Here is a 144,179-nt window from a genome sequence, read left to right on the forward strand (position 1 = left end):
ATTCGAGAGTATTTCAAGGTCAGCTATGCAAGCTTCCAACGTAATCTGAATCGGTCCCCAAGCGTTCAACCTTAATCTAAGCCAGCTACAGGGCTTCATAACTTACCCAGATTATAGAACCTTTTGGCTCAATCCAAGCCAATGTCTTCACTGTCCGACTCAATTTGACTTGATATCCTCACTATCTGGCTCAATCCAAGTTAATATCTTCACTTATCGACTTAATTAGAGCCGACATTTTCACTATTTGGCTCAATTCAAGTTGATGCCTTCACCGTCCGACTCAATCTGAGCCAATGTCTTCACTATTCAGCTCAATCTGAGTCAATGCCTCCACTGTTCAACTTAATCTGAGTCAATGTCTCTGGTGCCTCATGAGCGGTGCTCATCATATGGGCTATTACTGGTGAGCTGTGTTCACTCCTTTGTTGCCTCCATTTCAGAAAATGATTCAATGGAGCTAGGCATTAGGGTTTGATACCACGCCCTGACATTCTCCTTTAGGGTGGTTGCAAATGCTTAGCACATGATTTCATCGGGCGCGCCTTAAAATTGCATCAACACCCTAAAGTTGTTCTAGTGGTCCAAAGGATCGGTCATGCCATCATACCTATTGAAATTGGCGCTCAGATACCAATTGTTGTTTGTAAGTGTGCGCAACAGAGGCCCTCATACAAAATCACGAAACAATCAAGGAACAAGCAATATAATCACTCAATGATGAACAATAAGAAAGAAGCAATCATCCACAAAGAGAATCAATGAAAGAAATATTCAAGACACAAGATTTATGTGGTTCGGCAATGTGCCTATGTCCACGGGAGCAGCAACTGAATTTTCACTAACAATAATGTCAAGCTTACTACTAGGGTTACAAAATATGATTACCTAAGCGTACAAGAACCTTAGAACCTATCTAAATCATCTTTGTAGCAATCTCCAAAGGAAAACCCCCCCCAATCCCCCTAATTTACTGATCTCCAAATTGAAAAATCATAACTTGCGCCGAACAAAACCGTCGATGGTTATCTCTCAAATTGTCGAGTAAACCGGTGACGACTTCTTCCTTTACAAACTTCTCTCTTGTTCTTCGCTACACGATACTTTCCTCGTGCATGCATTCGTCTCAAATATGAATCATATCCCCAACAATCTCTACCTTGGCAAATATTCACCACTTAGGAGAAAAAATGAAAGCATAACCGCTGCTCCACCTCGAACAGTAGATTGGGGCTGTCTCTCGTATAACACTTGGATACGTTGATCAAGTCTGAGCAATGCTTGAACTTGTCCATTATGACCGACTTCATTAGCATATCAGCCGCATTGTCAGACGTGTGAACCTTCTCAAGTAGAAGTTATCTTGAAGCAATCAATTCCCTGACCCTTTGAAACCGCACATAAATGTGCTTTGTCCTCGCATGGTACACCTAATTCTTCACCAAGAAGATGGAACTCTAACTATCACATTGCAACCGAACTCCACCTTGTTGGACACCCAGCTCCCTAACCAATCTTGTAAGCCACAACGCTTCCTTGGTAGCTTCAGCCACTGCCATGTACTCCAACTCAGTAGTAGATAAAGCTATGAGCGACTGCACCATAGACCTCCAACAAATAGGTCCTCCTACAAGGGTAAATACATACCCTATGGTAGACCTGTTGTTGACTCTATGAGTCCAATCTTATTTTGATAATGATAAATCATATAGTATCTTACCTGTGCATTGAGAATTTGCCAATACTCTATTGCATTCACTCATCCTTGGGCAAATCATCTCATCTTTTCAATGTGTTCTCACTCATATTTTGAAGACATCATTGATTCTAAAGTTTGTTTTGCAGAAAATTGTAATCATTTTTATTGTATTGACGGTTCGAGTTGTGAACCGAAGTGAGGAGGAAGCTATGCCTCTTGTAAGCAGCTTATTGTAATGAGAAGCTCTGTCCCAGTTAAAGGAGCGAGATTAATGGAATCATTGAGTGGGTTGCTCAAGGCGAGGATCTAGGCTGAGTTGTCTAAACCTCATAAAAACTGTGTTTGCATCTCTCTTTCCCTTAACACTTTTAATTTTCACTTGCATTTAATTTTGTGGTTGTTGTGTATGTGTTAACTGGCTAGTACATCAGTATAGTAATTGGGTAAGATTGATTGATTAATAAAATCACACTTAAAAATTGATAAGTTGATAAATACTGAACTTCTTGACATCTAAATTAGAACTTGAGTGACACAAATTTTAAATACCCAACTCACCTCCCCCCCCCCCTCTTGGGATTACACCTAAATTAAAATTTGGTATTAGAGAGAGGATACACTAAACTTAAATGTTTTTGTGTAAAAGATCACAATGACACACATCGGTGTAACTCCATTTGGTAAGGGAAACTCATCCACACGACCACCCATCTTTTGTGATGTAAATTATACTTATTGGAAACAAAGAATGCGTATCTTCCTTAAAAATGCTGATTGGAAAGTATAGAAGATTGTCTCCGGAGGAGACCATATCCTTATGAAAATTATTGATAAAGAAAGTGTACCTAAGACTAAAGAGAAATACATAGATGATGATTGGAAATCAGTTCAAGTTAATGCCACTACTATAAATCTTTTGTACTATGCATTAGGTGTAAATGAGTTTAATAGAGTCATGGTTTGTAAAAATGCTAAAGAAATATGGAAAAAATTAGAAGTCACCTATGAAGGTACCAAAGATGTAAACGATAGTAGGATAGATAGGCTCACTAGTGAATACGAAACTTTTAAAATGACTGCTGATGAATCTATTCAATCTATGTACACAAGATTCACCCACATCACAAATTCTTGACACGCTCTTGGTAAAACTTACCCCACTTATGAGATGATTAGGAAAATTATTAGGGGACTACCACCAGTCTGGGAGGCAAAAGCCACTGCTATAGTTGAAGGAAGGAACCTAAAAGCAATGACAGTAGATGAGCTGATCAGGTCACTAATAGCATACAAGCTGACAATAAATAAAAGACAGCCCTCAAAGCATCATCCAGCAATTCCAGTGAAGAAAGTTGTTCAAAATCAGAAGATAATGTGGCTCTTCTAACTAAGAAGTATGGAAAGTTCCTAAAAAAGAATAGGAAGTGCATTAGAAAATTTCAGGACTCAAAAATAGAAAAAGGAAGAGTCAAGCAGAAGGAAGCAAAATGATGGTCCTCCTACGTGCTATAACTGCAAAGAAGTTGGGCACATCAACCCAAATTGTCCTCAGCTAAAGAAAGTATCCAAAAATAAGAAGAAGACACTAAAGGTTGGTTGGGATACACACACTACTAGTAGTTCAGACTTTGAATCTAGCAAAGATTAGGTTGCAAATCTTTGTCTGATGGTTCACGAAGACCACGAGATACAATCTTTTTGCTCTACCTCATCTTATTATTCCAGTGATTCAGAAAATGAAAATAGGATGCTATCTTATGATGAACTGCAGCAGGTATATTTGTATACTCTAAAATTGCTTGAGAAAATGACAAAGAAGAATTCTGATTTGAAAACTAAACTAAAGGAACTTTCAAAACTTATTGAAAAACAAAATGAATCTCGTATTTCTATAATAAAAGAAAAGGATTTGACAATTATGGAGTTAGAAAGAGAGTTAGAAGATAAGTTAAAAGTTCTTCATAAATATATAGAAGGCTAAAATGTTCTTGATAAAATTCTTAATGCTCAAAGAAACTCACTTGTTAAAGAAGGACTTGGTTTTAATGGAAAGGAAAACCTAAAATAGAAATATCTTCACATAGGCTATTTTGTAAAAGAATCAAAATCCTATGCTCCACCTAAAGACAATTATAGACATACTACATGCGTCAAATGTAAGAAGCTAGGACATATACAATTTGATTGTCCGTTTAAGAGCAAGGATGTAAGAATTAAGAAAATTTGGAAAGTAAAAGGAGAATCTGATACTAACCCCAAAGGACCCAAGAAAATCTAGGTACCAAAAGTAGTTATCTAAGTATGTTTTGTAGATGTGCTTGAAATCGTCATCTTGAAAGGATAAGTGGCATATGGATAGTGGATGCTCACGACATATTATAGAAGATAAAGCTAAATTTGCATCTATTACATCCAAAGATGGAGGATTTGTTACATTTGGGGATAACTCAAAAGGCAAAATTATTGGAGTTGGTAAAGTTGGTAAAGAACCTTCCCTTGTTATTGATAATGTGTTATTAGTTGATGGTCTAAAATATAACCGATTAAGTATAAGTCAATTGTGTGATAAAGGTTATAGAGTTTCATTTGAACATGACAAATGCATTGTAGAGAATAAAACTGAAAACAAAATATTGTTTTCTACTGATTGTCATGAAAATGTCTACACCACTAGCTTTGATAATCTTGCTTCTCAACATGTAACTTGCTTTTCTGCTATAAATAAAACTAGTTGGCTGTGGCAAAGGAGATTAAGAGATGCAAATATAGACCTATTGTCTAAACTAGTTAAGGGAGAATTAGTTAAAGGATTACCTAAGACAAAATTTGCAAAAGATAAAATATGTGATGCATGTCAACTAGGAAAACAAATAAAATCTAGCTTTAAAAAGAAAAAAGCTTTCTCCACCACTAGACCACTTAAAATGTTGCACTTAGATCTTTTTGGTCCTAATCCAACTCAAAGTCTAGGTGGTAAATTATATGCTTTCGTCATTGTTGACAACTATTCTAGGTTCACATGGGTACTATTTCTGACACATAAAGATGAAACTTGTGAACAGTTTACTAGACTTTGCAGAAAAATCCAAAATGAAAAGGGATACAAAATAACACACATTAGAAGTGATAGGGGAACAAAATTAAAAAATGATGGTAAAGAGAACTATTGTGACATAGAAGGAATCTCTCATAATTTCTCAGCACCTAGGACTCCACAAAAAAATGGGGTAGTTGAGAAAAAGAATAAATCTTTACAAGAAATGGCTTGAACCATGCTTAACGAACATAAGCTACCTAAGTACTTCTAGGCTGAGACAATGAACACCGCTTGCTATGTATTGAATAGAGTACTGATTAGACCCACTTTGAATAAAACTCCCTATGAATTGTGGAAGGGTCATAGACCAAATATTTCATATTTTTATGTCTTTGGCTGCAAATGTTTTATTCTTAGAGATAATGAACACCTAAGAAAATTTGACGCCAAATCAGATGAAGGTATCTTTCTAGGTTATGCCTTATATAGTAAAGCCTACAGGGTGTATTACAAAAGAACGTTGACTGTAATTGAATCCATCCATGTAGTGTTTGATGAGTCCAATCCCTTCTCCAAAAATACTGATGAGGATGAAATTGAGATACGTAAGGGATTAGAAAAACTATCTATTGAAAATAACTCAGATAAGAACATTGAAATTAACAAAACATCTTATGAGAATATTCAAGCAGAAAGAGAGAGTCATGAACTACCTGGAGAATGGAAGTATGTAAGGAATCACCCCATTGATCAAATTATAGGTGAACCATCACGTGGAGTAGCTACACGATCTTAACTTAGAAATTTGGTTAGTCACTTTGCATTTTTATCACAAAAAGAACCTAAGAATGTGAGTGAAGCAATTGAAGATGAATCATGGGTGATATCTATGCAAGAAGAATTAAATCAATTTGAGAGAAATAAAGTATGGACATTAGTTCCTAAACCTGATAATCATACAGTTATTGGAACAAAATGGATATATAAGAACAAGAAAGATGGAAATGGAATAGTAGAAAGAAACAAAGTTAGACTAGTAGCTCAAGGATACAACCAGGAGGAAGGCATAGATTTTGAGGAAACATTTGCTTTTGTAGCTAGAATGGAAGTCATTAGGATATTATTGGCATATGCTGCTTTTAAGAACTTCAAATTATATCAAATGGATGTAAAAAGCTCATTTCTAAATGACTGTATCAATGAGGAAGTTTATGTTGAACAACCCCCAAGGTTTGAAAACCACAAATTTCCAAATCATGTCTATAAATTGACTAAAGCCTTGTATGGATTGAAGTAAGCTCCTAGAGCCTAATATGAAAGGCTTAGTGGTTTTCTTCTAGATAATGGATTTACTAGAGGGAATATTGACACAACACTTTTCATAAAGGCTAAAAATGAAAATTTTCTCCTGGTCCAAATAGACATAGATGATATCATTTTTGGAGCAACCAACGAAGAGTTGTGTAATGAGTTTGCCGGCTGCATGCAAAGTGAATTTGAAATGAGCATAATGGGTGAACTTAACTTCTTTCTAGGACTTCAAATCAAACAAGAAAAACATGGAATTTTCATAAACCAATCAAAATACATTAGAGACCTGCTCAAAAAGTTTAACAAGGAAGATGGTAAAATTTTAGGAACACCTATGAGTTCCTAAACGAAATTGGATAAAGATGAGTAAGGTATACAGGTGGATATTAAGCTCTACCCTGGAATGATAGGTAGCCTGTTATATCTGACTACTAGTAGGCCTAATATTATGTTTAGTGTATGTTTGTGCACAAGATTTTAGGATGCACCTAAAGAGTCACATCTATTAGCAGTTAAAAGGATACTTAGATACCTTATTGGAACTATTGAACTTGGATTGTGGTATACTAAGTACACTTCGCTTGAGATTGTTAGTTATTCTGATGCTGACTTTGCTAGTAGCAAAGTAGATAGAAAAGGCACTAGCAGCACTTGTCACTTTTTAGGACAATCCATAGTTTTTTGGTTTTCAAATAAATAGAATTCAGTTGCATTGTCCACAGCTAAGGCTGAATACATAGCGGCTGGAAGTTGTTGTGCTCAATCGCTATATTTAAAGCAACAACCAATGGACTATGGATTACACTATGAATCGGTTCCTATAAAATGTGACAATATGAGTGCAATCAATATCTCAAAGAACCCCATATCACATTCTCGAACTAAGGACATAGAAATTAGACATCATTTCCTTCGTGGCCATGTGCAAAAGGGGGATGTGGAACTTGCGTTTGTGTGCACGGATGAACAATGGGCAGATACATTCACGAAACCACTTACGGAGGATAGGTTTATCCAAATTAGACGTGAATTAGGCCTGATACATAGTCGAGAAGTTGTCTAGAGAAATATTAGAATACATAACTGAGGGGGAGCAACGCAAATTAAAATTAAGTAATGACTATTGCATGTTAAATAATTTATGGATACATACTACTTGTTGATGCGGACATGAATTTTTGAACTTTAATGAACTGATTTGCTTACCTATATCAATGTCGATTAAAATGTTGTGTATGTTCAACATAAAATTTTATTTAACAAAACAGTTATACCTTTAGAAAGGGGGAGAGATAAATTGTTTAACACAGGAGGGAAGAAATATTTAACTTTTTATATTTTTGATTACCTTTTTGTTGATGTCAAAAGGGGGAGAAATATCCCACAGTAACATTTTGAAATAAAGGAGGAGAAATATTTCACAGTAATATTTGGACAATGGGAGAAATAAAAATAAATTCAGGACAAAAGGAGACTAAATGGTTCAAATTACAATCCTGAAAAGTTTATTGTAAGAATCTGAATCGTGATAGGTGGGTTTAATTAATTAAATGAGGGGCAAAAAGGTAAATTAAGCAGGCCTCATCGACAAATCCAAAGTTCGTCGACGAAGTCTTAAGGGTGCTCATCGACAAAGTTCAGAGGCTCGTCGACGAGGAGAAGCCGAGAGATTTCAAGAAACTGAGAACCTCAGGCTCATCGACGAGGTCACCATCTCATCGACGAGCTGTCTATATGACCTCGTTGATGAGGACGCTATTTCGTTGATGAGGGTGGCCGGGTCAAGGGTTATAAAAAGAAATTTCCATTACTTCTTAACTAAGAAATCTAAATATCCCCTCCCTCTCTCTCTAGAACTCCTCCTACTCTCTCTCTCTCTCTCTCTATAGATTTCTTCGTCGTTGTCGCTGGAACCGATGATCTGACGTTACCACGAGTATTAGGGAAGGATTTTCTACAAAACCTACGGATCGGAATCCTGTTTCGGAGATTTTCAGGTTTCGGCTTAAAATCAAGGTAAGGCTCGATTTTATTTTCTGATCTGGTAGTTTGGTAGACGACTGAGTCATGAGTGTTTTATATACTGTGTTTTGTAGATTTTGAGAACTCAGTTCACTGTTTAGGAGCGGTAGAGTTCGGGATTGATCTTTCGGGGGAAAGGTAAGGGGAATCTGTTTATGTCAGTTATTTTTTAAATCGAACTTAGTAGAACTGTGGTTCAGGGTCCTATGTGTGTTTTGGCTACTCATTTGGGGGAATCTAACGGGGAAAACTATGAGTTTTTTATGATTACATTTTTGGGAAAAAGGGGGCAATGGGCTGCATCCCTGGTTTTGTTGGAAACCATTGGTATATTGTGATTTATACTGTGTATTAGGGATGGTCGTGCCTTGACTTTGTTTTAACTGTATGTGTTTGTAAAACCATGATTTTAGATTACCAAATGGGTGTGGTTTGTTTGGTTATATGAGCATGCATGGTTGTGTTTTGTTGAAATGTAGTAAGAACTGGGTTCCAAATTGTTCCAAGTACGAAAAAGTGTCCGGCTCTATATCCGAGGGCATGAGCCTATACCAGCTAATCACCAAAGGGTATGGATCCACCAATTTAGCACCGGTACGATGCCATGGGAGTCTAGGACTAGCCATGTGTCGATGGCATCGTGTTTCGCAGGTTGGCTACTAGCCAACGCCGTATGTCGCGGGCTGGCTTCAGGCTGAAGGGTGTGACGACATCGGAATTGCTGATCATGTGTGTGTACGTGTATGCACTGTGTGAAATTAGTACTGGAACTGCATTAACTGTATGTATATTGCGTCATGATAACACTCAAATGCCACACACCGATATAACATGCATTCTTCCTTACTGAGATGTGTCTCATCCCTACTGTACATACATTTTACAGGTCCTTCGAGTAACCGGAACTAAAGTCCTGGTGTAGGGAGCGTAGTGGATGGGTAGCGCTTGGGTAAGTGCTAGGACTTTTGTTTCATGGGTTGTTTTTGGGGTATGTTTGGCACCCGGATGTATATTTTGTATGCATGGAGCCTGGACTCCGTTTTGTATAGACTCTGGTATGGTATTGTATGTGTATAGAAAAACCTTTTTCACTGTGTATGTGATTGTATATGAATGTGTATAGGGTGCCTAGGGACCGCACGAGGTCGGACTCTCATTCATTGTATTGTGTCATTTGTTATTTGTATGATGTAGGGACAGATTAGATTACTAAGATCACCCCTGGATCCCTTTTTCGGGTTTGGGGTGTGACAGCTTGGTATCAGAGTTAACCAGGTTGTTAGGTCTTGTAGACTTGGTTAGGCTTAGCTGTGAGTACATACCAGAGTATAGGATGTTGGGTATGAGTAGAGTTGGTCAATGGTTGTTCCATTGCTAGACCGGGAATTGTCGGTGGTATTTCATGTTTTTCCTAGAATGACAATTTTAGTAAAAGCAGGGTAGACAATTTATGACTTTCACATCAGTGTGATGGGAAAAACCTAGACCTGGCAGGAATAGTTAACATGATTGGGGATAGATAATTGTGTTAACTGTACGTCTATATATGTTATAGGAGTATTGATAAGATTCCTATTGTGTTGCAGAATGGAGCCCAAGGATGATGACCTAGAGAGTGGCTCCGAGGAGACTGCTAGTGATGAGTCTGCATCTGTGCCTCGGGGTTTGACGAGGCAGATTATGCGGGAAATCAAGCCGAGTGTCAGGAGACGCAAACGCTGTCCTACTGTTACGGGGTGTACCATTGAGAGGTTTACACGCATGCACCCGCTAACGTTTGTAGGGGGACCCGACTCAATTAAAGCGGAGGACTAGGTCGAGAAGGCCGAGAGGATTCTGGAAGTCCTCCACTATACAGATGAGCAGAGAGTTATATACGCTACTTTCCAGCTATTTGGGGATGCGGGGCGTTGGTGGACTGCCGTGAATCTTCTGGAGAAGCAGAGAGCCAGTGTTTCAGGGATTTCTTGGAGTCATTTCAAAGAGGTATTCTTTGAGAGATACTTCTCGACCTCCACTCACAATGCGAAGGCAGATGAGTTTTCTGCTCTGTCGTAGGGAGATATGACGGTGCAAGGGTACGCTGCTCGGTATATAGAGTTATCCCGCTTCATGCCATGTTTGATCTCGAGTGAGTACGAGAAGACTCAGAGGTTCGGGAAGGGTTTGAAAAAGGATATCCATAGGTTGGTGGGTATGCTTCAGATCCTAGAATTCTTAGTTTTGGTGGATAAGGCCACGGTGATCGAGACTAGCATCCGAGAGGATGAGGTGGATCAGGAATCAAAGAATAGGACAATACCTTCTAATTCTCAGTCGGGATCTCGTCAGGTATCGTGGAAGAAGAGGAACAAGGGATTAGATTACCGTTAGAATACAGAGCGCCAGAGTACTTAGGCGAGTCAGATGCAGGATCATTGTATCAGGTGCCTCAGGTGGCATGAGGACGAGTACCGGTCATTTGGGGGTAACTACTACAACTATGGTCGGTCAAGCCATATGGCTCACGACTGTCGTGCATGGAAGTGAGATATTCCTGCATCTAGTGTGAACTGAGGTAGTAATCAAATACCTCGGGGAACCGTTCAAACGAATACAGCTTCAACCAGAGTATACTCTCTTACTCCAACAGATGCTGAACATGCAGGGAACGTAGTGACGGGTACCTTATTATTGCTTTAAAATAAAGCTTTTGTTTTGTTTGATTCAGGCGCAACCCATTCTTTTGTATCTGTGAGTTTTGTTAAACTATGTGGGGTTGAGACCCAAGTAATGAACGAGGTATTATCTGTCGTTACACCATCTAGGAGTATATCATTTTGTAGTCGGATGTTAGTAAACAACCCAGTGATAATTCAGGGAAGGCTGCTACCGGCGAATTTTATGGCATACGATATGTCGGGGTTCGAAGTCATTCTAAGGATGGATTGGTTGTTCTCTAGTTATGCTGCGATCGACTGTTGTAGGAAGGCAGAAGTTTTCAAACCTCCTGGGATGCAGGAGTATGAGTTTGTAGGATCGTTTGTGCGTTCAACGCCACAGGTTCTGTCGGCATTGCAGGCGAGGAGGTTACTCTTGGACGGGTGTCAGGGATACCTAGCTTGTGTGAAGGAACTGCCATGGGATGAGTTGAGACTTGAGGATATTCGGGTAGTCTGCAAGTTCCCGGATGTGTTTCCAGATGATTTACCCGGTTTTCCTCCAGATCGTGAGGTGGAGTTCTTGATAGAGTTACTGTATGGTAAGGCACCGATCTCTAAGACTCCGTACCGAATGGCTCCAGTGTAGCTTCAAAAATTGAAGGAGCAGTTGCAAGAATTACTGGACAAGGGCTTCATCCGACCAAGTGTTTCGCCCTAGGGAGCTCCAGTATTGTTTGTGAAGAAGAAGGACGGATCGATGCGTATGTGCATTGATTACCTTGAGATCAAAAAGGTGACCGTGAAGAACCGTTACCCATTGCCTCATATTGATGATCTCTTTAACTAGTTACAGGGGACGCAGGTCTTTTCGAAGATCGACCTACGGTTAGGATATCATCAGGTGAGGGTTTGATCTGAGGATGTTGGGAAGACTGCTTTTTGAACCAAATATGGCCACTATGAGTTCTTGGTTGTTGACCTTATAGATCGCACTCGGTTTTGATAATGAGAAATATTGATATTTGATGTTTATCAAGTGTTTGTGCAGGTTCAAATCAAACTTCCTGGATGGCACTTGAAGAAACAAGAGACCGTGAAGCTTTGTAATTTCACATTGTAATATATTCGTCATATTTGTAATAAGGTCTATAATAGTAATCTAGGATATGTCTTGTATGCTTATCACCTGCACATCATGCACACAAGATATAGTGTGAGCTCAACTTGACCATAGTAAGACCCTAGGTTCCCACACACACACACACACACACATTGCATAAAATATGAGTGTGAAATAATTGTGCTTAAATTTAATATATCTAAGTAAACCAATAGGGGTCGGGCGACCGAACCTTGGCAATTCAAACTACCTTGGGCGACCGAACCTTGGAGGTCAACACGTTGACCTGTATTCGGGCGATCGAACTGAAAGTGTGCACATATTCCTCAGCCACCCGAAAGCCTCAAAAGGTACAACTTACCAACTCGGGCGACCAAGCATTTCAATTCAAAAACAGACCCGGGCGACCGAACACAAGAGTTCGGGCATCCGAACCGTGTACCGGGCACCCGAAGTCACGTAGCTTTGCTACAAACTTTGATTCGGGCTACCAAACTAAGACACGAGCGATCGAATTATGTAGAAGACTTTTTATTGTTGTGTCTTCTCGGGCGACCGAACCTCCGTTCAGCCACCCGAACTCCAGCTAGTTAAAATTAAATTAACCGCGATAAAACCAGGTTAAGACGAGCTAATTGGGTTTTAATTGTTTGGACTTTTTTAATAATAACCATCATATCCCGAACGGTTACAATTTTTCACCTGGCTATAAATATACCTTCATTTGTAAAATTAGCCAAGGATTAGAAAAGTAATTAGCAAATAAATTCTCTCTATCTTGAAAATCCTCTCTTTGCCCAAATACTCTTAAACTTGCCTCCTTTGGTAAGATCTGAGATTGTGAGAGTCCTTCGTATATTATTATGATTGCTATACTGTGCTAAAATCTCCCATTTGTAGGTTGTTTTATATATTTCTCTCGGGGAGTTTTAGCTTAGGTTTTACCCACGGATTTCTTCATTATAAATCTAGTGTGGGATTAAACCAAGGAAGCTTAGGATATTTACATCTTTGTTGCAAGTTTCCAACAGCTTGGTTTTTTATGTGCAAATATTTTTCATACAAGCAAAACATTTGCAAACTAGTATTGTGTGTATTTCATTGAGGAAAATCTATTTGAAACTAGTTTGATTATCTGCTTAGTTTACTTGGAATATTAACGTGCTATTGAGATATCCTATTTAGAATTCCAAGTTGTTGCTTGTATTGAAATACTCTTGGGCATAATACTAATTATTTTGTGTTGAGCATTGATTGAGCAAAACATACATCACTAAGCTTACACTATATTCACACCATTGATGTGTTTGTAATTAAGTGCACTATTGGGGTACAAATCTGCTTTACATGAAAGCACTATTTCATTGTACCATTTTCTTGTGATATCTGAGTGTTTCCAGGCATGGCCTGATGGGGTGGTAATCCAGTCTGGTAAGGATTGTTCTAAAGGTTGAGGTTAGCCCTGTGCTAATTGACCTGGTTTGTATAGGTGCCGCTCCACCCGGTTAAGTAAGTAAGTGATAGTGGTAATCCTTGTGCTTGTTAGCCAAGGTGGGGACATAGGCAATTGGCCGAACCTCGATAACATTTCTGTGTGTCATTCTTACTTTATTGCTCTTCTGGTGCATGTGTTGTTAATTAAATTGCTTCATTTAATTTCTGATATATTTTTATTATTTGCACTAGATTGACCATAGGGTTGTGAACATACTGTTGTTAGAAGGAATACCTAGGGGTTAAATTTTAAAAATACTAATTCACCCCCCCCCTTTTAGGATCACGATAAAGCTAACATTGGTTATGTCGTTTGGGTTGACCAATGCTCCGGCGGTGTTCATGGATATGATGAATAAGGTTTTCCATGAGTACCTAGACTAGTTTATAGTGGTATTTATTGATGACATTCTGGTGTATTCAAGGAGTTCGGAAGAGCATAAGAACCATCTGAGGTTGGTACTACAAATTCTGCAAGGAAGGAGGTTGTATGCCAAGCTGAAGAAGTGTGAGCTCTGATTGAATCAGGTTACGTTTTTAGGCTACGTGGTGTCTAAGGGCGGCATCTCGGTTGATCCTAGCAAGATTGAAGCTATAGTTGACTACACAAGACTGAAGAGTGTGTAGGAGATTCGGAGTTTTTTGGGACTGGCAGGTTACTATCGTCGGTTCGTAGAGGGTTTCTCCAAACTGTCCGGACCTTTGACACGATTAACGAGGAAGGGGGTGAAGTTTGACTGGACTAGCGATTGTGAGTAGTGCTTCCTTGAGTTGAAGCACCGGTTGATTACTACTCCAGTATTGACCATTTCTTCGGGGATGGCGGTTTTGTGATCTATAACGATGCATCCCTGAAAGGTTTGGGATGTGTGCTTATGCAATAGGGTAAGGTAGTAGCTTATGCTTCTTGGAAACTTAAGAAGTATGAGAAGAATTATCCTACACGTGATCTAGAATTGGCTGCTGTAGTTTATGCATTGAAGATCTGGGGACACTACCTATACAGTGTTCAGTGTGAGATTTTCACTGACCACAAAAGCCTCAGGTACTTTTTCATGTAGAAAGAGCTGAATATGAGGCAGACGTGGTGGCTAGAGTTGATCAAGGACTACGATTGCATGATCAGTTATCACCCGGGGAAAGCTAATGTGGTAGCTGACGCGTTAAGTCGGAAGTCAGAGCATGCGACTGTGTCTGCAGTTATAGCGCAGCATTATACCAGATGGGATCTGGAAAGCCTTAGCGTGGAGTTGGTGTCTGGTGATCATCAGGCTTTCATCGCTAGCTTAGTGATCCAGCCGACCTTGTTTGAGCGTATTAAAGCTGCGCAAGCTAATGATGCGGAGTTAGTTGAGATTGTGGAGAGAGTACAGCAGGGATTGGCTGCAGATTTTAACATTTCTGAAGAAGGTGTGTTGAGGTTTGGGACCAGGCTGTGTGTTCCAAACGACGATGAGATCAGAAGGACGACTCTAGAGAAAGCGCATCGTTCTTTGTACATGGTACATCCGAGTAGTATGAAGATGTATCGGGATTTGCGCGAGTTCATTTGGTGGAGCGGTATGAAGAGGGATATTGGTTGGTTCATGGAGCAGTGTCTGACGTGTCAGTAGGTGAAAGTTGAACATCAAAATCCGGCAGGGCTGTTGCAACCTTTGCCTATTCCGGTGTGGAAATGGGGGCACATTTCCATGGACTTTGTTACCAAATTGCCGCCAGTGCTTCACGGGCAAAATGCTATTTAGGTAATCGTGGACAAGTTGACGAAATATGCTCACTTTGTACTGGTGAAGGTTAGCTACCCTTTGAGTAGGCTAGCGGACCTGTATGTGCATGAGATTGTGAGAATGCACAGAGTGCCGGTGTCCATTGTGTCAGATCGAGATCCGAGATTTACTTCTTGATTCTGGTCGAGCTCGCAGGAAGCGTTGGGAATGAAGCTTACTTTCAGTACAGCGTTCCACCCCCATACTGATGGACAGCTAGAGAGGACAATATAGATCTTGGAAGATATGTTGTAAGCTTATGTTAGATTTCAATGGTAGTTGGATACAATTTATGCCACTAGTAGAGTTCGCTTATAACAACAGCTTCCGGGCGAGTATCAAGATGGCACCGTTCAAGGCTTTGTATGGTCAGAGGTGTCAATCTCCTCTGTATTGGAATGAGGTTGGTGAACGTCAGGTGTTAGGACCGGAACTTATGCAGCAGGCGTCTGAGAAGGTAGGTTTGATCCGGGAGACGATTAAATCAGCTTAGAGTCAACAGAAGAGCTACGCAGATGTTCGCTGCTGTGAGTTAGAGTTCGAGGTGGGGGGTAAGGTATTTCTGAGAATTGCTCCGATGAAATGGGTGACGATATTTGGGAAGAAGGGTAAGCTGAGCACGAGGTATATCAGACCATTCGAAGTACTTGAATGAGTGGGTCCGTTAGCCTACAAGATTGCACTACCTCCAGCACTCTCGAGGATTCACGATATGTTTCACGTATCCATGTTGGGGAGGTATGTATTGGATCCTTCACATGTTATTAGCTATAAGGATGTGGAGATTGGGGATACTTTACCATATGAGAAGAAACCTGTTCAGATTTTGGACCGTAAAGTTCAAAAGCTTCGCACCAAGGATATACCGTTAGTGAAGGTATTGTGGCGGAATCACGAGGTTGAGGAAGTTTCTTGGGAACTGGAACCGAAAATATGCTGGAAGTATCCACAGTTGTTCTGAGTATGTGTACATTTCTCTACTTTGGGTTCGGATAGGTTGTTAGTCATGGGAGTGTATGTTATTGTGAACTCCTGAGACGGTTGTATACGTAACCACGGTATTCCTCCGCCATAAGTGAGGGTATGTATCTATTGTGATGGGGCTGTGTTGTAGTAGTCGCCAGTTTCTTTCTAGAATTACCTATATGTATTTGTTGGTATGCTGAGTTTGTCAATGAGAGATGGCAAATTTCGAGGACGAATTTTTTGTAAAGAGGGGAGAATGTAAGAACCCGAACCGTGATAGGTGGGTTTAATTAATTAAATAAGGATAAAAAAGGTAAACTAAGCAGGCCTCATCGACGAATCCAGAGTTCGTCGATGAAGTCTTAAAGGTGCTCGTCGACGAAGTTCAAAGGCTTGTCGACGAGGAGAAGTCGAGAGATTTTGGGAAACTGGGAACCTCAGGCTTGTCAACGAGGTCACAGTCTCGTCGACGAGCTGTCTATATGACCTCGTTGAAAAGGTCGCTATTTCGTCAACGAGGGCGGATGGGTCAAGGGCTATAAAAAGAAATTTCCATTACTTCTCAACTAAGAAATCAATATCCTCTCCCTCTCTCTCTAGAACTCATCCTACTCTCTCTCTTTCTCTCTCTCTCTCTCTCTCTAGATTTCTTCGCCGTTGTCGCTGGAATCGATGATTTGACGTTACCATGAGGATCAGGGAAGGATTCTCTACAAAACCTACGGATCGGAATCCCATTTCAGAGATTTTTGGTTTTTGGCTTAAAATCGAGATAAGGCTCGGTTTTATTTTCTAATCTGGTAGTTTGGTAGAGGACGAAGTCGTGAGTGTTTTCTGTACTGTGTTTTGTAGATTTTGAGAACTTGGTTCGCTGTTTAGGAGCCGTAGAGTTCGAAATTGATGTTTTGGGGGAAAGGTAAGGGGAATCTATTTATGTTGGTTTTTTTTTTAAATCGGACTCGATAGAACTGTGGTTCACGGTCCTGTGTGTGTTTTGGCTACTCATTAGGGGGAATCTAACTGGGAAAACTATGGGTTTTTCATGATTACAGTTTTGGGAAAAAGGGGGCGATAGGCTACATCCCTAGTTTTGTTGAAAACCGTTGGTATATTGTGATTTATACTGTGTATTAGGGACGGTCGTGCCTTGACTTTGTTTTAACTGTATATGTTTGGAAAACCGTGATTTTAGATTACAAAATGGGTGTTGTTAGTTTGGTTATATGAGCATGCATGGTTGTGTTTTTTTAAAATGCAGTAGGAACTGGATTCCAAATTGTTCCAGCTACGAAAGAGTGTCCGGCTCAAAATCCGAGGGCATGAGCCTATACTGGCTAATCACCGAAGGGTATGGATCCACCAATTTAACGCTGGTACGATGCCATGGGAGTCTAGGACTAGCCATGTGCTGGTGGCACCGTGTTTCGCGGGTTGGTTATGGGCCAACGCCGTATGTCGCGGGCCGGCTTCAGGCCAAAGGGTGTGACGACACTAGGATTGCTAATCATGTGTGTGTGCATGTATGCACTGTGTGAAATTAGTACTGGAACTGCATTAACTGTATGTATATTGTTTCATGATAACACTCAAATGTCACACACTAATATAACCTACATTCTTTTTTACTGAAATGTGTCTCACCCCTACTGTACGTACATTTTACAGGTCCTTCGAGTAACCGGAACTAGCGTCCTTGTAAGACCTGAATTTTAAAAGTGGAATTTAAATAATAAAAGAAAGGAGAAAAGGAAATTAAAAAAAGGAACAGAAGGAAGCTGCCAAGCTTCGTCGACGAACACAGGGCTTCGTTGACCAGAAAACGCCGAGAGGGGGTTTTTGAGCTGACTGAATTTCGTCGATGAGGTGTGGATTTTGTCGACGAAATTTGTGAAGAACTCATCGACGAAGATCGGGCTCGTCGACAAATTCTACTGTCTCCGATTTTTAAACATTTGAAGCTTCCTCTCCACTCTCTCTCTCTCCTCTTCGGCTCTCTCACTCTCTCTCTTCGATTTTGGCTAGTTTTACCCCGGATCGAAGATTTGAGGCTACCACGACGCTCCTGGCGAAGTTGTTCACAAGTTTTCCGGAGCGGATCATTGGAAAAACGAAGTTGGAAATCATCCCAAAGTTGAAATAAGACTTTTTAAGCCAAATTAGACTTTGAGGTAGTTATAAAAATTGATGTACGCATGAAAATACGGATGTTTAATACTAGGAATTTTGAGTTTCAGGGTATTGAATAGGAAATCCTACGGGGGTCAGGCTAGGAATTTGAGGGGCTTTCTCAGTAGTCAGGTAAGGGAATAAACTAAAGTAGTAATTTTCCATGCATATTATTATTAATTATGAGCACATTTATTTTCAGAAAAGCCTATGCTATCTTTGTATATTACATATGAAATGTATGATTGGAAAATACTGCTATTGTGATGAAAATATATATGTATGCATAAGATGCTAGAAATGATGATTTTAAAATATGAAGTAAGACTTAACAACACATGTGTGGCAAGAACATTATTTTTATGTGAAGCGAATCATGATATGAATGATTTTACGAGTAAAACATATTTTCAGGTATTTTGCAAGGACGAATTATGCTATACTGAGTTTGATGAATATATGATAAATGAGTTGTTTCAGAATATAAATACCTGAAACGATTTTGGCGTGAGGCCACTTGTATGTTATCGACATGAGGCCATATTTATGTTTCGGCGCGAGGCCATATTTATTATGTTATTGGCGCAAGGTCGTATTTATTATGATTTTGGCACGAAGCCATATGTATGATTTCGGCACGAGGCCGTATCTATGTTTTTGGCACGAGGCCGTGATGATATTATGTATGTTCATGTATTATATGTTATTACAGCTAGGATGTTAGTTTAGTTCAGTTCAGGGCTCGGTACCGTAGCTATATGTGTAGATCAGATATCTACTTCAGATTAGTGCTAACCATCCCACGAGGGGATAGGAGATGGATAGTCGATGTGACTTTCAGTAAAGTGTGGACGTCCACCTGGTAGTCCGGACCAAGGTGTGGTGGGCCCACCGTACTTACAGACATATTTGATCCGACAGTGGTCGGCCAACCATTGTCGGGTCCTGCCTTCGGGCTGCACAACTCGTCATGGGGGGTATTACATGACACCAGCTAGCTATTCATCCTAGGTAGATTTTCAGTACTACAGTTATAACAGATGCTTATGTATGTTATGATTTATTAACAAATATGAAAGTACATGATTATCCAGTATGATATTATGATTATTTCCAGAGTTATGAAATGTACTTTATATGTATAAGCACTTTAAATGTTCATGTTGCCATATGGCTGTATTTAGTTTATTTTCCCTTACTGAGAAGTGTCTCACCCCCAATCTTAATTAACTTTTCAGGAAACCCAGAGAAACCGGCGGGTCAAGGCCGCCGTTGAGTGAGTGGAGCTTCCCTACTAGAAGGGTAAGTGTTGAACTAAGACTAGGAGATTTTTGTTGTAAGGTCCTAGTGTCATTTTTTACTTTTGAAAGATTGTAAATAAATACAGTATTTTAGGAATGTAAATAACTCTGGTATTATGTTCCATGGTTGAATGTTTGAGACTTTATTTTAGTGCTGCTTAGACTTCCGCTGTGATTGACAGGTGTCCCCATTACCCACGGGTTCGGGTTGACCATTTTATCTCATATATTACATCTTATGTTAAGAAATTGAGGGACGTTATAGTCCTGGTGTAGGGAGCATAATGGCCGGTGTACTGCGGGTAGTGCTTGGGTAAGTGCTAGGACTTTTGTTTCGCGTGTTGTCGTTTTGGGGTATGTTTGGCACCTGGATGTACGTTTTGTATGCATGGAGCCTAGACTCCATTTTGTATAGACTCTAGTATGGTACTGTATGTGAATAGAAAGACCTTTTCCACTATGTATGTGATTATATATGGATGTGTATAGGGTGCCTTGGGACCCCACGGGGTCGGACCCCCATTTATTGTGCTGTGTCATTTGTTATTTGTATGATGCAGGGATAGGTTAGATTACTAAGATCACCCCTGGGTCCCTTTTCCGAGTTCGGGGTGTGACATTTATTGTCTTTATTCTACATATTGTTTAGATTACTTTGCAATACTATTTATCATGCATATTCTTAGGGGGAGCTTGTTTAGGCTAAACCCAAAATTTTTGCTCGTGTATTTGTCATCATAAAAAAGGGGGAGATTGTTAACTCTATGAGTCCAATCTTATTTTGATAATGACAAATCACATAGTATCTTACTTGTGCATTGAGATTGTGAACAAGATCATTACTTAGCATGCACAGAAGGTAAGGATGTCATGGACTTCATGAGGAACTTAAAGCATATACAACCTAGCACACTCCATGGAATTAGAAGAGCAAAAGGATGAAGAAGCTTCAAGTTTTTCAAGTGTAATGGGTATTTAGTATTACTTGTATTTATATATCTCATATGACATAGTTGGGAGCTCAAAATAAAAAATAGATGGACCTTAGGATACATGCATTATATAAAAATTTACATTCACTTATCTTAGGTTGAATCGGGCTGAATAAGGCAGCTCGTCGACGAATCCTTGGCCTCATCGACGAACACATGAAGGTCACTCGACGACGAACATTTTGTTCTTGTCGATGAGAAAATACCAAGAGCTCAAAAATCTCATATAGTCCTCCCATCGATGAACTCATGTTCTCGTTGACGAACAAGTGTTGAACACTCGTCGATGAATGTATCCACTCGTCGAAGAGCTCACGACGCAGAACGGCTTTTCAGCACAGATACAGATGGATTAAATTTTAATTACATAATCCAACAGCTAGAATTTGATCAAATGCCGAGAACACTTATTTAAACAAACCCTAAACCCTAGAAACACAAGAAGAAACAGTTTAGATAGACTAATCTTCATATCTTGTGCTAAGTGTGCCTCCATTCCAGAGAATTTGCCAATACTCTATTGCATTCACTCATCCTTGGGCAAATCATCTCAGCTTTTGAAAGGGTTCTCACTCCTATCTTGATGACATCATTGATTCTGAAGTTTGTTTTGCAAAAAATTGTAATCATTTTTATTGTATTGACGGTTCAGGTTATGAACCGAAGTGGGGAGGAAGCTACACCTCTTGTAAGCAACGGATTGTAACGAGAAGCTCCATCCCAATTAAAGGAGTGGGATTAGTGGAATCCTTGAGTGGGTTGCTCAAGGTGAGGATGTAGGCCGGGTTGGCTGAACCCCATAAAAACTATGTTTGCATCGCTTTTTCCCTTAACTCTTTTAATTTTCGCTTGCATTTAATTATGTCGTTGCTGTGTATGAGTTAACTAGTAAGTACATCCGTATAGTAATTGGGTAAGATTGATTGATTAATGAAATCACACTTTAAAATTGATAAGTTGAGAAATATTGAACTACTTGACATCTACATTAGAATATGAGTGACACAATTTTTGAAATACCCAATTCACCCCCCTCTTGGGATTACACCTAAATTAACACCTGTTGTAATTCAAGTCTCCTACGTAATCAACATCCATGTACCTTACCACTGATGGATCACTCTATTGTTTACTGAACATGACGTCATATCTAGTTGTACTTCTCAAGTACCTGAAAATCCACTTGACCGCATCCCAATACTGTTGACCCGGATTTGAAAAAAACTTGCTCACCACGCTAACAGCATGTGCCAGGTCCGACCTTGTACACACCATAACATACATCAAACACCCCACGGCATTGGCATAAGGGACCTTCTACATGTCACGATCCTCATCGTCCATCTTTGGGCATTTGGTGGTAGATAGGCTAAAATGACTCAACAACAGTGTGCTCACCAGCAGTGTGATTTTTGGTATAATCCCAAGAGGGGGTGAATTAGAACTTTTAAAAATCTAGGTCAATTAATATCCTATTTCAAAAATCATAATCAGTATTACACAACCTAGGGTCTTTCTAAGAAATCAGTATTTCTCAATCAATCTCAAGTCAATAACTATTTAAATGCTAACAATATTAAGGCAAGCACAATAATCACAATAACATAAATGAAAGCATACAAGTGCAGAAATTTAAAGAGTAAAGGGAAAGAGAGCAAACACAAGATTTTTAATGAGGTTCGACCAAACTACCCAAAGATTTTACTATCTGCTCGTTAAAAGTTGGGCGGAGCTTCCCGTTACAATTTGCTTCTTCACAGGGCGAAACTTCCCTTTACAATCCGCTTCTTCCACACAAGGCGAAGCTAACTCTCCACGATTCACAATCCAAATCATATATACAAATGATAAAAAGTATTTGTGTACAAGAAAAATGCTTCTTGAAAGCTTAGTTGTATAATTTGAAATCGATGCACTCTTATATGATGGGATTTATGCTCAATCAAGTTTGTATGCTTTCCTCTCTCAAAATGAGAGGATATAAAAATGTCTAGTCTTTGACTCAAAAACGAAATACACAATAAGTGTTTTTCAAAGATCTAGAACCCCTAAGAGTTTTCTCCAAAAATGATATTCAAAGATATAGTGTAGGAGAGACTAGGGTTTAGCTCAAAAATGATTTTTGCAATAAAGACAATGTGAGCTTTTGAATATTGCAATGGAGATGTACAAAGATTCACAAGCTATGAGAAGTTTCTCAAAAAGTATTTATCAAGAAAATAAGTGGGAGAAACTCTAAACTTACTCTCAAGAAATGATTTTTAAAAATAAGAGATTGACTGAGAGTAAATGTTTTTTGATGATGCAATAAATGCTCAAAAGAATGATTCTTCAACAACCCTTAAGAGCAATAATGATTTTCAAATGAAGGGAGTGAAAGAATATGAATGCTCTCTTAAAAATATTTTCAATATAAAGAGAGTATATGCTTGCTTGTATGTGTAAGGATGATAGAAATAAAGCACAAAATATTTTAGAGGATATTCAAGATAATCAAAAGTATTAAATGAGCCTTTGGGCAAGCTATTTATAGAGTGCTTCAAAAAGTGACCATTAAGGGACCATTTGGGCATTATTAATTTATTTAATTTGAATTAAATGACCATTTTCGGCTTAAAAATAGCCCAACTCGAGAGGTCCAGTCGACTGGCAGTGGGCTCCGGTCGACTGGGCCAAGGCGATATTCAAATCATTGAGGTTCGGTCGATTGGGGCTCAAGATCCGGTTTGCTTGATCATCAAGCTAGTCGATTGGGCATTTCCAGTTCATTTAGGGTTGATCGGCTAGGGATATTCAATACTGGCTAAATGAATGGGTCGGTCAACTGGGGCTTATAAAGCATGAAGGGGTCGGTCGACTAGGCCTTTGTAAAATGAGGTTCTGGCCATAAGGGCAAGGTCGATCGACTAGGCCTTCTTGGCCGGTCAATTGGGCTTAGTTAAAATCATGATTTTGGCCCTATTTTTTACCTTAAAACTTTTCAAATATTTTGTGTATTAGTATGGCAATTTTTGAAAAGTTTTTCTAGAAAATTTTTGGTTCCCTATGGTCAATTTATGGTTCATATTGAACATTCAATCACATCATGTAAGATATACATACTACAAATTAAAACCAAATGCAATTACAATTGAAAATATTAAGTCTTCATTCTTTTTGCTCTTCAGGTTGCCATCATGTGACATGAGCTTTGAGTTCCTCATGGCTTCCATTGTATCCTTACAATTCGTGCGTGCTAGATTATAGACCTATTCAAGTACTCAATGCATAGGTAAGATACTTTGGATTTGTCATAATCAAAACAGGATTAGACTCACAAAGTCAACAATCTCCCCTTTTTTTATGATGATAAATACAAGAGCAAAAGTGGGTTCAGCCTGAAAAGCACCCCCTAAGAATATGCATAATTTAAAAATTCTAAGTATAGTTCAAGCATATCCAGGAAATAAGACATTTCAAAACAATATGCATTTAAGTTTGACATTGAAGTTCATATACATCTCCTCTAAGTTTTCTCACTTAATTACCAATTTTGCTTACTTCTCCCCCGTTTGTCATCAGCAAAAGGGTTAAGGTAAAAATTATAAGCATTTAAATGAACCTTAGTTAGAGAAGCAATCCCTAATGATTGTTTTGAAGAAAATGGCAAGTTTGTACACAAAACAATATGACAGCATTATAACATTAGTTACCTAGGCAGCATGTATGTTTGTATATAATCATTTTAAAAGCAACATGCAAACCCTAGTCAGCTACTAGCATGCATACACAAATTCTGCAGAATCCTTGCAAATGGCGTTCCATTCAAATAGCATGCAAGTAACCTAAATAAATGCAAATCATAAAGTTTTGCATCAGCCATGCAGATGGCGTTCCATACAAGTATGTAATCCAGTATTTCCAATCAATATAATCAATGAGAGTTCAAAATACTAAACAATAATCATCCATTTAATAGAATTAATCAATAAGAACAGTATGGATAGTAAATGCATTTCAGAGCAGTAGTATTTGCTAAGACAAGATGCTCCCCCTCAGTTATGCACTCCATTCATTATTAAGAGATAGACCTAATTTGTAAAATAATCACTCAAGTATATCTAGGCAACTTCCCTAGTGTGCAGTAAGCCTAATTCACGTCGAATTTGTATAAATTCGTCTTCCTAAAGAGGTTTCGTGAATATATCGGCCCATTGTTCATCAGTGCACACAAACTCAAGCTCTACGTCCCCCTTTTGCACATGGTCACGAATAAAATGATGTCAAATCTCAATATGTTTAGTTCGTGAGTGTGATATGGGGTTTTCAGAGATATTTATTGCATTAGTATTATCACATTTTACGGGAACGGTGTCATAGTGCAATCCATAGTCCATGAGTTGTTGCTTTATATAAAGCATTTAAGCACAACAACTCCTAGTCGCTATATATTCAGCCTCGGCTGTAGAGAGTGCAACTGAATTTTGTTTCTTAGAAAACCAAGAAACCAGAGATTTTCTACTGTGCATTTATCATGCTCAAATGATACCCTATATCCTTTATCACATAATTGAATTATGCTCAACAGGTTATGTTTTAAGCCATCTATAAGTAAAACATTATCTATGAAAAGAGAGGGTTCCTTACCGATCTTACCTACTATGATGATCTTGCCCTTTGCGTTATCCGTGAAGGTCATGAATCCTCCATCCTTAGGCGAGATGGATGCGAACTTTGCTTTATCTCCTGTCATGTGTCGCTAGCGGCCACTATCCATGTACCACTTGTCCCTCGTGGAGGACAATCTCAAGCACACCTACAATAAACATTCAAGTGACTATTTTTGGTACCCAAATTCTGTTGGGTCCATTTGGGTTAGTGTCTGATTCTCCCTTGACTTTCCAAACCTTCTTAATTTTAACATCCTTATCCTTAAAAGGACAGTCAAACTTTATGTCGCCCATCTTCTTGCATTTAAAACATGTTGTATGCCTATGAGTGTCTTTAGATGGGATAAATGATTTTGATTCTTTTACGAAGTATCCCAAGTAAAGATTTTCTACCTCCTATTTTCTTTCCCATTAAAGTCAAGGCCTTCTTTTTCTAGAAAGTTTCTTTGGGCCCCAATGAGTTTTTCAAAATTATTTTGACCCTCCGTGCATTTATAAATAATTTTTGAGTTATCCTCCATTTTTCTCTCAAGACTAGAAAATTTCAATTCTTTTTCTTCCATTAAAGAAGAATGGGACTCCTTTTCCTTTTCAAAAAATTTTGAGAAGTCTTTATATATATTTTTTTCAAGTCATCATTTTTCTTAGTCATTTTTTCAAGGAATTTATGAACGTGAATATACTCATGCTATGATTCTTTATATGTAGGCATGCTCTCAACTTTGGAATCATCATTAGAATAATAAGATGATAAAGAGCATAATGAATATACCTCAAGGTTGTTGTGTGCCATTAGGCACAAATTTGCAACTTCATTGTCACTGGAGTCAATGTCTCAACTTCTCGTGTTATCTCTATCCCAAGACGTTTCGGCTTTCATTGCCTTCTTCTTCTTTTTCAAATCTTTCTTTATATGTGGGCAATCTAGCTTGATGTGCCCAACTTCTCTACAATTGTAGCACGTCGGAGGATCAGATTTCTGCTTTTTCTTGCTTGACTCTCCTTTTTCTGATTTCAAGCTCCGAAACTTTCTGTGAGATCTCCGGTTCTTTTTGAAGAATTTGCTGAACTTCTTGGTCAGCATGGTCATGTCCTCTTCTGACTCTGGATCACTATCTTCACTAGAGCTTCCAGTAGATGCTTTTAGAGCTATTACATTCTTTGCTTTGATCTACTTGTTCATTCTCTCATTTATTTCCATTTCGTACGTGATGAGCGATCTGATAATCTCATAAGCTGTTACTTTCTTTACTTAGCATTGGCCATGCTAAACCTATCCAGCACCTTCTCCCCATAGTCGCCCTAAGATAACCATAGTCTTCTTGCAACTCTATTCCTGCGACTCTCCATCCCAAGTATCTTCTTGGCTGCACCCAAATATTTCATGTCGAACTCCTTTCCCAATAGAGTCTTCAACTAATTTACCTTAGTCATGTCTTTAGCAGCAATCAGCATGTCATTAACATACATCAACAGAAATATAAGAGACCCGTCTTCAAGACTCCTCACATAGACGCAACAATCGTACTCACACCTCATGTAGCCAATACGGATCATATAGGCGTCAAACCTTTTGTACCACTACCTCGGAGACTACTTCAACTCATAAAGTGACTTCTTTAGTTTGCTCACTAAGTGTTCCTGTCCAAGTTGGCTAAACCCTTCTGACTATGTCACGTAAATCTGCTCCTTCAAATCACCATGGAGGAACGTCATCTTTACGTCCATATGCTCTAGATGCATATCATATTGCGCCACTAGTCCCAACACAAGTGTGCCTGACCACAGGGGAGAAGATTTTATTATAATCTACTCCCTTCCTCTACGTGTATCCCTTTACTACCAAGCGAGCCTTGTACTTCTCTCTTTCCATTTCTAAAACTGCTTCTTTCTTCCTGCATACCCACTTGCATCCAATCACCCGCTTCCCAGCTATAAGCTATACCAAGTCCCACATCTGGATCTTATACAATGAATTCATCTCCTCCACCATAGTGCCCATGAAACTATTTTTCTCCTGGCTGTGCACGGCCTCCTGAAAGGTAGTACGATCCCCGCTGCTAGTGATAAGCACATAAGACACCAGATTATCAAAATTGTACCTAGGGGTGGTCTGACGATGTGTTTAGGTCTCTCTACAGCTATGCTACAATGTAGCTACTGGTCATCTAAGCTAGAACTCCCTGTGTTCTAAACACCATCACCTCCACCTTGAGTTTCTAACTCCACCTGCACTGCCGGCTGATCTCTCGAGCTAGAACCTTCTGGATTTTTGCTCTGAGTCTCTAGCGTGCTCATTATTACTACGATTTTCTGGCACCTATTTATTTATTTCCTCCTAATTACGTTGCAACATGACTTTCTCATCGAAAACCATGTCTCTACTATTCACCACCTTGTTTGCCACTATATCCGACAACTTGAACCATTTCACGCCTTTCTGATATCCTAGAAAGATGCACCATCTAGACTTCACCTCAAGCTTAGATCTCTCCTTAGACTAGAAATTCATAGCGAGCCTAGCATTCAACCTGATACACTAAACCTTTTTAGCTAAGATTTGGTTCATCATTTCTGCCACACCATTTTGTTGTCGTGTTCGACATACTGTAAAATGCCTCCTTATGCCATGCTGCTCGCTGAACTCTCTAAAACTCGAGTTTGTGTACTCAGTTCCATTGTCTATCTTGAAGAACTTGATCTTTCTCCTAGTCTGGTTTTCCACCTAAGATTTCCCTAATTTAAAATTGGCAAATGTCTTTGACTTGTGCCATATGAAGTAGCCCTAGACCTTCCGTGAGTAATCATCAATGAAACTTACGAAATACACATGTTCCCTTTGTGATGCCACTCTCATTAGCCCCCAAACATCCGAATGAATGTAATTCAGCATTCCCTTCGCCTTGTACATGGTTGTTATGACCTAAACTCTATTCTACTTCCCAAGCACATAGTACTTGTAGAAATCCAACTTACATGATTTGACCCACTTCAAAAAATTTCTTTTGTGAAGGTCCTTTATTCCACACTCACACATATGCCCTAAACGCATATACCACAAAATGGTATTGTCAGACTCAAAACTTTGCGGCTGCAGTTCCACCTACAATCGTTGAACCCAGCAGTGTATATATATTCCCTAGCACTCTTTTCCCCTCCATCATGATCAGAATGCCCCTGCTCACCTTTATTACCCCACCTTTATATTTGTAACAAAATTCGTTACAATCTAAGGTGCCTAACGAAACCAAATTCTTCCTCAACTTCGGTATGTGCCTGACATCACATAACGTTCTCAGCACACCATCATACAACTTGATTATAATATTCCCCAACCTGATAACTTTGGGCGCATCATCGTTCCCTATCAGAATGGAACCAAAACTCACCAATATGAACATAGTAAACTAGTCATTGTTAGGCATCATATGATAAGAACATACTGAGTCTGAGATCCAAGAATTTGCGAACTCATCTGACCCAAATGAAACTGAGAGCATATCACTGTCACTCCTCCCAAAGTCTCATTCTTCTACTATATTCTCCGTGTTTGACGAACCTTCTTTGGTTTCAGTAACCACCTTCTTCCTTTCTGGACACTCAGGTTTTATGTGCCCCTTTTTCCCACACTTAAATCACCGCACGTCTATCCTCTTCCTAGATTTCGACCGAGCCCTATGGTTGCTTGATCCACCTCAGAATGTGCTCCTCCCACGATCCTGATTTCCCTTCGCCATGGGTCCTTCTCCATGTGAACCCTCATCGCTGGCCTTCTTCCTCTGATGGAACCCTGGCAATGCACTCGTGATGTCCTCCAACTCTAGAGTTTCTTTCTGCCAAATTAGCGTCATAACCAGGTTCTCGTATGCAGGAGATGTCGGTAGGGAATTCAGTAGCATCAACACTTTGTCTTCTTCCTCAAACTTCACATTAACTCATTTCATATCACTAATGATCCCATTGAATGTGTTGATGTGTTAAGCCAAATCCGAACCCTCTGCCATCTTAAGCCACTATAGTTTTGGTTTAAGATACAACTTGTTCGTCATTGACTTGGACATGTACCAGTTTTCCAATTTCATCCAAACCGCAGCCGAAAACTCCTCATTCATGACGTGATACATCATGCAATCGGCCAGATAATTTCAGATAATGGACAGAAAAGAATTTAGAATCCCATTATCATAACCTAATCAATACAATCATTAAATTTAAATCCAATAAACATCCAAGTTCTCCATATAAGGACCAGTCCCACGGCTAAAAAACATCATCGTCGATGGATTTACTGTGATTTTCTGAAACTGTCAACTGAATCAGAAAATCACAGAAGTCCGCTAGGGGATTTCTGCCTCCAAGTTATAGGACAAAATCCTATACTTCCCTACACCATACCTACTTCTCAACACCTAACCTGACCTATCCTTCTAGCATCATTATCCTAACTGTTTCCTATACTCTGATATAAATCATTTCTAACCTAATACTAACATTTTCATATCCTGGCGATGTGAAATTAATCACACTTCCGGCTGGACATTGCTCTGATACCATCTGTAACGCCCCGACCCTCTACGTGAGCTCGGAGTACCACTAATCTATTTATTTACCTGATAATCAACACTCTAATATCATGTATGCAATGGAAAACATAATTATAATCTTCTAACAACTATAATACCTGAGTTTACTATTCCTATCTACCAACTATAATAATTTAATCATCCACCTATATTAAACATATATAAATATCCCCAAAAACATCCAGTATTCACAACACCAATATGTTTCATAACCATTCATAAAATCTAGAAGACTTAAAATATAAAACATAAAATATCTACATTCCCCAAAACATCATTAAAATTTTTATACCTTTTTTTCTTATATCTCCCAAAAATGCTATAAAACCTCGAGCTCTCTAAGCTCGATCTCGACAAAATCCTGAAAAAGATAAATTCATATTCGGGTGAGACACATCTCAGTAAGGAAAGAAATAATATATTATTTTAATAGGGGTGATTACCCGCCCATACAAGTAGCACCCCTCTACTCTGATACATTTGACAACCCGCAGGTCACAATTGAAGCATACCAGGGCACTCACCTTATTCAGTAAGCCCTTGAGTATTAAATTGATCTCGTACTCACACAGTTCATACAAAAGTTTACCGGCGAAGGCTCCCTAGAATAGGGAAATCTACCCACCCATACAAGTAGTTTCCCTCTGCCCTAGCACATTATGCAACCTACTGCTACACCCGATACAACCAGGGCACTCGCCTTTCTCAGCAAGCCCTCGGGCGAAGAGTTTGCCTTGCCCAAACGTAACATGTTCTACTAGCATAAATACTGATAATACCATAATACATTATTTTGTTTGTTATTATTCTGCATTTCTCAACTATTCATGTTTCCATCTTTTACTTTTCATTTCATTTCACTTTACGTGGCTCTTTCCTATTTTACATTATTCACATTTCACATTTCATTTACATTTCATTTATTTCCATTTTCATTTCATTTCATTTCATACCCAGCATCTTTCAACTGTTTTACCCAATATTTTTTAGTTTTCATACATTTACCCAACATCTTTCAGCTATTTTACCCAATATTTTTCAGTTGTTATACATTTACCCAATATCTTTCAGCTGTTTTACCCAACATTTTTCAGCTGTCATACATTTACCCAACATCTTTGAGCTGTTTTACCCAGCATCTTTTAGCTGTTTTACCAAGTATTATTCAGGTGTTACACATTTACTCAACATCTTTCAGCTGTTTTACATGGTTGCATTAACACTCACTTGCAACATATTTCATATAACATTTTCATACTTATTTCATTTCCTAAATATCATGCATCTCATACATATCATATTTCCACACAACATTCCTATTTACTCATGCCACACTATTTAGCAGTAAAATTCATACATTGCCTGAAAATAAGTCAACCCACATTTAACATTCATATACTAGAAAAATACCTTTAATTTCTTGCATAATTATTCTAAATAATATTTCACTTTCATCAGTTCAATTTCACATATAAGTATCTAATAAAACAACCCTAGGCTCAGAAAGTATAATTTAAAGGATTGACATTTTAAACCCAAACTGAAACATATACACGTATATATAACACAATTCATTTTTCATTAAATTTATAAAAATTCTGGTTTAATTTATATTTTTTCCCTTACCTGGTTCCTGAAAAAAAAAACTCGCTAACACCCCGGCCTACGCCCCACGGTGTTCAAAATCCCTAAAACCCTGAAATTTAAATTTTACTACATTACTCATCACAATTCTTAGATTAATTTTTTCTAAAATTTCTCTAAGCTCTGAGTACTCTAAATAGCCTAATAAAACCTAAATTATTAAACTTACCCATGATTTAGGATTGGTACCCTGAAACTCTAATTCGAAAACCCGTTCCGGCTAGATTGTAAAGAATCTACCCACGAATCTCCTGGTAATTTCCATTCATTAATTGAGCTTATGGTTTAAGAGAGATTGAGGTAAATTTGAGAATTGACCTTACCCCAAGAGATATGTCTACGTCGCTCCCATGACAGATCCGCTCTAGTAGAAATGTCGGTGGCGACGAGCAGAGTCCAACGATATTTTCGGATTTTTGATAGCCGAATATCGGAGATGAGATGGAGGAGAGTAGGAGAGAGGGGAAGAGGAGATCAAGAGGGGCACAAATTGCGCAGCGCTCTCTGGAATTTTGTTTTTAGTTGCTTCCTGAAGATTACTTCAAGAAGCTTTACTTTATGAATGTATATATATATATATATGTATGTATATCCTTATAATATTATATTATTATTATATTATATTATTGAATTATTAATAATAATAATTTAATTTATTTTTTATTTTTTATTTTTTATTTTTTTATTTTTTTATATTTTTATTTTTATTTTTATTTTTATTTTTATTTTTTTATTTCTTTCATACTATTTCTTTTTATTTATTTATTTAATACATCAATTTAATAATGTTTAAAAAATTAATTGATTAATAATTTTAATTAATTAATTAATTTATTTATTATTTTTCTTAATTATTTTAATTTTTCGGGTCTCTACATTCTCCCCTCCTTAAGAAATTTCATCCTCGAAATTTGTACCATTTCTAAAGTTTATTAACTAACTATATTTCATACAATCAATATATATAACTTCATATATACTTCTACATCATCTACAATTAAATAAAATCATTATTTATTTTAAGTATAAACTCGTACCTACGCCCTAACCTGATAAGCTATACCTCTCAGCATCGTAAGGGTATCAAAATTCTCCTTAGTTGGAGCCTCCAAGTCATAAATTCCACCTCAAGTAACTACTTTTTTACCCCTATGATCCATCACGAAAATAGGACAAAAAAGAATTTAGAATCTCATTATCATAACCAAATCAACACAATCATTAAATTTAAATCCAATAAACATCCAAGTTCTTCATATAAAGACTAGTCCCACGGCTAAGAAACATCACCGTCGATGGATTTACCGTGATTTTCTGAAACCGTCGACTGAATCATAAAATCACAGAAGTCCGCCAAGGGATTTCTACCTCCAAGTTATAAGAAAAAATCCTATACTTTCCTACACCATACCTACTTCTCAACACCTAACTTGACCTATCCTTCTAGCATCATTATCCTAGTCGTTTCCTATACTCTGATATAAATCATTTCTAACCTAATACTAACATTTTCATATTCTGACGATGTGAAATTAATCACACTTCCGGCTGGACATTGCTCTGATACCATCTGTAACGCCCCGACCCTCTACGTGAGCCCGGAGTACCATTAATCTATTTATTTACCTGATAATCAACACTCTAATATCATGTATGCAGTGGAAAACATAATTATAATCTTCTAACAACTATAATACCTGAGTTTACTATTCCTATCTACCAACCATAATAATTTAATCATCCACCTATATTAAACATATATAAATATCCCCAAAAACATCCAGTATTCACAACACCAATATGTTTCATAACCATTCATAAAATCTAGAAGACTTAAAATATAAAACATAAAATATCTACATTCCCCAAAACATCATTAAAATGTTTATACCTTTTTTTCTTATATCTCCCAAAAATGCTATAAAACCTCGAGCTCTCTAAGCTCGATCTCGACGAAATCCTGAAAAAGATAAATTCATATTCGGGTGAGACACATCTCAGTAAGGAAAGAAACAATATATTAAAACAGTGTGTGGCCAACATGAGGTTCATAAATATCATTTTAATAATATTTGCAAAACGTTATCATAAACACTGAAATCATTCTCTAATCAAACACATGCAAAATATTTAACCCGCGAGATTACCCAAGGATAGGGATGATTACCCGCCCATACGAGTAGCACCCCTCTACTTTGATACATTTTACAACCCAGAGGTCACAATTGAAGCATACCAGGGCACTCACCTTACTCAATAGGCCCTCAAGTATTAAATTGATCTCGTACTCACACAGTCCGTACAAAAGCTTACCAGCGAAGGCTCCCTAGAATTGGGAAATCTACCCACTCATACAAGTAGTTTCCCTCTACCCTAACACATTATGCAACCTACTGCTACACCTGATACAACCAGGGCACTCGCCTTTCTCAGCAAGCCCTCGAACAAAGAGTTTGTCTTGCCCAAACGTAACATGTTCTACTAGCATAAATACTGATAATACCATAATACATTATTTTGTTTGTCATTATTATGTATTTCTCAACTGTTCATGTTTCCATCTTTTACTTTTCATTTCATTTCACTTTACGTGGCTCTTTCTCATTTTACATTGTTCACATTTCACATTTCATTTCCATTTTCATTTCATTTCATTTCATACCCAGCATCTTTCAGCTATTTTACCCAACATTTTTTAGCTTTCATACATTTACCCAACATCTTTCAGCTGTTTTACCCAATATTTTTCAACTGTCATACATTTACCCATCATCCTTCAGCTGTTTTACTCAACATTTTTTAGCTGTCATACATTTACTCAACATTTTTTAATTGTTTTACCTAACATCTTTCAGCCGTTTTACCTAGTTGCATTAACACTCACTTGTAACATATTTCATATAACATTTTCATACTCATTTCATTTCCTAAATATCACGCATCTCATACATATATCATATTTCCACACAGCATTCCTATTGACTCATGTCACACTATTTAGCAGTAAAATTCATACATTGCATGAAAATAAGTCAACCTACATTTAACATTCATATACTAGAAAAATACCTTTAATTTCTTGCATAATTATTCTGAAAAATATTTCACTTTCATCAATTCAATTTCACATATAAGTATCGAATAAAAAAACCCTAGGCTCAGAAAGTATAATTTAAAGGATTGGCATTTTAAACCTAAACTGAAACATATACACGTATGTATAACACAATTCATTTTTCATTAAATTTATAAAAATTCTGGTTTAATATATATTTCTTCCCTTACCTGGTTCCTTAAAAAAAAAAAAAAAAAAAAAACCCCGCTAACACCCCAGCCTACGCCCCACAGTGTTCAAAATCCTTGAAACCCTGAAATTTAAATTTTACAATATTACTTATCACAATCCCTAGAGTAATTTTTCCTAAAATTTCTCTAAACTTTGAGTACCCTAAATAGCCTAATATAGCCTAAATTATTAAACTTACCCCCGATTTAGGATTGGTACCTCGAAACTCTAATTCGAAAACCCGTTCCGGTTAGATTATAGAGAATCTACCCACAAATCTCCTGGTAATTTTCATTCATTAATTGAGCTTATGGTTTAAAAGAAATTGAGGTAAGTTTGAGAATTGACCTTACCCCAGGAGATATGCTTACGTCGCTCCCATGACAGATCCGCTCCAGTAGAAATGTCGGTGGCGACGAGCAGAACCCAACGATATTTTCGGATTTTTGATCGGCCGAATATCGAAGACGAGATGGAGGAGAGTGAGAGGGAGGGGACGAGGAAATAAGGGGGGCACAGATTGCGCAGCGCTCTCTGGAATTTTGTTTCCAGTTGCTTCCTGAAGATTACTTCAGGAAGCTTTACTTTATGAATATATATCCTTATAATATTATATTATTATTATTATATTATATTATTTAATTAATAATAATAATTTATTTTATTTTTAAATTTTTTTATTTTTTTTATTTTAATTTTAATTTTAATTTTTTTATTTCTTTCATACTATTTCTTTTTATTTATTTATTTAATACATCAATTTAATAATATTTAACTAATTAATTGATTAATATATTTAATTAATTAATTAATTTTATTTATTATTTTTACTAATTATTTTAATTTTTCAGGTCTCTACAATGTTGCTGCGATGAAGCAAGTCCTTAAAGTATTTTTGTTGAGTGAGCAGAACACCATTCTTTAAATAATCAATCACCAAACCCAGAAATGGGACAAGTGGCCCAAGTCCTTTAACAAGAAAGGTTTGACTGAGGGCAGCAATGAGGGAGTCAATGGCAGTGTCATGAGATGAAGTGATAACAATATCATCGACATAAACGAGCAAATAGATTTTGATAGTACCACGAGCAAAAATTAATAATGAAGGATCAGCTTTGGAAGTAAGGAAGCCATACCCAAGGAGCCAAGAGCTTAGTTGAGCAAACCATGCTCGTGGGGCCTGTTTAAGTCCGTAAAACGCCTTCACCAATTTGCACACATAATGTGGATGCAAAGGATCAATGAAGCCTTGAGGCTTGTGCATATAAACAGTATCGTTCAGATCACCGTGAAAAAAAGCGTTTTGAATGTCGATTTGGCGCATGGACCATCGTTAAGCTACAACAAGCGAGAGGATCAACTGGATGGTAGGAGCTTTAATAACTAGACTGAAGGTGTCATGATAATGACCCCGTCTCGTTGATTAAACCCTTTTGCGACTAAGTGCACTTTCCGCCGTTGAATCGAGCCATTAGAGTTATATTTAGTCCGATAAATCTACCTGCAACTAAGAATATTACAAGAAGGGTTGGGAGAAACAAGGTCTAGGTGTGGTTTTGAATGAGAGCAGTGCACTCTTCATTCATGGTAGAGCGCCATTCAGGTTGCTTGGAGGCTACGGATAGCTAAGAGGGGTTTCAAAGGAGATGGGTTTAGTGGTAGAGAATGGCAAGTATGATAAGGAATTGTACCATTAGTGAAGATATGAGGATTAGATGAGTGGGTCTGGGCTCTTGTGATGATAGGAGATCATGGTGGAACAAGATTGTGGTGAGGCAAGATGGAGGAGTGGGGTTAGGGTTAACTAGTGAAATTGGGGATGCATGAGAGGGAGAAGACGCAGGGGTGGGTAGGAGCGGTGATAGGTTAGATGGGGAAGGGTCCAAATTGAGGGAATTTGAGAGAGTTGGGTAGGCCCAGAATAGAGGGAAGAATGAGAGGAAGGGGAACACTGGAAGAGTGCAGAGTAGAGGAAGTGAGCTGGGCCGAGAGATTTGCAAACAGAAAGGATACCTCGTTGAATAAAAAATCCTGAGAGATATACAATCTATTTGAGGAGAGGTCCAAGAACTTATAGCCTTTGTGGGAGGGGTTGTAGCCCAGAAATAAACCCGCGACTGCTTCAGAAAATAACTGAAGACCATCTAGGGATTTTTGCCTCCAAACTTCGAAACAAAACTCAAAATTCCTACCAATATCCCAATCTACCCATTCATATCCTCATCACCATTCATACCTATACTCTGGTAATAATCCTCCTAAAGTCTACAGAATCTATTTCCAAAGCTCTGATACCATCTTGTAATGCCCCGAACCCGAAAGTGGGGTCCGAAGGGTTATTCTAAATAAATCTCCGATATCATAATATAAAACAGCGAAAGATTTCCAAAATAAATTACTAGAGTACTAGTTTATCCCAATACATTACAATATCCATCTCAATATGAACAATAAATATCTAAATTCATCAAAACATAAATAGATAATAACAATAACAATTCTAGATAAGATCTTTTATCTCACCCACGCTTCCACTGCGCACTCTGATTACTGCTATACTTCTCATGGCATCTGAAAAATGTTATAATAATGATGGGGTGAGACACCTCTCAGTAAGGATGGAATAAATGATTATCAGTGTGTGACAACATAAGTTTTAGTGTATACAAAATATAATCATTTGTTAAACGACAACGACAACTGTTAAGACACTTATAGACTATATTCACACATGCAACATCCTTTATAAGCGAGAGTTCTCGAGGATTTGGGAGATTACACGCCCATACATGTAACACCCTTTTGTTCTAATACCTTATGTAACCTTACCCATTTAGTTTGGGTGTGGCTACAACTAATACCTATCAGGACACTCGCCTTACTCAGTAAGCCCTCGGACGGAGAGTTTAATTCACCCCAATCACACGTAATGTCATAGTGTAAAATACATTTAATACTTTACTATAAATAACTTTCACATGAAAACCATAACTCACACCTATATAAATACTATAAACTCTAAGTTGTTAATACTTTTTGCAACCGTAAGCTATGTATTGTAAATACTTTGTAACTATACTCTGTGAATTGTAATCTATGGAATACTCTGCTCTGTTATACTCTGTTAAAAATGCTCTATTTTTATATACTCCACTCTATTATACTTTGATTAAATCTACAAATATGAATATAAGAACTCACTCCCAAATGGATAAATGACATACTTCCTACCATGACGGGTTGTGCGGCCCGTAGGCTGGACTTAACCATGACCGGCTTACCACCAGGTTAAGTCAACTATACTCCATCTCTGCTAGTACAATTGGCCTTCCCATACTAGTTTAGACTTCTGGGGGAACTCTACACTTCATTGGCCCAATCAACTATTCAATACCAACACTCTCCTCAAGACATGTGGTCGCACTAACTCTTCATTACTGTAGCTACGGTACTGAGCGTGCTATGGTCCATCGGAGTTCTTAAACCATACCTTGCAATTTAACAATAATAATACTCTATACTTTACTTTCTTCTCCACGGTTCCAAAAATACTACAATACCCACACATTTCAGTATATCAATATATCATACTAAAAACTCATAACTTTAATTAAACAATAATATTCTTTCTCATGCCACACGATTTGAGTGTTTCTCATAATTATATACCTACTAGAAAATCGGTCGTTCTATTTTCAATATCTGTTTTACCGCATTTTCAATATCTATTTTACCGAAAACATAGGTTTAATCATCTCCACAATTCATCTAACTAAAAATATATATTTAATAGGAAAACGAAGATAACCAACCCTACTCACTTTAATTCTTTTACGAAATATATATAATAAATCAAACCAATAATTTTAACCAGTCAAATCATTAAGAAAATATATTACAATAATCCAAAAATCAAATACTTTAATTCAATTAGTTCAACTTTAAAATAACAATTATTATAAAATCTCTAAACTCACAAACACCATTTTAATTACTTCCTAATAATAATAATAATCCAAAATCCAATTTTCATATGCCAGAATATTCAGAAAAACATGTATATAATTCCTATAATTTCATATTACAATTTCATCGATTAAATTATAAAAATTCTTGACATAATTTATTCCTCTTACCTTAGCCTTGGAGTGGTGCCTAGGAAGCTCAAACCTAAAATCAACTCCGATTAACTTGCTAAGGATCGAAGCCGAGACCCTATGGTGGTGTCTAATCGTCAATTTGGCTAAAGATTTAAGAGAAATTTAGGAGAGAGAGAAAGAGAGAGTTTACCTTATCCCAAGAGTGGTGTCTATGACGCCCTAATCACGAATCCACTTCTGTTAAAATGTTGGTGGCCAAGAATGGAACCCAGGGATATTTTTCATTCTTCGATCGGCACACGTTTGGCCGAGAAAATCGAGAAGAGAGAGTGAGTTGACGGAGGAGAGAGAAAATTAAGAGAGAGACGTAAAGAGAGAGAGTGAAGGTGAGCATTGGGGGCTTCTCCTCTATGATTTCAATTTGATTGAAATCAAACCCCCAAGAAAGAAATATTTCCTTAACTTTGAAGTTTCCTTTTATATATATATATATATTATATTATATTATAAGATTATATTATATTATATTATTTTAATTAATAATTATTTTTTAATTATTTTTTAAAATTTTAATTTTAATTTTTTTTTGGAATCACTACATTCTCCCCTCCCTAAAAAAATTTCGTCCTTGAAATTTACTAATTAGTCACTTAACACAACTATGAGATTTTCCTTTAAATAGATATCTAACTCTAAGATTGGTAACCCGAGTTTATTGGTAATCCTTATATTGAAATACTTAAATTTTACCTTATGAATTTCTCCCAAACAATTTACCAGATTAACATTCAAATCCTCAATTTAAACATTAAACCCCCAACTTGACCACAAACCATCAAATCACAACACATAAATTACCAAATCTTCGAGTTCTAATTTCAATTTCCCGTCTCTCTGCTCGAAAACCTCACCATTGATGGATTTACCGTAGTTTTCTGAAACCCACGAATGCTTCAAAAAATCACAGAAGACCATCAAGGGATTTCTACCTCCAGGTTGTGAAACAAAACTCAAAATTCCTACAAGTATCCCAATCTACCCATTCCTATCCTCATCACCATTCATACCTATACTCTAGTAATAATCCTCCTAAAGTCTGCAGAATTTATTTCCTAAGCTCTGATTCCACCTTGTAACGCCCCGAACCCGAAATTGGGGTCCAGAGGGTTATTCTAAATAAATCTCTCATATCATAATATAAAAAGAGTACTAGTTTATCCCAATTCATTACAATATCCATCTCAATATGAACAATAAATATCTAAACTCATCAAAACATAAATAGATAATAACAATAACAATTCTAGACAAGATCTTCTATCTCACCCACGCTTCCACTGCGCACTCTGATTACTGCTATACTTCTTATGGCATTTGAAAAATGTTATGATAATGATGGGGTAAGACACCTCTCAGTAAGGATGGAATAAATGATTATCAGTGTGTGGCAACATGAGTTTTAGTGTATACAAAATATAATCATTTGTTAAATGCCAACAACAACTGTTAAGACACTTATAGACTGTATTCACGCATACAACATCTTTTATAGGCGAGAGTTCCTGAGGATTTGGGAGATTATACGCCCATACATGTAACGCCCATTTGTTCTGATACTTTATGTAACCTTACCAATTTAGTTTGAGTGTGGCTACAACTGATACCTATCAGGGCACTCGCCTTACTCAGCAAGCCCTCGGGCGGATAATTTACTTCGCCCCAATCACACGTTATGCCACAGTATGAAATACATTTAATACTTTACTATAAATAAATTTCATATGAAAACTATAACTCACACCTATATAAATTCTATAAACTGTAAGCTGTTAATACTTTTTGCAACTGTAAGTTGTGTATTGTAAATACTTTGCAACTATACTCTTTGAATTGTAATCTCTGGAATACTCTGCTCTGTTATACTCTGTTAAAAATGCTCTATTTTCATATACTCTACTTTGTTATACTTTGGTTAAATCTAAAAATATAAATATAAGAACTCACTCCTGAATGGATAAACGACATGCTTCCCCCCATGACGAGTTATGTGGCTCGTAGGCTGGACTTAACCCTAGCTAGCCTGCCACTAGGCTAAGTCAGTTGTAATCCATCTCTGCAAGTACGAATGGCCTTCCCATGCTGGTCTAGACTTCAGGGGGAACTCTACACTTCATTGGCCCAATCGACTATTCAATACCAACACTCTCCTCGAGACGTGTGGTTGCACTAACTCTTCTTACTGTAACTACGATACCGAACGTGCTATGATCCATTGGAGTTATTAAACCATACCTTACAATTTAGCAATAATAATACTCTATACTTTACTTTCTTTACCACAGTTCCAAAAATATAATATAATACCCACACATTTCAGTATATCAATATATCATACTAAAAACTCATAAATTTGATTAAACAATAATATTCTTTCTCATGCCACACGATTTGAGTGTTTCTCATAATTATATAACTACTGGAAAATCGGTCGTTCTATTTTTAATATCTGTTTTATTGAAAACACAGGTTTAATCATCTCCACAATTTATTTAACTCAAAATATGTATTTAATTGGAAAACGAAGATAACCAACCCTACTCACTTTAATTATTTTATAAAATATATATAATAAATCAAACCAACAATTTTAACTGGTCAAATCATTCAGAAAATCTACTACAATAATCCAAAAATCAAATACTTTAATTCAATCGGTTCAACTTTAAAATAATAATTATTATAAAATCCCTAAACTCACAAACACCATTTTAATTACTTCCTAATAACAATAATAATCCAAAATCCAATTTTCATATGCCAGAATATTCATAAAAATGTGTACATAATTCCTGTAATTTCATATTACAATTTAATCGTTTTAAATTATAAAAATTCCTCACATAATTTATTCCCCTTACCTTAGCCTTGGAGTGTGGCCTAGGAAGCCCAAACCTAAATCTGCTCTAATTAATCAAAGCCGAGACCCTATGGTGGTGTCCGATCATCAATTTGGCTAAAGATTTGAGAGAATTTGAGGAGAGAGAGAGAGAAAGAGTTTACCCTATCTTAGGAGTGGTGCCTACAATGCACTAATCATGAATTTACTCCAATTAAAATGTTGGTGGCCGAGAATAGAAACCAAGGGTATTTTCCATTTTTCGATTAGTGCATGTTTGACTGAGGAAATCAAGGAGAGAGAGTTAGTTGGTGGAGGAGAGACAAAATTGAGAGAGAGAGAGAGAGAGAGAGAGACGTAGAGAGAGAGTGAAGGTGAGCGTTGGGGGGGTTCTCTGTGATTTCAATTTAATTGAAATCAAATCCCCAAGAAAGAAATCTTTCCTTAGCTTTGAAGTTCCTTATATATATATAAAATATTATTTTAATTAATTATTTATTTTAATTATTTTAAAATTTTTAATTTATTTTTTTTTCGAATCACTTCACTCAAACATTAACACACATAAGTTCAAGTGGCTTTGAGGCTTGAGCCCAATTTGGGAAGAAGGGTTGTTGGTGACTTTTAGCCAAGGAGCAATTAAGGCAGAAAAAGGAATAATCAGTGCGACTAGAGAGCAGACGATGAGGATGGAGGATGTGAGACACAAGTTGGGGAGAAGGGTGGCCGAGGTGACGATGCCATTGAGCATGGGAGGTCTTTTCGTCGATGTGTGTCGAAGGGGAAGACGAAGGCGCCAACGCAGGTGGGAAGACATAGAGGCCATTAATGTTAGGACCAGTAAGGAGGAGTTTCTTGGTCAAGGTGTCCTTGTGATGACCCAAAATATATATATATATATATATATATATATATATATATATGATTAAAGTACAATAATAATAAAATAATAAAAATAGTCATTAAGTTAATATCAATACAGAAGTGTTTTTCTATAGGATCATTGATTCCATGTTTGATGCCTAAGAAAGACCTTGTCTTAGCGAGTGCTCAGAGACCATTGCGGCTCAGTCGCTCCCTGGAGGTCGGCCTGGTCAAAATAGAATTTCATAGGATAAACAGGATAGACACTGTTTGTACACGTAAATAAGTATATATACATAAAATAGTGTTTTGACAGATATAATTTGTAGAAATACATAATAAGATGATAATAATATAGGTATCATATGTGGGGCCCACAAGACTATGTGGGGTCCACATGAGTCCCGGAGCCACAAGACACTGTTTATATACATAAATAAGTACATAAAATAATGTTTTAACTGATATAATTTGAAGAAATATATGATAAAATAATAATAATATAGGTATCCTATGCGGGGCCCACAAGACTGTGTGGGGCCCACATGAGTCCCGAAGCCGTATGAAGGTTTACACAAATCTCAAAGCTATGTATGATGCATAAAATCATATAAGAGTTATTCGAGTTACGTAGGATCCATTCGGGTCTCAAAGTTGTGTGGGGCCCACAAGACCATGTGGGGCCCACATGAGTTTTCAAAATTTAAATTTAATTCTTATTCAAAAATAAATAATAAAATAAATACATACTAAAAGTAGTTTAAAATTAATAACAATGATAATAATAATAATGATAATAATGATTAGGAAAAAATAATAATAATAATAAAATAATAAAATAATTAATTAAGTAATTGATTAATTAATTAGGTAAGTAATTAATTAAAAAATTATTTAATGGGAATGGTGGCAAGCACTCCCACATGGCCTCCATCCCTATCCCATACACAACCCATACCTTTCCCATTCTTTAATTTTTAAAAATTATAATTTCACCCATCTCCCCACACTTTTATAAATTTCATTTCTTCCCCAAAATTTTCCTATAAATAGGAAGCTCTCAACCTTCATTTTTCACAACAATTTTCTAAGGAAGAGAAGAATTAGTGAGTGAAAGAAATTGTGGTGGAGAGAGAATTTTTGAGTAAGTTCTCAATCACCCACTCTTTCCGATCTCATTTCTTAGAGATAGTTACAGTGTTCGTAAGGAAAAAGGTAAGTAAATTTTGATTATGTTAGTTTTTTTTTATTTAAAATTCATACCCGAGTTTATTTTATAAGTAAATTTCAATTATGTTAATTAGTTCCATAAAATTTCCATGAGTTTATTTTTACGCGTATTTAATTATATCAGTTCTATCTTTAATATACTTGCATATATTTTTGGGTTAAGAAATGTTCTAATCCCCTCGGGTAAATTTTCAGCATTTCTTTCTATTCAAAAATAAAATTATATATATTTTTAACAAAAAAATTGTGTGGCATGAGTTTATTTTTATGTTGCATTTTTTTTAGAAAATATGAGTAAAGATGAGATTTTTATGATATTATTTTAAATTGCATAAATTATAATAAGATGATTTTAAAACCCCTTATGGCGACGAAAGTTCAAAGTTACAGATGCTCGGTACCGCAACTTAAAGTTTATACGGATCAGAGTGCACCCACACTATTTACAGAGTGGTTATTAATGTTAGTGGATTTCTCCTGAGTGCACACCTGGTTCCGGACCAGGACTTTATAAGGAAAATCTCACTTAAAGTTTACGTACGTTGATTTAGTTTGGTCGGCCAGTCAGCTAAGTCCAGTCTTCGGACCGCACAACCCAGTCATGGGGGTAAACATGACTTACGGCAAACAGGTCTAAGGGTGGTTTTTATAATATATGTTTATACATATTTAATTACGTGTACAAAGTTACTGATGATTTGAAGGAAAAGTGTAAGTTTACGTGAAAAGAATCATTTTGGTGCTTAAATGACGATCTAAGGAAAACGTATAAGGAAAAGTATATGCATGTTTATCATTAAATATTTTTACAGTTTTAAAGTTAAAAGTTTAATTTAACAGTTATAGTATATGATTGTAAAAATTTACTGTTGAAATTGATGACAAAAGTTTTATGCAGAAATTTTTAAATCTATATTTATTCTAAAAGCAGTCTTGAAGTTATAGTATTAAATATTATTTTACGAAATTCTTTAAAAACTCATTTTGGCCACACACTAATAATAATCTTATTTACTTACTGAGCGTCGTCTCACTTCAATCATATTTTTATTTCAGATAACTCTGAAGAGCATGTTGGAAATCAGGCTTAGCAAGCATACGGGTGGGGATAGAAAAATAAAGATTATTTAGAAATATTAGTATGATGCTGAATATTTATGCTTATGTAATTATTCTTCTTTTGAAATAAATGATTGTAATATGGATAATTAGCGCTCTGGTTCAATAATAATTGAGTTTATTTGCTTCCGCTGTAAATCAATGGTAAAAAGTTAATATCCCAGGCCCCTCGGGGTCGGGGTGTTACAGTCCTTCACAGAGAAAAGGGAAGAGTGAAATTCAAATAAACAGTTATTATCTTAGCAAAATTTACAAACAAAGACAAGATTCTTTGCGATTGAAGGAACATATAGTAGATTTTTACGTGTAAATGAAGAAGAAGAAGAGATAAAATTAAAGTCATCAATATTCTGAATGGGTAGGGCAGATCCGTTACCTACTCGAACTTGATCACCATCAGTAAATGTTTGAGATGAGAGATTGAGATTGTCAAGATTGTTGGTGATGTGGTGGGTGGTGGCTGAGTCAGGATACCGAGAAGTGTCTGGGTGTGGAGGGGATGGTGGAAGGGTATTCATGAAATTTGCTTAGAAGGATGGAGGAGCCTCATATTGGTAGGAGCGATTGAAGCGATGCTGACATCGTAGTGCGACATGGCCGATCTTACCACACACCTGACAGGTTGGGCAAGTGTTTAGGGGTGGAGGGTAGGTGTATGAGGGTGAATTTGGGTAGCTGCCACTGTGACCTCCTCTAGTATATGAATTTGAGCGTCTTCTAAAGTTCCTATATCTGCTAGATTTTCCTGCTCTTGAGTAGCCTCAACTACAATGAACATGACTACCGGTTAATTGCAGCATTCATCAAAGGTTTGTTGGAAAACATTACCCTATTTGAGTGAGCTATTCTACTTTCATGAACAGGATGAAATCGAAACAGCTCATGGGAGGAGACGGGGCTGGACCTTGTGGTGATGGAGGTCACAAGGAATTGTAAGAGGGACCAAGGCCAGTAAGCAAATATGTGACAAGGTCCTGGTCTGGTAGAGGACTTCTAGTGGATGCAAGAATATCTGCTAGGGCTTGAACTTTGGAAAAGAAATTGGTGATGAAGAGCTCACCTTGAGAAAGGTTAGCTAACTGAAATCGGACTTGAAATTGTTGTGCTTGGGATTTTGAGGTAAACAGGGAGTGAAGGGAGCTCCAAAGTTCATGAGAAGTTGTAGATGAGAGAACATGGTGCAGATCAGATTCTAAGATTGAGGAGAATAGAATGCTCAGTACAAGTTGGTTGGTCTTCATCCAGGCAAAGAACTTAGGATTAATTGTGATTTGGTCAGGAATAAATTGAAGAGGGGAAGGAAGAGTGCCATTGACATACTGGTACAAGTCTTGGCAACGAAGATAGGCACTTATCTGAACCTTCCAGAGGGGGAAGTTGTCAGGAGTGAGCTTCCAGGTTACGACGTGAGAGAAGGAGGGTGGAGAAGGAGAGATACTTGTAGCAGTGGCGTTAGCCATTTGAGACAGAGATCTAAAAAAGCTCTGATACCATATCAAGAAAGCATTGTTGCTAGAATATGCTCACTGCACTATTCATTTACATTTCTTAAGAATTTATACAAGTAAAGAAGGAATCAAGTTTGTTACACAGATTGAGGGAATAACAAAAAGATGCCTACAGTTACAGGGCATTTGTTATGGTGCTTCACAGGAGTTATTTACAGTTATGCTAATGTGGCACACTCAGGTTATTTATTAGAGTGGAATGAATTGACTGGGGTGATTGATTTCCCCCAGCGGGTCCTGATTTTGATTTATGCGATGTGGTCATGGTCAAGGATAGAAAACTTCCTAAGGATTCCCATAAATGGCACCAACTTTTGTTAAACCTTCATTCGACCGCAACCACCTGAAAGGAAACAAATAAGAATGGCTTGGAGGACTCAGGATGTACTCCGGGGAGTCACTTCAATGCCTAAGTTAGGGAATAGGAGGTTTAGATTATAATAGTAAGTGAAGAGTGAGTGAGAATGAGATGCTTACCTCCTCTTAGGATCCCTTTTTTATAGTGATGGTGGCAGACTCTCTTTCAACTTAATATTTACAAGCGTGTTATTATGTTTAGGGGGTTATAGATAACTTAAGAGCGGTTATGTAGGATATCAATAGTATTTTGTAACCGTATCCTCTCATGAGTATGTCTACTAATTTTTGGTGTATCATTTCTAAACGTAACTCTTTTTTTTTTTTTTTTGAGATATTTTTCTTTGGATGAAAATGACAAAATAGTCAATTCTTAATATTTTATTTAACTACTTAAAGGTAAAGCGAGGGAGGGAACAAGTAATTAAATTCAATGGAGGCTGATTGGATTTTTAACTGTGCTTTTGTTTTTGTCATAGTAATATTATTATTATTATTATTATTATTATTATTATTATTAGGGATTGGTAGACATGCAAATTTTATGGATTCTCCTCATATTCCCAAATCATAACATCCTCCACTCCTAATTTAAATATAAATATATATACCCTTTAAATTTTTTAATTGAATTAATTGTTTAATAAAGAATCCTCAAACTATAAGGGAATTTTTTTAGGGTCTTTGTTGAGACACAAGAGGCCCAAAATAGAAAGCAAGAAAGGATAGGTAATGGGAAGTAGAACACTATACTATTTTCTAAGAGCATTATTAGTACACATCACTTTTATTTTTGTTTTTTCTTTCTATTTTTAATGTTTAATAATAATGAAATCAGATGTTAAAAGTATATTTATCTTTTTATCAGTTGTCAAGGAAATGAAAAAAATTGGGGGAACACGTTGTAGTTTCTAAAACCAAAGAAAAATTCACATTACAACAACACATTGTTACAAAATGCATCGATTGTCTTTACTATCGCTGTTGCTACCAACCATACTAACTCGAATCATTTACACTATTAATATAATAGGGATGCATCTTTTTTCTTTGGATAGATAGTTAACTCGAGTTATTTTTAAAAAAAAAAAACTTTTTTTAATTTTTCAAGACACGTGTCTATAAAGACTCTAAAAAGAGCAGGCCTATAGATTCGAAGATATCTCTTTGTCCTCCACAAGGGAGTGCAGGGGTTCCCACATGTTTACCATTTCAATTAATTTAATTATTCCATATGTGCGCTTAAAAGAATTATTGCTATTATTATTGTTGTCATTGTTATTAATACAGGGACATTATCATAAATTGCTTACTTAGTTTTGAGATTTCTAATACAGTAGCTTCTCATCGTATAAATATATAAATAATTCACAACTAGAAATTGAACATCACCAACTCAAATAAAATCGTAAGAGAGTGATCACTCTAGTGGTCTACTGCCAAAAAAAAAGGTACACATACTTTTCCTAGGTTTTGTTTGGATTAAGAAAAATTCTTGAGGAAGGGAAATTAAAAAATTATTTTTTATTATATTTTCTCTCTTATCACATACTTTTAAAGATGAAAAAGTCAAATATGATTAAAAAGTAAGGAAATTAAATTAAGTTTGTATTCATTGAATTATTATATATATTTTTTCACTTTCTTTCATAACCAAATATGAAAAATTAAAATAAAAATATATTAAATCAATGAATGAAAATTTACACATCATTAATATCTTAATTTTTTATAATATTAAAAAAATTTAATAATATTTTACGTAGAGAGAAAAAAAATTGAATTTCTATTTATTTTTCCTTTTTATTTTCTTGAAAAAAAATTGCTGATACAAACAAATCCTAAATGTTTTCTAAATTCCAAATAATATCTTAAATTTTGTCAAAAAGAAATTTTGTTTTCCATAACATTCTAAAAATGACATCAATTTTTTCTAAGTAAAGCCTAATGTTTAAATATAACAATAACACTTATCTTCCCTTTATCAGTTAACATCGATCCATATATATTTTTCTTATAATGAATTTGATGATGTCCTAAACGGTCAATAGATACACGAACCTTAATACTAAAAAAAAAAGGGTTAAAATATGATTTCTAGATGAATTAAAAAAAAAAACCCATTGTGTTATGGTCTAAGAATTTTTGAATTTAAACTTGAATTTGTATATAAAGAAAATGTATATTATTTTTATTCCAACTCACACAAAATTTGAATTTCAAGCTTTTAAATGCGTCGTAACTATTAATACAAAGCTGACCCAAAAAAATATTTTGTCTAAAGATGTACTCATATGTTATTCATGGTGATATATCAATATAGGGAAGACAATAGTACGATTGATTTTCTTGTTGAAAAAAGAGAAAAATGAAACAGTATTATCTATGAAGAATAACATCTTTTACCACGTTATCTAAAAGGTATACTTCGAATTGATAGATTGGGTGTCACTTCCTTTCATCGTTAGTTCATTTTTCGAGTTTTGTTTAGTGTTTTTTATTTGTTTAATATTTTGGGAGGGTTTTATTTTCTTTATTTGTATTCTCCCTTTTACTTGTCTTGTAATCATGATATGTTTTCACCAATAGTGAGATTATATCAATAAATAAAAGGAGGTGCCGCTTCATTTATGCAAAAAAAAATTAAATGTCAAACTGTGTGAGAGACAATTCAGAATAGATGCCAAAAAATGCAGCTAATAATACAGATTAGATATGTTTGGTGGTGTTGCCAGCCAAGCACAACGTTTTTTTTTTTGGGTTGGAATCATTGTTATTATAATCATTAATTACTAATACTAACATTAATTTAAATTGCTAACATTTAAAAATTTTATATTAAAAATTGTTATTAATTTGAATTCAAAAATAATTTTTTTTATATTTAAATGCACTATGATCTTTATATAATAAAATATGCTTTTTAAAAGCACTATTTAATGTCATTCTTATCATGTTTATGCATATGTTGTATTATTATGGAAAAAAATTAAATAAACTAAATAAACGTTTGGAGACATAAATTTCAAAGTTTGAATTTGATTTGTATAATACAATTTTGGGTAAAAAACATTCACCTCTCCTCAAGTTTTGCAAAAAGACAAATACCTCTCCCATGAGATTTCGGAGATGTCACAAAAGTCCCCTGAGATTTTTCAAAACTTTCTTTAAAAAAACTTGCCTTTTTTATGAAATATATGAGGAGATTAATTGGCGTTTTTTTTTTACAAATCTTATAGAAGGTTCCTAAAATTCTTGAAATCTCATGGGAGAGTTTTAAAACTTTTGAAACCTTATGAAAGTTCATTGTCTTTTTTGTCAGAGCTTTTGAGAGGTTAGTGTCTTTTGCCCTTGTTTTACATCATATTTGTTTTAGTTTATACAAATTAAAATTAAAGGCCTAAATTCTATGTTCGTAGATGGTATTTGGTAGCATGGATTTCGAATTTTGGATTTAAATTTGAATTTAAAAGAAAGTTACAAAATTTAATACAATTTTGTATTGCGTTTTTATATAAATTTATACAAATTCAAATATAAAATCCAAAATTCATATTCTGGAACATAAAATTAATGTTATTTTTGGGAGTAATCAAAGAAGACTTTAGAATGCTTAAAAAAGTGATCAAAGGAATAATTATAATTATCAGTTTGTAATTAGTTAGTTAGAACATAGTTATCCATTAGTTTTAATTAATTACGGGTTATCTATCGTAAATTTTTGTATTACGTCATCTTAACATTTTAATGAATGCATGTATTGGCATATTTTAAAAAATAAAAATAGACAATAAACCCAGAGAATTCCCGAACCGCTTTACATATATATATGTAAATCTGAAATTCATATTGTGGAACATAAAATTAATTTATAAAAAGACTTTAAAATATTGAAAAAAGTGATCAAAGAAATAATTATAATTATAAGTTAGTTATTAGTTAGTAAGAACACAGCTATCCATTAGTTTTAATTAATTACGGGTTATCTGTCGTATCTTATTGTATTGTGCCATCTTAACTTTTTAATGAATGTATGTATTCCCATGTTTAGAGAGTGTTTGAATTTGGGTTTGAATAATATGTAACACAAAATTACATTGAAACTTATTCAAATCCAAGATCCAAAATTCATTCTCCTTGTTGCTGCCAAAAATCGTATGACTTTTGTTAAACCATCTTTCGACCACAACCACCTGAAAACAATCAAACAATAATGGTTTGTAGGACTCGGGGTGTACTCTAGAGGATTACTACGATGCTTAAGTTAGGGAATGAGAGGTACACATTGCAATAGTAAGTGAAGAGTGAAAGAGAATAAGATGCTAACCTCCTCATCGAATCCCCTTTTTATAGTAGTGGAGGCAGACCCTCCTTAACTTTGTATTTACAAGCGTGTTATTATGTTTAAGGGGGTTATAGATAACTTAAGGGCGGCTATGTGGATATCAATTGTGATTTTGTAATCGTATGCCCTCATGAGCATGTCGACTAATTTTTGGTGTATCAGTTGGCCCTATTACTCTCAAATATTTGAAATAAATTTCTTTTATTTGAGAGTATTTCGAGGTTCGCCATACGAGCTTTTCAACATAATTCAAATTGGTCCCCAAGCATTCCAACTTAATCTAAGTCAACTACAGAGCTTCATAGCTTACCAAGATTACAAAACTTGTTGGCTCGATTGAAGCCGATGTCTTCACTGTCCGACTCAATCCGAGCTGATATCCTCATTATTCGGCTTAATCAGAGCCAATATCTTCACTTATCAGCTCAATTAGAGCCAATATCTTCACTATCTGGCTCAATTCAAGTTGATGCCTTCACCGTTCGACTCAATCCGAGCCAATGTCTTCACAGTTAAGCTCAATTTGAGTCAATGTCTCCACTGTTTTCCTTAATCTGAGCCGATGTATTTGGTGCCTCATAAGCAGTGCTCATTAGATTGACTATTACTAGTGAGGTATGTTCACTCCTTTGTTGCCTTCATTTAAGAAAATGATCCTGTTAATTTAGGTGTAATCCTAAGAGGGGGGTGAATTAGGTATTTAAAAATATTTTGATACTTAAATCCTTAATTAAAAACTCAAACATACAAGCACAAACTTGTATATACACCGATTTCAGTATTATACAACTTAATTGATTTAATCAGTGGATATCTCAATTAATTCAGTATTACCCAATTATTCTTAGGTAATTTAAATATTCATATATACCAATATTTAAAGCATGCACACTAGCTATAATATGAATATAAGTGTGGAAATATAAAGAGAGATAGAGAGAGAGCGCAGACACCAAATTTTTGACAAGGTTTGGCCAAACCCGGCCTACGTCCTCGCCTTAGGCAAAACACTCAAGGATTCCACTAATTTGCTCCTTAAACCCAAACGGAGCTTCCCGTTACAAACCGATGCTTACAAGAGGCGTAGCTTCCTCCTAGTTCGCTGCTTACAAGAGACACAACTACCTCCTACTCTGTTGCTTACAGGAGACACAACTTCCTCCTCCCCAATTCACAACCCGAACTGTTAATACAATAGATTGATAAAATTCCTGCACACTCAGATGCTTCTGAACAAGTTAATGAGCACAGTAAAATTCCTAAAACACATTCATGGGATATAACTTGAAGTTCAATGAATGTATGTGATGATTTCAATATTAATCAATAATATGATCTTTGTATATAAAAATATGTATGATGGATTTTCTCAAAGATCTACATCCAATGCAAATATCTCCAAAAATTTATTTTTCAAATAATATGTGTCGGAGATCTAGGGTTTTCTCAAATAACTTTTGACAAATAAAATAATATTAAATCTTTGAATAAAAATAATATCAATAATTCTTCAAAGATTTTAAAGTCCTAGAATGAACTTTTCCCACTAGATTTTTCAAACAAAAATATGAAACTTAAGGTTCTTGCTCTCTCAATAAAATATTAAATAAAAATATGAGAGAAGAAAAACTTTTATAACGAAGATTAAATGCCCAAGTATAAAACCTTGTATACCAAACCTCAATATCAAACAAGCTAGCAAGATGTGTGCGTGAATGCCCTTTGTGAAGCTAAGAGAATGCCTAAAAGATGTTTGAACTTGATAGAGTGTAGGCAAAGTATGCAAAAGTTTGGCAGTCTATTTAAAACTCTCAAGAGGTAAGCAAAAACTCATGCTCTAGGGTTTATAGGTCATATTTAAAGGAGTTCTCGGCCTTAGGTTAAGTTCTGGCCGTTGGATCAATTTAATCAAGAAAATTTCGTGCGTATCCGCGCTGAACTAATGTTTTGCGCGAGCGACCTTCAGTATTTTGGACATAACTTTTACTATAGAACTCCAAATTGGATGTTATTGGTATCAAAATAAATCTAAGAGAAAATTCCATAATTTTTATGTTGAATACATTTTAAGATAAGAAGTTATGGATTAATAAAAATGTCCATAAATGTGACGTAAGAAACATGAAGGGAATTTTTCTACTACATATACCTTTCAGTATTTTGGCCATAACTTTTTCTATATGATTTCAAATTGGACATTCCTAATATCAATAGAAAGCTAAGAGAAAATCCCACAACTTTCATGTTGAACACTTGTTAGGATAAGAAGTTATGGATTGATAAAAATGCTCATTTATACTATCCAGTCGGCTAGCCGATCAACTAACCCCTTTGTAAAAATTAGTTTTTGCCTTCTTTTAACTTCAAAACCATTTTAAAACATTTGTATAAGTTAGAAATTTTATAAAAAAAAAAAAAAAAGTTTTTTCATGTTACTTGGAGGTCTTATGATCAATCTAAGGTCATATTTGAGCTCCCAATTATATCTTATGAAATATGTAAATACAAGTGGGACTAAACACACATTACAACTGAAAATTAGAGGTATCTTCATCCTTTTACTCTTTTAATTTCTAAAATATGTCAAGTCGTATGTCCTTCAAGTTTCTCATGGCTGTTATAGCATTCGTATCATCTGTGCGTGCTAAATTATGATCCTACTAAAAAGGTTCAATGCACAGAGAAGATAATTGTGTTTTGTCATTATCAAAACAAGATCGGACTAAAAAAGTCAACAATCTTTCTCTTTTTGATGATGACAAACACAAGAGCAAAATGCATAAATTTCAAAAATAGACATTGTAATTAAATGAAAAATATATTGAGAAAGAAGCCACTAAGATATTTCAAGTTGAGAATTTTAAGTTCAGTTGTTGGCATCAGTAAAAGGGTTAAGCTAAATGAAATATATATATATTTTTTTTTAAATTCTTAGCTTTAAAAGGATAACTCACCCTTTTTGAAAAACTTCCCCCCCCCCTTTTTTATCATTTAAGCTCATACACATTGTAGACTATGCAATTTTTAAAAAATATCTCTCCCCCTTTTTATCTCAAAAAAAATTTTTCTCCCCTTTTAGATCTAAAATAATTTTGCTTTAGTACATTCCAAAAAGAAATATATCCAGAAAGATTAACCATACAGACTTTAATTATATCAATGCATTTTAAAACAATATCATATGGTTAACTGAAGAAACTTGTGGTAAGGCAATATATTTTTCATTTAAAGTATTCAATAGGATCATCATAATTGAGTACATGCCACAGAAAGTTTAATGCACATCTAAGCATAAAATATTGGTGAGCATAATAAGATAGGAGATAATTTTCAAAAAGCTCCCCCTATAAGTTTGAATACTTGCTTAGATGAAATGAAATGCTTATATTTATCAATGATTAATTTCACTAATCATACCAAGCAGTATAAGCAATTATTCCTAATCTTTAGAACAACTATACTAGATATAAACTAATTCATTTCTCACAAGCAGTCAGTATAGTTATCCCTTTTTGACCACATTAATTTGTATAACCAATAATATTTTATGATACTAGATACTTACTATCCATTAAAGAGATTCGATTGTTTAACACAATATGAATGGCAAGCTGTGGTGCTGCACTTGCATATGCATATGGACATAAGCAAAGTAAGATCACGAGAACATCTAATTTATATAATCATGAAAGAGAGATGCTCCCCCTCAATTATGCACTTATCATCGTCTTCTGTCTTCTTCTTTTTTAATCATTTTTCACTAGTTTAGCCGAGTGTTCTAAAATTTTTAATGATTTATACTTGACTATACCTGCTTTGGCTTAGAGGACCAAAAAGTCATAAACAATCTTCTTCAGGGTCATAAGCCTATATTATTTCTTTTCTTATGGACCTCAACGCATAGGTTTCCTAGTCATTTGCATTTTCATATAGATTGAAAAATATTACAAATAACTTAGCCATTTGACATATTCAAAAAAAAAAAAAAATTAGTAGATTTGATTTGAGGTTTAAAAGCTTGTGTAGTGAGATTGAACGAATACTCTTAGCAATTAAATTATTATTAAGTTCAAAAGAATATTCATTATGAGTGGACAATATTCAAAATATTTCATGAAAGCGAATATGTAATGACCCAGAGAATTTTAGTTATTTAAAATAATAAGAAAGATGATAAAAAGGAAAAGGGAAAATAGAAGTAAGGGAAAAGAAATTGTAAATGGCTAACAAGCAGGTGCTCGTCGACGAGCAGGATTTTCTCGTCGACGAGAGATCTTGTGAGCCTTGTCACCGAGCATGCATGTCTCATCAACGAGGATTAACTGAGAGGGTTTGAGATGTTTTGAAAGTCATTGACGAGCTTACGGCCTTGTCGACGAGTGTTCTTCAGTGGTTCGTTAACGAGTCCTATCTTCTCGTTGACAAGTCCACATGGCAAAGTCGAGTATAAGAAGGTTTGAGGAAGCTTCCACGCGAAGGAAATCATTTTTCCTTCAGCTTTCTCTCTCTAAAACATCTCCTCTCCCTTCTCTCTAAGAATCTGGCCCGGATTCAGCCTGAATCGACGTTCGAAGGTCGCTACGATGTTCTAGGGAAGATTCTCTACACATCTAGTGAATTAGTTTTCTAAACTAGGTTTTTTGAGAAACGCTTCTAAGTTAAGGTAAGGGTTAGGATTCTCAGTTTTGGGTTTTTAAAAGTTTTTTTAAGGTTTATAAGTTGAGAAAATGCATAAATAGTAATTTATTTTGGGTTTATTTAATTAAACTAGGGTTTTTGAATCAAGGTCTGGGTGAGCATCACAAACATCAGTTTGGGATACCTGTTGGTGTAGTTCAAGGATTCAGGTAAGAGGAAATTTATATATTAAATCAGGTTTTCATGAATTAAATTAAAGTAGACTATGTTATATATGTGTGTGTGTGTGTGTATATATATATGTATGTATGTATGTATATATATTTTCATGTCTGTATAAAATGTCAACCATGTAAATTATGTTTTATGAGCTTAGGGTTGCTTATTTAGCTATGTATATGTGAAAATGAACTAAAGAAAGTGAAAAATATTTTCAGGATAACTATGTAAGAAATGAAGGTATATTTTTAGTATATAAACGTTAAATGTTGGTTGGCTTATTTTATAGGCAATGTATGAATTTTATTGCAAAATTGTATGACATAAGTGAATAGTAATGCAGTGTAAACATATGTTATATGTATGAGATGTAGGCTATGTAAGAAATGCATTAATAATGAAATGTTATAAGGTTTATGTTATTGATGTTTGATAATGCAACCATGTATACAATGACAGCTAAAAGGAGTTGTAGACTAATTGATGATAGCTAAAAGGAGTTGTAGTACGAATGAATGAAATAAAAATGAAATGAAATGGAAATGTGAATGAAATGAATATGAAATGTGAAATGTGAATGATGTAAAATGTGAAAGGCTACGTAAAATGAAATGCTAAAGTTATGAACATGAACAAATATGGATGGTTGAATAACGACAGATGAAATAATGTATTAGGGTATTATCAAAATTTATGATAGTAGAACATGTTACGTTAGGGCGGAGCAAACTCTTCGCCTGAGGGCTTCGCCTGAGGGCTTACTGAGAAAGGCGAGTGCGCTAGTAGTATCAGATGTAGCACTAGGCTACATAACGCACTAGGGCAAAGGGAAACTATTTGTATGGGCGGGTAGATTTCCCTCTTTTCGGGGGCCTTCGCTGGTAAACTTTTGTATGAACGGTGTGAGTACAAGATTTATCTATCACTTGAGGGCTTACTGAGTAAGATGAGTGCCCTAGTATGCTTCAGTTGTGACCTTTGGGTTGCCTAATGTATTAGAGCAGAGGGGTGCTACTTGTATGGGCGGGTAATCACCCCTATCATTGGGTAATCTTGTGGGTAAATACTTTGCATGTGTATGATTAAGTTCAAAAAATTATTTCAGAATTATGTTAATGGTTTGCAAATGATATTAATTTGATATTTATGAATCTTATGTTGGCCACAAGTTGTTTTAATATATTATTTCTTCCCTTACTGAGATGTGTCTCACCCGAATACGAATTTTTCTTTTTTCAGGACCTCCACGAGATTGGGCTTAGAGAGCTCGAGGTTGATAGCATTTTTGGGTTATAGAAAGAGAAAAGTTATAAACATTTTGATGATATTTTGGGATGTATATAAGTTATGTTTTACGTTTTATGTTTTAAGTCTTCTAGATTTTATGGATGGTTGTAGAACATACTGGTGTTTGTGAATACTGAATGTTTGGGAGATATGTATATATTAATTACAGATAATGAATGGTTATTATGGATTATGAATAGAAATAGTAAACTCTGGTATTTATTTTTATGATTGAGGATCATAGTTATGTTTTCCGCTGCATACATGGTATTTATTTATAGAATATCAGGATTTTGTCAGGTATAACGTATCAGGCCGAGTTTAAGGGTTCAGGGTGTTATAGAATATATCCAACTACTTAGTCAAAGAGAAATTTGGGAGAATATTAATTTTTGAATACTAATCTTTGGATATTTTTTATTATCCCACCATTGGATGGCATCCCACAAGTATGATCTCAATTTTAAGTAAGGGAATGAGCCAAGGATAGATGAATCTTTACCGGATATAATCATGGTATGATAAAGATTTCTTGATAAACAATTTGATTCCCTTAAAGAATGCCCCTAATTTGATTATACTAGGATGTCTTTTAATAAGCACTTGATAGATACAGAATTTATGATTATTAGTTCTTGTGGCTAGAGTGATGACTGATTTAGGCATTTAAGGCTCCAAGGATGAGTTTAGGATTAGATGATGCTTAGTATATGATTTATTTCCTAAGTCAGTCTTATGCAATGGACATGATCTACTTAACTTAAGATTTTAATATTTAGGCATGGGTTAAGTAATAATAATTATTCGCTAAACAATGATGCTTTAATCCATTTGGAAGTATATTTATTCTTCAATATTATGATTTATGTTACTCATTGCAAAGATATAAGGTTCCTGATATTTTAGTTAGTTAAGCCTTCAACCTTTTACTTTGAACAAATCGAAGTTAGTATGCTTTAACCAATATTTTATATCTGACTCTAATCATTATGATATATATATATATATATATATATATATATTCATTAAGTTTAGATTGGATAAATTAATTATAATAAATCATATTGGCTTGCTTTTCTAAGATTCTTAGTATTTAAAATTTTATATAGTAAGTGCATATACTAATTTTTTACTTTTTAGACACTAACCATTTCTAAGCTTTTAGTCATCACCTACCCTATAACTAGTCCAAAGAACAAAGAAAGAATTAAATGATCATGTAATTCCAATTGGAACCTTTCTTGATTACCCATGTCATTTTCTTGTCTTTGTCTCGGACACCTCTAAATGGACACTTATATTGGGTATGCCCTTTCATTTTACAAAATAAGCAAGTTTTGTATATTCGTGTGAAAGTATGCTTATTTCTTTTTTTCTTGCTTAATAAGACATAGTTGTGGAATTTTTGAGATACATCTGAACCCTTTTTGGAAATATAATTTCTTTTAATTTCTAAGGGTTTATTTGAACTATCTTCACTTGCAACCTTGGAAATTGTTTCAGGATGTTCATCTATTTTTCTATCTAAACAGGTGATCTTCAGAATCTTCATGATTTTCTTATTTTCTAGAATAGCATGATAATCTTTTAATTCCTCTAATTGTTTAACCATCCTTTCATTTTCATTTTTCAAACACATTTTCTTCTTAGATATCCTAGCTAGAAGCTTATGCATTTTAACTAAGGCTTTTTCTAGATCTCCATATGAAGGCATGCTTTCGTTATACAAATCAACACGTGATTCAATATAAAATGTATTACAGTAAACATCACATGAATCATTGCATGCATTATTAACGGAATTATTAAGAGATGATTCCACACATGATTCGTTACAAGAATTGTCATAATATCCATCATTTGAATTATTGCATGCATCAATAGCAATATTGTCACAAGAGACATTACATGAATGATTATTAGAATTATCAACAAATGATTTAACACATGATTCGTTATATAATATAACGCAGGATTCATCACATGATTTTTCATTAGATTTATAACAAGATTTATCACAAAAATCATCACATGAATCAATAAATGAATCATTATATGAAATAGGCTGAGATACATATACCTCCTCCTCGACGAACTCATTTTGTTTACAATTTGGCACCTCTTGATCATTTGAACTTGACATTTCCAGCGTGGTGGTTTCTTTCTCCTGGGTTTCTCCATACTTCTTATCAAGTTCTTCCCAATTATCTTTTGCACATGCACATGCCATAAATTCATGAAAAATATTAGAATCTAAAGCATGATAAAGCATATCCATGACATTTGAATTTGCATGTATTAAACTAGTATCATTTTCATTTGTAGGCACACAAATTCCTTTAACTATTACCTGCGAGGCCTTCCAGTCCATTGATTTTATAAAAACACTCATTTTTAGTTTCCAAGCCAAAAAAATTTCACCGTAAAATATTGGAGGACTAAGATAAGATCGTCTCTCACCGAATGGGGTTACACCGATGTAAGCCATCGTGATCTTTTACAAAAACATTTAAGTCAAGTGCAACGAGGATCCGATACCAATTGTTAATTTAGGTGTAATCTCAAGAGGGAGGGTGAATTGGGTATTTAAAAATATTTTGATACTTCAATCCTTAATTGAAAACCCAAACATACAGGCACAAAATTGGATATACACCGATTTCAGTATTATACAACTTAATTGATTTAATTAGTGGATATCTCAATTAATTCAGTATTACCCAATTATTCTCAGGTATTTTAGATATTCATACATACTAATATTTAAAGCATGCACAACAGGTATAATATGAATATAAGTGCAGAAATATAAAGAGGGATAAAGAGAGAGTGCAGACACCAAATTTTTAATGAGGTTTGGCCAAACCCGACCTACGTCCTCTTCTTGGGCAAAACACCCAAGGATTCCACTAATCTGCTTTTTAAACTCAGACGGAGCTTCTCGTTACAAACCGCTGCTTATAAGAGGCGTAGCTTCCTCCTACTCCGCTACTTACAAGAGGCACAACTTCCTCCTACTCTGCTGCTTACAAGAGGTACAACTTTCTCTTCCTTGGTTCACAACCCGAACCGTTAATACAATAGATTGATAAAAATCCTGAACACTCAGATGCTTCTGAACACCCTAATGAGTATAATAAAATTCCTAAAACACATTCATGGGATATAACTTGAAGCTCAATGAATGTATGTGATGATTTCAATAATAATCAAATATATGATCTTTGTATATGAAAATATGTATGATGAGTTTTCTCAAAGATCTACACCCAATGCAAATATCTCCAAAAATTTATTTTTCAAATAATATGTGTTGGAGATCTAGGGTTTTCTCAAATAACTTTTGGCACGAATAAAAGAATATTAAATCTTTGAATAAAAATAATATCAAGAATGCTTCAAAGATTTTAAAGTCCTAGAATGAACTTTTCCCACAAGACTTTTCAAACAAAAATATGAAAATTAAGGTTTTTGCTCTCTCAATAAAATATTAAATAAAAATATAAGAGAAAAAAAACTTTTACAATGAAGATTAAATGCTCAAATATAAAACCTTACATACCAAACCTCAATATCAAATTAGCTAACAAGATGAGTGCGTGAATGCCCTTTGTGAAGCTGAGAGAATTCCCAAAAGATGTTTGAACTTGATAGAGTGTAGGCAAAGTATGCAAAAGTTTGGCAATCTATTCAAAACTCACAAGAGGTATGCAAAAACCCATGCTCTAGGGTTTAGAGTTCATATTTAAAGGTTTTCTCGGCCTTAGGTTAAGTTCTGGTCGTTGGATCAATTTAATCAAGAAAATTTCGTGCGTATTCACACTAAACTGACGTTCTGCGCGAGCGACCATCAGTGTTTTAGACATAACTTTTACTATAGAACTTCAAATTGGACGTTCTTGGTGTAAACATAAAGCTAAGAGAAAATACCACAACTTTTATACTGAACCCATTTTAGGATAAGAAGTTATGGATTAAGAAAAATGTTCATAAATGTGACGTAAGAAACATGAAGGGAATTTTTTTGCTACATACACCTTTCACTGTTTTGGCCATAAATTTTTCTATATGATTCCAAATTGGACATTCCTAGTATCAGCATAAAGCTAAGATCAAATCTCACAACTTTTATGTTGAACACTGGTTAGGATAAAAAGTCATGGATTGAGAAAAATGCTCATTTATGCTGTCCAGTCGGCTAGCTAGTCAACTAACCCCTTTGTAAAAATTAGTTTTTGCCTTCTTTTAACTTCAAAACCATTTTAAAACATTTGTATAGGTTAGGCATTTTATATAAAAAAAAAAAAAGGTTTTTCGTATTACTTGGAGGTCCTATGGTCAATCTAAGGTCATATTTGAGCTCCCAATTATATCTTATGAAATATGTAAATACAAGTAGGACTAAACACACATTACAACTGAAAATCTGAGGTATCTTCATCTTTTTGCTCTTTTAATTTCTTGGAATAAGTCAGGTCGTATGCGCTTCAAGTTTCTCATGGTTGTCATAGCTTTCGTATCATCCGTGCGTGCTAAATAATGATCCTGCTAAAAAGGCTCAATGCACAGATGAGATAATTGTGTTTTGTCATTATCAAAACGAGATCGGACTCAAAAAGTCAACCGATCCAATAGGGCCAATCTTTAGGGTTTGATACCATGCCCTGATATGATTGCATCGGGCACACCTTACAATTGCATCAACATCCTAAAAGTGTCCAGGTGGTCCAAAGGATATGTCAAGCCATCATACCTTTCAATACTTGACATTTTAAACTTACTTAAAAAAGGGATCTCCATTACCTCTTTGGTAAAAGGTGAGTCTGAAGATTTGGTTGATGATTCCTTCATGGAGGGGTAGTTGCATACTTCCTTCACGAACTTTTCCAGTTGGTCAATTTTTTTGAACTTTTCCTCTAGCTCGCAAGACCGATGTTCTTAGATGCCCACACTATTTGCATCGTCTACCTTCTTTACTGGATCTGAGGCCTTTATAACAACTTTTTGTCAGGTAGCTGTCTTCCCGTTAAACACTACTTTTGTTCGGTTAGCCTCTGAGCGATGCTCCCTAGATCCTTTTTTTTATGCAAGATCATTGCGAACATGTCTTTTACCTTTTCTAGAAGGCTAAAAAGTCACTTATTGACATACTCAGGTTATCTATTGGAGTGGAATGAATTGATTGGGGTGATTGATTTCCCCCAGCGGGTTTTGACTTTGATTTATGCGACGTAATCATGGTCAATGATAGAAAATATCCTAAGGATTCCCATTGATGGCACCAACTTTTGTTGAACCGTCCTTCGACCGCAACCACCTGAAAGAAATCAAATAATAATGGCTTGGAGGACCCGGGGTGTACTCCAAGGGACCACTCCGATGCCTAAGTTAGGGAATGAGAGGTTTAGATTACAATAGTAAGTAAAGAGTGAATGAGAATGAGATGCTTAATTACCTCCTGAGACCCTCTTTTTATAGTGATGGGAGTAGACTCTCTTTCAACTTAGTATTTACAATCGTGTTATTATATTTAGGGGGGTTATAGATAACTTAAGGGCGGTTATGTAGGATGTTGATAGTGGTTTTGTAACCATATCCTCTCATGAGTATGCCTACTAATTTTTTGTGTATCACTCATGAATGTAATTTTTTTAAAGATATTTTTCTTTGGATGAAAATGACAAAGTAGTTAATTCTTAATATTTTATTTAACTACTTAAAGGTGAATCATGGGAGGGAACTGGGAATTAAATTCAATGGAGGTTGATTGGATTTTTAACAATGCTTTTGTTATTATTATTATTATTATTATTATTATTATTATTATTATTAGGGATTGGTGGACACGCAAATTTTATGGATTCTCCCCATATTCCCAAATCATAACATCCTCCACCCCTAATTTAAATATAAAAAGAAATATATACCCTTTAAATTTTTTAATTGAATTAATTGTTTAATAAAGAATCCTAAAACCATATGGAAATTTTCTGAGGGTCTTAGTTGAGACACAAGGCCCAAATAGACTACAAAAAATGATAAATAATGAGAAGTAGAATACCTATTTTCTAAGAGCGTATTTAGTATGCATCACTTTTCTTTTTGTTTTCTCTTTCTATATTTCATATTTAATAATAATGAAATTAGATGTGAAAAGTATATTTATTTTTTTATCAATTGTTAAGGAAATTTAAAAATTGGAGCAACACGTCGTAGTTTCTAAAACCAAAGAAAAATTCATTTTTATTCATTACAACAACACATTGTCACAAAATGCATCGATTGTATTTACTATCGCTGTTGCTACCAACCATATTAACTTGAATCATTTATACTAACATAAACCTTTTTTTTTATTTTATAAAATCAACCTGGTTCCATTGCAAGCAACTCCCCATAAAGCATTCAAGCCACCATTAATATAATAGTGATGCATCTTTTTTATTTTTTTGGATGGATAGATATGGCCCATGGGAGGAAAATTCTAACAAATAATCATATAACTTTCCTATCAATTAAGAGTTTTTTTTTTAAAAAATATTTTTTAATTTTCAAGACATGTGTCTATAAAGATTCTTTGTAGAAACCCGAATTCAGAAAATAAAATAAATAAATAAATAAGGGAAAAGGAAAAATTTTAAAAAGGGAAACAATAGGCTTCGTCGACGAATCCCCTATTTTCGTCGACGAAAGCCCTTCCGTGGTTCGTCGACGAAATTCAGGCATTGTCGACGAAGAGATTCCGAATGACAAAAAATTTCAGGCTTAGGATTCGTCGACGAAGTCCTTCTTTCGTTGACGAACGTTCTTCTGCAACTCGTCGACGAAGATTCATTTCGTCAACGAGGTTGGCCGAGTCAATGGCCTATAAAGAAGATTTATCTTTTCTTCCTCATTAAGAAACCTTAAATTTCTCTCTTTCTCTCTCTAAAACGACACCCCTCACTCTCTCTCTCTCTCTCTCTACGATATTTCGTCATTCGTCACCTGAATCAACGATCGGAAGTTACCACGAGGATATGGGGGAAATTTTCTACAAGTCTAGCAGAGTAGATTCTTGAATGGTGTCTTTCCAGGCATCACCCCAAAGTTGAGGTAAGGATAGCAATGAGCTTTTTGTCTAGTATATAATTATTTAAATGGGGTGTATGAGATTGGGGATGTTTAATAGTTGTTGATCTGGGGTTTGAGTTAATAAACTAGGGTTATTGAATCAGGGTTTAGGTGAGCGTTGCAGACATCATTTTGAGATCCCTGTTGGCATAGTTCAGGAAACCAGTTAAGGGGAATAGATTAAGCTAGTAGATTTGTAAATTTCACCGATTAAAATGGAAATTATTTGTGTATTTATATGAATATCTTGCGAGTATTGAAAACCAACCGTTTAAACTGAGGTTTTTAAGCCAAGGGTTGTGTTATTAGTTATTATTTGCGAAAATAGAATGATTAAAGTAATAACGTGTATTTTTAGTAAAACAGATGATGAATATGAGTTTACTTATTATTTCAGATGATATAATTATGCGTATTATTTAAATTATGTGACATGAGTAAAATGAATATATTGAGTTGGGTTATGATATATGTATGACATGCTAGAAATAATGAAATGTATTGAGATTATACTGCACGTGAATTGTTTAATCAGAGCAGAATGTGAATGTTAAATTGCAACGTATGGTTTGAGAACTTCGGTGGACCGTTATATGCACAATACTGTTGCACGTGATTTCAGGAGAGCTTAATGCACCCACGCGTTTTAGAGAGAGTGTGGAGATAAGATGGTTGATTGGACTAAGAAGGGAGAGTCCCCTTGGAGTCTATACCAGTATGGGAACAACCAATCTGACTTACAGACTGAAGAGGTTGTTACTGATTTAACTTTGGTGGGCCGACCAGGGTTAAGTCCAGCCTACTAGTTGCACAACCCGTCATAGAGGGAAGCATGACAGTGATTATCCATCTGACAGTGAGTTCTAAATACATAATTGTTGATTTAACCAGTGAATATTATATAACAATGTATGTGAATTATCTGTGAATACTGAGTATGTGGAGACAGGAGATGAGAAATGTGAAATGAGTTTATGTGATGTGAAATACTAAGAAATGTGACAATTGAGATCATGAAGAGTCATATTCAGAGTAAAGTACAAATGTATTATATTATATATTGTAGTATTATATGTATTTGGGGCGAGATAAACTCTCCGCCCGAGGGCTTACTGAGAAAGGCGAGTGTCCTAATAGGTATCAGATGTAGTTATACCAGACTGCATAACATATTAGGTTAAAGGAAAACTACTTGTATGGACGGATAATCTTCCCTATTTTCAGGAACTTTTGCTGATAAATAATTGTGTGAATGTGTGAATACAAGACAAACTATCCATGGCTTACTGAGTAAGGTAAGTGCCCTAATGAGCATCAGTTGTAGCCATACCTGGTTGCAAAAGGTATCAGAGCATAGGGGTGCTACTTGTATGGGCGGGTAATCACCCTAATCCTTGGAAAACTCTTGTTAATAAAATACGATGTGTGTGTGAGTAGGGACAAAAAATGATTTCATAATTGAGGATTAATTTGTAAATGATGATTATATTTTTATACACAAACCTTATGATAGTCACACACTAGTATTAATCTATTTCATCTTACTGAGATGTGTCTCACTCGATATAAGTTTCATTTTTTTCAGGACCTCCGCAGCTCGGGGCTGTTGTAGCATTTATTAGAGAGAGAGGGTATAGAATTTTGATGTATATTTTTGGGTTTTGTTTAAGTTTTCTGAGATGTATATATTTGAATACTGGATGTTGGAGAATACTATCTTTTAGGATATATATATAGAATTCTGGTTTTTTTTTTTTTAAAAAGAGAGGCGGCACCTCCATTTATTTATTGATAAACCCTCACTTTTGGCGGAAGAATACTATGGTTATAAAACAATCAAAGGGAGAAACAAAAAACATAACTTTAAAGGCCTCCCAAATAACAACACCAACATCTAGTTAAAACAAGATTACAAGTCCAATCAAAACAAAACAAAACAAGGACCTACCAAACAAAATATCACGGAACAAAACAAACAAAAGATAAACAACATAAAACATAAACCAAAACCAACAGGAAATCAGCTAAACATGCTTTATATAAGCCGTATCCATCTTCTCAAATTTATACAACTCATTGATAACTCTAGGGAGTTGACTACTATTTGTAAACAAACTATTCCTCCCCCTAGCACATTGACGAGCCAAGACATCTGCCACTTTATTTCCTTCTTTATACCAATGTTTTATCGAAAAGTCTATTTTGGTATGTTATAAAGGATGTTAGTTTATTTTTTCGTTGCGTAATTGATGTTAGAGTATCAGATATAGGTAAATGGAAACACATGACACCCAAGCCCCACGTGGTGGATTCGAGACTTCACACTTTTAAAATAACATGCTTATAGGTTCGATGATATCTCTTTATCGTCCACAAGGGAGAGTAGGGGTTCCCCAATGCTTATCATTTCAATTAATTTAATTATTGTATAAATGCGCTTAAAAGAATTATTGCTATTATTATTGTTGTCGTCTTTGTTATTAATAAAGGGGCATTACCATAAATTATTTACTTAGTTTTGAGATATCTTATATAGCAACTTCCCATTGTGGATGCCCAATTAAATATAGGAATAATTCATTCTAGAAATTGAACATCACCAACTTAAATAAAATGGTAAGAGAGTGATCACTCCAGCTGTCTATTGCCATATATGTATATATATATATTATATTTTCTCTCTTATCACATACTTTTAAAGATGAAAAAGTCAAATATTATTAAAAAGTAAGAAAATTATTTGTCAATGACATGTAAAGTTAAGCTTCTATTCATTGAATTTATATATATATATATATATATATATATATATATATATATATTTAGAGAGAAAATGCAGTGAAAAATTGAAAAATGAATTCTTTCTTATTTTTTCTTCCTTTATTTTTTTTGTTCTCGAAACAAAATTGCTAATGCAAACAAATCCTAAATGTTTTCTAAATTCCAAATAATACCTTAAATGTTGTCAAAGAGAAAGTTTATTTTTCATAATATTCTAAAAATGACATCAATTTTTTCTAAGTAAAGCCTAATGTTTAAATATAACAATTACACTTATCTTCTCTTTATCAATTAACATCGATCCATATATATTTTTCTTATAATGAATTTGATGATGTCCTAAATGGTCAATAGACACCCAGACCTTAATACGAAAAAGAGAGTGTTAAAATATGATTTTTAGATGATTTTCAAAAGAAACATTATGCTATGATAAGAAATTTTGAATTTGAATTTGTATATAAAGAAAATGTATATTATGTATTCAAACTCGCACAAAATTTAAATTTCAAACTTTTAAATGCAAAATTAGTAACTGTTAATACAAAGCTGACCCAAAAAAATATTTTGTGTAAAGTTGTTCTTATATGTTATTTTATTTATTATTAAAAGTTGTATCATAATTTAAATGTCAATCCTAGTGAGAGATAATTCTGAATAGAGGCCAAAAAAGGGAGCTAACAACGCAGCTAAGCACAACTTGATTTTTTCTGTTTTTTTTGGGTTGGAATCATTGTTATTATAATCATTAATTACTAATACTAACATAAATTTCAATTGCTAACATTTAAAATTTTTATATTAAAAATTGTTATTAATTTGAATTAAAAAAGATTTTTTATATATTTAAATGTACTATGATATTTATGCAATAAAAGATGGTTTTAAAAATCACTATTTAATACCATTCTTATATGCATATATTGTATTATTATGGAAAAAAATTAAATAAACTAAATAAATGTTTGGAGACATCAATTTCAAAACTTGAATTTGATTTGTGTGAATTTGATAAAAGTTTAATACAATTTTGAATAAAAGACATTCACCTTTCCTGAAATTTGACAAAAAGACATATACCTCTCTCATGAGATTTCAGAGATGTCACAAACGTGTTTTTAAAAAAGATACATACTTTTCCTAAAAAAAAATTATATTTTTATAAAACATAACGGGAGATTTGTGTTTTTTTAACAAATTGCATGAGAGATCCTTAAAATTCTTGAAACCTCAGATGTGGTATTTAAAATTTTTGAAACCTTAGGAAATGTCATTGTTTTTTTTTTTTTTTTCTGTCAAATCTTAAGGGAGGTTAGTGTCTTTTGCCCTTCAATTTTATATTATATTTGTTTTAGTTTATACAAATTCAAATTAAAGACCTAAATTCTATATTTGTAGATAGTATTTGATAGCACGAATTTCCTATTTTAGATATTGCATTTTTATATAAATTCAAACAAATTCAAATCTAAAATTCGAAATTCATTTTCTGGAACATAAAATTAATGTTATGTTTGGGAGCATAGATTAATATTTAATAATGGTAATGCAAATGTAAATAGAAGAAAGAAACGTTAGCAATTGAAAATTAAAGGGGGTGAAAATTGAGATAAAAGATACAAAAAGTAAAATTTTTATAACTTCGTTAATATTATTACCATGGACTCAGTATTACAATTTGAATTATTATGAAGTATCAAACAAAATATTGTCCCATATATTTTTGGATTAAAATATCTTATTTATAAGAAGACTTTAGAATGCTAAAAAAGTGATGAAAGAAATAATTATAATTATAAGTTAGTTATTAGTAAGTCAGAACACAGTTATCCGTTAGTTTAATTAATTATGGGTTATTAATCGTATATTTTTGTATTACGTCATCCTAACTTTTTAATGAATGCATATATTAGCATATTTAAAAAAATAAAAATAGACAATAAACCGGGAGAATTCCCGAATCGCTTCACACACACACACACACACACACACACACACATATATATATATATATAATGGATATTAGTTAAATAACAAAAAATAGAATACAAAGATGAAAATTACAGATGTATGATAGTTTCCAACCATTATTTTCCTTAGATTTAGGCCCCATTTGGAACTCAGAAAAAATATTAGGGAAAGGAAAAGAAAATATTAAGGAATTTACATTTTTATGTTTGGTTGTCGAGAAAAGTAAAAAAGAAAATGAAAAATATACCAAATTTATGAACAAAAATTTGATTTTACACATTATTGATATTTAGTTGTTCCTAATTTGTAGACACATTAAAACAAAATTTTACTTTTATAATATTTTATATAGAAGAAATCTACAAAGTAAAATAAATTTTTTCTTCTTATTTTCCTTTCCTTTTATTTTCAAACGGGCGCTTAAGATTCACTATGGGGAAATATTGAAAAATAAGGAGAGATGTAAACATTAACAGCTTAAAATAAAGGGAGGTGGGGGGGGGGGGGGGGAGGTGAAAATTGAGATAAATGATACAAAGGATGAATTTTTTTAACTTCGTTAATATTATTAACATGTGCTCAATATTACAATACGAATTATTATAAAGTATCAAACAAAAAATTCTTCCCATATATTTTCGGATTGAAATATCTAATTTATAAGAATACTTTAATATACTAAAAAAGTGTTCAAAGAAATAATTATAATTATAAGTTAGTTATTTGTCAATCAAAACACAGTTATCCGTTAGTTTAATTAATTACGGGTTATTAATCGTATATTTTTGTATTACTTCATCTTAACTTTTTAATGAATGCATGTATTAGCATATTTAAAAAAATCAAAATAGACAATAAATCAAGAGAATTCCCGAACTGCATTATATATATATATATATACATATATATATATATGTAAATCTAAAATTCATATTCTGGAACAAAAAATTAATTTATAAGAAGACTTTAGAATACTTAAAAAAGTGATCAAAGAAATAATTATAATTATAAGTTAGTTATTAGTTAGTCAGAACACAGTTATCCGTTAGTTTTAATTAATTACGGATTATTCATCGTATATTTTTGTATTGCGCCACCTTAACTTTTTAATGAATGCATGTATTAGCATATTTAACAAAATAAAAATAGATAATAAACCGGGAAAATTCCCGAACTCCTTTACGTGTATATATATATATATATATATATATATGTATGTATGTATAATGGGCATGAGTTAAATAACAAAAAATAGAATAAAAAAATATTAACTACTCCATCATTCATCAGTGAAAAGCATCATTTTATTAATTTTTTTTTCAAAAAATACCAGGAGTCATAAAAATAATTAATCAATATATCAAATAAATAAATATGAAAATTTTAAAATTAATTAATCTAAAAAATAAAGAGGTTTTACATGCAATTCTAACATATAAAAAAAAAAGAATATAAAAAACATGGAATGCTTTGCTATATATTTTTTTTCCCTTAGATGAAAAGTTTTTGAAATGCCATCGACAAGATGAGCTTGAGTATCCATCAAGTAAGCAATTTAATTACAAAACGACGTCATTTTCACCAAAAAAAAAAAAAGAAATTGCAGAGAATTTGAATAAAGTATTAACCAGAGGTAGACAAAAAGCCGAAAGGAAAAAAAGAAAAGAAAAGAAAAGAAAAAACAACCTGAAAATATAACTTTATTGGCTTTTTAATTTTAAATAATAATTTATAAATCATAATTATTTGTTTATAAATATATATTAAATCAACGTACAGACAACTCCATGTCTTAGCTCAGACTTCAGAGTCTTCGCTTCTCTTTCTCTCTCTTCTTTTCTTCGACTCTCTCTCTCTCTCTCTGCACGCGATCTCTTCGTAAGCTCTCACTTCAAACTATGTGGAAATTTTTTGGACTACTTTTCTAGCGCGCCCTCTGATTTCCCCGATTTGTAGGGTTTCGAGTTGTTCTCTCCATTTGCGCAAGCGGGACACTGCGATTCGAGAGGATAAACGCTAAGCGCTGGATTTGTGAGTACTATAGTCGGTTCAGTGGAAGTTCGTAGATTCAAGCGGGATTCTTCAATCTTTCTTCTCTAGAATGTGGTACTTCGCATATTGATCACTGCTGGTACTAATTTGAGGAGAGCGCTGTTTGGAGTGATTTTGAAGCGAGGATTTGGAGTAAGTTTTGTGTGGGTTAATTAATTGTGGTGAATTTTGGTGGTATTTGGTTTGATTTATTGTTTAGTTTTTCGTTTGTATGTAGATCCGTGTTGAAAGGTTGTGTTTGTAGCACTTGGGATCGTAAACTTTTGGTTGGATACCGAGGAATCTTGGGAAAAGGAAGGAATAAAGTTTATAATGATGTTGTTTACAATTGCTAAGATTATAAAATCGACTTAAATGAGCCTAATTGTGAGTTAGTATCGGCAGAGTGAGCGATTTTGTTTCGCTGCATTGCAAATGATAGATGATTTGAGATTCAGATTTTTAGTTTCTCTGTTTTAGTGGGCATTCTCCGGGCAATTAAATGGATCCCTAATGTCTTTGGGGGGGAAATCGAACTGCTTGGGCTGCTTTATGCGTTGGTGATAAAATATCAGTAATGGATGAATCGCCCATTTTTTAAGATACTGCCTTGCGCCTTGCGTACTCTCCTGCTGGATATGTATCTAGCATGCATGTCCAATAAGAGAAAGATGCGAACACAGACATGGCTTAATATAGACTTCTCTTGGTTGTTTTTGTGGCGTTTTCTCAGTCAGGTATTGATTACATTAGTATTTCAAATTGACTGAAATGTTCATGTAGGACAGAATGTGTTAGATGGGAGCATGGTATAATAAAATGGAACATGTTGAGGATCCATGGTCATTGAAATTATTCCATTTATTTATTTTTAAATTTTGGTGGGAGGTGTGGAAGGGGAATTGAAACTCTATTTGTATAGAATATTTAAGTCACTTAGATTGGCAATCAATGAAGAACACACAGAATTATAATAGAGTCTGAGACCTTGACTGTGGGGATTGCTCATGTGAAGTATATTGACCTTGTCAGGTTCTTGAAGGATGTGGGTTGGATTCAGAGAGTATAAATCTTTGATCAACTAAAGACCTAGTGGATTCTGTTTTTGCGTGTTCACTAGAAGTCTATACATTCGATTTGGGGGCTATTTTCATGTATATAATCTGTTGAAAAACTTCTGCAGTATATACATGACATTTATATTAAGTTTTGCATCAATATAAGATTTTTTTTTCTTTTTTTTAAATGGAAAAATTGAGTTTCAGTTTGAAAATTTGTTCCTATAATACAAAATTCCATGGAAAAATTATAATTGGTAAAAGCTTGCAATATGAAATGCTCTAGTAGTCTATTTAGGAATTGCAGCATTACCTTTTCTGTTGAATACCCTGGTTTGAGATTTGGGGGTGCCGAGATGCCTATATGCTGCTCATGTAGTTCCCCCAATAAACCTTGGTCTATGGAACCACAGTCCTGGAGGCTGTCCCCCAACTTTTTGGATTCTGCATTGTGTATAAGGGAGTTCCAATCCACAAGATTTTTCAGGGTCCCATTTAACTAGAGTGTGGTTCTCGAAGGAGGCAATAATGTTGTCTTACAAGGACATGCCTTATGTCAATTTTTCCTTTGAATTTATTGTTCATGTGTAGAATTGTTTATGACCTTTGAAATTTTGTCCATAATGATACGAGGAAAATGATATGGTTGATCCTTTGATATTGCTGACTGGCCTCTGATATGAAAATTAATTCAGAATTGATTGCTTTACTCAATGTAGGATCTTTAGTCGAGATTCTAATCTTGATAGAATTTAGAGGTTTAGAGTTTGGGATTGAATTACGGTTAAAGTCAAGGTGAAGCACAATTTTCGTATTTTATAGCTTTCTAGTCTATTCTTTCTGATAATTTTTTTGTCCATTTGATGACATGCACCAATCAGAAAAAATTACTGGATCTATTAGGTTTTAAAAACTAAAAAAAAACACCAATATTATGACTTGTTATCATAGCCTTCAAACCCTTTTAAGTTGATTCTATCAGCACCTCTAGTGGTCTTGTGTTTTTTGCTGCTTGCACTGCCTTTGTCTGCCTTGAGTTAGTGTTGAACTATGCTGCTGCACTCCCCAAGCATTTCAGGAATCAGCACTTTCATTGCATTAGTATTGTCATCTTCTTCCTGGTTTGATCTTGAGACATCCTCGTTGCAAACCCTGATGGGATGGAAAGGGGTTTGGGATGAGTTACCCCATTTTCTAGCCTAAAGCCTGGTAGGCCTCCTATAATAATAATAGAAAAAATCAATATTGACTGATTTGCCTTTGGACTTCCACTAAGTAGCTTAGGGATTTGCAACTGAAATTAGGGAACATCTCAAGCAAGTCCCTTTTGTGTTTGGTGAGCTTCTAGGCAACTAGGTGTTATGTAATTTCTAATTTTTGTAATTTAATATTTTTCCTGCATGTTCTGTGTGGTTTTGGTATTGTTATTATTTGCCATTGCAGCTTTTGGGGCTATGATAAGAATTTCATTGTAATTGAAGTACATGACTACATGTCTTACTAAGACAGAATTTTTAACTTGCTGTCCTCTTGCGTATCAGGCAAAGATTGACCTCCATAGAAAGGATAATTCATTCGAATCTGCTTGAGAGTCTAACTATGTTGCATTGCTAGAATCCATGCTACTTTTTTTTTTTTTTTATAAATTACTTTATATGGAGTTTAAGATTCAATACTGAGTATTTTTTTTTGGGTTGTTGGTATAGAGTTGGGGTGGGGGGTGTGGAGGGAGTGGGACAGGGGAGTTTATATTTTGATTATGTCCTACTTAAAGCTGCCCTTTCTTGCTGCTGGTATTTTTTTTTCAGATATTTCTTGCAAGAGTAATGCATTTTTTCTTTTAAATTTTTTTCTAGTTAAGCTTTCATATGATGTTAAATGATTTGGCACAAATTTATCCAACTCTGTTCTAGAATAAATTTCGTATGCACATGTAATAAGTTTCACTTCCATTGGAAGTACAAAGTTTCTCTTAAGTTTTAGGTCCATGATGATACAGTTCATCAGAGGCGAGTATATTGCTAGTATGGTGTTCACTACTAATGTGAGTCACAGGCCATATTGTAGCATTGGAATAATTTGTGAGTCCTTGAGTATAAGGCTCCAGATCAACTAATTCTTCATAGTAACATGAGCACGTATTTATGCACATGCACAGGTTGTGTTATGTATGTAAAACTGAGTTCTGTATTTATTTACTCAATTGTGCATTATATGCTGTGTTGCTAAACTTATGTTTCTTTCTGTGTAGAGCTGATTTTATTTATTTTGTTTAAATTCTATTCAGGAAGTCTAAATCCTTGCACATGTTTGTAAGAGTCAACATTGTGTTGATGAATGTTGAACTTTGGGATTTTCATGAATAACTGCTGATGAAGCATTCTTTAACAGGGTTTTAATTGTGTCCGTTGTTCAAAAAATTGATAGCAGTGGCAGTTCATATTCTTCTTCATAGAAGAATGATACTCTTGGGATTTGGGTGGAACAATTGAAGCTTGAAAGGGTTGTAAATGCTACAGTTGTTGTTTGTTATCACATTCGTTTGCAGTGTTATCCTATAATCTTTAATCCTGAAGAATGGATTGAATTTAGAAATCATTGCTCATTGAATCTGTAGACTTGCAAAACTAAAATATGCCTTCATGGTGGGGGAAGTCATCATCCAAGGAAGCAAAGAAGAAAACTAGCAAGGAAAGTTTCTTTGACACATTACATCGAAGATTCAAGATTCCATCTGATGGTAGGCTGAACAGTAGATCAGCCACATCTCGAAGACATTGCAGTGACACAATCTCAGAGAAGGGGATCCAATCCCAAGCAGAGTCAAGATCACCATCGCCTTCAAAACAAGTATCAAGGTGCCAAAGTTTTGCTGAAAGACCCCGTGCTCAACCTCTACCACTTCCTGGTCTAAGCCCTGCAAGTGTAGGCCGCACTGATTCTGGAATCAGTTTGTCAACAAAACCACGATTAGAGAAGGGCTCAAAGTCGTCATTGTTTCTGCCTCTGCCTAGGCCTGTATGCATCCGTGGCAGGCGACATCCTAGTGATTTAGATGGTGATTTGGCAACTGCTTCTGTTTCTAGTGGAAGCTCCATTGAAAGCGATGATCCTGTTGACTCACATCAACGAAGTCCCAAAGAAGCTGACTATGACAATGGGAGTAAAACTGCAGCAAGCAGTCCTTCCAGGTGAACATGCGTGTGAACTCATTCAAGTTTGTGGTATTTTAAGTATATAGGTTGTCTTGAATGCAAATGGCTGCATATTACCTTGCATTATTCCTTTTAGAAGCACAAAATACTTGTCCCTGACAAATTTTCTCTGTTTCTTTGTTTCTTTCTCACCCCCCAAAGTGCAATGCTCAAGGACCAATCTTCTACTATCACACAATTTAACCCAGGAGAAGTGCAAAAGCCGCCTAATTTGTTATCCAGTAATCATAGCTCCCATGCATCTCCCAAACGAAGACCTTTGCGTGGACATGTGCCAAATCTGCAGGTTCCACCCCTTGGTGCTTTCTGCAGTGCTCCAGACAGCTCAATGTCGAGTCCCTCTAGAAGTCCAATGAGAGCATTTGGCAATGAGCAAATAATGAACTCAACTTTTTGGGCAGGAAAGCCTTACCCAGATGTTAATTTACTTGGATCTGGCCATTGCTCCAGTCCAGGTTCAGGATACAATTCTGGGCACAATTCGATGGGAGGTGACATGTCAGGACCATTATTATGGCAACACAGCAGGGGTAGCCCAGAGTATTCTCCTATACCTAGTCCTAGAATGACTAGCCCAGGTCCCAGCTCCAGAATCCAGAGTGGTGCTGTTACTCCTCTTCATCCCAGAGCTGGAGGTGCAGCCACAGATTCACAAACAAGTTGGCCTGATGATGGGAAACAGCAGAGTCATCGGTTACCCCTTCCTCCTGTAACAATTTCAAACTCTTCTCCTTTCTCTCATTCAAACTCAGCTGCAAATTCACCCTCGGTACCCCGAAGTCCAGGAAGAGCAGAGAATCCAGCAAGCCCTGGTTCATGCTGGAAAAAGGGGAAATTGCTGGGTAGAGGCACATTTGGACATGTTTATGTTGGTTTTAATAGGTACACAAAATAATAAAGGTTCAATTTCTTTTCAACTTTTCATGAGTATGCACTGTCTTATGATATCCAATGTGATTGATAACATGTGTATGCCATTTTTTTGTATCCATTATTTCTTCAATGATGGCCATTAATTGAGTGGGTGCATGTATGATTTTTATATTTTGCTCTGGCTCAGTGGAAGTGGTGAGATGTGTGCAATGAAGGAGGTTGCATTATGTTCTGATGATGCAAAGTCAAAGGAAAGTGCGAAGCAGCTTGGGCAAGTAAGTTTTGGTGTAGATTTATATATGTTACTAGCATGTGATGAAGTTTATTTCCACCTTGTGATCAAAATCCCTGCGGTTTATTTTTTCACTTTGATTCAAGAAAAAGTTCTTACAAATAGTGTTTTTCCAGGAAATTACTCTACTGAGCCGCTTACGGCACCCCAACATTGTGCAGTATTATGGATCTGAAACGGTAGGTATTCAATCTGCCAAATATGTGAGGTTATCTTTTTTTCTTGTGACCATCTTTTAGTGTTATGCCTAAGTATTGATCTTTTTACTAGCGTCATAACTCTTTTTTTCTTCTTTTCTTGTGTTTCTGGATTCAATATTTTAAAGCTGTCCAGTTGTTTACTGATGCTAATTCTTTAAATTGCCTTCTTAGAATGCAGTCTTCGAATCATTATTCTAAAAAAAAAAAATATTGGTATCTTAATTACTTAACTTGCTTAAATGATTAGAAGTATAGATTGGTTTGCAATAGTTTGTCATGATGTATTAATTTTCAAGTTATGATGGAGAAAATCCTCTGAAATTTTCCTCTTTTTTGAACAAATTCTCTGAAATTTTCCTTCTTTTTTGAACAGGTCGGTGACAAACTTTATATATACTTGGAGTATGTATCTGGCGGCTCAATCTATAAACTTCTTCAAGATTATGGACAATTTGGTGAACCAGTGATTCGTAGTTATACTCAACAAATACTATCGGGGCTTGCATATTTGCATGCTAAAAATACTGTTCATAGGTGAATTGAGTTAATAGTCTGTTATGCCGGAATATATTCTAGGTTTTAGACCTTTTTCACCATTTTCTTTGCATTGAAATTATATTTCCTGCACAGGGATATTAAAGGAGCTAATATACTTGTGGACCCGAATGGCCGTGTCAAATTGGCTGATTTCGGAATGGCAAAGCATGTGAGTGTGGCACATACATGTGTGCATATCATGAGAAATTGAAGTGTATCAACCATGCATGTGACATTAGTAGAATGGAATGATTACCAAATGTGCACATTGCATTTATGACAGCTATCTCCACTGCCAGTAGCAGACTCAGAAATTTTCTCCCTCTGATCAAATACGAAGTGAATGGGAAAAAAATCAAAATATATACTATATGGTTTTCTAAAAAAAAAATTTTTTTTTTTATTAGAAAAGATGAATTTTTCTGTTTAGTGAAGTTTTTTATTTTAAATGATCTTTTAATAGTAATGAATTTAGAAAGTAGTCCTCTTGGACCAATGTGGGGGTAAAGTTATACTGGGACAATTTTATAATTTAGAGTTACTCCTAAATTTTGTGCAATTCTGTTGGAGGCTAAAAGATATTTTTAATTTGGACAGTTTTATAATATAGTATAAATTATTTTGTTTTTCAAAATTCCAGTGGGGGCACTGAACTTGGATCTACTAGTATTTGTCACCAGCAAGGGATGTAGTAAAGCCATATCTCATCATGCACATTATATTCTTAATCAGCTGAATCTACCATGTAAAATAGGCTCTTTAGAAGATTGTTAGGCTGTGTACATAAGTATAAATATAGTGACCTTAAACGATCTTGCATTTGTCAATTCCTGTCACACATGTTAATTTCTGTTTGGTAGCATTTTTATACCAACTATGGACAGAAACTTCACCTCAACCATAACGTTGCATGTCCAAATCTAGCTTTCACAACAATATCATAACGTGCTTTACATTGGCAGATTACTGGGCAGTCATGCCCATTATCATTCAAAGGAAGCCCTTACTGGATGGCGCCTGAGGTCAGAATATTTTATCTCATTGCCTTGTGTCCTTACTTCTTGTACCAACAAGCTTGTCCATTGTTGATATGACTTTTTCTTGTCCAGGTTATAAAAAACTCAAATGGTTGCAACCTTGCTGTGGATATATGGAGCCTGGGATGCACAGTTTTGGAAATGGCGACAACAAAACCACCTTGGAGCCAGTTTGAGGGGGTCAGTATTTTGGATGCAAGTATTTGGAAGATTTTGAGTTTTTTCTTTGGAGTTTTATATTTGATCAAATTTCACCAGAGTTGGACTCCTGCATATGGTTTGGTGCATGATTCCTGGTTGAATTTTATGGATTTGATAAAAATCGGTATTTTCTTCCCCATTACTTATTTGCATGTCCCAATGTACAGGTTGCTGCTATGTTTAAGATTGGTAATAGTAAGGAACTTCCAGCTATTCCTGATCACATCTCAGATGATGGAAAGGATTTTGTTAGGCAGTGTTTGCAGCGCAATCCGATACATCGTCCTACGGCTGCTAAGCTTTTGGAGCACCCTTTTGTAAAAAATGCTGCACCTTTGGAAAGACCTATTCCTGGCCTGGGTCCTTCAGATGCATTTCCTGCAGTTACAAATGGAGTGAAATCTATGGTATTTTTCTCTCTCTTTATGCATATCGAAATCAAACTTGTAGCATGCCTTTATACCAATTTGAATGCATGTACATAGACTGTTTATGGTGATCAGTAATTTATTTTAGTAATTTTGTAGACTGTTTATCGTGATCAGTAATTTATTTTAGTAATTTTGATTTTGGTTTAGCTTTCAAATTTATATGCATCTTAATGAGTCTCAAGGGAGGTTAGTCATATAATGCTGAAATTGAAGGCCTAATTTCATATGCATCATTGAGTGGAGTAGTGGTGATCACCAATCAGTTGCATATGCTGTGTAGTAAGATATGATGTGGGAATTGCATATTGTTATTTTTTGCTTTGAACTGATGATATGGATTTATTAACATAGTTAGCATTTTGGGTGCTTTCTTTGCATGTGTGAATCAATAACTGATTCATTATGCTTTTATGACTCTTCTAGGAATGCCAGTTGCTCAACCCTTAGATCATAGGTGGAAGGTGACATTTTTTTCTCTTTATATAATTTTATTTTCTGTTTTTAGTTCAGAATTTGGTTCAGTTTGAAGGAGAGAATAATAAGTCATTTGGAAGATGCCTGTGGTCTGTGAAATCTAGAAGAATCTTCTGTGCAAAGCTAAGGACAATGATGATAATGCTCCCATTCCCAAATGATAATATATGTGTTCTAGGAATTCAACGATAATTTTCAATAGCATCCGCATGCATCGAGATTTCTAAGTTCCTAGACACACGGGATATGGGTTTGAAATTGTGACTTGCTGTAAACTTGGTTGTGGCAAGAAAGTAGTACAGTAATTGGATAGATTTGATCTTTGGATTAGCACATCCATGAAGTGGAACTGCAGACAAGGATGTAGGCAGATTATCTGTTGGCGACTTAAATTATAGCCTTACGTAGTCATTTGAGAAGACTCTTTTTCATCGCAAAAATGACATAGCTTGAACATTTGCTCAAGTTTCCATTAGTGTGTATAAGAAAGGAACATGATGTCTCAAAATGTTGCAGTATTTGTAGGAGCTCTCACCTTAATTCCGGGGCATGATTTAATGATGTGTGCTTCTGTTAGTTCATGTCTTCCATTTAGATGGCAAGGGTAGCTCTTAGTCATTGTTGAGGCTTAAATGAGCTTAACAGGTTACTCATTTTGAGTGCTGATGGTGTAACAGAGATTTAGGGAAGATAAGCAAGATAGTAGTGAGATGGTAGGGGTGGACAAATAAGTCAAAGTGACAATTACACCTTTTGCAATCAAAATTTGGAACACTGTTATAAATGTAAATGTAATAAACTTATAACTTGTAAAATTATTTTAATTTTAATGTTGTTAAATCCTTGGTAATGGCTGTTTTAGAAGTGTAGGGCAAACTTTGTGGGTGTGGGAAATTGTGTTCTATATAAAATTAAAATGATGGGTCTTAAAATGATGCTTGAGATCAATAACTGCTAATAATTCTTAACTAAAAGAATGGGCATGGTGTTGATGCCTGCTAAATATATATTGGAAAGTTTTTCATTGTTATTAATTTATTGGTCATAACATTATTTTCTTGTGTTTTTCTTTGCATATGTATTTTGTGCACAAGTATTTTGCATGTTTTCACCCAGAGACAGTAAAAAATTGAATGAAAAGTATCTGTGCTGCTGATCCAGATTACTTGGATCAGGTTGATCAAAGGAGAAGAGAGCAAAAACATTTGCGCTCTCTGGTCATTGGCTTTATAATTTGTGTGTTTGAGAATAGTGAGTATAGTATTGTTGTATTCAGAGATCGAATCTTTTTTTACATTGTGCAACAAGAATTGCAAAGAAAAACATCGAATCTTTTTTTACATTGTGCAACAAGAATTGCAAAAAAAAACTAACTACTTCTGTCTAGGCTATTTATTTTTATGGGATCTCTGTACATTGGGCCTGTTTGAGAGTAATACTTTTGTGTATTTAGAAATTAAATCATTTACATTTCCTAACAGGCATAGTAAAATGCGCAAGGCGCACTGAGGCGCAAAGGGTACTTGGAGCTGAGGTGTGAGGTGTGAGGCGCGAGGCGAAGGCGCACAATTATTAAAATTATGTACAATGCCTCTTTGATGATTAATTGATATATGAAAACACATCAATAGTAATATTATAATTTAAAATGCCAAATATTCAATACCAAAACATAAACACAGAAATTATGACAACCAAGTATCAAGCTCCAAGTGAAACAAACATAGTTCAATACAAATAATTATGCATGCAAGAGTTCAAGCATCAAATTAGAAAGGAAATGAAATTTCCTGACTGAAGGCCCAAAAGCATCAACATAGTGGCTTAATGCAAGTTAATCTATAACTTGCCAAGAACAGGGCAGCCTGCCAGCCACCAGCAAGCAGTAGCAGCAAAATACTGAGCCCTGAAGAAGAAGAAGAAGAAGAAGAAGAAGAAGCAGCAGCAAAACACTGAGCCCTGAAGAAGAAGACTTACTAGTTTGAAGCAGCCTGACAAATCACGAAGACTGGCGATGACAACTCAATGGCTCGAGGCCTCTCGAAGATGTGACGAAGAAGCCTGGACTGCTGGTTTCGTGTTGGTTCAAAGGCTCGAAGACGAAGCCTGGACCTGCTGGTTTGAGTTGAAGCCTCTGGCTAGGGCTAGGGCTGGTCCGAGTCTGGCTACGTTTTCTTTCTTTAAAAAAAAAAAATGAAGTTAAAAGGTCAGTTATCTCGGGCGCGACTCACTGTGCCTGGCGCCTCAGTGTGCCTCACTGCGCCTCTTGAAGATTGCCTCGCCTCAACCCTGATGAGGTGCTAGCCTCATCGCCCCACTGCACCTTGTGCCTAGGCACACTTTTGAGTACTATGCCAACAGGATTTGCATAGAAAAGCCTAACAACTTCGATCTAGGTTATTTATATTTATGGAATGTCTTTGGATGAGTGAACAGAGCAGCTTGTTATGGCTGTTTTCTTGAAAACTTCTCTTTCTGAATAATTTTATTGATTATAATCGTTTCTTTTGTTTATGGGCTATCTTTCAGGGCATTGGACATGCAAGAGATTTTTCCTCCTTGGATTTAGAAAGACTGGCAATCCACTCATCTAGAGTTTCAAAAACTGGTGCAATTTCCAGGTTTCTTGCTCTTCTTTCCCACCCATACAAGTAGTTAACTATATATATATATATATATATATATAGAGAGAGAGAGAGAGAGAGAGTTAAGTTTTTGACCACGACAATCCTTCTGGTCTAAATTTATTCTTTTTGTATCCAGTGATACCTATGGTCTGAGGTACATATCATGCCCAGTATCTCCGATTGGGAGTCCTCTTTTACATGCACGGTCACAACAACTAAATGGAAGATTGTCTCCTCCTCCGATATCTAGCCCACTTGCCACTTCAGGCTCATCCACGCCTCTTACAGGGGGCAATGGTGCGATCCCATTTCCTCACTTGAAACAGTCAGTTTATTTGCAAGATGGTTTTGGAAATATGCCGAAGCCCCTAAATGGTATCTACATCAATGGTTCCTCCTATCATGATCCAAATCAAGACATTTTTCGAGCAATGCAGCCAGGATCTCACAACATGAGAGATATGGTGTCCTCAGAAAGTGGAAGGCAGTTTGGAAAGTCTGCTAATGGGGAATTGTGTGATGGACAATCAGTCTTGGTTGATCGTGTTTCTCAGCAGCTCTTAAGAGATCGTGTGAGGTTGAACCCATCGCTGGATCTTAGCCCCAGCTCCCTGTTGCCCAGCCGCTCAAATTGTATATAACTTCATGCCTCCCCATACCCTCCCCAGAACAAACTCTCAACTTCCATCAAGTGATTCATCTGATTCTACTTACAAACTTATTTGATACATGAACTTCCATGGAAGCTGTTGTTCAACGGAGGGCCAGGCAGAAGAGAGTGATGATTTTTAAGCTGAAGTGGCTGGCACCAACTTCCGGTTCTACCAATTGCAGCATTAAGCTCTTTGTGCAGTCAGCAAGCTAAGCTGTCGTAAAGAAATCGATACTTCATGTTGGATGTTTGGCCTGACCTACTGCCTATGCACTCGGGTGAAGCTCGCCTAATGCTCGAACACATGAAGGGTTTAAAGCCCGGGAGGCTTCTGATGATCCTTTAAATGGCAGCTCCACAGGGTAAAGACACTTGTTGTAGCAGGGAAGAACTGTATATTTTTTAGGTCATCTTACAAGGGGGAAAAAAAAGTTCAAAATGTTAATTAGACTTCGGACTTCTTTTTTTTTTTTAGATATTTTTTGGTTGAGGTTGCTGTATAGGGAATGGTGAAGCCTTGTCGGGGTTTAAGTTTTGTTGATGAGGCTGGGCTGGGGGCTATTTGAAGAGCCTGCTGCACATTTGTTTTGTTGCAAGAGTTGATGCCTGCTCAAAGTGTAATTGTGACTTTCATACTTTGCATCTTATTGTTTTATGTACATTACCACCGCTTCATTAAATTGAATCAAGAAAGACCTGGCAATCCATGAAACTGAAGAAATTTGATCTTAATGAAGTGACCTGGAATTTCTTAGTATGACACTAACCAATAAAAATAGTTTCGTCAGTATAAGAGCATGATGAATTAGTGGCTCTTCACTCACCATCAATGCTGACTACTTTAATCTTACATGTGAATCACGCCGACAAAGTGCAAGCCATATCAAATGTGTGGGATCTGAATTGGGAAAATAAGACCGAGTCTCACCTTGATTGACTTCAAAGAAAAATTTTATCCATCAAAATTGACCGACTCAAAACTACCCAAAATTGTAAATAAAAACTAAATGCTTGTCAGACAATATATCGAATTATTCATGAATTTAAGGTCGAAATAAATCAACATAAAATGACTAATTTATTTATGATAATTTTATAATTTAAATATTTTATAAATTTGTAAAATTTATTTAAGTTCGAGGAATCTCAAAAACCCAAAATCATTGACACCCTTATGTGCAACTTGAAAAATATAAAAACTAAAATTCAAAATAATTATTTTTTATGTGCTTGATTATCTTAAAAAATAAAAAAGAAAATAAAAAAAAATAAGCATTACATAAATAAATAAATAAATAATTTTAAAAATAAGTATTACATTAATAAAATAAAAAATATTTTACACGTCACTATAATTTTGAAAAAGAAAAAAAGAAAATCTCAAAATAGGAGAGAGAGAGAGAGAGAGAGAGAGCAGGCCTCATAAACCCTACAGGTAATCCCCCTATGACTCCATTCTTTCAAACACATCTCTCTCTCTCTCTCTGCTCCCTCAGTTGTTGATTTTCTCTGTTCGTTCCTCATCAACCGCCAAATCTAAGCAAATTTTGAGCTCTTCCTCCATCTCCAAATTGAGTTACCTCTCTCTCTCTCTCTCACGCACGCGCGCGCGCGCGCACACGGTCACTCGTAGCTGGAGTCTACAGCGGTTTTTGTGATCCCAGCTGCCAGTGTTGATGAAAAGCTTTATGTTTAGGTTTTTAATTTTCATTTCTTTCGTAATTTGCCTTCCTTTTCTTCCCAAGGTAGAGTACCTAAATGTTGAATGACTATAATCTAATATAAGGTTTTTTTCTTTGGCCATTTATCTATTTTTGCGAATTTGAATAAAGCATCGAGAGGAAAGTTACTGTAATTTGGGTTGGTTATGAATCTTGATTGGGACGTGAGGGAATTGTTGGTTTCTTATGGACATGGTGTTTGTACGATTACTTTAAAGCTTAAAGATTCAGGAGGGAAAGGCATCTTTCTTGAAATTGGAAAATGGGTGCAAGTTAGATAACGGGTTGTGGGTGAATTTGCCCTTCGTTCTTTTTTAAAATACCTACAGAATCACAATGGATAAAGATGTATGTGCCGGAGGGTCCATCAAAATTGAAGTGGCTTTGGATTCCTCAATTTGGACTTTGGAGGGTTGTTGGCCGATTATCCGGCAACCTTGAAAGGTTTCCTTGTGCGGTATCTTTGGATATGCATACAGGAAGAGATAAAAATTTTGGATAATTTTCTGTAATGGATAACCTGTGAGCATTCTCTCTCTAAGGAGCCTGCCTAGGAATCCTTCTCTCCTCTTCAAGATGGTTCTTATTTATATTCTGAGTGTACATTTCCTTGGTTTGGCAGGCAGTATCTGCATGTGTTTCATCAATTTTGTTGAAGTTCTGTGGGGTTATATTGAGAAATTGGGATATTGGCAAAGGGTGACTGTTGTAGAAGTTTCTTTCAGGAAATTTAGATTTTGTAGGATTTTTTTAGGTAAAATTGTTTTAAGCTTAGCAGATGTAAAATCAAGCAAGCTCCTTGCTATTTAGCATCTGCTTTGCTTAAATGACCACTGCTGTTGTTTTAAATGGTGGTTTCTTTGTGCCTCTTCCTGTTTTGTGCTTGATTCTTTAGCATGTTGTATGTGTTTTTCTGGTTTTGTGCGTACTTTAATTCAGTAAAGTTCTTCCTTCTATTTTTTCTCTTCAATTTTTTTTTTTTTTTTAGAGATATATCTGTTATATTTGGCAGGTATTCACATCCAAGCGAATTGATAAGGTCCAGGGAAGCTTTCCCAAATTGAGATGCTAATACCGATGTTATTGGGATTTAGAGGTGTTTGGTTTTGGGAGGCATTGAAGAACAGTCTATGCTCTATAGTGACATATTGAACTTGGCCATTTTGAAGGAGGAGCTTACATTTCCATTTTTACTTACAAGTTTTTGAAAATAAGAGGTGGAGGACTGGAATATTTTGAAGATTCTAATAAAGTTTTGCATTGTCTCACTGTCAAATGTCAGAAGGTACTATGGCAGTAGTTAAACCTGAGGTATGATTCACGGTTGATTTATGACATATTTATTTATTTATTTAAAATTTTTTGTTTTGCTTAACTTCAGTTTTCAGTTGAACTAGGCAGATGTAAACTGTTATTTCCTTGTTTTAATGTTTTACATAGCTGTTTTGGACCTGCACAATCTTTATGGGGCATATGTTATCCAAAAAGTGTGGCAAGGTCTTGATGGCTCTCTAGTTGTTAAAAGTAGCTCAAGCATGTGATAGCCTTGCTCTCATAAGGTGGCTGGTTATATTATCTCTTGGATATATATATATATATATATATATATATATATTTTCTTTTTTCTATCAGAGTTCACTTCAGTTGTCATGTAGTTTCTCAATGTGCTTGTACCTGTTTTATATAGATTGAACATATAAATGGTGTATACCGAGACCCAACTTGGGTTGACGTTCAGTAAAAGATACTATGATACTATTTATCAGGCTAGGAACTTTAGTTGCTTCAGTTCCCACAAGTGTTATGATTGTTTACTCTTTAAGCCTTTTTTGTTATGACCTGTGCTTTTTTTCTGTTTACTATTTTGTGTATCAAGATGAAGTCTTACATCTGGCTCCAAACTGCCGATGGTTCAATTCAACAAGTAGAAGAAGAAGTTGCCATGTTTTGCCCCATGATATGCCGGGAAATACTTCAAACAGGCATGGGATCGTCCAAAAATTATGCGATATCTCTTCCGCAACGAGTCAATGCTGCCATCTTGGGTTTAATACTTGACTACTGTCGATTTCATCAAGTACCCGGTCGCTCGAATAAGGTCTGGTTTGCTTAATTTGTCTAGTGTGTCTTTGTTTTATCAGATAAGATTCCTTTTATGGATTCCAATTGAGATACTGATAGTTGCATAAATTAGAGAAAATATACATTGCATTTGACAATCAGCCACGGAGCTAATCGGAATGTTAATTATTATTTTTTATTATGTTTACTGCTTTAATTATAAAAATCCATTTATTTGTTGTTTCATTGTCATTGCATCATCCTTATCTACTGCTACTGCTGCTACTATTATACTTAATAATAATATTATTATTAAATTTAGGAGAATGAATGAGACTGTATAATGCATACTTTATTAAACGTGTATAGTTGAAGTCTTACAATTTTTTCGTGCTTTCTGTCTAGGAGCGTAAGTCTTTTGATGAGAAGTTTGTTCGGATGGATACAAAAAGGTTATTTGAGTTGACATCTGCTGCTAACAGCCTCCAATTGAAGCCTCTGGTTGATCTTACCAGCCGTGCACTTGCTCGAATTATTGAAGGGAAAAGTCCTGAGGAAATACGCGAGACCTTCCATTTACCTGATGACCTAACTGAGGTCTTCATAACTCTGTTTTTTTTATTTTTTTGATATTTAATCTGCTACAATATCTCATTGTAGAGTTGATTTGTTTATAGCATATATGTCAATTTTTTTTTTGACATTTAATTTGCTACTCTGATTTTTTATGTAGAGTTGGTTTATTTCAGGAGGAGAAGTTGGAGCCTTTGAAAAATTTTACTGATGATCCACGCATCCGCCTTTTGAACCGATTGTATGCAAGAAAGAGAAAAGAATTAAAAGAGAGGGAAAAATTGAAGGTGGTTATGTTTACTTGGTTTTGTAGTCTTTGGCTCCTCACTACTTATTGCAGCTGTGATAATCTTGTGTTTTAAATTAAAATTTTACATTTACCTAAGCTTTGCACACACGCGCACATTTTTTTATGTATGGATGTATGTTGTTTGCATTAATATCATGTGAGTTTTCCACGTATTTCAGAATGTTGAGGTTGAAGAGGAGCGTGTAGACAATCGCTCAGTTGATGATCTCTTGTCATTTATAAATGGGGGAGATGGAGGTATATCTAGAAAACATTTTCACTTCTTCTCATCTTTGTTATCTTGATTTATTTTTTATGCACAGGATTTTGATGTTTTGGCAAATTATTCAGTTCTTCACAAAATTTGAATTATGTTGGAGACTCTAGTTCAGTAGTTAAATGTTTCTGGTTACTTTCTTTGACAAAAGTCTAGCACTTCCCAGGAGAGGAATGACCAAAGAACCCTTACAAACCACCTTTATAGTGCTCAATGAACTCTAAAATAACTTGAACTTGATGCATTTTTGGTGTGAGGATATATCACATGCTAAAAGATGGAATTCAATATTAGAATAGTGTAAATTAGATGTTGGACAAGGTCTTCTAAGGCTGATTTGCAAAGAATTTTTGGCCCTTTCATCATGTTAATGTTTCCTAAAAGCAATTATCAGCTGAACTCAAGCATAATAATATGCAATTTTGAGCAGTGTTTAGTTTTGGGAGGGCATTGCTCCATTCAGCATTATTAAGGTGGGATGGTACGCCCATTAAGAGAGTTTTGTTGTGCAATTATGTTCTACAATGAAGGGATATTTTGTTAAAAGAAAAAACTTTTGTTTCTTTTCAGATGTAAAATGATATTTGTTTAGTAAATAATAGAAAAGGGCAAAAGACATTGAACCCACTTCGAGGTTTACCAAATAGGTGCGGACCTCTCTTGATTCTGCTGACATCTACTCTCAGTGGCAATTTGAAAACCACATTAAGCTATTCTTGTTTGGACAGTTTTAGCCATCTCTAAAATTTTCAAATGATTCTAGCTTCTTTGTATTAACTCCATCCTCTCTCTGTAGGCTATTCTTCTTTGTTTTCTTATCTATCTGCTCTTTCACATGCTTTTCTTTTACTGTACTAGAGCCAAACCTTCTCGCTATCTCTCTTCAAACTGCCTCTTACCCTTCTATTCTCCAGCTGCAAGTGGAACAGAGGCCCTCACTTCACAGCCTATGTGAACTCCTATTAGTCCACCGAAGATCACCACCTGACTCAGCGTCACTGGATCCCTCAAAATATTTTAATTGCTATGCAAGTTGTACAACCTCAACATTGTATACCTCACATACTTTTTTCTAACAAGAGCTCCAGCACTGCTATTAGTGAAAAGGTTTTGACGTCTGTGCTCTGGGATCAGGCTGTGGGGCCTTTTTGTTGGATCATATGCCCTAGAGATCGATTAAGGAGGTGATTGCTGCATTAGTATTGGCAAAAAGGGGGCGATTAAGTTCAGCATGGATGGAGGGCTTTTCATAGTAGACTCTGCCACGGGGTGTTGATTGTCATGTACGAGCATGGTTATTAAAATCGCAATTTAGATTGTAGGATCGTACAATTCTATGACCCAGATTCATCCAAACAATCGAAGTCGCACCAAAAATCGGAATCAAGTAGAATCGTAAAAGAATCGGTAGAATCGGAATCATAAGTAGAACTGTACACCTGGATTGGGTTTTTTTTTTTTTTTTTTTTGGGCTTCAAGAATGTGGTGCAATACATGTTTTTATTCTCCCAAAGGCCTCAAATGGTTTATGTTTGGTCCAAAGTCTTCTAGAACTGGGGCAAAATGGCTCCCAGCTTCCTATCAATGAACAGATTCAGCAGAATCTGCACCTGAATTCCCTGGAGTTCGACACCTCCGTCCTCTACTCATTGAAATTCAGCAACCCAGCACCTGAATCTCTCCTGTTCAACAACCAGAGAGCCCTCCATCTGGGGACTAGTGTTTGATGAGCAGCACCTAGCAGTCTTGCTGTTTGATCTACAGTTCTTTGGTGTTCAACAACCAGAGTTCCTGGGGTTCGACAAAAACTCAGCCCTCAGTCCTCAGCCCTCTTCCTTCTTTGGTGTTCGGCAAGAACATGTCAGTCCTCAACACAGAGTTCTTGTTTGATCAACAGTAGCCATGAAAAAGAGCCAAGCCAGCAGGCCCAGTAGAGCTGTAGAGGTATGCTTTGAAACAGATTTTTTGCTTCTTGAAAAGACTCAATAGTGAGCACTGTTTTTCTCCTCCTCCTCCTTTTCTTACTCGTCTTCTTTTTCTTCATTTTATTGTTTGAAATTTTTATTGTATTTTTAACTTATTATACTTAGTTACTACCAAGTTTTTAGTCTTACGTGTCATAAAGTTCCACATATATAATTTTTTAATATTTATTTTACATTGAAAGTAGAATCTTACAATTCTCGATCTGATTCTACGATTCAATTCTGCAGACCCCTCCAATGATCCCACCTAGAATCCCAATTCTAACAACCTTGTGTGCAAGCTCCATTTGAGGTGTCTTAAGCACTTTTAAGTGTTGCTTCTTCCCCTTCTTCTTCTTGTTCTTCTTCTAATTAATGCTCTTAATTTTGAGGTGATCACCAAGTTTTCCTTAATCGTCTGGCAATGAAGGAGAAGATGATCATTAGTCTTGTTTGCCTCATGCATAGCATACAAATACGTGGACTTAAAGCTTTATGAGATCTCCTTATCTGCAGCAGTCATTTGCATTTGTCCCATTGAGAACAAGAGTCCAGATGAAAACTCGGATTTTGAAAGGAACTTTTGCTTTACAAACAGCTTTATTCAAATGGAAAGGGCTGGGGTTTGAAGATTTTGTAAGATGAATAAGCGAAGACTTTGAAGGGAAAGACCCCTAAGAATCCCTCATCGAAGCCTTGCATCCCTTCTCAAAGTAAGAAAGAAAGGATCAGCACCCTACTAAATCAATCTCTCTTTAATTAAGACTCCTAAAGAAATGGAAATCCAAGAGCACCCTAGAAAGCTGAAATTGAGAAAGTCTAAACAAACAGGGCACCAATAGCTACAACAACTTCTCACCTACTGAATATCCTCCTAGGATTGAATTTTATCTCCATACTAATTAAGGCGAGTAGGAGGAAAGAAAAGACAAACTACCTGGGAAACATCTTATAGGAGCTAGCATAGGTGACAATGCCACTCCCTTTAGTATCCCAACAATTCTGGTGAATTTCATACTTGCTCTTTATAACTGTTTGCTTGTTATGAGGAGAATTGGGTGGCTTTGCAGAATGTATATGACTCTTTGATGGTGATTTTTTTGGGGCTTTGGGAAGAGTAAAAGAGGGAGGATTTTTCGGAATTGTGCAGTATTTTGTATTTTGTGGGTTCTTTGGCTTGAAAGGAAATGCACGGATTTTGAAAAATCAGAAAACTTATCCGGTTTTGCTTTGGGAGATGTTTTTTTTATCCGCTTATTTTTGGGTACATTCATTTTCGGGGTTTTGGGGGTCCTGTTGCTGTCTGATCTTGGAAGGAGGCACTGCTGAAATTCTGTTTCCTTTAATGAAGGATATCTTATCCTCCTTTTCTTGTAATTATTTATTTTATTAATGAATTTGTTTGGTTACAAAAAAAGTTCTTAATCTCAAAAGAGAAGATAGCAGCAGCAGTTTCATGAGCGACATATCAATAGGATGCTCTACTGAAGAAGGGATTCCCACCTTCATGACGAACAAAGGACACTAGGTGGGCAAACTGATTTTGCCAGCTAGACTTCACCCTTTTACTTTCTCTTCACTTTGTTTCTAACTTGTTAGCCAATTCAATTATTTCAATTTCACGTTGGCTAATTAATTGATGAACCAGTGGTGAAGAAAAATAACCCATGTTACTGTGTTCTGCCCTCCAATTGTTGTCAGTTGCAAATAAATAGAAAAATGGTCCAAAAGTATTAGTATTTTAACATGTTGGTTGACCATCATTTTTATTGATAGCAGTCAATTACCAGAAGGGATAGCACGGCATTGGTGTTCATGTCATTTTAAAATATCAAGGGATGTTTTTTGACAAACCTTAAGAGAGGTCAGTGTCTTTTGCCCTTAAATATGGTTTCTCCCAGCCTTACACAAATATTGTCTTCTCCACACAAAGTCTTCTTTGCCATATTTCCACCACACTACCCACAGTTATTTGGATTTGAAAGAAAAACAAGAGGTGGCCTCAAATAAATGCATAGAACGTTGCCGATCTTGCGCCCAAGATCAACTACAAGCTCCCCCAAATTTCTCACCTCTGCCTGGATAATGTCTTTTTTCTAACGTTCACCCTAAGGCTGGAGATAGCATCAAACAATGATAAAGCATATCTTAAATGGTGAAGCTGCACCTTCTGTCCTGCAGAACATATTGGTGCCATCTGGGCAAAAGCATGTGAAGCACATTCTTGTTTGTGCTTTCATGCAGGCCCACTCTGAGCCCTTTTGGAATGTCCCTTCAGCGATTTTCCTTAATAAAGAGACAAAACCTCCTAAATTAGGCATGGGAAAATTGGATCCCTTTCTTGAGCTCTTGAGCTTTGGAAGAAAGTGCTCAGATTTTCATTAATGAGAATGGAAAAACAGACTGAAGAAATGGAGAATTTAACCTTTCCTTCCATCTAGAGCAGATCCCCATGCAGCCCAAAAGATATAAAAGGAAATCCTAGCAAACTTGTTCGTAAGCCTTCTCTAGATCCTTTTTGCAAATCAAGCCAATTTCTAATTCTTGCATTGGCACGTGTTAGCCACAAGAACCACATTCAAAATTTGTCTCCTTAATACGAAGGCATTTTGGGATTCTGAAACCACCTCCCTTATCTCCTTTTTTAATGTGAAGGCAAGAACCTTTAAATTGAGTTTGTACACTCCTACCAAACTAATAGATCTTGTCCACTGTGCTACTTTTTTGGATTAAGCACAATGAAAGTTGCATACTTGCATTCAGATTCTTCTTGAAGCTTCCTGTCTGATGGAAAGCTGCCATGACATCACTTTTGATAATATGACAATATTGCATGTTCTACTTTGAATTGAGAGCATGCATTCAAGTCTTCCAACCTATTTCATGTTAATTCCCCTGGGTGGCTAGAAGACTGTAGAAGCTCTAAAGGGATTTTCGTTGGGACGTTTCTGACAGGGAGAGAAAGTATCACTTGGTAACTGGCCAACTGTCTGTTCTCCTTTCAAAGTGTTTTTTTTTTTGGGGGGGGGGGGGGGGTTGGGGTTAAGTAATTTGTAAATGTTCAAGCAGGCTTTATTGGGTAAATTGCTGTGGAAGAGAATGGGCTTTGGAAGAATTGTTAGAATTTTGGAATGGCAGATGGGGCTGGTTGCAAATGTGGTATGAACCTGTCATGGGATGGGGACCTTGGAAGAGTGTCGTGGCTGGAGAGGAAATGTTTTCTATGTTTATTGGCTACATGATAATTGTTTGATGTTTGGTGTGGGGCATGTAGCTCTGAAAGATGCATACCCTGCTGTGTTTAACTTGACAAGGAACAGAGAGGAAAAAGCGGCTGATGTTCCTTCTTCTGAGGAAGATGGTGGGTTGTAGAGCCTGTTTTCACAAAGGATTTCCAGGATTGGGCGTTGGAAGAAGCGGGGAACTTATTGGGCAGGCTGTAAAGCATCAGAGCATGTAAATTTCTAGCAAATGGCTGGGTGGAAAAAATGTTAGTTTCACTGTTTAAAACTTTTACAATCTTCTTAGCAGAATCTATGGTGTCTAACCCTTGCAAGATCATTTGGATGCTCATAGTTTCCCAGAAAAGTTGCCGTTTTCACCAGTGGAACTTCTTGGGAAGCAATCCTCATGGGGAACAAACTTACAAGAAAAGGCATTACGGGTACTAACTGGTGTTTCACATGTTACAAAAATCGTGAAATCACTATTTGCCTGCCGCTGCACTGTCTCTATAGCCAGGGAGTTTTGGATCATTATCTAGCTGTGGTTTCATATGTTTTGGGTGATGATAAATAGTGTCCATTCTCTTCCATTGCTGGAAAGATAGAGGCTGGGATGGTTCTTCAAAAGAGGTGTGGAATATTGCCCCCTTTTGTGTGTTTTGTGGCATTTGAAGGGAAAGAAATAGGAGGGCTTTGAAGGAAGGGACTGCCTGTACAGAGATTCAAAAATTCCTTCATGCACACTTCTTCTCACTTATGACTTGAATTTTTTTGAGGTAACACTTCTGTAATCTTTGATTTCCTTTTGTATTGGATTTGACACCTCCTTGGTGTTATTTAATGCATTTATCTCTTTACCTATATACAAAAAATAGCAAAGTACTTTCTAACTTGCATTTCACTTTCTTGCTATTGGTTATGGAAGATCTATTTTAACATGAAAACTTCCTCATTTTGACTTTTATTTGTAGCACCTTTTGTATGTTCTTCCAAAGCAAGAAGGTTCTTGCCCAAGACTTTAAGCATGTGATGATGGACCCCAAATTAGCATATAAGCAATACAAAATTAAAGTTGAGAATATTTATTGATGATTTTTATAATTGTCCATTCCCCCTCCCCTTTGTGTTTTGAAAATTGAAATTTGCGAAAAATCTGGACTCAAATTAGTTAGTGTCTTGGACTGTATGAGTAAGTTCTACTTATGACACTGTAATATTTAATTAATATTACTTGCACATTTTACATTCAGATTTCTGGAGTGGATTTCATTTGACTGTTATTGGCACCATTGCTTCTTCCTTGGTGGAAGTTGTTTTTGGTTTGCAGCTGGTCAATAGCCTGAATTCAAGTTAAGATGTAAGAATCATTTTATTATCTGTTAAGTAGAGAAACCTTATTCAAGAAGCAGAAAAAGATGTAGCATACCCCTTGATTAGAATCTGGAGGAAATGTGCATATTATATAAAAGAGGGGTAGCCCGGTGCACAAAGCTCCTGCATATGCGGGGTCCGGGGAAGGGGTGGACCACAATGGGTCTATAGTACGCAGCCTTACCTGACATATTATATGAAAGCTTCATTTAAATTTTAGTCAAACAAACTATGTGGGACATGCTAAACATGTAAGGCCATGCTAATCTTATTATTATCCTAGGATATTTTATTTTGATACTTTTTTATCTAGTGTTGCTTTGAGGTTTGGAATTCAGTTGGATGGGATTACACAATTGTCAGTTGTTGATTTGCTATTTATTTTTGTTGAATTTTTTCTGAGTATCTTTTTATTATTATTATTATTAAATTTCTTGCATGAAAATTTTATTTTGAAAGCGTTTTAATTTACATGATGATATTGCCATCTCAGACTCACCAACTGAATCAAACCAATGCATAAAAATGTGTTCAGATTCTGTTTGTTTTGAGCATAACCTAGTTGGGATCATTGCATGAGGATCTCTTTGATGGCAGTGAAGTGGTTTTCTGTCAGTTTGTCTTTGGTTTTTGGGAGGTTGGGAAGATGTTTTAGAAATAGTTGGGTTGAGAAGGTTGTTTAATGGAAAGCAATTAGATCCACCAAAATGAGTATATTTTTGGAGTTTGAGTTGAGTTGGAATAGGAACCTTTCTTTGTCGTTATACCCGATGGGTCTAAAGTAGGTGATGGAACAGATTTCTGCTAGAATCTCATTTATTGGCTGAGGTGATTTCTGCTACAGGCATTGTTGGTTCAAGACTACAGCAAGAACATTGAAGTGGTTTTTTTTTTTTAAAAAAAAAACAACAAAGACCCTTTGTTGAGTGAGATTGCAACAGCAGATAAAAAAAATTTCTTGTGAGATGTTGTGGAGTTGTGTTGAGATGCAGGTGGAGCAGATTGGTAGTCCAATGCCAGTGTGCAACAATCTGTGTATGAGGATTACATGATTTGCTCCAGTGGTGGAGTGTCTGTGGCGAAGGCCATGGGATGACGATAGGGTGGAGTGGGCTGGAATGCTTAACTATTGTGGTGGATTAGGGCCAGATCTTGGGTTGTAAAAGAAATTTAATAGTGCTGGTAAGCCAGCTCAGCTTGTTTAACAATAAGGCCCAATAGTGTGAATGAGACCCATAACTCCATAAGCCTTTTAGTAAGCAAGCCTGCAGTTCATGTAAAAATAGAGAGATGTGTTATAGTAATGGGATAATGTTCAAGGGAGCCTTTGCAAGGCCCAGAAATGGAACTTTTTTGCATGCAAATTGCTGGGTGGGAGTGAGGGGATGGAGGAATGGGCACGTGAAGGATAATGATATGGCAGCTGATAGGCTTGTGTTTTGCTGGCAGGGACACTGCATCGAGGCTAATGGGTGATCTGCTTGTTCTTCCTTGCAGACAAAAGGGCATTTGCATAAATGGATCTCTTGATGACCTGTGTAACGGGTCCAATAGAAAGGAATCGGAGGAGTTTTCATGCTGTAGGGTTATTCAAAAATCAATTGTTGGTGGCCGATGATTGTGGGAATGCATGTAAGGATCAGGAAGGGCAGAATTTTGTTAATGTATTGTGCGCAAGGTGCTGAGGTTTGATATTGACGTGGAGCTGAGACCAGGGAATGCTTTTGTTGGAGATGGTGGAAAAAAGTCTCTGGTTGCTCATAAGGATAAAGAAAAGGTGTAGCCTACTAAGGTCTATACTTGATGCTGAGAAAATGTTTAAGAGCGGATATTGATGGTAGTTATTGTTTTGAGTACGCTTTAATGATTCAAAGGAAAGTTTGTAAAAAAAGGGTGGTGAAGAAGGTAGATTCAAGGAAAAAATAATTGGGGTGATGTTTCTGACGATGAGAGTGATTTCGAGAGTTTGCTTGAGGTGGATGATTACTATTGGATGAATTTTGTGACCTATATTCTTATGTTCAGATTCCTGTGCTTGTGTTGGAGATATTTCCCATGTGTTTGCATCTCCACTATAAGAAATGTATAGAGCAACTGGTGAGTGATCAGATTAGGGTTGCTATTCTTGCTACCCTTGTCTCTGCAGCAGTGGATATGAATAAGAAAGATTTAGAACAACTATTGGACATTTGGACAAGATGGGTTTGTGGTTGTCTGAGGAGGTCAAGTGGTTCGTTTGGATTGTGGTAAGGGAGAGGTAGAAAAAGGGTTTTAATAGGGTTTTTCTTCATTAGATTTTGTTTAGGTTTATTTATTTATTTATTTTTATTTCTTAAGAATTTCTTATTGTCCTATAGCTTGTAATTTCTTGCTCTTCTGTCTTAATGCATTTCTTTTTTGTGCAAAATAATTATCTTGATTAGTGTTTCCTATTTATTAATATTTAATTATGATTATGCCCGTATTTTAAAATTTGTTTCTGTACTTCAAATACTGTTAATTTATTTGACAATATTTATGTTTTATTGGCCCCTATTTTAAAATTTGTTTCTGTACTTTAAATACTGTTAATTTATTTCACAATATTTATGTTTTATTGGCTTGGTAGTTTGAGTTGAACCTTTTATTGCTAGTCATGCTAGGTATGGATGATTTCTGATGTGAATCCAAGTAATCCAAAATAAAATTTCTTGATTAATTAGTTTATAGTTAATTATTGTCCTCCAAAATATTATTAATATTATCTACTTCTAGATATATTTTTAATAATTTTCTAGTACTGGATTGAACATTGTCTTGGTATTTAATATATTTCATGTAGGCACTACTAGTTTTAAGTGATGCTATCTTATGAATATGATAATACTTCCCGTCCACTAGGATATACATATGTTATATCTATCTATAGTATATACATAAATATGACTGGTTTAGATCATTTTGTGGATCAAATGTAGTTCTCTTATAAAAGTAAGGCAAAACATTCCTGTAACATCAATAACTGCTTTAAAATTTTGAGGATATCTAACACAAATTAACAAAAGAAAATATAACATACTAAAAACATCCCACAACCAAAATTTTAACACCAGTAAGTAAATAGGATAAATTATTGGTCAACTTTAAACAAAAAATATAGCATCCAAGTAAAGCAAAAATGTCATGACATTAAGAATCGTTCTGAGAAAAAGTGACTCTTGATCCAAATCAAAAATTGAGTGAAAGAAAAGGAACACCTTCACTTCCCCAAAGTGAATGTGCATGCTTAATAACCAATTTTGGTTCTTCAACTTATTTATTAAATTTATTTATATGAGACATTATTTATCTGTCAGAAGGTGGTAGACTCATGCTTTTTAAAAGTACTTAGTCCAATCTCACGATTTATTTTATGTCTCTTTTCTCCATCCCCAGGGCAGTAGCCAAGAGATAGGAAGTTAGTCAAAGAAGATTCATTTTGGGGAACACAAGTGAGGATTTTAAATATCATCTTGTTAGATGGGGGTGGTTAAACAACCTATGCAAAATGGAGGTTCAGGCTGTATATCTCATTTTCATTAAGGCCCTTTTGCGAGAGTGGCTTTGGAGATTCATGATAGAGAAGAATCATTTCTGAAGGGAAATCATTGCTACCAAGTAAGGCATCCATCATAATGGTTGGGCGTCAAAGCCCACAATAGAGATTCATCAAGTGAGGATGGGAGAATTTCTTCTCTTGTTTATCTTTAATTGAGGAATGGGGAGGATGTGTTCTTTTGGCATGATATTTGGTGTTGTGAGTCCCAGCTCAGCACTATTTAGCATTTACCCTTCTAACTTTAGGTTAGCTCCCAGCATCTGACGTTCCCTAATCAGAGGACTTTCTAGAATATTCTCTTGATTAGGAATGCTTTTTGGTACTTTGATATTTTAACAGATTTCTACAGCATTCTGTGCAAAATCTAGTGCCTGGCCACCTCCAATGAGCCCAAATGGGTTTTGAGCAATCAGATCATATTATACAAACCTTATCTCCCCGGCAGAGTTCAGCAATATCCCTTTGCAACTCATTTAGAAAACTGCAGCCCCCACAAAGGTTGCTTTTTCATGTGGGAGGTAACTCTTGGGAGGATCCTTTCAATTAACAACCTCTAGAAGAAGGGCTTACCTCTTGTTAGTGCGTGCTTTTTATGCCTGGTGTAGGCTGAAGCTGTTGAGCACATCCTTTTACACTGTACTTGGACCAGAAAAAATTGGAACTTGGCCATCTCCATGGTCAAGCATAAAGTGGGTCCTGCAGCTACAGTGGAGAGCAAATTATGGGCTTGGAAAGGGCTCTGCTCTAACATGGACAGAAGAAAGTCTCTTTTCTCCATCCCCCTTGCCATTTTTTTTGGGTGGTGTGGAGTAAGAGGAACAGGAGAGCTTTCAAGGTAAATTTTCGCCCATTCAGGCTGTCATGGACCGTTGGATAACTATGACCTCTAGTTGGCAAAGTTGTCTGGTTGGGAAGTACTTTTGTGTAATCCTAGATTTCCTTGACATCTTACTGTGAGGGTTGTGTTGCTTTTTGTTGTTTTAGTTGAACTTGGGTGGCACCCCTTGATGCCTTCATCCTACAATAAATAATATTTCTCTTTGCTGATAAAAAAAAACTATTGATATTTACCATTATTGGGTTATATATTTTGTAAAAGATAAGAGTGTGCATGTGAATTAATAAAATAGAAACAAATATAGAAAAGAAGCCAAAAATTTGATGGACTTTATTTGATTTCAGATAAATATTTTTTGGAGTTAATTCAGATTTAGTCATTTGACATCATGAACTGTTATTTCTCATAAAGAAGAAAATCTATATTTCTACATGAGAATATATTCAAAAAAATTGGGAAATTAATATATAAAAATGTTAGAATTATGATAAATAAAATGATACTATTTCCCCTTTATTTGATGGAAAAAATACTAATCAATTTTTAAAAATAAATATCAGTAGAAAGTTTTGTGAGTCATATTAAAAGTTACTTAATCTAATAGAATTTAGTCTTTAAAAGGATGTGTTGTAAGATTTGTAGCTAACTGTACAACAATGTAAAAAAAAAAATGAATTTACTACTGATGTAAAAAATGGCAGCAGTATGCAATTTAGCTAGAAGCCAAATAATGGCACAAGAAATACTTCATATACAAATAATACAATTGATATTGATGACAATGAGGAAAAGAAATTAATTTTTTAAATCCTATTCCCTTATGATCATTTAGTTCTTATAATTTTGAAGTATTTCTGATTACTATTTTTCTTATGAATTTGGTTTAAATATTTTAATTACTTTATTATTAAATTAACTAAACTAATATTAAATTATTTAATATTGTTGTCATTATTATCTACTAGTTACCAAATAATATTAATTTGGTAATATACATTTTTACATACAACACAATAATAATCAATTAATCATTGAGATCAAATGCTTCTCAACTAAAAAAAAACACACACACAAACATGGGCAAGCACACAAATATGTTGTACATTTTGATTTACTTTTAGTCGCTTAAAATAAAAATGTAATGAACTCTATTGCATGTCATATTTCTCATTTGCAATACAAATTATCCAAGACAAGCTACGTCCAACCTTTATAATGAGACCAGATGTGGGATAAGGATATCATATTCTTTCCCATTCTTTACCATGGGATAAGGAACAAGTGTACATGTTGGGCAGATTTGGAACCTTCCTTAAAATAGAACAAAGACCAACTATAGCAAATCTTAAATCCTGGGTGTGCAATGGAAATTTGTAAAAAAAACATTTGGCTTGGCTTTGGGACCATTCTTTGGGTTGCTTTGAGTTTGAATTGTACACAGATCTGAATTTCATTTTTTAGAATGCGTTTATAATTTGTGGCGTGCTAGCAGCACTTGATTATGGTCTCTTGACTATAGAGTCAAAGCATTTCCTGTTAGCCTGGGGAGAAAATGGTAGATCTATATATTTTTTGCACTAATAGACTTCTGTAGCTAACAGCTTCAGCCTTGGACGACCATATCCTGGCCAACACAATCTTTACCTGCTTAGAAATCTATATAGTAGGCCCAGGGCAGAAAAAGTGTATATATATTTTTGGGTTATAATATATCCTTGCAGTACTCTCAGCCTTCTGCAGCCATATGGTACAAAGCTCCATCTTTTGCCTGCTTTAAGAGCTAATATCCTAGAAAACTCAAATCTTGAACCTGTTTTAAGAGTTAATTGTATTATGATTAGGTTGAGTTAGGTTTAAAGTGTATTTTATCTAATTTATACTACGAACACAAACTCACTTCATGATTTGAATTTAGACATGCCTTATGGTTGAGGGAGAGTGGAAAGCAGGTACGATGTTGCCTTCAGGTAAAGAAAAAGCTTGAGGGCTTGATTTGTTAGGGAGTAATTGTGAGGAGATTTTAACTATTAAAACATTGAAGTATATTGCTTTCGTTTTTTTTTTCCTGTCATGTATTTTTTTTTGAGTAATACTAGGAAACAAATAATAATGTCAAAATCTAGGTCCTTTGTTATTCAATGTATAAATAACAACATTAGTGGCAGTACCTGTGTTGATGTTGTATTACAATGTGTGAAGTTTGCATAACTTCTGCTGAGGCTAAATAAATTGCTTGAGTTATTGGAATATGTGATTGTTAAATGGTTGCAAACCTTTAATGGATATAAACCTATGTAGGTTGCAGTGTCATGTCTTTCAAATATGTGATTTTGATTGACAATTTAATTAGTATTTTGTGGCTCATTAAGTGATTATTATTTTTTTTCTTTTTAAACTTTTCCAAGCTAGTATTGGAAGAAGTCCTAACATGTTAGTTCGTTGCATTTTTATTGTGAATTTACTTGGAAGATAAATATGCTTTGCAGATTCAAAGGGGGTTAGAGCTAATAAAAATAAAAAGAAGAACAGACGAAGAAAGGATCAAGTGGAGGAGTCTTCAAGCAGTACTAATGGAAACCATAAGAAGGTTGGGACCACAAAACTGTGTGTGTGTGTGAGCCATGTTCTTGTCTCCTTCTTCCTCCTTTCTTGGAGAGTAAGCGATATTTTGCATATTGTTGTCTTTTCCTGTTTTAGGATTTGGATGTCCTCTCTGCTAGTGATGAGCTTGAAAACCTCAGGGTGATTAGTCCCATTAAATCCTCTAAGTTGCAGGATTCTGAAGGCATGGCCTTTTCACCTAAGCTTGAGTTTGATGATGGTGACATTGATGATGATGATCTGGATCCAGCACTGAGGGAAGAACTTGACAGGTCAGATGGATATGTAATTTTAATATAAGTGTGCAGTTTGAATGTCTAATTTATAGAATATATTGATTTTCCATCATTATTTTTTTGGGGGCAATGTATGCCCAATAATTGTGCCAATTCATTGCCCAATTAATATAACGAGTCTTTGTACGCCAGAATTTCTAGTTTGTTTTTTTGGGCCTATATGGGGTAACATTGGAGTTGAAGTGCTTTCACATTAGTAGCAGTACAATGCCAACATGCTAATCTAACAATTTGATTTGGGTATGATCATCTACAATATATATATATAAATGTACGAATAATATTAATCATGTAGAAAAAAAAATTTGCGGACAAAAAATATTTTTTTTAATAAAGGATAACATTCCATAAACGATTTTAAAAATTGCATAAAATTGCATTTAGAAATTATTTTAGATCAGTTAAGATTTGAACTTAAAAAGCTTTGTGCATGGCCACAATTTGCTTCCTATACCATTTAAAAGGGGCCATATTTCTACTATAGCGCAACAATTTGTTTTTCACAGTAAAAATTTAGTGAGTTGTTAGTTTTAAAATTTTAACAAATATCTAATAGTCATAATTTATCATCAATAATCAAAATGTTTGTTATGCCAAAAGGTCCGAAATGAATGGTCATTTGGGTGTAAGACAAAATGAAGGCAGCAGGATCATAAATGTTAGGAAGCCTTCCTTGCATCTTCTGAAACTATTATGAAATGTATAATATTATCCAGATAAATAATACATCTGAATTCTTAGACATAAATATTAAGAATAAAATCACATGCTACTGAGGAATCCTTCATATAGAAAATGTCAAATTTGTCTTAGAATAAGCTCTCTAATCAACTATTAAGTAAAACAAAGATATAAAGTGCATTTTCAGTTGCAAATCACAGTTAATACACATTTTGAAAAAAAGCATCCAGTTGATCAGTTTTACTCCAAACTATTTCATAAGTTGTTACACCTGTTTGTGAAATAACTATTTGTTATATCTACTTATGTTTTTCAAAATATTGTTCTACACACCTATACCTAACAAAAAGTACTAAATTTATGTCTGTCACATAATAGCTCAACACTAACTTGACTTTTTTCATGTTGAGAAGGATTGCCTAGGTAATTTTTTCTGTATACTCTATATATTTTCTTCATTTAAAAATTTTAATTTTAAGATTTCATCAAAACATTTTTTAGAAGGATGATGGGATCTATTTGTAAATAAATTATAATTAAATATCAAATCGAGTGTAATTACTATATGGTATGCATTTTTGTTAGAAATATCATTTAATCATTTTTTATGGTCGAAAAGAGAAATATCATCTTATCTTTTTTTTTTTCATAGAAAGAAATATCATCTAATCATTAAATCATATGATCAAAATTTAAAATTTTCTTCTAAATTTAGGTAAACACTTGGGAGCCTTGTGCACTAAGTTTTGTGCTTGCGCACTTATGCCTTATTTCTTTGTATCTATTCATTAGTTATAATCTCCTTCCCTGAAAAAATGATGTTGCCATTCTATGCTTTGAATTGAAAATTTATGACCCTTTTTCTTTGTTATTTCTACTTAATAGTTTCTATTCACTTTTTTTTAGAAGCCTCACCTGAGTGGCAGCTAGATCAGCCTCCTTGACTGCTTTCAGGTTTGTTCAGTTATGCGTTGAGCCTGAGCTAAAATTAGGCTTGGGTGCTTGTCTTGGTGCTGGGCTAAAATGTATGTAATGTTGGTATAGAGAGGGATTGGGACTGAGGTGGTAATTTGCTCGTTCCTGTTCTTAGGGAGTGTTTTTGCCCTTCTATGGGACAGAGCACATGGATCAACTGATCAAGTGTTTTGTGTTTTGTGCCCCTCACTTCTCACTGTTGATTTTGAGTTGCTTCTGTATTTCTTCAAAAGCCTTGGGGCTCAATAGAGTGAGGATGTGCTTTTCTGTCAGAAGCTTGATTTAATTGAGGGCTTTTGGGTTGCTCATATGGGCCTAAAAAAACCACACATGCAGAGGTGCATATAATCCTATTTTTCTTGTGTTGTTTAAGGGTTATTGGATGTGTACTCTATCATGGTGGTGTTCGTAGGTCTTGGAAGCCGAGCTTATTGGAGGTTTATATTTTATAATATTCAGAAGTTGGAAGTTGATTTTGAAAGCATCCTTTGACATTTTCGAATTTTAGAATGCTAATATTTGTACTTTAAAAGTTGTCTTTGATTTCCTAGTTGACTTTGGAAGTAGAAGGGTTATTAAAGAGTTTTTTATTGGTTGATTTGAAAGCAGCTTAAAAATGTTTTGTTTGACTTCACTCGAGAGGAATAGTGTCTCAACATTTTGCAGCTGGAACATTGGGCATATTTGCAAGCATCTATCGTCTTAGTGTATCCATTTGGCCCAACATTTTATTACGTGGTGTGGATGAGTCTTAAAATTTGCTCCCATTCACTGTTGCAGTCATGCGTGTGCCTACCCTTTCTTTTCTTAACCTCAGTCTAATTGTCTTCTCATGTTCATTGCTTGACTCAGAGAGAATCGTATAATTTTATTTTATGAATTCTTTTTTTTTTTTTTTTTTTTTGGTGTGGTTGCATTCTCATTTTTCTTTAATGCATTTTCTACATGCAGTAATGAAGCCTTTTTATAATTATTGACTTTTTATTTTGAGTTGAATGACAGTAGTTTGACTATTTGCTGCTGTAACTGGTCTAAAACATTTTGTGTACTTGAGTTATTGTTAATTTTTTTTGGGCAAGTAAAATCTTTCACTTCAGCTTTTAGATCAGTGTGATTATGGGTTAAAATTTTGTTGAATAGATTATTAATTCAATGGAGCCTGGTAGAGACCCTTTTATATGCCGTTTAAATTAAATTGGTTTCTCCATCTACACTTGAGATGGACATACTTGTTTGTTTGATGTTATTGATCCATAAACAATCCTGGAAGACAATGGGTCAATAGCTTGTTTGGGTCAACTGAATTGTGTGTTGAATAAATTTAGCTAAAAATATAAATAATTAATCATATATATTATGCACTTGATATGGACATGTTTGTTTGATGTAATCAATCCATAAGAAATCCTGGAAGACAATCGGTCAATAGTTCTTTGGGTCAACTGAATTGGGTGGTATTGATGTTGAGTAATTTTAGCTAAAAGTAATATATATATGTATGTGTGTGTGTGTGTGTGTGTGTGTATAAATATATAAAATATATATACACACACAAACACACACACACACACACACACACACACACACACAGATATATATATAATATGTGTGTGTATGCATGTTGTGTGCTTCTCAGCCTTTCACTTGCTTATGATAGACAGTATCATATTGAAGATAAAAGCAGTTAGGTCTATTTCATTAAAATTATATCTATCAATGGAACAACAAACAGCAAAGCAAAAGATTTCTTTCTTTCCTTCAGGCCACATTTATTTCCTTATATTTCAATTCATTATTTTGTACAGTTAGCATATATTTAGTTTACGTGTATAGGGCTTGACAGATTATAGTTTACTTGTATAGGGCTATAATCATGCTAGACCTTATTTACTTTCCATTTATAGCATTCTTGTAAAGTCTATATATAATATACAGAACTCAAGGCCAATTCATTCGGCCATTCACAAAATATTTGACATGGTATCAGAGCCAGCCAACTGCTAGGTTTTTTGTCCCATTCGATTTTTTGTCTTCTTGGTTTCGTGGCTGTTGGGGTTTTGTTTTCTCTTTTGGAATTTTTTCTCTGTTCTTTCGGTACTTCTGTGGCTGCGTGGCTGTCGGCACAGCAGGTTTCTGGGTTGCCATTTATTCCTCCAGTTTATGTCCTTGTGATTCTCGACAAGCAGGGAACAGTTTTTGTTGCTGTTTGTGACTTTCAGTAAGCAGGCACAGCAGGTTTCTGGTTTGCCACTTATTTCTCCAGTTTCTGTTTCTGTTTGTGACTCTCGGTAAGCAGGCTTGTGACTTTCGGCAAGCAGGCACAGCTGGTTTCTTGTTTGCCACTTATTTCTCAAGATTCTTTTGCTGTTTGTGACTCTCGGCAAGCAGGCAACAGCTTTCTGTTGCTGTTTCTGGCACTTATCTTCTTGGCACAGCAGGTTTTTGGTTCAAGATTTAATTTTTTAGTGCAGGGAGGAGGTTCTTGGTTTTTCTTTGTACCTGCATTGTTTATTTTGGGCTTCTAGATTTTCTGGTGGTCTGTTTCTTTCGGCAGAGTCTGTTTTTTAGGGCTTCTCGATTTTCTCCATTATTTAGCATGGACTCTGCACCTGTGTGTGCCAAGTTTACGGGCAACAATTATTCTACGTGGGCTTTTCAATTTGAACTTTTCTTGAAGGGAAAAGATCTTTGGGGTCATATTGATGGCACGGATTGTGCACCCAATCTTGATAATCCAAGGAGTCCGCAGCTTGTCCTTCATGGGTTGTGCTTGATGCTCGGATTATGTCTTGGCTTCTTGGCTCGGTTGAGCCACATATTGTCCCCAACTTGTGATCTTATCGCACCGCTTTATCCATGTGAACTTCTTTAAAAATAGTATATTATCAAGATAGTGGTGCCCATTGTTTTCAGTTAGAGCATGTGATCGCGATTTTCAAACATGACAGTCGTTCCATCTAAGACTATTATTCGGGGTTTCTGACTCTTTGGAATGAATATTTTGATCTAATTACTGCGGATATTCCTGTGGCTTCTCTTCCCATTATTCAACGTCTTCATGAGACTAGTCGTTGTGATTAGTTTCTTATGAAACTCTGCCCCGAGTTTGAATTTATTCGCTTGTCTTTGCTAAATCGCTCTCCTGTTCCTTCTCTGGATGTTTGTTTTGGTGAGTTATTTCATGAAGAACGACGACTTAGTACTCAAGCTACTCAGGCACAATCTCATAGTAGTTCTGGGTCTATCCCTGTGGCTTATGTGCTCAACGACGAGAACCGCCTTCGCATTTCAGCACTTTGCAGTGTTTTTGCCGCAAAGAATTTGGATATATCGCTGCTAACTGTTTCAAGAAATTATGCTCTTATTCCAAGAAGAAGGATCACATTATCAAAGAATGTCGTATCCGCCCACAGAATCATCACGCCTAGGCATTCCAAACTTTTGTTAGTGTACCCCCCATAGTGATGTTTGCGGCTCCTCGCTCTTCTTCAGGTGACTTCTCTGTTCTTGCACCTCCTCTAGCAAATTTCTGCACACCCAAAATGGTGCAACAGATGCTAATTTAGGCAGTATCAGCAATGGGGGCTCCAAGGTAACAATTCTACTAATCTCTGGTATGTGGACTTGAGTGCCTCGAATCAAATGACAAATAATCCCACTACCTTGTGTCATGCTTGGCCCTACGCTAGTGAATCTATTATTCAGATTGCCAATGGCAGTTCTTTGCCAATAGTTGTTGTCAGAGATGCCTCTTCTAAGTTCACTAATGTGTTTCTTGCTCCTCAGCTTTCTACAAATCTTATTTCTGTTGGTCAATTAGTTGATAATAATTGTGCTGTTAATTTTTCTGGTAATGGTTGTGTTGTGCAGGACCAGGTAACAGGGGAGCTGATCGCGAAGGGACCTAAAGTGGGGTGCTTGTTTCCACTACTTTTGTCTGTTCCAACACATTCTCTAGTTTCTTCTATTAAGTCTTTTTCTTGTAATAATGTTTCAGATCTTTGTATGGCGTGGCATCATCGTTTAGGTCATCCCAATACTCGGATCTTATCTCATGTATTGAACTCTGGTTTACTTGGTAATAAAGAACGCTCTTCTTTATCTCTTGAGTGTGCCTCTTGCAAACTTGATAAAAGAAAAACTCTTCCTTTCCCTTTGCATGCTAGAAAAGCTTCTCAGTGTTTTGAGCTTATCCATAATGATGTTTGGGGACCTTCCCTGGTTAGTTCACATGAAAAATTTAAATACTATGTGACTTTCATTGATGATCTTAGCAGATTTACTTGGGTCTACTTTCTTCACTCTAAATTTGGGGTTTTTTGTACTTTCACTAAGTTTTTAGCGTATGCTGACAATCAATTTTCTGCTTCTATTAAGACATAACACACAGATTCTGGTGGTGAATATGTGTCTGCTGAGTTTCAGGCATTTTTGGCTTATAAAGGCATTATTCATCAATGTTCATGTCTACTACTCCCCAACAGAATGGAGTAGTCAAACGGAAAAATCGTCATCTCCTAGATGTGGTCCGTACTCTCTTGCTGGAATCCTTTGTTCCATCCTTATTTTATGTCGAGGCTCTGAAAACTGCTGCTACTTGATTAATCGTTTACCTTCTCAAGTCCTACTAATGGAGTCTCCCTATTTCCGTTTATTTGCTAAGCAACCTAATTATGATAACCTCTGTACCTTTTGGTTGTGTATGTTTTGTTCATTTACCTCCTCATGAGCGATATAAATAATCTGCTCAATCTGTTCGATGTGCATTCTTGGGATACAACGTGTGTCAAAAGGGATTTGTTTGCTATGATCCTACATTACATCGTACACGCATTTCTAGGAATGTTATTTTCTTTGAAAATGAACATTTCTTTCTTGTGTCCTCTGTACCCTCTTCTCCTACTGTGAATCTCCCCTCCTTTAAGGAGTAGTTCTTGGATCCTCATCCGGTCAGTTCATGTTTTAAACCAGTTATTGTGTATACATGGCGCCCCCGCCCATAGTCTCTTCCGGTAGCTCATTCGATATCTGATTCTACCATGCTCCAGATTCAGTCAGTTGTAGCACCTTCATAGCCTTTGGTATGTTGGTCTTCTCGAGTGTCTGTACCCTTGGGCTGCTATGGGTTTCCCTCTTCAAGTTTTGGTAACTCTATTTCAGCTCTTATTGCTGCATTGTCCTATTTAGATATTCCCACTTCCTACTCACACGTTGCGAAGCATGATTGTTGGCGACAAGCTATGCAGGAAGAAATTGTCGCTCTAAAAGCCAATCACACCTGGGACATTGAGCCTTGTCCTCCCACCATTGTTCCTCTGGGTTGTAAACGGGTTTACTCAGTCAAGGTCCGATCTAATGGAAGTCTGGATTGTTACAAAGCTCGCCTTGTTGCACTTGGGAATAATCAGGAATATGGTGTCAATTATGAAGAGATCTTTGCTCCTGTGGCTAAGATGACTACTGTTTGTACGATTTTGGCTATTGCTGCTTCCGGTGAGTGGCTGCATCAGATGGATGTCAAGAATGCTTTTCTTCACGGGGATCTTAAAGAGTGTATTTATATGAAGCCACCCCCGGGCTTGTTTCCCTCTTCGACTTCACATGTGTGGAAGCTTCATCGTTCTTTTTATGGTCTCAAACAAGCTCCAAGGGCCTAGTTTGATAAATTCCGCACCACTTTATTACAATTTTCATTCAAGCAGAGCAAGTATGACACTTCATTGTTTCTTTGGAAATCAGACATGGGTATTGTTGTTCTCTTGGTTTATGTTGATGATATTGTGATTACTGGTTCTGATTCTGCTTTACTTGCTTAGCTCAAGACTCATCTCTCCAAGTCCTTTGATATGAAAGATCTTGGGCCTCTCTCATGTTTTCTTGGTCTTGAGGTGAATCGTAGTCTCTTAGGTATTTCACTCAATTAACATATGTATGCTAGTGACTTGGTGGCCACAACTGGCCTTCAGAAGGGCACTTTAGTTGATACTCCCATGGAATTAAATGTCAAGCTTCGCAAAAAGGAGGGTGATTTACTTGCTAATCCCAGTTTATACCAAAAATTGGTGGGTAGTATTGTCTATCTCACCATTACCAGACCAAACATTTCATTTGTTGTACAGCAAGTCAGCCAGTTTTTTCAGACTCCTCATCATCTTCATTTGACTGCTTTCCGTAGGATCATACACTAAGTTCAGGGCACTTCTGCCCGTGATTTATTCTTCCCTGCAGGCAATTCTACTCATCTTGCTGCTTATAGTGATGCTAATTGGGCTGGTTGTGTGGATACGCGTCGCTCCATCACTGGTTGGTATGTGTTCTTAGGTGATGCATTGATCTTTTGGAAGAGTAAGAAGCAAGATAGAGTTTCTAAGTCATCGACGGAATCTGAATACCGGGCAATGTCTCTTGCTTGTTCTGAAATTATTTGGTTTCGAGGCTTACTTGCTAAGCTAAATTTTTCTGAGACTGATCTTACACCTCTACATGCCGATAATACGAGTGCTATCTAGATCACGGCCAATCCTGTTTATCATAAGCGCATAAAGCATATAGAAGTCGATTGTCACTCTATCCGTGAAGCAGATGAAGCTCATGTTATCACTCTTGCACACATTTTCATTGAATTACAAAATGCTGATATCTTTACCAAGGCTCTCACTCGTCATCAACATTGCTTCCTTAGTAGCAAATTGATGCTTGTTGATCAACCCGCATCAATTTGAGGGGGGCTGTCAACGGAACAACAAACAACAAAGAAAAAGATTTCTTTCCTTACTTCAGCCCACATTTATTTCCTTATATTTCCATTCATTGTTTTGTACAATTAGCATATATTTAGTTTACATGGGCTTGACAAAGATGGGGATTGGACCGTAGAGGATTGGATAGATACAAATACTCTTTGGAATAGATTAGCTAACTCTATTAAAAAGATAGCAAAAGAGATTTTAGGTGAATCAAGGGGAAGATTCTCAAATAGCAAAGAGAGTTGGTGGTGGGATAAAGATGTACAAAAGATCATAAAGACATAAAGAATTTAGTATAAAACGTGACAAAAATGTAGAAACAAAGATAACTTTGAAAAATATAAGGAGGTAAGAAAAGATGCAAAAAAGACCATTGGTGAAGCTAAATATATATCATTTAATAGTTTGTATGATAGATTAGGTACAAAAGAAGGGGAAAGAGATATATTTAAACTTGCTAAAGCTAGAGAAAGGAAGAGTAAGGACTTGGGAAATGTAAAATGTATAAAAAATGAGGATGATATTGTCTTGGTTAAGAATGAAGACATCAAAGAAAGATGACGAAGTTACTTTAGCAAGTTATTTAATGAAAATCAAATAAAATGCTTAAACTTAGAATTATCAAATGAGGAAAAGACTGAAAATATGAGATTTATTTGCAAAATTAGAGTTAACGAAGTTAAGTTTGCACTAGAAAGGATGAAAAATGGGAAAGTTATGAGACCAGATAACATCCCAATTGAAGTTTAGAAATGCTTAGGTGATAATGGAATTATATGGTTAACTAATTTATTTAATACAATTGTAAAAACTAAGAAAATGTCAAATGAATGTAGGAAAAATACTTTAATACCTATATACAAAAATAAAGGAGATATTCAAAATTGTAATTACTATCGTGGAATTAAACTTATAAGACGAAACTATGGAAAATGGTAGTTGAACAAAGATTAAGGTTAGAAGCGAAAGTCTCAAAAAATCAATTTGGTTTTATGCATGGGAGATCTATCATAGAAGCTATTTATCTTTTAAGAAGATTAATGAAAAAGTTTAGGGAAAAGAAGAGGGACTTGCATGTGATATTTATTGACCTTGAGAAAGCATATGATAACCTAAGGAAGTTCTATGGTGGGTTTTAGAAAAAAAAAGGTGCATGTAGTAGGTATACCGATGTCATTAAGGATATATACAATGGAGTAATGACTAGTGTAAGGACTATAGATAGAGAAACTAGAGAATTTCCAATCACCATAGGTGTACATAAAAGATCTGCTTTGAGTCCTTATATTTTTGCTTTAGTGATGAACCAATTGGCTAAAAGTATTTCAAAAGGAGATTCCATGGTGTATGTTGTTTGCAGATGATACTGTATTAATTGACGAAACTAGGGATGGAGTTGAGGCTGAGTTAGAATTATGGAGAGAAGTTTTGGAATCTAGAAGTTTTAGGATAAGTAGAAATAAGACAAAATATATGAAATGTAATTTTAGTAATGATAGGAGGAATATTGGAGATAAAGTTAAACTTGATGATGAAGAAATAAATAGCACTTGTAGATTTCGATGCCTTGGATCTATTATGCAAGCTGAAGGAGAAATTGAAGATGATGTAATGCATAAAGTTAAAGCAGGTTGGGTAAAATAGAGAAGTGCTTCAAGTGTGTTCTGTGATCGTAGAATACCCTTAAAATTGAAAGGGAAGTTTTATAGGACAGCTATATGACCAGCTATGCTATATGGATCGGAATGTTGGGCGACAAAGAAACATAACAACAACAACAACAACAAAACCAAGCCTTAGTCCCACTAAGTGGGGTCGGCTATATGAATCCTTTTCCGCCAATTTATGCGATCATGGACCATTTCTTTTGATAGATTCAAAGATATTAAATCCTTACTCACTATCTCTTCTCAAGTTATTTTAGGTCTACCCCTATCCCTTCTACTACCCCCCACAGTAATTAAGTCACTTTTCCTCACAGGTACACTATAAGGCCTACGTTGCAAGTGTTCATACCATCTGAGTCGTCCTTCCCTTATCTTATCTTCTATAGGAGCTACACCTAACTTACCACGAATATGTTCATTCCTTAATTTATCTTTCAATGTTATACCACTCATCCATCTAAGCATCCTCATCTCGTCAACTTTTACTTTTTGGATATTATGTTTCTTCGTCACCCAACATTCTGATCCATATAGCATAGCTGGTCTTATAGCTGTCCTATAAAACTTCCCTTTCAATTTTAAGGGTATTCTACGATCACATAGAACACTTGAAGAACTTCTCCATTTTATCCAACCTGCTGGGCGACGAAGAAACATAATATCCAAAAAGTAAAAATTGCCGTGATGAGAATGCTTAGATGGATGAGTGGTATAACATTGAAAGATAAATTAAGGAATAAACATATTCGTGGTAAGTTAGGTGTAGCTCCTATAAAGTAAGGGAGGGATGACTCAGATGGTATGGACACTAGCGTCGTAGGCCACATAGTGCACATGTGAGGAGGAGTGACTTAGTTACTGTGGGGGGGCAGTAGAAGGGGTAGGGGTAGACCTAAAATAACTTTGGAGGCGATAGTGAGTAAGGATTTAATATCCTTGAATCTATCAAAAGAAATGGTCCATGATCGCATAAATTGGCGGAAAAAGATTCATATAGCTGACCCCACTTAGTGGGACTAAGGTTTAGTTTTGTTGTTATGTATAGGGCTTAACAGATTATAGTTTACTTGTATAGGGCTAGAATCATGCTAGACCTTATTTACTTTCCATGTTAGCATTCTTGTAAAGTCTATATGTAATATACAGAACTCAAGGCCAATTCATTCGGCCATTCACAAAATATTTGACAATGTCTTGGGTACTTGGGCACATAAAGACATTGGAGTTGTGGCATAGTCTTAAGGGCTTAGACCATGTCCTTTGGAGGATTCTTTCCTTACCTCAGCTCACATTTATTATCTTATATTTCAATTCATTATTTTGTACAGTTAGCATATATTTAGTTTACATGTAAAGGGCTTGACAGATTATAGTTTACTTGTATAGGGCTAGAATCATGCTAGACCTTATTTACTTTCCATGTTTACTTTCCATGTTAGCATTCTTGTAAAGTCTATATATAATATATAGAACTCAAGGCCAATTCATTCGGCCATTCACAAAATATTTGACAATATTTTGAGTACTTGGGCACATAAAGACATTGGAGTTGTGGCATAGTCTCAAGGCTTAAACCATGTCCTTTGGAGGATGGAAGTCATGATATCAAATCATTGTTGGATAGAGGTATGACTTAATTTTGGCCTCCGATCCTTGATTTAATGCTTTCAGCATCTTCTATGCACTTGATGGGTTGTGCAACTATCTTTATAGGATGCCTGTGACTCCCTCAGGTGAAAACTTAAGACAAGTTCCTGTAATCTACAGGCTGTCCGTCTATACACTCATGATATTGTTCCCTAGTTGGCTAGGGGTTTAGGGGTCCTTCGGTTGTGTGGAGGGTTGCCTTGAATTGGTTATTCATATTTTTTCTGCATAGACAATAAGGAAAAAGGTAAAATACAATTAAAAACTGAAGCAGTGCTATTGTCAGTGGCAATGTCACTAGAACTCTCATTAGAAAATCATTGCATTTTTCTGCCCCTTCTGTTTCCCTTTCCGTGTTCTGTTTTCCTGTCATTATGTTGTCTGCTTTTCTGCTCAAATCTTCCTTTTTATGTCTGGATTTAATAAATGAAACTGTAAATCTCTATTTATCTTCCCCTTTTTGTGAGTTTATGATTGTTTAAATTCGGACTTTTTAAATGCAGAGAAGTGGAGGATTTTGCTCGGAGACTTAATTCGGTTTGGCCAGAACGTACGCAAATTCTATCAATGGGCCAAGGAAGAAGGCTTGTACCATTATCTATGAATGGCAATGGTTCCTTGCATAGATATACAAGTATGCATTTGCTTCAAGTTACTTTGTACTTTTTCATCGAGGGGCTTCCTTTTATTTCATGCTTTCTATTCCTGAAGAGTGCAAAATTTTGCTGATATAAATTGCTGTTGCCTGCCTAGTGAAAAAAATGTCTTCTTACTTTTGTGCTACACTAAGGGGCCGTTTGACATCATTTCTGTTTCTTGTTTTTTGTTCTATTGTTGTACAGTGAAGAAATGTTTTATGACAATGATGGTTTATGTTGCTAGTTTTCAGTATTTTTTTTGTCAGTTTCACAGAAACTGAAAGCAAGATCTATGGCTTTTAGTTGTCATGTCAACCTATTCCTATTATACTTTAGTATCTAGAATTGATTTTTGTGGGTCTTTCATTCTATGCAAAATTTTTAATAAAGTTAGAACAAAATGATTATGAATTTAAAATATAAATAAAATAAAAATATCCAATACATTTTCTTTTGGTTAAATGGCCCGGGTTCGAGTCTTGGGGTCTATGGCCTTTCATTTGAGATAATACCTTGGTATTTAAGTTGAGAAGGGTAGAGGGATGGATCCATTATCCTAGTGGCTTAGTTGAGTGTCCAAAGGGCTTTGGACACCATCATTTGAAAAAAAAAAATCCATTAACTTTCTAGAAATTTGGAAAAAGTAGCAAGTCATCTAAAAAAAAATCATTTTTTGCCATTATTCTTTGTTATGTACTATAGGATTGTTCTTGGAGCATTAAAAGTGCGTTTAAAAATATATTAATTAAATAAAATAATTATGATTAATTTCTATTTATTTTGTTATAATATTTTACTAATTTATATCTCTTTTATTTCTATTATTTGAATAATATTTTTTTAATTATTATATGTTTACTTCAAGTGCAAAAATAAACATGAGCTTGATTAGGTTTTAATCTGTTTTAGTTTTTGAAAATTTACCAAACTGGTTACTAAATTTTTGTTTTAGTTTCCATTCCTCATTTGCAGTTTTTGTTTCTGCTTTTTCCCCATAATTGTGGATAATAGTGATAAAATGGCCCCTTAGATTTTGGGTTCTTATAGTTGTTCTTACCACCATGATTAGCACCTTAAGGTTGCAGTTTGTTTGTGGAATAGCTATTCTTTTTAATACGATGGAATACAATAGGAAGTATGGGATAGTAATAACTATTCCTTGTATATTTCTTATTATTTCATCCAAAGTTTGATAAGAAAGGAATAGACTTTCCTATGGTGAAATTTAGTAATAGTTATTCCTTGCCTATTCTTTGTTATGGATTCGTAAAGTTTGCTTTATTATTTTATTTATGGTAACAATATAATTTTTTGTACAATTTATTTAAGTAACCTGTTATAACTAATTTATTCCCAAGAATGGACGTTTGTTGAAGCAAACACAACCTAAGTTCTTAAATATGTTTTTCTTGCTTGATTTATATAGTGTAGAGATTCAATCCCATTTTGAGAAGGGACTAGTTACTTCCTCTCTTTAGTTTGATCATATGGCTGTTGCATTTTAGTTTAATGGCTCAAGTAGTGGCCATTTTAAAAAATACTTACATATATTTTTTATGGCCATTTGTCTGAAGAACTGTCATTTTTGATGAATTTTTTTGCTTGTGGCTTTTTGTTCTTTTCTCACCATCAGAAGGTAGTCGCAACCTTACGATTTCTTTGTTTTGCTACCCAACCATGGTGACTAAATCTAGTAGAAACTAACCTGCCACATTAATCAGTTGACTTTGTGCTTCCATTGCCAAGAATATGAATGAATGAAAGTGGAGGCAAGAGATTTGGAGCAAAGAGATAAATGATGTTAATACAATGATGTGAGATTGTGGTTGATATTTAATTTGATGCTAGAAACACTCCCGGCGCCCAGTGGAGAGGGGCTTACAAAACATTCTTAGATTAATGGGAAAAAGGATTTGGAAAAGGGAAGAATAACTGATAGACATATTTCTCATCAGTTTCTGCACATAGTGGGAAGAAAATTACTCAAGTTTGTGCTGTTTTGTTGAATGTCCTTCTATTGGTTTGTCCCATACCATAACTAAATCACCTTGCATGACATTCAAAGTTAAAATAACAGAAAGATTTAAGTATTCAAAACTGCAAATATACATTTTCTGCAGGCATACCCTTTTTCCCCATATAGTTGAGATTCTTCATGCACAATGGCAATAAAAAATTTTCAAGCATGAAAATCATTTACTCTCTTTGCTTTATGTGATGATTATAGTGTTTTTCTCTCTATTATCTCTCTATTAGAGTATGCTAACTACCCATGTGGCTAACTGTAGATGGCCTGTGTTGAACACTGACCTTGCTAGTGTGTCGCTGTGTTTGTGCATGCGCACATATTTATCTGTACAAGACCTGAGTAACTGGTATTTGTGTCTTTTCCATTTCTTTTCTCCTTATCCTTTTCCCAGCCAACTTATCTTTTTTTTTAAGGGTGCAACATGCATCGTAGAATAATATTAATTAAACTTAAATGACAACTAAAAATTGTATCAGCTAGTGGGTGGGGCAAATCTCAGGTCAACAACCATTGGTCGAACTATTACCTACACAGAATTTGGACTCACCATTCTGATGGTTATGAGAGAGTTGGCACCAGTATTTGGGAGTTGAGGCATGCCATAATATCACGGGCTTCTGCTGTCGATGCTAACCTCAGACCTGCAAGATCGCCCTTTGCAGATTGGGCTGACTTCCCAAAGTCCAACACAAAGCATGATTTCTCAGTTGACCAGGTGGATCAAATAAATTGCTGCTGCTGAGGCAATATTTTTTTAGGATTCATTGACAAATAGTTTCTACTAATACGAAAAATCATCACAAATTGGGTGTTTGGGTGACCTGGATTCTGGGTCATGAAAAAAGAACCATGGTCAAATGTAATATCATTCTCATTCCACAAGGAGTAAACTGTCCAGGGCAGCAAGAGAACCTTCATGTTTTCCTTTGAAAATGTGCCCTTCCTAATTTTCTGTAAGGCCTAGAGTATTAGACATTTATATGCTATCCAAAAAAAGGGATTATGAGACATTTATTTTTAAGAAGATCAGATTTGGAAATTGGACACAATTCCTTGCCAAAGAATAGGACCACCATTCCTGAATGAAATCTTCTCTCTCCAGGATGATGAAAGAAAGGGAGACCCAAGTCATCTCCCGTGAGTTGCAGTAGATGAAAAGATGATCATTGGTTTCCTTATTATTCTGACAGAATGGACAACCAGGTTCAATCACCATATCTCTTACGAGGAGATTAGACCCAACTGAGATTGCTCCTAGCGTGCATCTGGGGATGAAAATTTTTATTCTATGAAATACAGCTTGCAGAAATAATTCGATTAGGCAGATGAAATGATTTGTGTTAGACCATCTGACCATCTATAACAAATTATTCTTTGGAAAATGGTTGGCATTCCACTAGAAACATGTGTTTTTAATAATTAATTTCCTCTCCTCTTTTCATGCCTTTTATATTTAATAATAAATAATAAATGCATTCTTGTATGAAGTGATTATCTTGTTTTCCTCACAAATGGTCCACTGATTTATAGAAATGCTACCTTAGGTTTGGATCCTGAATGCCAAGGAAGCAGTCCACCCCCATTGTCATCTATCCCAGCAGTAGTGAGAATCTGGGCAGTAGTCCATGATTTTAGGATTATGTAGTGACCTGATTATGTAGTGAGAATCTGGGCAATGGGTGTTGTTTGTTTAATTTCTTTTTTAAATGATGACATGCACTATTTAGGTAGTCGGGTCTGGACTGCACCATTACCTTGGCACATGCAGATTCACATGTAAAAGGGTTTGTGATGTGTGGTTTTCCGTGGCTTACTTGGGATTCAATTGGCAGGTTTGGACCAGAGATAATAATCCAACAACAGTATGACCGATTTCTCGTGGTGGCCAGCCTGCTTCAGTGGTTTCAAGAACATCATGAACACAGGGTTTGGTGCTGTTGGACCTTTGAGAAGATGCAGTGTTTTTTCAAAGACTGCATGTAAGTATTTATATTTTCTTGCATTGCTGCTGCTGCTGGAATGCAGTTTTAGGTCTTTGGTCATCCTCTATGTTGGAGCAAGAGGGAAAATTTTTGTGCCAAAAGTGCGAGCAAAATCTGCTCATTTGTCATAACCTTAACTTGTTTTTGATGTGTGATTGATTCTGTAAGCCATTTGACATGGGGTGGCCACTGTACTTTGAAACTGAGTTAATTTCACATTTTTGAATTATTCTTATTATTAATCTTTGGAAATTGTCCCTATTATTTATTTATTTTTTCAATTTTCTTTTCAGCCATTATTGCTTTGGGGGAATGTACATGAATTTGAGTTGTGGAAAGTGGAAACCCCAGAAGGTGATTACAGTGGGTTGGGTTTGCTTCGCACAGTGAACTTGAGCTTTGAATTGTGTAAAATCAAACTCCCTCATGCTTTGGAATTGAACTCCACAAAGCTCCCCAAATTGGGTTTCATTTGAAATATTTTTGCTCTTTTAAAAAGAAAAAAAAAAAAAAAAACCCTGCTATTTTTGTTTTTCATTGAAGAAATTAAATAATATTCACCCTTTGGGGAGAGGCTGAGTTTGAATTCATGAATCTGCATACAAAGTCGTGCTTGAATATTTTTGAAGTTTGAAATACAAAAAATTGTTGAAGCTATGCATCTAAATTTTTTCAAACAATACGTGCTTCATTTTTAACAATTTTACTTTGGAAGAGACCTAGTAGTTTCTTAAATGAAAATCCAATTTTTACATGACATTTTTTTTAACTGGGCAAAAACATTCTTTTGAACTTCGCTTTCATGCTCAATGTGCTTATGCTTTCATGCTCAACATGGTTGCGAAATATTTTTTGTAGGAATAAATTAGTTATAATGTAAAACTTATTGCTATGAAGTGGATGAAAAAATGTGAATTTTATTTTATTTTATGAATCTATAATTAGAAAAGGAATAATATGTTCATGTTTTACAATATTCCTTTCTTACATTATAGTAATGCACTATTACTGTATTAAAATATGAGAATAATTACGTTATTATGTTAATTGTTAAAAAGGGCACTAGCATACTATTACTATATTAAAATAGGGCAATATAAATGAATACAAAAATATAGAACATTACAACGTTATTATGGGTTGAGAAATTTTTTTTCTTCAATACTATTGGATTTTGAATCTTGAATTTAGATCGAAGAATTCTTACAATTTCTCGTTGCTTAAATATTCTTCGATTAATTTTTGTTAGCACCATCAAATTTCCTACAGCAAAGGGTATCTATATATTTTTCAAAGTGGTTGTCGTTTTCCTTTTAGTTTTAGTTACTAGTGAGATCTTCTCCTCTTTTGTTATTTCTTTTCTTTTTACTATTATTAAAAAAATATCTAATAGTTGGTTATAGTCGAAATTTTGTATTTATGATTTGTAGGCTTAGTACATGCTTTTTTGCCTTCTGTGTTTTTCATTTGCAAGTTTTGGAATATACAAATTTTTTCAAAAAATAGTATTGCATGAATTTAGATCAAAATTGTATACGTAGCACATTTGTATTAAAATTTGTGTGGTTTGTACTAGTTATATGGTGAGATTTAGAAATTTATTTATGTAAAAAAAGAAAAAAGGCAAACAGTGTACTTCATTTATGTGATACTAATTCTTTGTACACAGTTGGTCCCAAGTTCGGATAAAGGAGTATGGTTGTATTAGGTAACTGATAGCCAGTGTAAAACTTTGTCATATTTTATTATTATGAATTCTTATCAAATTCACCTAAATTATGGGAACAAATCCTGTCAATATAAAAGGGAGAGGATAAATAAGTTAGCGCAAGAAATTAAGATTAAATTAGCAACTTGGAATATAAGAACTTTTAAAGGAAATAGTGTAATAATGTTTAGGAGGAAAATTAACTTAATCTACCCTCAAGAGATGAAATGGGCAGGAGTGAAACTTACAAAACTTGAAAAATTAAGATTTAAACTTTAGTACACATGGTATAGAGAAACATAAAAATAGGGTGGATATTATTATAGTCAAAGACCTAAAAGATAATGTAGAAGATGTTAAAAGAATAGGAGATATGATCATTAAAATCAAGCTAGCTTTAGGCTTAGAGTTAGTAAACATCATTAGTGCTAGAGAAAGAAAATGTAAAGATGATTTAGGTGATGTAAAATGTACAAAGGACAATAATGATAATGTCTTAATTAAAGAAGAAGACATAAAAGAGAGGTGACGGAAATACTTTGATAAGTTGTTTAATGAAAACCAAAATAAAACATTAAACTTAGAAGTAATAGATGAGGAGAAGACTAAAAATAAAAGATTTATTCGTAAAATTAGATTCCTTGAAGTTAAAATGACATTTAAAAGGATGAAAAATGAAAAATCTATAGGATCAGATAAAATACCAATTGAAGTTTAGAAATATTTAAGGGATAAAGGAATTGTTTGGTTAACAAATCTATTCAACATTATTATAAAAACCAAAAAAAAAAAAATGTTAGAAGAATGGAAGAAAAGTACATTAGTACTTGTGTACAAAAATAAAGACGATTTTCAAAATTATAATAACTATCGTGGAATTAAGATTATGAGTTATACAATGAAATTATGGAAAAGGGTAATTGAATATAGAATAAGATTAGAAATGAAGATTTCAAAAAATCCAAATGGTTTTATGCTTGAGAAACCAACAACAAAAGCTATTTATCTTTCAAGAAGTTTAATAGAAAAGTTTATGAAAAGGCAGAAAGACTCAGATATGGTTTTAATTGGTCTAGAGAAAGCTTATAATAAAGTACTCAAGAAAATTGTTTGGTGGGTTTTAGAAAATAAGGGAGTTTGTAGTAGATATACAGAGGTCATTAAGGATGTATATGATAGAGTAGTGACTAACGTTAGGACTCAAGGAGGTGAATCTAGAGATTTTCCAATAATAATTAGTGTACATCAAGGTTCTACTTTAAGTCCTTATATTTTTACTTTAGTAATTTGTTGGAATTGTTGTATTCCCGGGGAGGGAGTGAATTGAAAATTTAAAACTTTTCCTCCTAAGTTAAACCAGATAACAACAATATTTTGCAACTTAGGGTTTTTCTAAGCATTTACCAATTCCACAGATAATTAGAGCATGTATGTGAAGCAATTAAAACAATGAATAATTAAACATACATGTACAGAAATTTAAGTGCGGAAAATAAAGAGTCAAGGGAAAAAGAAAGTAACACACGATATGTTATCGGGGTTCAACCAACAATGCCTACGTCCTTACCTCAAGCTCAAAAGTAAGATGATTCCTCTAAATGCTTTACTCACTTATGGGTGGAGTGATATCGATTACAAACCTCATCTCCTTACTGGGTGAGGAATTACCCTAAGTCACATTAACAGGATTGATCCCAACCTTTACAATCACACATTAAGGTGCAATAGGTCCTCCTAACCGGGTTTGAACTATTCGGTGCATGTTGGCTAATGCAATCCTCTTCCGATGATCACACGCCGAGAATACAACTAGTATAAATTTTGTGTACAATACAATGCTTCTTACAATAAGCAGATAAGTACACTAATAAGTACAATACACTCACAAATGATAAAGATTTATGCTCAAGTGAGACCGTGTAGTTTATGTGACAACTCTCATAAATGTATACATATATATATATATATATATATATATGTGTGTGTGTGTGTGTGTGTGTGTGTGTGTGTGTGTGTGTGTGTGTGTGCGTGAGATCTTTCATTCAGATATGAAAAATTCACTAAGTGTATTTCAGAGATCTAAAGCCCAAACAAAATGATATCTCCTCAAGTATTTTTCAATAATGAAGAAAAGGAGATTATGATGATTAGCCTTCAAAAACTATTTTCAAATAAGCACAATAATATCTCAACAAATATTTGCAAGATGAAGTTAGGAGATATTTGATATTAGCTTAACAAAAAAAAATTTAAGTAATAAGCGATGAGCTTCTTGAGTCTTGCAATAAAAATGCAAAAAGACTCACAAGCAATGAAGAGTTCTCCCAATCATATATTTATAAATAAAAGTATTATGGGAAAAACTCAAAGCTAACTCTCAAAAGATATTTTAAAATTAATTAAATGAGAGTGTATTGGCTTTAGAGAGGATGTAATGAAAAACTCACAAGAATAAAACACAATCATTCTTCAAGTTGCAATGGATTTGCAGATGAAGAGGATGAACAAATAAAACTCTCTTCTTAAAATGATTTTGCAAAGAATAATGTAAGAGAGACACAAAATATACTTGATTTTGAAATGTATAAACAATAATAGCTCAAGAAAATTTTAGAGAAAATTTTGCTAATCAAGTGCTAATCATGTTACTAATCTGGACAAATGAAAGGGTATATATAGGATTCCCACAAAATATAACCGTTGGGGACATATTGGAAATTTTAGAAAAATTTAATTAAATTTTAACCCCGAATCAGTGCAGTAAAAAATCCAGAACCCGAGGGGTTCAGTCGACCTAAGCTCAGGTCGGTCGACTATTCAATTCAAAAATAACAGATTTTGGTTGTGCTCGGTTGACCAAAAATCGGGTCAATCGACCTAAAGAAAGGTGATCCAAAACTATTTAGATTATTCATAAAACTAATACTTTGTTTAAAAAAAGTATAAATTAAATACAAACATCAACATGAGATGCTATTTTGAGTATATAATCATGTAAATATATAGGAGTAAGAATTTTTTAATAATACAACATATGATATGATACAAATATTCTAATTAAAGTTATGATATGTATCGAAAGTATATGTTATATTCAATATATAACATCATACATAAGAAAATTAATAAGAATATTTTAATTATTTATTTAAAAAATCTCAATATTTACTATTTACCATAAAAAATATTAATAACTTTATTACAATTTTAAAAGTAATTTTCTACCTAAAATTTTAATTTTATTATTTTGTTCATTTAATGATTAATTAATGAGTTTTTTTAATTTAAATAAATTTAAAATTCATTATTTGAAGGGTACTTGTAGCTTTATAGTTTTATTTATAAAATTTATCTTTTAGAAATTATATACTATTATTGTAATGACCCGAATAATAATGAGATTTAAATAATAAAGAGGAAGGGAAATGGAAAACAGTAACAGGAGGAGGAGGTCGACTTCGTCGACGACATTGCACTTTGAAAGGAATAACCGAGGGAATCATTAGAGAATTCGTCGACGAATACAGGGGATTCGTTGACGAGGAAATACCGAAAGAGGTTTGAGCTAACTGAATTTCATTAACGAGGACTGAATTTTGTTAACGAAATTATTAAAGGATTCGTCGACGAATGACGTGGCTCGTCGACGAATTCCCTATTCTATAAATATCAAAATCCGGATTTTTAACTTACTAATGAAGCTAACTCTCTCCTCTCTCTCTCCCCTTTGGTTCTCTCTCTCTTTCTCTCTTCGATTTCAGGCTAAATTTACGTCGGATCGACAGTTTGAAGCCACCACGACGCTCTTAGGGAAGTTCTCTCCAAATTTGCCAGAGCGGATCGTTGGTGAAAGCAAGTTGGAAATCATTCCTGAGTTGAGGTAAGGTTTTTTAAGCCAAATTTGGTCTTGCGATAGTTATAGGAAATGATATACATGTGAAAATACTGAATTTTAATACTGAGAGTTTTCATTTTCAGGGTATTGGTCAAGAAATCCTACGGGTGTTAGACTAGAATATTTTGGGAGCTTTCTCAGTAGTCAGGTAAGGGGATAAATTATGTTAGTATTTTATGAAAAATGTATGTATATTATTATAAAATTTGATTTCAGGGAAATGAATATATTTATAAATGATTTATATTTGAGGAAATACGGTTAAAATGATAATATGCTAAATATGCGGAAAATCTGTTCAGTGTGGCATGAGTATAAAATGTTATGAAATTCTGCTTTCTAGAATGGGATTATGATGTGATTTGCCAGCGTACGGATTGTGCTATGATGTGATTTGCCAGCGTACGGGCTATGCTATGATGTGATTTTTCAGCGTACGGGCTGTGCTATGATATGTTTGCCAGTGTACGGGCCGTGCTATGATGTGATTTGCCAACGTACGGGTTGTGTTATGATTTGCCGGCGTACGGGCCGAGCTATGATAAAATGTGTAATACCGACGTACGGGCCGATGATTTTCATGATATACGTATATATGCAAAATGATATGATTGATGTGAAAATTAATGATATGAAATATCCACGTATCACAGTTTTAATATACGTTATATGGTATCAGAACCCGGTTGGCTTGGTTTAGGTTAGCACTTATACGGTACCGTTGCTATGTGTTCATGGTCTTCGTGATCATGATATTTGTGTTAACGCCGCTGTACGGAGTGGTGTGAGATTGGATGGTCGATATGATTTTTAAAAAGTGTGTGATCGCTCCTGGTGTACGGACCAGGTCTGGCAGACCCATTAGACTTACAGACTGTACTTTTGACTTGGCAATGGTCGGCCAACCATTGTTAGGTCCCGCCTTCGGACCACACAACCCAGTCATGTGGGGGTAATACATGATAACATGTTTTTATGTTATTATTATTATATGAGATGAGATTTGTTTATGAAAATGTAGTATGTTCTGCCATGATTTGATATATATATATATATATATATATATATGTTTTCCCATTTGACAAAACAGTTACTGAATATATTATGTGTAGAATACGAAATACTCATGTTGCCACACACTGGTATTAGTTTATTTTCCTTATTGAGAGGTGTCTCACCCCAAAATTTTATAAACTTTTCAGGAGCCCCAGATAGGAGAGCGAGAAAAACCCCGCTGATCTAGAGCTATTGTCTGCCCTTTTTGGAGGGTAAACTTTAGTAGAGACAGTTGGATTTTTAGGGGAAATGTCCCTAGATTTTGTTTGAGATGTGTATATACTAAAATACAGTGGTATAGTGACTCTAGTATTTGTAGTAATGTGATGGATGTTTTGTATTTACAATATTGTGAATATATGTTTCCTGCTGCTTAGGCTTCCATGTCGTATTCTGATTTATCCCTGGTACTCACGGGTTCAGGTGGATTATGATCTGCTAAGTTGGGATTTGTGATATTGATTTTATTTTTTTAAAAAAAATATGAAAATTAAGCAGGTCGTCACAATTATTGTTTATCTAAACAATTTTAGACATTTTACAATAATTTTAGAAGCTACTGATGAGTTTACCTATTTTACTTTTGGATATACATTTTATTTAACGTCTATAATACTATTACATTTATTTTATTGTTTGAAGGAAATGAATTTTTTAGATCCAAATCTTGAACTATTCAAGATAGAATTTCTAAATGTAACTTTATTTAATATTATTGAAGTTAATTTTTTTAGAAATACTAGTCTTTCTTTTAAAAGAAAATAAAATTTTTGCCTACAAAGTTGTTTATACTATTCATACTTTTATATATGAAATGTATACTGGCTTTTTTGCCACTAAATATAGTTTCTTTTTTAAGTTCAGACTTTAACGTATCTAAAATAGATTTTATAAATTAATATAAGTTTATCTAATTGTGGTTAAATTTATTTTTTTTTAAATAATTTTTATATTTCCTTAAAACATAGGAATATTTTTGCGACAATAAAATTTACTTTTTATTACTTTTATTAATTTAGTATAGTATAGATATCGATATGGATATTGATATCGATATCGATATCTATATATAATAGTAGTTTATTTTATTTTTAACTAAATGTTGACTTTTTGAGTCTGATCCCTCTTTTGATACTAACAAAGTACCAATTTCTTATGTGTGTTTTTAAGTGCTTGAACAAGTTTACTATTCAACACACACATAAGGCAAAAGTGAAATGGAAGTGAGAAGATTTCAAACTTACTTCAATTGGCGCATTCCATAAAGAGAAGAGCAATGAAGAAAAAGGTGACGACATTTAATTTTAATTTGTAAATACATTTAATTTTTCTTTTATACTTGGTCTGTAATAATGCATGTATCTGCACGATATGTTTGAATGCTCAGATGACCATAGGTTGACCATAGGACACCTAACACTTCACAAAAAACCTTTTTCTTAACAACTAAAATTATACAAAAATGCTTAAATTTGTTAGGGTCAAAATCGGGGTAAAAGTAAACAATTGGCCGACGTTGGATTTTTGGGCAAAATATTAATCTTTTAATACTTTCAGTCGATCGACGCTCTTTTGAACGTATCTTCCCAGGTCGACCGACGCATGTCTCTCTGCTTTCCAACGCCCACGACCGATCGGCTCCTTTAGTTCAAACATCAATGGTCGACCAAACCTATTGAATGGCAAACCGTTCTTACCCCTAGGTCGACTGAACCCACGAAGGGTTTTGGATCGCCTCTCAGTCGGTTGACCGGCCTTCCCATTGGTCAACCGAGCTGTTTAAAATTCAAAATCATTGTGAGAGCTCGGTCAACCGGACCTATGCTCGGTCAACCGAGCTTGCCTAATATGGTCGACCGAACCTTGCCTTGGTCAACTGAACCTCTCAGGTTCCAGCATTTTTAAATGTTTGAAATACGTTTAAAATTAATTAAACTTTTCTAATAATACCGAGTGTGTCCCCAACGGTCATATTTTCCTGAAAATCTATAAATACTTTTTCATAACCTTAGATTAGTAACTTTAATTAACTCTAAATTCTTTCTAAACCCTTATTAATCAAAGTTCCTCAAAATCAATTTTTATTGCTAAAATTATTTTTTTGGGGCAAAATTTTTTAAACAAAACTTTCCAACTCTCTTTCCATTCACTTATTTCAAAATCACTTTGGAAGAGAATATATTTATTTTGGGCATTTATTTTTATATTTACATGCATATACTCTCACTCGTTATTTATTTTCTGAAAATTATTTTGAAAGTATAGCTTTGGTTTCTTCCGATTATTTCTATTGATAAATATTTTTGGGAGAAATTTTTTATTGCACAAATATTTTTGAGCTTTGATCCCAATTTCTCTAAATAATTTTTATTTACAAAAATCTTTATTGAGGAACATATTTCTTATTTATAAATATTCATATAATTTTATTTGTGCAAAATTTGTTGAAGAGCAAAATCTTGGGTTCTCCAGTTACTCTTTGAAAAATACTTTTGAGAGAATATTTTTATTAGAGTTATATCTTTGAGTATTTTATCAAACACATCATTTCTCAAAGATTAAAAATATGTTTTGAGAAAACACCATTTTTCTATTGAACATAACTCATATAATATTAGAGTGTGCATTTTATGCGCTTAAATGTGTACATCCTAACTTATTTTTGAAGCACGTTATATGTATAAAAATGTTTTAATGTACCGGTTAGGTTCTGCCTGTTAATTGAATTGAAGAGTCTCTGCCCCGTAAGTGAGATCGGTTGGATTCAGCTTGATAAATTGAACTAGAGAGTCTCCACCCTATAATGGAGACAAATTGGGTTCAGTTTTGTAATTGAGCTGAGGTTTTCCTCGATCCGTAAGAAGATGATATAAACGACTTCTACTTCACTCGTTTAAGTGAGTAGGGATAATGTAATCCTTAGGAAGTATGCCTAAGGCGAGAACATATACTGCTTTGGCCGAATTTCGATAACAAATATCGCGTGTCTCTTTCTATCTTATTTAAATTCTTGCACGTTAAATACTGCACGTGTATGAATGTTTATTTAATATCATAATTATTTAATTTACATACACGCATGTACATTGAATGAGATGTGATTTGTAGTGAATCGGCGAAAATTTTTAAATTAGTAAAAAAGGTTTAAAACTCAATTCACCTCTCTTGGGATTAGACCAATTCCAACACTAAATATAACATTTTCTTTTGAACTCAAATATTAATTCTTATAAACTGTAAATGTAATTTCATATAACTTTTTTGAGTCTATAAAAATTTTGACATTTCTATAACATTAACAATGGCACCAAAACCTCAATATACCATTTGCTAAAATCCTTCAAGCATCAAACTTATATAGAATTTGTATAAAAGATAATAAAATACTAAAATAGGGATGAAGTATTTAATTAATTTCAGCAGAGTTTAATTATTAGCCGCAAAACAGTGGGGGATTAAGATTAATGTTTGTTGGTAGTAGGGGTGGCAAAACGGGTCATAACCCGTTGGGTCACCCGGACCCGTCCATTTTAAACGGGCTCGGGTTTAAGAAAGTCAATACGTTTAATAAACGGGCAGGTCACGGGTTGACCCGTTTATAAACGGGTCAACTGGGTTCAGGCCGGTGGGTGACCCGTTTATTTTGCTCATATTCCTATATATATTATACATTAACTTTACTCCATGAAACCCTAAATTTCCTTGTGGCCGAAGCCGCCTCTCGCTGGCTTTCACTACCTTCGTTCCTTCTGCTTCGTCGCGTGGGAGATTGGCGGCCATCTTCATCAATCATCCCAGTTGCAGAGTTGCAGTATCCTTCCCTCTCCCACAAAATCCCAACCTCGACTCCACGGCTCCGCCTCTCTCTCGCAGATAACCTCCTCTCCTGCGGCATATCCTCTCGCCTCTTAAGCCCTCGACTCTCGCAATTTCAACCTCGTAGCCTCGCAGGTCAGTTTGAACTTTGACTTCGCAGTTCTCCACTCATGTTTGGTCTGATCTGCCATAACAAATTTGGTCATTCTTGGGGCTCGTTGCCATCTTCGTCCTAGTTTCCGACTCCATCTCCAGCTGACTCGTGGTCATTCAGGCTTACTGGCTTAATGGTATACTGATTTTGTTTGAATCTGATAAGTGAGGGCCGAGAGAGAGAGAGAGAGATGCGACAAGTGAGGAAGTTTAATTCCCCTTCAACCATGAGAGAGACTGAGAGAGAGAGAGAGAGATGTGCTGTAATTTGGGGCTTTAATTTTTTAAATAAATAAGAGAGAGATGTGCTGTAATTTGGGGTTTTAAAATTTTAAAATAATATTTTTTTTTAAATGGGTAACCCGCGACCCGCCCGTTTATTAAACGGGCGGGTTAGGGTTTATGTGATTGGCACCCGTTTAACCTCAACCCGTTAAAGACCCGATCCGTTTACGACCCAGCCCATTGGCGACCCGCCCAAACCCGGCCCACCCGCCCGTTTTGCCACCCCTAGTTGGTAGTAAGCAATAAATTTTCAAGAGAAGCAAGGAGAACCCAAACGGGATGAGGAAGATTTTGGTGAGGAGGACAGTGGCTGTAAAGCTTTCCATGGCTTCCATGATTCCCCAAGCAGAACAGTCCAATCTCTGTTCCGCAATTAGCGTAGTACACGCAGTTGCCCCTGCACCACCCACCCACGGCTATCGCCGCCGCCGAAGAAGCAGAGACGCACCCGGGCTTCCCACACCCCACGAACACAGCATCATCCCCAAGGCTCTTCACCTCCGCAGCGCCGCCCTCCCCCTCCTTCCTCCCCCTCCCATCCCTCACCTTGAAGACTTTCGCCTCCGACTCATCCAAGTTCCTTCGAACCAGCAGCAGATCTCCCTCCGACGACTCCACTAGGGTCGACCTAAAATCCCTAGTCTGCGTTGGTAATCTGGTGATTGTATACCACTGCAGGCACCTCTTCCTCACGTACACGCAATTGGAACGATCCCACCCCTTGGCCCGTACCTTCAATATCGCCACCACCCAACCCCACTGGTTCACCGCGTAGAATCGGCCCCTGTAGCAAACTGCGTCGACACAGACCGGCGGCTTCTGCACGCAGGTGCTCCCGTCCGATCTTCTCTTGAGGAGCTCCGCTGGGGCGTAAATCCACCCTTCGTCGCCGGCTCTGTAACGGGCCAGCCTCCGCATGTGCCCGTACACCGCCACCGCCTGGAAATCAGCCGGAGCGGAGGCCGGGTCCGCTGACAGCACAACCTTGTGGACTCCCATCTCATTGTCGTCGAATTTTAGGTACTCTTCGGGGTCCAATTTGGGGAGGCGGATGGTGGCGCCGGAGAAAGGGTTTACGAGTGTCACGATCTGCGGAAAGGTTTTGGTCTCTTGGAGGGATTGGGAAAAAGCTAACCAGCCGCAAGAAGAACCGCAGGACCCGTTGACCCTGTTGAAGGGCGCCGGCATAGGAACTCGCAGCCGGTAGATGGCATCGTCGATGACGCTGTAAAGGTTGTTGCTGTATTCGTCGGCGTCACCGGAGGGCACCAGAAGCAGAGGGAATTGATGGCGACGGGGGCGAGAAGTCTGTAACTGTGGGTTAATGCTCCGCCAGTACATATTGTTCTCCACGGCAACTGAGTGCCAGCGAGTGCAGACGGCGGCGAACCGGACGTAATCGCGGAAAGATACCAAATTGTCCAAAACGATATGGAGGACATTTTTGGGAAGCCATCCCCACTCTGCAATGTCTGCTGCTGAGTGCTTCAACTTCGGGGAAGACGACGCCATAGTCACTCACACTGGATCTGTCGAATCTCTGCACTCTGATGAAGGTTTATAACCATGTGTAATTACAAAAATATATACACCTTCAAGTAGTTTCCTTATGAAGCTGATTTTCTTGCCTTAATTTCCTGTTGAGATTTATTTTTTATTCTTATTTTTCTTTTGATAAATAGAAAGTGGGGAAATAAGGAAAGTTGCTGATGCAATGGCCAATGGAGTTGTGTTTATAAGCTTTTAAAAATAATGATCTGGGAAATTTTGGCAAGTTGTAAATTTAGTTTCCATTTTAATTTCTTCTTATTTAAAGTTAGAGGCTATATTTATATATTTGAATTACTTTGAATTTGAATTGCCCATTTATTTACATATTTGGTTTGATTTTAATTTTGTGTTAATGGGTGTTTCTTGTGGGAATGAATGGAAAATAGAGGGGGCTGAATTTTTATGTTTTTATTATTTTTTTATTGCATTTTTTAAAATTATAAACCTTAAAGCCAGTGATTTTTTTTTTTTTTTTCTTACTAGTTTAATTGTGCCTACTCCCAATAAATCGATTCATGAGAAAATTGAGGGAATAGGCCAATGTGGAATGAAATGAATGCCACAATAAATATATATATATTTTTTTGTATTTTATATTTTCATTTTCATCTTTTAAATGGAAATAGGAAGGGGCACAAAGAAAATGAATTTTTAGTAAGCATGTTTTTTTTCAAAAAAAATACTAGAAGACAAAAAGAATCTAAACTACAAAATATTTTTTTTATTTTTGGTATTATAGTATTATAAAACATAAAATAAAAAATGCTATCAAGTGAATATTTTGTGTCTTTATCCTTTCTCTCAAAAATCTTTAAGGTTATGTTTGGTTTGCCAAATATATTAGTTACAATTTTGGGACCGGGCCGTTATGTGAGTGGCTACCGACTCTTTCCAATATATATATATATATATATTGGAAAGAGTCGGTAGCCACCCACATAGTGGTTCGATCTCAAATTTATTAATAACCCTCACTTATGGTAGAGGAAAACCGTAGTTATATGTAAAGCCTCTAAGAGAAAATAAATAGACAATAAAGCCCTCCCAAAAACTAACCACAGCCTAAACCAAAAATAGAAAATCAACACTAAACAATCCTAACCAAATGGCTTAATTCCTACCTAAAACAAACAGCCAAGCAAAGTACACAAACCTAACATCTAATGCTCGGGAAGCCAAGACTATCAAGTCTCAAAATGCCTCTAAACTTCCTCATAATCAATTATATATAAAATTATATTGTCACTATAGAGTAAATAATAATGAATATTTTATAAGTTCATAATAAGGAATAGAGAATGAATAACTATTCTCAAATTTTATCATGAAAATGTCTATTCGTTTTTCATTATACATTGAATGAAATAATTAACAATATATAAGGAATAACTATTCCCTTGATTATTAAAATTTAAACTATATTTTATCTTATTCCAATCAATAATTATTTTTTCAAACCAAACAAAAGTCGCACATTTTTCTTGTGACAACCCAATTTCTGTACCATTTTTTTCCCATACATTAAACAATAATAATTAATCTATCAAATATCTCTGATACCATGTACTAATACGTCTCGACCCAAAGTGGGGTACCAGATAGTCTGTCCATCAATACATACAATCCATGTAACGGAATACACAAAGTGTTTGGGTCCTATATAAAATACCAGAGTGCTATAACCTCAACACACACACATACACACACACACACACACACACACACAGATATATATATATATATATACATCCCCAAAGTTCACAAAATACTCTAGGGGTTATACAAAACATATCCCCAGCTCTAAACACTTACCCTGAATACTAGGGTAACAAAATCTCCTATACCTCGGAGCTCTCTCTTTGCTTATCTGTCCTGATCTCCTAAAATGTTTAAATTTTAGGTTACACCTCTCAGTAAGACATAATAAATTATTGACAGTGTGTGACAACATAAGTTTTGTTATATCATAATACATTTATTTAAATAATTATATCAATTGAGAAAAACATACAGATATGTATTAGCTTTGGTGTATTCCCAAGAGGGGGGATGAATTGGAATTTTTTTAAAAATTTATTCCTAGGTTTAACTAATCTAACAGCAGTATATTCACAACTTAGGGTTTGTCTATATAGTTCCAAATGCGCAGATAAATAAAACGTGCGGAAATTAAATCTTGCGCGACATTCACAATATAACATACACATGCGATAAATAAATTAAGGAGAAATAAAATGCACACACGATATGTTATCAGGGTTCGGCCAAAACTGTCTACATCCCCACCTCTAGCTCACAAGCTCGAGGATTCCACTAATGCTCACTTAACGAGTGGAGCGGCACCGGTTACAACCAGGTCAATTAACGGGGCTGAGCTCAACCTACACCTTACTAGGATGGTGCACCTAACTTTCCTAACCGGGTTTAAGTCAATCTGGGACTATTTACCAGGGTTAGTCTCCCTCTTCAAGCCCACGCTTGGAATACAATAAATATTCAAATTTGCATACAAACAAATGTTTCTTACACAAACAGATAAGTACCGCTACGCACCAACACTAATCAATGCACATCAATAATATAGGAACATATAAGCTCAGTAATGTAAATGTGTGCAATCAACACTCAGTCTAACAATTATTCTCAACCAAGCACTAGAGTGTGTAACCTAGTTTTTCTTTGAAACACAATATAAAATATTTCAATATCAACCTAAGGTTTCAAAGATGCTAGTAAGGTTATTCAAACAACCTAAAAAATATCTTCTTAATTTACTAGGCACAAGAGATGTTTGAATCCTAACTTGTAAAAATGATTTTGCACACAAAAGAATAGGCTAAGGTAATTTGCAATGTGAATTCAAAAACCTACAAGCCACTGAGTTTTTCCCACACTAGATTTATTAGATTAAATCTGTGGGTAAACTCTTACTTAATTCTCAATATCAACCACAATCAACAATCAACACAAGTGAGAGTGTATGTGTTAGCAATCTATCTTTGAAACAATATGCATATTATAATTTCAACCACAAATATAGTTTCAAAGATTTCAATAGTTCAATCAAATATCTTAAACAAGATTTTCAAAAGAATAGGCTAAGGTAATTTGCAATGTGAATTCAAAAACCTACAAGCCACTGAGTTTTTCCCACACTAGATTTATTAGATTAAATCTGTGGGTAAACTCTTACTTAATTCTCAATATCAACCACAATCAACAATCAACACAAGTGAGAGTGTATGTGTTAGCAATCTATCTTTGAAACAATATGCATATTATAATTTCAACCACAAATATAGTTTCAAAGATTTCAATAGTTCAATCAAATATCTTAAACAAGATTTTCAAAAGAATAGGCTAAGGTAATTTGCAATGTGAATTCAAAAACCTACAAGCCACTGAGTTTTCCCCACACTAGATTTATTAGATTAAATCTGTGGGTAAACTCTTGCTTAATTCTCAATATCAACCACAATCAACAATCAACACAAGTGAGAGTGTATGTGTTAGCAATCTATCTTTGAAACAATATGCATATTATAATTTCAACCACAAATATAGTTTCAAAGATTTCAATAGTTCAATCAAATATCTCAAACAAGATTTTCAAAAGCTCAAGCACAAGAGATTTTTTTGAAAAATAAGCTTGTCAAAAATATTTTTTTTCACAACACAAGACAAGCTTTTGAGTCTTGCAATGAGAATGCAAAGACTCACAAGCTTAAGAAGGTTTCCCCAAAAATGAATTTATGAACTAAATCACTGGGAAAATCCTTTGGGCTTAACTCTCAAGAAAATCAACAAAGCAATCACAAGTGTGAGAGTATAAGCTAGTGTAGGATCTCTTAAGATACTCTTACTCAAAAGGATTTGGCAATAGAATGACCATATGGATGAGTATATGGATTGTGTATGAAGAAAGGGCACTTAAAAATTCAGAGAGAATTTTCCTAATCTAACTCCCTAATCTTGTCATAATTTTAGCAAATAATCTCATATATATAGACATGGAAAGAATTATAACTGTTAGGAACATATAGAGTATTATTAGGATTGTTTTAAAACAATTTAGTAAAGTTAACCATGTTTACAAACTTTTAATCTCGGCAAAAATATTGTTCAACCTGAGAGCACCGGTCAACTGAACTTAAGGTTCGATTGACTGAGTGACAGAGTTCGGTCGATCGTGCAAAAAATGAACTGAGAGCTTAGTCGACTATACTGAGGGTCTTAAAGGCGATTTTTCCAATTCCACGTGGTTTGGTCGACCAAGTGATTTTGAACTATGAAATTTGGTCGACTAGGCGGTTGGAATCTCCTACGTGAGGGTTTGGTTGATTAGGGCATTGCCCATGTATTCCTAGTCGGTCGACCGAGAGGTCAATATGTTGACCTAGGGAGGTTCGATCGACCAAGTCTGCCTATAAATATCTGGTCGGTCGTTGTAAGGTCAACCTTTTGACTCGATGAGAGTTCGGTCGAACAAGGATCTCATTATAATTGAGTTTGGTTGACTGAACAAGCCAATTTTGGCATTTTCGATCTTTTCTCTTTGAAATGTTTTCCCTATTTATATGATGATTAATTGAGTTTTAATAGGGCACTCTTTTATGCACTGCATGGGGGACCTAAGGTCAGTCTAGATCTTTTTTTAGGACACCAAAAAAATTCGACGTCGGTCGACCAAAGGGTGATCCTTAAGGTCCAGCTATGGTCATTGAGCTTATAAGTTCCTACATGCATGATGCACACCAATTATTACAGACCATTCCTATTTTACTATTACAGACCCAATATTAAACTTAATATGAAATTACAACAATGAATCTTCTAAGTCTTCTTTTTGCTTCAAGTTAACATGTGTCATCAAATGATCTTTGCTAATATGAACCTACACACAAACTTGATAGGCATTAAATACCTGAGTATTTGTTATAATCAAAACAGGGTATGACCCATAGGGTCAACAATATGTACTCATAATCATATTTATATATGAATCATAGTTTCATAAACTTTCATATCATTTCTCATAATCATATATCAACATGTTTCCATAAGCTTTTGTTTCTCACAATCATATTATAGCTCATGAGTATCCACCAGTATATACCACAACGCGTCTATAACTCATGGCTATTCATTTTTCATTTCATTTCATTTCATTTCTTATATTCATAATCTAGCCCATGAGTATCCACCAGCGTATAACACAATGCATCTGTAACTTATGGTTGTTCATCATATTATAACATACAATTATCACATCTGAAATTAGGAACCATCTTGAGGATATTCATGTCACATTGTCATGTATTCACCCCACATGACCGGGTTATGCAGCTCGAAGGCAAGACCTAACTATGACTAGCTTACTAGGTTAGATCAAAACTAAACACGTTTGTAGTACGATTGGCCTACCCAATCTTGGTCCGGACCCTAGGGGGTAACTCTACTCTTCACAGGCCCAATTGACCGTCTCGCCACACTCTATACAAGACGTGTGTTTACACTAACACATATGCTAGCAACGGTACCGTGCTTTCTGTATATCTCTGGTCCATCAGGATTCTCATTTCCACATTTTTGTATTCATTTTTCATCACATCTGTATATCTCATCATATCTGTATAATTCTCATCATATCGATATATATCTCATCTTATCATTTTTGAATAAAACGTCTCTGTGTATGTCACATATCATCATTTCTATATAAACACATCTGTTTATATCACATATCATCATTTCAGTATAAAACATATCTATATTTCACATATCATCATTTCTGTATAAAAAACATATATGTGTATAAATCTCATATCATCATATCTATATAAAACATATCTGGGTTTCTCATATCTTCATAACTGTATAAAACATATCAGTATATCTCATATTATCATATCTGTATAAAAACATATATGTATATCTCTTAACTTCATTACTGTATAAAATTATATCTATGTTTCTCATACATCATTTCTCAGTGCAAATCATATATTTCAGTGTCTATAGTAATCGGGAAAAAAAATAATTAATAAATTAATTAACTAATTAGGTGGTTAAGTAAATGACATAAATGAATAAATAATATATATATATATATATATATATATATTGTGATGACCTGAATAATAATGGGATTTAAATAATAAAGAGGAAGGAAAATGGAAATAGTAACAGAAGGAGGAAGTCGATTACGTTGGCGTTCGTCGACGACATTGCACTTTGGAAGGAATAACCGAGGGAAATTATCAGGGCCTCGTCGACGAACATAGGGGATTCGTCGACGAGGGTATAAGAGGACCTCGTTGACGAGATGATGTGGCTCGTTGACAAATCCAGTCATATAAATAGTGAAAAACCCGGATTTAAACTTCAAAATTAAGAAATCACACTCTCTCACTCTCTCCCTTCGGCTCCCTCTCCTTCTCTCTTCGATTTCAGGCTGGATTTCTGCCGTTTTGAGGATTTGAAGCCACCACGATGCTCCTAGGGAAGTTCTCTCCAAATCTGCTGGAGCGGATCGTTGGTGGGACTCCGTTGAAAATCATTCCTGAGTTGAGGTAAGACTTTTTAAGCCAAATTTGGTCCTGCTGTAGTTATAGGGAAATGATATTCGCATGAAAATACTGAAGTTTAGTACTGGGAGTTTTCATTTTCAGGGTACTGATTAGGAAACCCTACGGGTGTTAGATCGAGATTTTTAGGGGCTTTCTCAGTAGCCAAGTAAGGGAATAAACTAAAGCAGTTATTTTTCATACAAATTACTAATATTTATGAGCAAACTGATTTTCTGAAAAATATGTACGATATTTGAATATTATGGAATAAATGCATATTTGGGAAAATACTGCTATTGTACGGAAATTATGATTTTAGAATGAAATGTATGATTTAACCAGCTTTGTTTGGCATGAATGTTATTTTTCATGAAAAGTATTATGATATGGAAGATTTTACGAGTAAAGCATGTTTTCAAGTATTATGAAAAGATACAGTATGTTATGATGATTTTGACAAATACATGATAACTGAGTTATTTTCAGAATGTGTATATATGAAATGATTTCGGCGTGAGGCCATATTTATGAAATGTTCGGCACGAGACTGTATTTATGAAATGATTTCGACACGAGGCCATATTTATGAAATTATGAAAGTTGCTATATTATCATGTATTATATGTTATCAGAACTCGGATGTTAGTTTAGTTTAGTTTAGGAGCACGGTACCGTGGCTTATATATCATTTATCTATGGTTAGATTGGTGCTAACCACCCCACGAGGGGGTGGGAGATGGATAGTTGATGTGGTTTTCAGTAGAGTGTGGACACCCACCTGGCAGTCCAGACCAGGATGTGGGAGGCCCATCGTACTTACAGAAATTTTTGACTCGGTAGTGGTCGGCCAGTGATTGTCGGGTCCCGCCTTCGGGCTGCACAACCTGTAATGGGGGGTAATACATGACATCAGCTAGCTATTCATCTTGGGTGTATTTTCAGTATTATTAGCTATAATAGACATTTCATAATCAGTATGAATTATTAGAAAATATGAAAGTATTTGATTATTCCACCATGTTATGATGTATGTTTTTAGATATATAAAATGTACTGAGTATGTGTAACTGTAATAAATATTCATGTTGCCATACAGCTGTATTTAGTTTATTTTCCCTTACTAAGAAGTGTCTCACCTCCGAACATTAAATGATTTACAGGAAACCTAGAAGGACCGGCGGAACGTGACCGCTGTTGAGTTTATCAAGTTACCCCGTTATGAGGGTAAGTCTTGTACTAGGATCATGAGATTTTTGTTGTATGATCCTAGGATTATTTTGGCATTTTTGGAGATTATATATAAACACAGTATTATGGAATTATAGCTGACTCTGGTATTATGTATATTACGGTTTTGAGAATGTGATTTATATTTACTGTTGCTTAGGTTTCCACTATAATTGACAAGTATCCCCGTTACCCACAGGTTCAGGTTGACTTTTGTATTTATTATGTTTCATTTTATACTAAGATTTTGAGGTTGTTACATATATATAACAAAAGACAAATGTAAGTATATAAAATACTAATATAATAATACTATATTGGATATTTATGTTAGTTATACAAGTCTCCTGAAGAGGAAAAATAAAAATGAGATTTCATTTGAAATCCATCTTCCAGAGAGCTAGGCGTGAAGAACACAATCTCTCTCTCTCACTGTCTCTCTCTCCTCGCCCTCTCTCTCTCTCTCTCTCTCTCTCTCTCTCTCTCTCTCTCTCTCTCTCCTCCCTCATTTTCTCGACGAATACTCAGTCGATCGAAGAATGAAAAATACCGTTGGGTTCCTATCTTGGCCACCAACACTTTAACCGGAGTGAATTCATGATGAAAACGTTGTAGGCACCACTGCTGGGGTAAAGTAAACTCTCACTCTCTCCTCAAATTTTCCTTAAGTCTTTAGTCAAATCAACGATCGGACACCACCATGGGGTCCTAGTTTCGATCTTTGTCATTTTAATCAGAGCACATTTTTAATTTGGGTTTCCTAGGCACCACTCCAAGGTTAGGGTGAGGATAGTGGAATTATATTCGTTAATTATTTTTAAAGTTTAATTTGCTATTGGGAGTGTGTGGGTCTAGGAAATATTAAAATAATTATTATTATGGGAATTGAATTGATTGATTTGGGGGGGATGTGAATTTTAGGGTTTTGAGTTTTAACGCCACGGGCATGGATTTAGGGATTTTAGCATACCTCTTAGTAAACCAGGTAAGGGGAATAAGTTATAACAATTATTTTTGAAAATTACTGGTTAAGTAAATATGTGAAAATGAGAATATGATATTTTGCCTGAAATTATTATGATACGAATATCAAATAAAATTGTGGCATATGATTTATACGGGAAATGTGTTTGAAACTGGGTTATGTGATATGCACTAAGAATAAAGAGACTATGATATATATATTGAAATGCTTTATGTAGAAATGAAGATAATGGAAACCAGTTATATTTTATATATTGAATTGTGATGATATGAGATTTGAAATATGGAAAATGTTAAAAAGTGGAATACATAATTGTTTTATTGAGAACGATGAATTGTGATATACCAATGTGTATTTTACTGGAAAATGATGGGATATGATATATACATACACACACACACACACACACACACACACACACACACACACACACACATATATATATATGGATAGAAATGTTTTCTATGATAAACAAGGAAATAAGAAATGTCGATATGTTTTATTAATAAATGTTGAAATACGTGAAATGAGATTTATATTATTATGAGATGAAATGTACCAACATATTGAAATGTGAATACTGAAATGTGGAAATGAGAACCCTAATGGACTGGAGTTGGATAGAGAGCACGGTACCGTTGCTAGCGAGATGTTAGTGCAACCACACGATCTCCTGGAGAGTGTGGCGTGATAGTCAATTGAGTCAATAAGAAGGGTAGTTTTGCCACTTGACATCCAGACCAGGAGTGGGCAGGCCAATCGTACTACAGATAGACAGTCTCCTCGTTTTGATTTTACCAATTAGGCCAACCACGATTAGGTCCAACCTTCGGGCCGGACAAACCGGTCATGGGAGGGAAGCATGACGATGTGAATATCCTCAAGGCAGCCATGAGTTATAGATAGAATGTGTATTTGTTACTGGTAGACACTCATGAGCTAGTTTATGAATTGAAAATGAGAAATGAAAGAAAGTGAGTTTAATTGCATAAATAATTAGGGCGAAGTAAAACTCTCCACCTGAGGGCTTATTGAATAAGGTGAGTGTCCTGATAAGTATTAGTTGTAGCTGCACCTGAGTTAATCAGGCAAGGTTACAAATGATATCAGAGCAAAGGGACGCTACATGTATGGGCATGTAATCTCCCCTATCCTTGGGAACTTTCGCTAATAAATATTGGTTGTATATGTGTAAGTATAAGAAATGGTAACATAACTTATAAAATTATGTTTTATATCTATATGATTATAAGTACATATCGGTATATTTTCTCAGACGATGTAATCGCTTAAACTTTTGCTAATAAATATTGGTTGTATATGTGTAAGTATAAGAAATGGTAACATAACTTATAAAATTATGTTTTATATCTATATGATTATAAGTACATATCGGTATATTTTCTCAGACGATGTAATCGCTTAAATGAGTATATTATGATATAAAAACTCATACTTTCACACACTGTGAATAATTTATTCCATCTTACTGAGAGGTGTCTCACCCAAATATCTAAACATTTCAGGAAACTGTGACAGACCAGTAGATAGAGCTCCAAGATAGAGGGCAACTGGTACCCTAGTAGACGGGGTAAATGTTTTGTGTTGGGGATATGTTTTTGTAATCCCCTAGGGTACGTTATGGATTTTTGGGATTTGTATGGATGTATAGAACTCTGGTTATTTGTATTCTGGATGGTTTGTAAATATTGACTTCCGTTGTTAGGTTTGTTTGTATAAGATAGACTGTTTACCCAGTACCCATTTCGGGTCGGGTTATGTTAGAATGGTATAAGAGTTTTTGACATGGCGGATGTTTGATTAATATTTATTATTTATTGGAGACGAAAATGAAAAAAAAAACGGTATGAAAATCGGGGCGTCACAGTTTGGTATTTGAGCCTGGGTTGCTAGGTTCTGCAAACTTTAGTAAACAGCGGAATACAATACCAGAGTATAGGAATAGATCTTGAGGACAATAGGGGATGGGTAGATTGAGCTATGAGTTAGTTATTGTTAGAGGATGAGATTAGAAGTTAGGGTTTTATCTTGCAGCCTAGAGATAGGAAACTTCATGATTGTTTCTGTAGTTTTCCTAGGGTGACGATCTCAGTAAAGTCATAGTAAACTATTGTTGATTCTTGTTTCTAAGGGGAAAGAATGAATCTTAAATTGGGAATAAGGATGTTAAGTCGATTGGTAGTAAAAGGATATTTTACTATTCTTATTTGGATAAATGTACTAGTTATGTTATGAAGTTAGGGTCTTCAAACTGTTTTGTTCTATTTCCAAGAAAATTTCGGCAAACCCCTTGACATTTTTTGTTTCAAAGGAGAGGTACTGGAACTTAAGATATTAGTTAGTTGGGTAGGTCATAATTTCTGTGGATTTAGGCTTTGGTCCTTAAAATGGCTTAGGGCATATAAGAACGAGGATAGATAAGGTTTTGATACTGAGTGGTGCGTTAAGACTTACCTTGGAAATGTGGATAGTTAACTGTTTTCTTAGTAAGAAAATTGTATAAGTTATGTTAAGCTATCATAAATTTAAGATTGTTTCAGTTCTATTTTCAGGGTGGACCCTGGGAATAACAACACAAATGCTGGAAGTAGTGGCAACGTGGGGGCTTCTAGCATAGATGGCAGTGACCTTGAACAGGTGTTGTGTAGTGCAGACCAACGGGTCATGGCAGGGATTGTGTGGAACTATAGGGGACAGAACTGCCCATCAGCTTCGAGCAGTTTATCTATATGAATTTCCTGACTTTTAGGGGGGGGGGGGGGGAGCTGATCAAATCATTGCGAAGGAATGGATCCAAGAGATGGAAGGTATATTGGCAAGTCTCCACTGTGCAGACAAGCAGGAAGTTTTGTATACTATTTTGAAAATGACTGGGGAGGCTAACCACTGGTGGATGTCAATAAAGCTACTTGAAGAACAAAGGCCGGAACCAGTAACCCTGACATGGAACCGTTTTAAGGAAAATTTATATGATCGATACATTCACTCTTCTACCAGAAATGCCTAGGCGGAGGATTTTATGAACCTGAACCAAAGGAAAAGATCTATGCCTCCTAAATTTCAAGCATGCACCAGTCAGGGGCCTTGGAGAAGACATGGTGGCAGTGTAGGCCAGAGACAGGGGATGGGAGATTGAGTAGTACAGGGCAAGCCAATGCCCCCTCTCTGTCCCAAATGCTACAGGAGACACTTAGGAGAGTGTCGGGTTAGGGAGGTGATATGTGACTGGTGCTATCAACCTGGTCACATGGAGAAAGATTGTCGAGCATTGCCAGCAATTTCGCTTGCTCCTAGATCGTATAGAGGAGGTCACTAGGCACCCCGAGGCGGCCAGCAGAGGAATACCGCTCCAGCATGAGTCGATGCTTTGACGCTAGGAGATGCTGAGGCAGCAGGAGATGTCGTGACAGGTACTGTTTCAATATTGTCATATAAAGCTACTGCCTTGTTTGATTCAAAGGCGACTCATTCTTTTATCACCCGAGAATTCGTTAAATTTTGTGGGATAGAAACTCAACTGTTAGATATCAATTTGTCAGTTTTTACGCTGACCAGGGCAGTAGTGTTGTGTAGAAAGGTACTCAGGAACTGTCCAATTTGTATTCAGGGGGGTCTTTACCAGCTGACCTGGTGATTTTAGATATGCATGGATACGAGATAATTGTGGGGATGGACTGGCTAACTGCTAACTACGTCAGTATAGATTGTTATTAGAGAGAGGTGGTATTCAGATCCCGAGGAGGATAGGAGTACAGATTTGTGGGGTCGTGTGTGCACACCCCACCATAGATGTTATCCGCCATTCAGGCGAGGAGGTTGTTAATGGAGGGTTGTCAAAGATATTTGGCCTATGTGAAGGAAGTATTAGAAGGGGAGTTGAGGTTAGAGGATATCCCGATAGTGAGGGATTTTCCTGATATATCTCTCAAGGATTTGTCGGGACCACCTCCTGATTGTGAGGTAGAATTTGCTATTGATCTAGTTTCGAGGATAGTGTCGATCTCTAAAGTGCCGTACAAAATGGCACCGGCAGAACTAAAGGATTTGAAGGAACAGTTGCAAGAACTGTTGGATAAAGGGTTTATTCGGCCCAATGTGTCACCCTGAGAAGCACCGGTATTGTTTGTGAAGAAGAAGGATTGGTTGATGAGAATGTGCATCGACTATAGAGAAATTAATAAAATGACTATCAAGAATAAGTACATGTTTCCCCATATCGATGATTTGTTTGATCAGTTATAGGGAACACAGACATTCTCGAAGATAGATTTACGATGTGGGTACCATCATGTAAGGGTCAAAGTAGAAACTGTTTCGAACATTGCGTTCAAAACCAAGTATGACCACTATGAGTTTCCAGTTATACCATTTGGCTTGATGAACGCTCTTGCCGTGTTTATGGACCTGATGAACAAGATCTTTCATTAGTGGCTAGATCAGTTTATAGTAGTTTTTATAGATGACATCTTGGTATATTCAAAGAGCCCTGAAGAGCATGAGGAACATTTGAGGATAGTGCTTCAGGTGCTGAAGGAAAATAAGTTGTATGCAAAGCTTAGGGAATGCGAATTCTAGCTGGAGCAAGTTACTTTTCTCAGACACGTGGTGTCCAGGGGTGGCATTTCAGTTGATCCGAGTAAGATTGAGGTGGTAGTGGATTGGGTACGATTGAAAAATGTGCAGGAGATCAGGAGTTTCCTAAGTTTGACAGGATATTATCGCAGATTTCTTGAAGGCTTCTTTAAATTGTTGAGTTCTTTGATGAGATTTATCAAGAAAGGTGTGAAATTTGAGTGGACTGATGAATGTGAACGGAGTTTTCAGGAGTTGAAGCAGCGATTCATCACTGCACCGATTTTGATGATTCCTTCAAGAGAATAGGGTTTCGTAATTTACAGTGATGCGTCACATAAATGGCTCGGATGTGTTCTGATGCAGTAGGGGAGAGTTTTAGCATATGCCTCCCGGCAGCTGAAAGAATATGAGCAGAATTACCCTACTCATGATCTGGAGTTAGCAGAG

General features: G+C 35.4%; 3 protein-coding genes across 17 annotated transcripts; 2 read left to right on the plus strand and 1 right to left on the minus strand.

Moving 5' to 3' along the window:
* Nucleotides 1-70,888: 70,888 nt before the first annotated feature.
* LOC131146542 (mitogen-activated protein kinase kinase kinase YODA-like) lies at nt 70,889-83,455 on the plus strand. Of its 4 annotated transcripts, none has more exons than XM_058096191.1 (13): nt 70,889-70,984; nt 71,063-71,290; nt 74,483-75,386; nt 75,552-76,292; nt 76,471-76,558; nt 76,692-76,754; nt 77,149-77,309; nt 77,406-77,481; nt 78,275-78,334; nt 78,422-78,529; nt 78,718-78,957; nt 81,985-82,076; nt 82,219-83,455. In XM_058096191.1, exons 3-13 carry the CDS (start codon nt 74,830-74,832, stop codon nt 82,721-82,723), a joined length of 2,691 nt encoding a protein of 896 aa, XP_057952174.1. In that variant the 5' UTR covers nt 70,889-70,984; nt 71,063-71,290; nt 74,483-74,829; the 3' UTR covers nt 82,724-83,455. The 4 variants fall into 4 exon arrangements, with proteins under 4 accessions (XP_057952174.1, XP_057952173.1, XP_057952175.1 ...); XM_058096190.1 differs by having other exon boundaries at nt 74,587-75,386; XM_058096192.1 differs by having other exon boundaries at nt 74,813-75,386.
* A 661-nt stretch (nt 83,456-84,116) lies between these two features.
* On the plus strand, nt 84,117-118,481 carry LOC131146958 (SKP1-like protein 21). Of its 12 annotated transcripts, none has more exons than XR_009134505.1 (11): nt 84,122-84,430; nt 85,468-85,766; nt 86,332-86,553; nt 86,922-87,113; nt 87,266-87,376; nt 87,558-87,636; nt 101,116-101,216; nt 101,327-101,502; nt 113,746-113,876; nt 117,742-117,888; nt 118,185-118,481. XR_009134505.1 is itself a non-coding variant. In XM_058096833.1 (10 exons), exons 2-10 carry the CDS (start codon nt 85,731-85,733, stop codon nt 117,756-117,758), a joined length of 1,065 nt encoding a protein of 354 aa, XP_057952816.1. In that variant the 5' UTR covers nt 84,117-84,169; nt 85,468-85,730; the 3' UTR covers nt 117,759-118,143. The 12 variants fall into 12 exon arrangements, 7 of the variants coding, with proteins under 7 accessions (XP_057952816.1, XP_057952814.1, XP_057952817.1 ...); XR_009134507.1 differs by having other exon boundaries at nt 101,405-101,502; XR_009134508.1 differs by lacking the exons at nt 117,742-117,888; nt 118,185-118,481 and adding exons at nt 107,053-107,091; nt 107,180-107,260 and having other exon boundaries at nt 113,746-113,881.
* A 10,548-nt stretch (nt 118,482-129,029) lies between these two features.
* Nucleotides 129,030-130,316, minus strand: LOC131145680 (uncharacterized). Its single transcript, XM_058094879.1, has one exon. It carries the CDS (start codon nt 130,314-130,316, stop codon nt 129,030-129,032), a length of 1,287 nt encoding a protein of 428 aa, XP_057950862.1.
* Between the last annotated feature and the right edge of the window lie 13,863 nt (nt 130,317-144,179).

Source organism: Malania oleifera, chromosome 13 (assembly GCF_029873635.1).
Source record: "Malania oleifera isolate guangnan ecotype guangnan chromosome 13, ASM2987363v1, whole genome shotgun sequence".
NCBI classification, from domain to species: Eukaryota; Viridiplantae; Streptophyta; class Magnoliopsida; order Santalales; family Ximeniaceae; genus Malania; species Malania oleifera.

Coding starts and splice junctions, on each gene's coding strand:
- LOC131146542 (XM_058096189.1), top strand. CDS start 74,830: ATGCCTTCATGGTGGGGGAAGTCATCATCCAAGGAAGCAAAGAAGAAA. Junction 76,559..76,691: donor GTGCGAAGCAGCTTGGGCAA/GTAAGTTTTGGT, acceptor GTGTTTTTCCAG/GAAATTACTCTACTGAGCCG. Junction 78,958..81,984: donor CAAATGGAGTGAAATCTATG/GTATTTTTCTCT, acceptor GCTATCTTTCAG/GGCATTGGACATGCAAGAGA.
- LOC131146958 (XM_058096833.1), top strand. CDS start 85,731: ATGTCAGAAGGTACTATGGCAGTAGTTAAACCTGAG. Junction 87,114..87,265: donor TACCTGATGACCTAACTGAG/GTCTTCATAACT, acceptor GGTTTATTTCAG/GAGGAGAAGTTGGAGCCTTT. Junction 101,217..101,326: donor CTAATGGAAACCATAAGAAG/GTTGGGACCACA, acceptor TTCCTGTTTTAG/GATTTGGATGTCCTCTCTGC.
- LOC131145680 (XM_058094879.1), bottom strand. CDS start 130,316: ATGGCGTCGTCTTCCCCGAAGTTGAAGCACTCAGCAGCAGACATTGCA.